Below are 136,100 nucleotides of genomic sequence, written 5' to 3' on the forward strand. Positions count from 1 at the left end.
AAGCACAGAGTGAGGGAAAGAACAAAGCCATGGGACCTGCAGCTGTCTGGGACATCTGTCCCTGGGGGGCCCGCACCCCGATAAGTGGCAGGGCCTGGTGGTCTTTGCATAGCCCTGTCGTGTAGGCAAATGGCCCTGGTAGGGAAAAGTTTTCCCTAGAAACAGGGGACTGAGCACAATCAACCCTGTCCCTGTGCTGTGACCCTGGTGGCTACACTCCAATAAACGGAGGGCAAGACTCTCCTGTCTGATGTCCCCAAAGGCAGGCAAGGGGAGACGCTCAGAGACCAAGACGCTCTTCTCCTGGATTGCAGTGGCCTTGGGTCAGGACACGGACCTGAAGTCCTTGGAGACGACCATCCAGAGACCCTGGGGCACGGCACAGAGGGCAAAAGGCCGCGCCCCACAGACACTCCGTCACGGGGCCAGGCCTGATGGCAGAGATGTGCAGGCCTGAGCAGGGTGTCCAGGTGTCACCTGGATTCAGGGCTGGGCCCTCAGGCTGGCCCAAGACTCTGTTACCCAGCAGACAAGAGGGGGGAAGGAAAGCTACATTTCCTACCCCTGCGACACCCTACTCCAGTCAGCCACTTACAGAAACCCCAGGAGAAGGGGCTGCCCTGACAAGCTCTGGGCAGGGGAAGGGTTTAGGACCTGTTCTCGTGGGAATCGAGACAGGAGAGAACAAACAGGTTTGGGGTTAGGATGGAGTTTGGGGGATTAGCGAGGCTTGGGCTGGAGTGGGGCCAGGCTGGGAGCTTCGGGAGAAGAGTCAGCCAGGGCCCATCCTCGCCCTGGCCACAGATTCTGCCCTCAGCACTCCCCCTCCTCCAAGTGAAATTCTCCTGGGAGATGCTCCCTGCACCAGCACCCTCACTTCCAACCACACAGCAGCCCCCCATTTGACGCCCCAGACCCACCAAGCTCTCCATGAAACGGGGCACAGTGTCCATGAGCAGGGCCTTCAGCTCTTCCAGCGACAGGGTCTCCACGTCCCCCTCCCGGGCCGCGTACTGATGGTAGCAGTGAATGAGCTGGAAGAGGGATTCTTCCACTGGCGTGTCCGTCATGGCGGCTGGACCCCGGCCCAGGACAGGGGCCAACTCTGGAGATGCCGGGGTGGAGCAGCTGGGGACAGTGGAGACGCTGGGAGGAGAGAGCAGCACCTCATTTGGGCCAGTCCCCAGCGGTGGCCCCTCGCCAAGAATCTTCTCCCCCTCCTTCCTGCCCACCTTCCGGCCCCTTGTGTCAGGGTCCCTCCCTGCCCTCATTCTGACCCTTTGCAAACTCGCCTCAGCCTCTTTGCCCTCCAGGCGGCTTTGCTGAGAACTCTCAGGACCCTGGCTCTGTCCCTTCCCTGGGACTATGGCTTCTGAAACTACACTCCTCGAAGCAAGACAGCATTTTCCAATGGAAATGCTTTTAACCCCCTTGAGAAGACAAGAGCCCCACTACCACAGACTATTGTGTAGCACAAATGACACAGTAAAATAACGATACCACCCAGAGCCCCAGCTCTGCACAAGTGGTGGTGTTTCCCTTCCTCGACGGAGCGTACAGCCAACACGTGGGTCCCAGCATTGTGGCTGTGGCTGCCCTGCCATGTGTCTAAAGGAGTGTGCCTGCCGTCTGCACAGTCCCTTCATCCCGGCTTCCCATGGCCCTCCCAGGCCCTATGCGCTCGGCTGGCCAGTGGGGGGCAGGTGGGGACACCTGCAGCCTGTCCTGGTCACCCCACGCCACCCATCCCGGTGCTCTGCACACAGGTGAGGAACTAGTGCCGAGACCTCCTGTTCTCACACACACACACTTGCTACGGAGGTGAGATTCCTGTTTTCAGGTGGCAGGACGGTCAGGCCAGCGTCCTCCATGGAGCCTGTTCAGATAAGACTCACAACAACTGCTGGTGCCAACTCTCAGGGAGCCGGCCAGGCACTGGGCAAGGCCCTTTACACACAGTGTCCCATGGCGTCCTCACGCTGACCTCATGGGGTAGGAACCATTACCCCCACTTTTCTGAGTTGGAAATGAAACTCAGAGAGGTCACATAAACTTCCCAAGATCACACAGCTGACCCACCCAGAGCTGGATTCACACCAAAGTCTCTGGGAACACACATCGTTCTCTTAATTGGTCCCCAAACCCCTTTGGGCCACAGTCATGCTGCTGGGACATCCATCTCCATGGCACACACTCTCCAAAACAAGTAAGAAGCCCACCTCTGCTTTTTTGCACCAGCACAGACCCACCACCATCCACCCGCCCTCACAACTCCCTCGGAAAAGGGGCCGACCTGTCGCTTTGGGCAGAGGCTGCTCCAGCGGCCTGCAGAGTATCCTAGAGACTCCCCAGCACTCAGGCAGGAGGCAGTTGTGTGAGCAGCAGCCCCGCCACCAATCCCACAGCCCGCCCCGTCCTCAGTGTCTCTAATCATAGCAGCGAGTCTTGTGACTCTCACAGGATTTCCCACAGGGACAGTGAGACTTAATTGCATTCCTGAGATGACATCACATGACACTTGCTTCCTACAATTAGCCGGTTTCCGGGACCCACCTTCCCTCAGAGCCTGATCTGAAGCATCTCGGATCCACACAAGGTCACTTTATCCATCCCCCTGCCTCAGAGCTCATCCTCCCAGCTCCAAGGTGTGGGTGGGGTCAGACACACGACTTAAATACATCTTCCTTGGATGCCCTCCTCCCTGGGAAGCCCCCAGACTCTACCATCATGAAGCACATTTACTTGTCTGACAAATATTTCTCGAGTACCTACAGCATTCCAGGCCCCTCGAGGCAGTATGAGTAAGTCACAGGGCCAGCTCACAGGGTGGGGTGCGTGGAGGGGACAGAGTCACACACACTGTGAACACTACTAATTTAGTGGCACCAACAGGGTACCCTGGGCACCCAGGAAGGAATACCTTCTGCCTGGAGAGTTGAGGAAGATTTCCTTAGAAGGTGGTCTTTGAGGGGGCACTTGAAGGTTTTTGTTGCCAGAAGAAGCGTGGAGAACCAGCACTCCAGACAGAAGAAACAGCACAGGCCAAGGCTTGGTGGTAGGAAAGAGGGTGGTGGCCTGCTGGGGAAGGAGTCCAAAGCATTCAGAAGAAGCAGGGCTGGAGAGGAGGATGGAGAAAAACAGGAAGGGTCCTGTGTGCCAAGCTAGAGCCTCCACTTTGTCCTGGGCACGGGAAGATGGTAAGCGTTGGGGGATGGGTAGCAGGTGAGAGAGAAGTGGTAGGAACAGCTTTGTTATAGGGAAATAATCGACTGCAATGTGGCAGTGACCCTACTCTAAGGGAGGCCAGATATGTAGGCCTGGTCTCCACACAGGTGCCACCTGGGCCTCTGAGTGACAGGTGAACTGCTTTGCCCCATCTCAAGCCTTCTGTCAGGGAGCCGTTTCTACCTGGCCCCACGCCTCTCCCCTGGGAGGGGCTGCACAAGCTGGTGAGTAGATCTCCCAGAAGGGGGTGCCAAAGGACAGGTAATTGAACTAGAAACTGTCTCCGCATCCTGAAGGTTTGCGAGAAATAGGTGAAAACTTAAGCCCAATCTTTTCCAATTCATGGGGTGAGCCTTCATCTACCCAACATAACGATTTCCTCAGCAAATACGAGGTTCGTCAATACACTAAATAAAAACATGGCTCAAACTTCTAAAAGGTAAAACAATTTGGCAATGCCAAGCTAGAGTCACAGAGAATTTTATTGAATACCTTGTAGTCAGCCATCATTTCCCAGAAATTTATCCCAAGAAAATAATTAAACAGATGTTAAAAAGCAATAAATAGGACATTCTTTACCAGTACACAATCTCTATAGACAAATAACAAAAATAAAAACCTAGAAACCACTTAATTAAGGAATTTGGTATGCCAATATGACTTTGGACAATTACTAGATAATAATTCATCACTCAAAAGGAACTCTATTTTTTTTTCAAATTTTTATGCTTTAATTTTGATTTTTATTCTTAAAAGAAATTGGAAATTTGAATTCATTTCCTCCCACCTCCCAGTTTTTGTTAAGTGCATTATATGTCCAAGTTCTTCATTTTAATTCATCCTTCCTTCATTCTTTTTTTATTCGTCTCAGGTGTACAAAACAACATAATGACTGGACACTTACACACCTCACAATGTGATAACCCCAAGAAGTCTACTATCCATCTGACACCGTACGAAGCCATTACAATACCACTGACTATATTCCCTATGCTGTACTTTACATCCCGTGAAAATATATATATGTAAATTCATCTTTCTGATTGGCTGGACTCTTTCCCAGAAGAGCTCACAGGTGCTAGAGATCCTGAATTCTTTCCTGCTCCAGTATCTGCCTGCTGCTCTTCTACTTAAATTGACAACCCCCATCAGTTTAATATTTTTGGAGTTTGCTTTCTTTCCTTCAGAACATTCTAGACATTGCTCCATTGTCTTCCCTTAATGAGTCTGGGACACCTGGCTTTTCCCCTTGTAGGTTTCTTCTACCTGAATGTCTGAGAAGTCTTTGTTTATCCTCCAAGTTCAATATCTTATCCAGGATACAGCTGAATGTCAGTACTTACATATTTATTTCCCGATGCCGCCTTTTTTTTTTAAGTTATTGGGGTGAGGAACTCTATTTTTGACGCATAGCTTTTTGGGAGGAGGAGGTCATCTTGCAACCCCTTTCACCCTTTTGTTCAATCTGGGACCAAAACGACCCCCCACACTGTCGCAATACACAGTGAGGATCACACATTGTGACTAAGGGGGATTTATCCCAGGGATGCAACATGTGTATATCAATCAAGGTGATAAGATGTGTTAGCAAAATGAAACCAAAAAAAACCCCCACGTTTCTCTCAATAAATGCAGGAAAGGCATTTGACAAAGTTCAACACCCATTCATGATTAAAACTCTCAAAAAAACAGGTACAGAATAATCTTATCTCAACATAATAAAAGCCATATATGAAAAGCACACAGGTAACTTCATAATCAATGGGGGAAAACTGAAAGATTTCTCTCTAAGATCTTATCTAATAAAATTAGACAAGAAAAAGAAATAAATGGCATCCAAATAGGAAAGGAATGAATAAAATTACCTCTATTTGCCGATGGCATGATCATATACATCGAAAACACTAAAGACTCGACAACAAAAACCCTGTTATAAATAATAAATGATTCAGTAAAGTTGCAGGATACAAAACAAACATACAAAATCAGTTGAGTTTCTACACACAAACAAATTACCCAAAAGGCAAATTGAGAAAACAATCTCACTCATAATAGCAACAAGAAAAAATACGTAGGAAATAACTTAACCAAAGAAGTGAAAAACTTGTACATGAAAATTTTCAAAACACCAATGAAGGAAATTTTAAAAGACATAGATACATGGGAAGACATTTTCTTTCATGGGTTGGAAGAATTGATATTGTTAAAATGTCCCTACGACTCACAGTGACCTACAGATTTCAAAGCAATCCCTATCAAAATCCCAATGTCACTCTTTACAAAAATAGAAAAACAATGCGAAAATTCATATGGACAGTGGCCTTTGGTTGGGGACTTAAAAAGCAGAATCAGATTTCTGGTCAAGATGATGGAGTAGGTAAACGCTGTGCTCACCTCCTCACACAATCACATCATAATTACAACTAAACTACAGAGCAACCATCACTGAGAATCAAGTGAAGTCTAGCTGAACCAAAGCCCTACAGCGACAGACATAAGCCGCCTAGAGACTGGTAGGAGGGGCAGAGACTCGGAATGAGCTGGTGCCACACCCACGTGTGACCATTAAAAATTAGGAGGGATATCTCAGCTGCAGAGTTCCCCCTGGGGGTGCAAGGAGTCCCAGCCCCACACCAGGCATCCCAGCCCAGGGTTTCAGTGCTGGGGAGATAAGTCCCCATAATTTCTGGCTGTGAAAACCAGTGGAGATCATGACTGTGTGAGCCGGAGGGAAGATGCAGTCCCAGGTGCTCCTTTTAAAGGGCCCGTGCACGGACTTACGTGCTGATGGAGTCACTCCAGCGCTGGGGCAGCAGCTCGCAAGGCACCAGGGACAGATGGGGAAGGAACTGAATTGTCTGGCATCAGGGTGAGGGCAGGAGGGGCAGCTTCCTCCCAGACAGAGGAGCTGGCGGAAGCCATTGTTTCTTTGTTGAGCCCTCCCCCTTCGCTGCGTGCAGACGCAGGTGGCCATCATATTTGAGTCTCCATCAACCTGGCCCAGCCCTAAAGATTCTGAGACCCCGCCCCACCCCACTTTCGAGCACACCCAAGCCCCTTCCAGTGGCTTTTCCACACAAACCGCCTGCCTTGGCTCATGCTGCAGACTTTCCTAAAATCTCACAAAGTTTCACAAAATCCAAACAAGCAGCTCATTCAGGGCTGGTCATTGACAGAACAAGCCATGATTAGAAACTTGGGATTTTCAGCCCCAACCCCCAATCTCTTGAGAAGGGAAAAGAGCTGAAAATGGAGTTAATGGTCGATCATGAAGCCTACATGATGAAGCTTCCATCAAATCCCAAAAGAATGGGGTTGAGAAGACTTCTGGGTTGTGAACACAGGGACCAAACTTAATATCCATTTGCCCTGAGATACTGCAGCTTGGGCTACGGCAGGATGCCGCAAAAGTGTGTTAGTCCAGTCTCACCAGGGTGGTTTAGAGCCGAAGAGGCCTGGTGTGCAGGGAGAAACCAGGCTAATTCTGCAACTATAGCCCAAAGTGCCAAACTGTCACCAGATTGAAACTTGAGCTGATGTTAGCCATGTTTCAAAGTATTTCAAAGGGCAGAGTGGGGGGCTCCACATTCATTTTCGACCAGAAGGCCAATATGGAGTAGTGCCTAATGGCATGACTTTTAGAATTATACTGACCAGAATCGAATCTTTGTTCAGGAACATACTAAACTGGAATCCGTTGAAGTGTAATTAGTAGTTACTCTGTGTTGTAGCAGAATTAAAAAGGGAGGAAAATTGACAACTGTGCCTGCACTCGTGTGACAGGTAACAGTGAGAGAGATTCTGGACTCCAAAAGGTCTCCAGATATCCTGGCATCACAAGACTCCACTAACTTTTGCAATATGGATAAACACACGCGACTGTAGTTGTGCTGTCCGAGGTACTGAACCCACTGGAACCTTCTCACTGCCCACTCCTCCCTCCGTTTACGTTCTTCTGACTCACACTCTTCAACCCTCGCTATAGGAAGGCCCTTCTTCCCCGCCCACCCCACCCCAAGTACAGTGGGTTATCTTCTTTTTCACAGTAGTACTCAGAGCACAAACACCACCTTTGCGAATTATAAAGTCAAGGGATCGTCATAGGACGGGTGTTTTAGAGAAAAACAGAAAATAGGCCAGACCATAAAAAGGGGTGGACCTGTGAGGAGAGAGGTTCCTAGGGACAGATGCCTCACGGTCATGCCTTTCTAGATTCTATGGTTGTTGCTGACGGACATCTGGAGCTCAGATGTGAGTACCGAATTTTGACATAGCAATCCTCAAGGAGAACAACCCCTAGAGGAGAAAGGAATGTCTGTGTCCACCTCTCCAGAACTTCTGACGCAGAAGGAAATGGGACCCTACACTAGCCCTGCAGTTTATGTTGAATGTGTCGGTTGGAAAATTGGGGAACATGACCTTGTTTAGCCTTAGGGTGTGAGACGAAATCGCTGCCGGGAGATTACGGCTAGAGTCCCAACAAAAGCTGTTTGCTGGTTGCCATTACTCTTTTAGCCTGTCTCCACTCTCTGGGGCGCCTTGCTAAGGTGCCCAGCCGACCTCTGGGACTGGAGGTTTTGGGTTGCGGATAACACTGGATGGGACGGACCAGAGCTTGCACAAATACACTTAAACAACAAATGATGTTAGAGTACTTATTTCGTGCCAGGACCACTAGGTGTTGGGGATTGCTAAACAAGTGTTGTCCCTCCATAAACTCAAAGTCTGCATGGAAGACAGACCAATGGGGACAGTGACGTGATGTGGTTGCTGCAATAGAAGTGGGATGAGGGTGAGGGGAGGCACGAAGGAGGGAGAGAAGATCACCTTGGGGAGAAGGGCTGGGGGGTTCACTTCAAAAAGAATCAATAAGAGACGTTGACATGTGAGCTCAGGCATGAAATATTATTTTAACCAGGCAGACAAAGCATTAAAAGACATTTCAGACAGAGGGAGGAGTTAGAAAACTTGACCCTGAGATAGGAGGTAATAATGTGTGTTGTTGGCGTGGGGGGTGCAAGCACTGGGGCCACCAGGAGCTAGGTTCCCAGGACAGGTACAGGAAGGGGTGGGTGGAGAGGAAGCCACATGCCAGCACACGGGAGCCCAGGCACAATGGTCCCTAACAGTGACAGAGATCTTGGTGCAGGAGGAGGAAAGACAAGGGGAGGGATTGGTGCAGGGAGGAAGGGTTGCAGGGAAGGTGTGGCCCAGAGGAAAGCAGGCACCAGAGATGCTAGTCCAGTGAGGGCAGTTGCTGTGACGGACCATCGGGCACAGGCTGCATGGAGACAGAGCAGGGGTCTCCTAGGAGAGAACCTGCAAAGGCCCAGGGAAGCGGGTCTTTCCGAGTTTGAGAGCCGGTGGAAAGGAGGGAGGGAGGGAACAGACAGTAGTGGCCGGACAGTGAGAAGTAGTGGTTGGGAAGCTCAGACGTGGCGCAAATGATGACAGGTGCAGAGGTGGTCAGGGAAGGAGGTCCCTGAGGTGGACGGAGGCAATGATCTGGGAACTGAGGTGCTCAAGAAACAGTGTAAGAAGGGAGTGGATGAGTCACCACACGGACAAATAACTCATGCTGTGTGTTTCCTGCAAGCGCGATAGAAGGAGACTTGGAGACAGTTGCCTAATTTGTCCCTGAAGAACTTTCTCCTGATGAAGGGCTTGGTAGGAGACTGAGGAGGAGGTAGGAGTGACGCGGGCGGATGGCATGAGCTTGCAGGAGAGGGTGCTGATGGAGGCTGCAGGGACATGTCTGGACGTGTCACCGCAGCTCCAGGTGAGTGCTGAACCGGCTGCCTGGCACCGTGGAGAGACCTCCGTCTGTGGGGAGAGCCGGGCTCTGCTGAGGCAGCTTCTGTGCCCTCTTGTTTCGAACTCCTCCGCCCCTAGCACTTTGGCTGGGCTCCACGAGCCCAAGTGGAGTGACATGCCCCTTCCCGTGGCAGATCAAGGACGCTGTCATTTATGGCGCTCAGCATGAGCTGTCCTTCTGATCCCTCAGTGGCCTCTCCTGCGTGCACCCTTTTCAATCCCGTCTTCTCACTTGGTGCCCAGAGGGGGCTGGACTCCAGGACTAGCTTGTGCTCCTCACACCTGGACCACCCACCACCAGGTGGGTTTTCCCAGACAACCCGCGTCTGGCATTTAACAAGCGTTATGAGGTCAGCTCAGCAGACAGCATGACTCTCTGACCTCTACAAGGACACTCACCCAGCTGAAACACAGCCAGACCAGGACACAGCCCAGGCGCGCAGGCCACAGGCCACAGGCCAAGGCTTCCAGTCACTGCTGAGTGTCCCGTTCAGTGACAAGTACCCTGTGTCCCCAGTCTCCTCCCAGCAAGCCCTATTTCACTGGTGCCATCTCCCCTGTGGCCGTGGGGCCACGCTGGGGCAGGAGCGGGTGCGCATGGGACACAATGCCGAGACCTCCGCTCCTGATCCTGAGTTGTGTTGGGCCCAGATGCTGACCCCTGGCTGAGAAGGAAAAGCACGGCTGGGGCCTGGCAGAATGCTTTGCATTGCTCACCTCTATAGCCGGATATGTCGGCTGCACGAGGGAGCAGGGACAGAGGTGGACAGAAGCCCACCTTAGAGAGGTGGCCGGTTATGCTGGAGGCCCCAGGCAGGGCATCCTGTCGCCACGTTCCTGGGTCACCCCACCCCGTGAGCTTCCACAGAAAAGATGCACCAACAAGTGGCAGTTTCAACAGCATAAGTAGCCAAAGAGGAGACATAAGCAGTGTCTGGGGGGAAACACACTTTATTGATTGGGGGGGTCTCTGCAGGCCTCTGGCTGGCCGGGTCACTCGTCGTCCCCACCACAGAGTTTGGCGCCGTGGCTGTGATTGTGGTAGTCTGTGGCGATGCTCCCCAGCACAGACAGGAACTCGGAGAACTCAATCTTCTTGTCCTTATTTTTGTCGTTGTCCTCAAAGACGCCTGACAAGTAATCTTTGCCCAGTGTGTCCTGTGGAAAAAGACACAAAGCAAGGCAAATTCAGTCCCAAAGGAGGAGGCGGAGGCAGAGACGGGGGAAAGCACCACCTGGTCGGGGTGCGTGGAGGGCACGTGGCAGGGGGTGTTAGCATTTCCCTGCAGTTCACTGAGCGACAGTGCTTGGTCCAAGTGTCAGCGTGAATGAACCACGTGGGGGTGAAGAGCGGGCTCTGCCCAGAGCTGCACTAATCAGCGAGCTGGTGGGGTGTCCCCAGCCCCACAGCCACACCCCATCCCTTCAAGGTCACCACCTGCCTAAGTTCTACCCAGAAACTCAAAATAGGCCCTAACCCCTGTCCCCTTCATTCCTAACCTTCCTCTCCTGTCCTCTATTTGGCTTCCAGAATCTTCCACGTTCTGGGTTCCCTCTTCCTGCTCAAGTAGTCTCTGTGTCACCCAGTAACCCTCTCATTTCAGAATCGGTTCAGATTAAATCTCTGTCAGATTAAATTTGGTTGCCAATGAGCTTTCTCGTTGTAAAGCAGGGTGTTAAATTCAGCAGTGATGGAATTTCTATCCTTCCCTCTGATCTCAGGGAGTCGAATGGGAGCCGCTAGAGACAGAGCCTGAGCATGTGAGCTTGAGTCTCCCGGAGGGCGTGTGACAGGTGGGAGGGGACCCAGTCACTGCCCTCCAGCTGTCGCGCTGTTGGACCCGCTCATAAGGCCCGTTTCTATCCATACATCGTCACGCTTTGCCACATATGTCACCTCTTACACCCTGATCGTAAGGCGGGACGTGAAGTCCTCCCTGGCCCTTTTGCAGATGAGAATATTGAGGGTCAGAGAACGGGAGTGACTTGTGCAAAGTCACACAGCAAAGTGTCCTCAGCCATGCCAGGGCCCGAGCAACGTGAGACGCCCGCCCCCCGCAACTCACGCAGGCCTTGAGGAAGTGGGGGAAATACTCCTTCAGCATCTCCAGCAGACCCTTCTTATCAATTGTGTCATCGGGGTTCGTGTATTTGTGAAACAAGTCAATCAAGTCCATCACGCACTGCTCAGCCTTCTTGGGACTCATCTTGAATTTTGAAGAAGCTGCCAGAGAGAAAGACAGTGACCTTGATCATCCTTCCCCGGTGAGGACGCTGAGTTAGGACGATGGGGTGGGGCGTGAGGGCTCCGGGAAGCGAGGCTTTGGTGAAGCAGAAGGAGCCCTGGTCCCCTAGGAGGTGGGTGAGGTGCTTAAAAGAAGGGTAGGACCACAGCTGGGACCAGGGCCCATGCAGGCCAGGCTCCAGAGGAGCCGGAGGAGAACACAGAAGCCCACTGGGGACAGGGCCACAGGACAGGGGAGGGGTCAACCATTCTGAAAAGGACGGAGCCTGCGCTGGGACCCAAGTCAAACTCAGCACTTGGACAGCCCTGCCCTTCAAATGGCGTCAGATGCATCTCCTCCGATGTCAACATCATGGTTAGAGTCCTGGGGACAAGACCATGTCCTTGCTGATCTGGTCTAAACTTCCCAGGCTGCTTCAGGAACAAGACCCCGTGGGGCCAGACCAGGACCGTAAGGCAGGCTGTGCAGGAAAGGGGCTGGGGAGCCCCCGCGGGGGGGGCTGTGAGTAGAATGGTGTGAGCCGAGAAACACGCCCTGGCCTGGGGCCTAGACCATCCCCACAGGAGACAGAGGGGGACTGGGGACCAGACAGCCTCAGATTCGTAATGAAGAAAAATATCTGCCCTACTTATTAGGCTGTCGGTGGAATGTGGGGAGACGGGCTCCTCCGGATTGTCTGTTATTGGGGATTTTCTGCCCTTCATACCCCTCCCTGCTCTCTGGATCGCCAAGACTAGACTGTGATTAAATAAAGAGAAGACCTGACTTCCTAAAGCTGGTCACTTCCCCAATATGCTGACTCCCAAGCCAGACAAATGGGACCGTGCGGCCCTCACATCCCAGACGAGCCAAAGCACCCAGAAAATGCCCACGGCTCACACGGTGGGCGTCTACTACAAGCACCGTTGCCTCCTGAGCTGAGAGAAAGCTCCACGCTGTGACATCGCTACGTGGAACCACCAAGGGCTCTGTCACCTTGGCTGGGGCCAGAGCTAAGCCTGTGCCCGGAAGGTCACTGGGCATCCCCTGGCTTGATCAATGGCTGACCCAGGTAGGTGCAGGTCTTCTCACCAGGGCAGTGGTGAATGGGTACCCCAGGGCGGGGTGAGGAGAACCTTCGAGACTTTGGCAGGGACACCCACTTTCCCACAAGGTTGGGGTACAGAGTGGGTCCTCATCAACCCAAGGCCTGAGAGGCAGGCGAGTCCAGAGAGGAGAGAAGCCAAGGAGAAGAGGGGGAGTCGTGCCCACTGGGGACATTTGCACGGGAGTTATCACAGGAGAGCCCAAGAGCAATGGGGAGAGTCTGGTCCATCATCTCGCTGTAGATGAGGACCTCAGAGGGGTGATGTCACAGCCGCTGGACGCAGAGCTGAGCTGGACCCAGGCTCCCGAACCCCCTGCCCCCTTCCCCACCCCCATCACTGCTCGTCCTGCTCCTGCAGACGGCAGAGCACGCCGGGCCCTAAGCTGCGCGCTCCTCCTGGAAAATGCAGACTCAGACCTACCGGAGCTGACGAGGTGTCACTGAGCAGAAGGACGAGTGGGATGTGTGTGCATCTGGGCAAAGACTGGTCCCTTTATAAGGCTCAGCTGAGCTTGTCTCAGGGTCTGGGTGGTGCTGGGTCACATGTGCCATGTGCTTCCTGGACCGTTGCCCCATTCAGGTGGGTGGACCACACCTTGGAGGGCGTGTGCAGCATTTTCCAGCAAAATCCCAGTCACCTCCCAGGGACAACATCTAAAACCTTCTCCAGTCCCAAACTTGAACAGGGGCTGGGAAGCTTGTGGGATGTGTCATAAAGGGAGGGTCATGTGGTAAAGGAAACTGGGTTTCTGGACCTGAAGAGGATGGAATGTTGGAATTGGAAAGCCGGCGTGTTGTGTGTTTATTCGTTCACCGAGTCCTTCCACAAATCTGTTCTGATGGCTTCCAGAAACTACCCCCACTGCTCTTAAGATACACCAGACATCATGATACCTGCCATCCGACATCCCCCTTAAGCTCTATAACCTCATGAGATGGTGTTGTTACCTCCATGTTGACAGGGGAATTGAGGCGTGAGGACACGAAGCCGTCTGCAGAGCTCATAGATGGCAGTCAGGGCCTGATTCCGAAAACACCTCGTTCAAAACCTTCCTCTGAACCCACCGCTAAACGTGTCAGGTGACTTCAGGGCCCTCCCTCTGGGGACCCAAAGTCAAAGGAGGGAGGCAGGGTCACCTCACTGCCATCTTCACATCGGGTCCTCACTGGAGCCCGGGAGGGTGACTGGTGTCATGAGCCACAGTGACGTTGAGAGCACACAGAGAGGGTAGTGGGTTCAGCTCATCTCCTGCTGGTGAGGGGAGATACGAGCTCAGAACCCTGAATCCTGACTTTAGTCCCACAGTTTTGAACTTCACTTGGCAGCCCCAGGGGTGCCTGGGACCACCAAGGGCCCCAATGTCTGGACTCAGTGATGGTGACCGCCACAGAGTGAGCCATCAGGCCGGGGATTGGGCAAAGTGGGCCCCCCACCCATGACACTGACTTCCCATGAAGCGTGCAGGGAATTTCCTCCTCTCAATGCAGAACAGTCTGCTCAGGAGTGAGTGGCCACGCCCGTGGGCCGGCTATGTCCCAACCTGCTGGGGAAGGCTGGTTCAGGCGCAGGAAACAGGAGCTTGGAGGTCAGGAGGAAGCCTGGGGATGTTTGGGATCTGCCCTGCTGACTCACAAGGACTTCTTGTTCCTGCTCTCTGCTCCCCTTAGGAAATCCTCCCATGGAGTGGGGAAACTGCAGGCAAGACGCCCCGGGACCAGCCCCCACGGAGCCCCGGCCAGGCCCTCCCAATGCCCTGGACCTCCACGCCGCGGCCTGGACTTTCGTCCCCAGTTATGCCACATTCCCTCCAGCGCCATCCCTCCTTAATTCACCCATGTAATCCATTCTCACCCCACTCAAAGCCTCCAGGAAACGGGAATGGGGTGTCTTCGGGTAGGGAACCTGAGATTCCATTCCCACCCCAGCCCTGGTGTCGCTTCTGAATGTCGAACCACGTCAAAATACTTACAGTTCTTAATTTTCATATTTAAGTTTTGCCTTTGTTCAGTTCTCAGCCTCAGTTTCAGAGGCTGAGCTATTCATAACCTTCAGCTCCCAGAATCTAAACATTACAGAGCTGTTGTCGGGTCGCTCATTTATTCATTGACTTTCCTCTAATCTCCATTCCCATTCAATTTCCCTCCCCCCCCCAAAAAAAAAGAAGCAATATTTTTTTCTGTTTCTTTCTATGCATTCTTGCAAATATGAATAGTCCTTTTGGTTCATCTTCTATTTATGCTTTTTATTTGATCAATCATACAGAAAAGTACAACAAACAATAATAAACAGCCCAATGAACTACGTCTAACGCCCGTGACTGTCACCCAGGTCAGACAACAGATCATTGCGGCCACCCCCTGCAGTCCCTGCCCGTCCCTCTGCTCCGCAACCACCATCTGAACTGTCAGGAGAAGGCTCTCTCTTCATTTCCTTTGTATTTCACCCCCTCAGCATACATCCCTAAACACCGCCGTTTTGCCAGCTTTGTAGACTTTACGTGAATGGAAACCTACTCTTTTCATTCTTCAGCGTCTGCCTTCTGTTGCTCACTATGAAAGTCGTAGGCTTTCTCCATGACAGTATGCATTTGTATGAATGTGACGTGATTTCCAATAACTCTGCCTCAGATACCACTCACTCTTGTCTTGTTATCCTTTGAGATGGTTTGCTGCTCAGGGATCAGTCACGCTTTCTGGTGAGGTGTATGGAAGGGCCCAGGGCAGGACCTGGTTGGGACAATCCGGAGTGTTTCAGGAATGAGGAGGGGATGAGCCTCAGGACACAGAGCCCAGGGACCAATTTCACTTCAGCCCTGTTTGCAGGCAAAGGGGTCAGTGTTTGCAGCCATTGTGACTAACGCCAAGCCACACCCCGGCATCTCCCTTATCACTCACCTTCCGGAAGAAGGAAGGGCTCTAGGAATTTTCCTTGTTGCTTTAGGCAAAGAGGCCTTTGTCACCTTGGGCTACACATCCAGGCCAAACTATCTTGGAACCATGTCTAAAGCTTTGGGGATCTGGGAAGGAAGATGGTTTCTGGTCGCCCATCCAGGCACTGAGCTAATAATACAAGAACCACCATTTACGGTCGGTACTGGGCTAGGGGTGGAGTTTCCTAAGGTAGGAGCTTAGAGTATCGTTGCACTTTCTGAGTGGGCAGCAGAGCAGGCTGGCGCCTTGAGTGTTACACTGGACGAAGCAAAGGGGCAGACCCTAATCACCGGCCCGTCACAAAGCCAGAGGAGCAGAAAGACCCAAGGAAAGTGTGGATTTGGGCAAAAGAACAGGATCTTCTGTGAGGCTCAGAGCTGGCCTCGTGCCTCCGGCCAGGAACCCTCGCTGTCTACCTGCCTCCCAGAGCATGGCAGCCCGGCCCAGAATTTCCCACCAGGACCTCTGGCCCTCCAGTGCCTACTCCACCTGGGGTCCATTCACCCAAAACCTTTGTCCCATCACAAGCCCCAAAGGACCGGGTAAAAGTAACAGAAGACTACAGATTAGAGCAGAGATGAAGGGTTCGTCCACTGACGTCGCTGCCGGAACTGTTTTTTTTATTAGAGATTCCAAATGGGGATTCATAAATTACATCATGCTTTACACATTCATGATCTAGGATTCTTCTGAATAGAAGAACGTTCTCGCATCCAGGACTAGGATATTTGGTTATTCTGAAATACAACTCATACCAGAGAAGCAGGAAGAAATGCTTAATTCCTTCCCTTTAATTATCAGTTTCCAGAGTATTGAGTTGGTACCTAACAACGCCCGATGATATTCTGGTATTCATTAAGTCTTCTCTCTCTCTCTCTCTCTCTTCCCCCCCCCCAACCCCACCTTCCCTCCCTCCCTCCTTTTGTCTCTGTATCATTATGCATCCATGGCGTTCACGCAGTCAGTGTGTCTCAATAAACAGCAGGTTCCTTTGCTTTAAGTCCATGCCCTCACGAGCCCTTGACAGCATCCCTGATCTGTGGCCCACCGTGATTCACATGCTCGCGTATCTCTCTCCCAGTCCGGTTTTATGATTCTTCTTTGTACTCATCTGGTTGATCTATCTATCACCTCTGTCTGACTTTGGAGACTTGGAGGTCAGGAAAGCTTCCGTGAGCAATGTCGCTGGGTTAACTGTCCTGGAGAGGACCCTCATTTACCAATGAATTACCAGTGGGTCTCTGGGGAATTGGCGGTCAGCACTGCAACTGTCAGGAGTAGAAAGAGCAATTCTAAAGAGAAATGAGCCTTGAACCGGACAGTTTCCCAGAGGCATCCACCCTCAGCCTTGCCCAGCTCTCTTGCTGCTCCCAGGAGTGGCCGAAAGCCTTCTGGGGCTTGACCCCACTCTCATCTCTGCCTCGGCTTCACCCCCCAACTTCCTCTGATGTGGACTCTGTCACAGTCATTTGCCCGGGACCCTCTGGCATCTTCCACCACCTGGGACCTTTTTCTTAGCCTCCCAGTTCTTCCAGGGACCCCCTGGTTCATCACCAGCAGCCCCCTAACGCTTACCACGTGAGTGCCATTCTCCCCCACCCACCCCAGAGCCTCCATCATTTCTGTGCCTGTGCCTCTGTCTTTGCTTTCCAAAGTGAAACTAGCTCGTGGGTGACAAGGTACACTGCTCACATGTTTACGCACTGAGGAAGAATTTCTGTCTGACTGTCTCTCCAGGCCAACCGGAATGTGGCTCTAATGTAGCTGCCACTCGTGTCCTGAGCTGACCACCCACAAACCAAACTCAGGCCTTCTCCTCCTTAACTGATCGTATGAGAACCCCCACCCCATGTAGCTAAAAGTCTGAGCTGAGGGAGAGGCAGTGGTACAGCTCTGCCAGAAGACACGGAGTCCTAGGCTGTGTGACCATGCAGCCTAGTCATGCCCTCCAGTGGTGCCGAGACTCAGCCTGGAATGCACCATTTCTATCTTGTGATGGGTGCTGCTGGGCCCATTTGATGACTTCCCAGGTCCAATTGAACACAGCCCACGGTGGGCAGTTCCAGCCGCATCATCACTCCACGGTCCAACATTCATCACTAACAGGGCCCAAGAACGTGACAGGGGCTGTTTCCCAAAAAGCATAGAATTCTCTGCTGTGGACGGCAAAGCATGATTCCAGAATCCAAAGGACCAGCCTTGCCGTTCTCCCATCAGCACCATCGTCTTTCCCCACTTCTGAAACTTCTAATATCTTAGGGTCTGCCAGATCAGATGGCCCAAGTGGCATGTGACCTGCTCGCACTGTAGCCCGGACCCCCGCCCTCCGCACTCCTGGCCCCCGCAGACAGGCCCCCCACCCTGGCCCGCTCAGACCTGGTGGCCTTCAGTATCCCACAGTATATGGCCCAGAGCGAGATTCCCCAGCGTGGGACGTGCTGCCTCCAGAACCCAGCGAGGCCTACCAGCCACGTGTTTCCTTGTTTGTAGTGGGGGAAGCAAGATGCAGCAATTTGTCTTCTATTCTGGATGGGCTACCCCGGGCCACCCCCTGATCACTGGACCCCTAAAAACTGAACTAGAGCAGCAGGTCCCCGAATCTTTGAAGCATGTGTCTCACCAAGATCCAGAGTAACAGCCCCTTCTTGCTCATCCTATCTGGTCACCATGATGTCACTCTGAGGGAGGTAAGTGAGGGAGGGACCCCCAAGTTCAGGATCGGGCCACCGGTGCCCGTGGGCCCTTCCCGTCCTGCCATCTCGCCCAGCCTCAGCCCCAGCAAGACCTGCACTCACAAAACCCACATGGATCCCAAGAAATGAATTCTCCTTCATCATTTTCAGCAGACCTGACAACCGGTGCCCCATCATGTTGGATGTTGTGAAATAAACCAATCAAACCATCACAAACTTCTCATGAGTGTTGCTCATGTTTGTTACTCATGTTTGTGACAAAATAATAATCTGTGCGTTGTGCCACAAGGCGTGAGTCTGCGAGGGGAGAATAAGGTGGTTGATGGATAAAACAGGTCGGCAAGGATCTGAGAGCAGGAGGGTGTAAGAGGTGGGAGGAAAGTGCTGAGAGCTGAGCCACATTTATTTTTAATTTTGATCTGAATTAATGAGGGGGAGTAGCAGGGCCACCCCCCTTGCACATCTTGGGACAATATCATTCGTGTTGCTCCACAGAGAACAAAGGTTAAGTAATGCCCGGAGTGACATGCAGTGCTGGCTGGGCACAATATTAGGCCCTGTCCTGGGAGCTGGGACCGCTGAGCCCCCTGAGGTCCCTGGGGTGACGCAGGGGAAGGCAGTGACGCTTGCTATGCACAGAGGAGGCAGAGAGCTGGCGTCCTGTGGACTGTGGGAGCATGCAGGGCTCTGGAGGCAGGGTGTTGGGACAATGCGTGGTGAACAACACAGGAGAAAGGTCTCCAGCCCAGCACTGCACGTCCTCTCCAACTGTACGCTCAGGTCTGGCAGCAAAATCTCCCCAACCGTCTGGAAAGCCAGGGTTGGTGTCTGATGTACCCAGCAAGCAACAGTCCTGAGGAATGTGACACTGGTCCATGAAGGACTGGCCCCCCGAGATTCCTGGAACTCTTCCTCCCAACACACATACTCGTGCACACGCGTGCACACAAACATGCATACACACCAGCACCACGGCTCACTTTGGTGCAGCCCCCTCCCAACACAACTAGCACTTCAGTGGTCTGATTGCCTCCTGTCGTGCGTGAGTGTGAGCAGGAATAAACATTCTAGGAACACTAAGAAGAAAAGTGAAGCTTTGAAGGGAGGTCATAACCCCTATTCCTTCCAGACGAAATGCATCCCAAGCTTCTTGACCCAGTAGAGGGATTAGATGCCTTTCTGTCAACCACAGCTGCCTCTGCTCGCCTCTCAATCAGTCAAATCAAAGGCCTAAGCTTTCTAAGGTCTGATAGGAGAAGCAACTGTCCTTTCTGCCTGGGACTGAGGGGTTTCCCAGACACCGGGCTTTCAAGTGGGTCAGCCTCATCTGGACTCGGGAAAGCAGGTTGTTATGGAGATGCGTGTACGTGATTATACCACGTGATACTGGTTAGTACTTAGGTTGGGCTGGGTCCAGGGAAAGAAAACTAACAATGGCACCTTGATCCCAAAGAACTCCCTACAAAAGCACCCTCTTTTCACCCGGGTCATGAGTGTGCACAGTTGACAACAGACTCAAAAGGTCTTCCCAAAGAGAATAAAACCCGCATGTTGGTGACTCGGTCGGAGAAAAGACCCAGGACCCTCCTGAAGATGTGACTTTCACAGTCACGTGGGGAGAATGAGAATCCGTGGACTGACCTCTTTCTAGAACAAGGAAGAATGTGGCCAGGACAAAGAGCTAAGGGACCCCAAAGCTAGGGGCAAGTGGGAATATCAGAACAACTGAGCCGGCCTCCAAGTACTTCCCTGGGAATTTTGGTAAACCCCAAGCCCAGGATGTTGATAAAAATCAAGCAGGAAAGCAGGTTAGTGAATGCTGGTCATCCTGTGTTGGCTGTGAACCCAGCTCCTATTGAAGGTATTTCCCCAGCGGCTCCCCATGACTGGAGACTCATCGTATCAACTTCTGAGCTGGGACGGGTGTAGCCCAACACCCTGATTTTACAGATAAACACACTGGGGCACAGGGAGGGGTTGATTCACCCGAGATCACACTCACTGCCTAGCTGCTGACAGAGCTGGTGAGCTGACACAGGCTCACGACCTGTTACTACAGGCAGTTCCCCTCGCTTTGCAGATACTGCACACGGGCTTCGCACCTGAGGAATCAGAGGCAGACTCGGATGCTGTGAGGACCTCTCTTAGTCCATTTGGTCAACTCTACAAAAACAGCCTCGACTGGGCGGCTCAAACAACGAACATTTATTTCTCACCGCTCTGTAGGCTGGGGACTCCAATGTAAAGGCACTGGCAGATTTGGTGTCTGGTTCATAGACGGTTGTCTTCTCCCTATGTCCTCACATGGCAGAAGGGGAGAGGGGGATCTCTGGGGTCTCACAGTCACAGGGAATGGGACTGTGGCTGCCAGCTAGGCTGGCCGGGCGATGGAGGGACTAGTGCTAACACAATGGCCCTGGGACCAAGAAAGCAGGTTCTGTTTGTGTGACACCGGGCAAAATCCATATTTCTTTTGTCTCTGAGAAGCCTGTATTCTTCTCTGCCAAATGGCGAGATGAATTACCAGTTTCACAGAGATAATGGCTGTGGAAGCACCTGGGAAGGTAGAAAGTACTATTTACACATAGGGGGTTGTATGATAACTGCCAAAAGATTCAGGTTTGCTTGGAGGAAACACGGAGTGACATTCTCCCCTCACCGGCCACGACCCCGTTTACAGAACTGGGCGGTGGCAGTGCAATTTCAGCTTCCACAGGGTGTAACAGCAACTCATTGGAAAGATTAATGTCAACCAAACAATGCGAAGCAACCCCAACTGTTCTGAGGCCAGAGCTCAGCCCTGCGGTGAACTTGACTTCCTGGATTATTCTCAGGACACGGGCCGCGTCCCTCGTTCAGCCTACTCATCAGTGTGAGCTCCCCAATTAAGCACTTGTGTAAATCAGCTGGAGGCAAACAATGAAATTACCATGAAAAGTATAAACTGTGCTGCTCTCCACACCGAATCCCGCCCTTAGAATACTGTCAGCGCCGACAGCTGCCCCTTGAATTCTCACCTTTTCCCAAATTCTATCCATACAAATCGCGCTGAGAGTTGCTTTTTTTTTTCTAAGGCATGTGCCCATTTCCCCCAACACAGTGGAGAAGCAGGAGTAAAGATCAGGGTTTGATTTGTAGCAAGAGGGCTGTGCACATCTCTGGAGCGAGCAGCTGAGGGGCCCAGCAATTCCACTCCCCACCCAGCCCTTCTCCCCATCCCACTGATAGGTGCACAGTCTTTCTCTCCCCTACAGGGCGCCACAGTGCGGAGTCTGTGGCTGGTTTGTGTTAGAAACTCCCCTCCCTTTTCCCCTTCGGGAAGGTGAGCAAGATTGCAAAGGCATATAGCGCGGTGGCAGGAGTGCCTCAGCCCTGCAGCCCAGACATCCAAGTTCAAATCCCAGCCACGTGGGTGTGAGTTGTGTAACCTTGAGCACGTTACCTAACCTCTTTTTGTCTCAGCTGCATCATCTGTAAGCCAGGGGAATTAGCAGGATCTCCTCTGTAATGCTGAGAGGATGAAGTGAGCTAAGCCCTTTGATCTCGTCTACTTTTTCAGAGACATAACACCAGGCCAGAGCAGGGATCTCTATCTATTTCGTTCATTGCTGTATATCCCCAAACGCTAGAATGGTTCCCAGGACATAACAAGTTTTTAAAAACATCACATTTAGTGAATGCATCTCCTCTCTAGGCAGATATTTATTCCGATAGAGACGGGACCAACAATTAGAGGGCACACTGTAAAGCACCACTACAGCAATTTGTGGGAATGCAATCATTCAACAGATATTCGCTGAGCACCTCTTCTGTACCAGACATGGTTCTAGACCCTTTGGGACACATTTATGTGAATGAATGATGTGGCTACAGGGAGCCGACGCTCCCCACCCCTCCTCGTGCAGCCCCCCTGTGTCCTCTTCCTCCAGCCCAGGCCCAGCCCCCTCAGGGCTTCCCCTGCCCCCAGCGCCTCCACCCTGGGACTGCACCTGCCTCCTTCTCAGCTGTCTCATCCCATGCCAGCCCACCCAGGGGTCTGAGGCCCTTCATGTCATAATCACGCACAGGTTGGAGTACAGAACCAACTTGGTTTGGTCCCACCTCCCACAACCACCCTCCCAAAATAAAAATCTGCTTCTCTGTCTTCTCTGACTGCTGTCTCCTGTCACCAAGCCAGCTGCCCCACCCCACCCCACCCAAAGCAAGAGGCCACAGTTGAGCTCTGTAGACTCTGAATTCTGACCCAGGAAACCCAGGCCTTGCTCTCTCTCCTGGGTCCCAGACCATTGCATGGGCTCACTCCTCTGCATCCCTCTCCCTCCCCCTGACCCACTCCACCCCCTTTCCCATCTCACACACCCCAGCAGGGCAGTATAAACCTGTTCCTCACCCCACTCGCACCCCTTCTGCTCTGCCCTGTGAGGTAGCTACTATATACTCTCGACTTAAAACCCTTCTCCTTCTTTCCCAGGCCCACAGCTCCCTCCAGAACTGTTCTTTTTAAGTCAAGTTACACATGTATGTAATGTTAAAGTCAAACACGTCTACAAGGCGAATATCAGCCCTCCCCTTCTCTCTCCCCACGCTCACGTTCCCGTCCCTGAGGCAACCACTTTCAATCCTGTGGCCATTTCTTTCTGTATTTACTTCTATATTTCTAAATAATAGACTTCTATTTCTATTGGATGATTTTTTTTTGGTTTTGTAGACTAGCCAGTGAACTCCTACACTGGAAAATAAAGATGTGGTTCTTTACAACACACACACACACACACACACACACACACACACACACACACACTTCCTCTCCCCCACAACTTCTCCAGTCAAGTTACAGCATAGTTTGTTAGAACAGAATTCATGACATATATAATAGAATTACGACTATGTAACTACTATTCACAGGCAAGCAATGTTATCTGCTTTAAGTATATTTTCTTCCTTGTGCAACTTTCTGTTTTCTCAGGAGTTAACAGCTGACATATTTTTTCATTTGTCTCGTTTTCTCTTTTCCGACCACTAACCTTCTCCTAGAACTCTCCACCAAATTATAAATCTCTTCTCGATTCAGTTCACTATTAATACATTAGATGGTCTGCAACTTTCTTTTTATTACTTGAAGACATCTCTCCCGGAGTCCTCCATAATCCTACTCCAATCTGGACTCATTTCTCTCTAGATCTTTTGCAAGGCCATCTTCTTAGGTCTTACCTACACCTTCATCCTAGGATTTCCTTTTGCCTTTCCCCTGTATGACACCACCTCATTCCTGGATTTCATGCCTTCCTCTTTCTTGGTTTACTCCCTTGTTTTGAGAGAGCACATCCCCCAGGAACTTCCCAAGGAAGGGTTCTTAGGAGGTAACATTAAGACCTTGAATATCTGAAAATATTTTTCTGCCCTTATAATTGATTATTTTTTGTCAGTCAGCCGCTCACAGCATCTCACGCTGACCTCCGGCCGCTCACGGCAGCCCAGCTCCAAGGAGAGCTGTTATTCACAATCTTAGCTGTAGAGGGTACAGCTCACTGGCCCATGTGGGAATCGAACCGGCAACCTTGGCGCTAGGGGCACGCGCTCCAACCACCTGAGCCACCGGGCCGGCCCCCTTGTATCATTTCTTTAATCATTTTCTTCCCTCCATTGTCTTGGTCCACTCTCCACTCTTGGACTTCCAACCCTGATCCTCTACTATTTATTTCTTTTCTCTTGTTCTCTATATTTTTGTTGGTTTTTCTTTTTTTTTCAAATTCTACTTTCTGTTCAATTTTCTCTTCTAATGGTTATATCGAATTTTTACTTTACCAACAATGGGGGAAACCCAGAAGCAAGTTTATTTTGTGATTTCTAAGATCCTGTTCTCTGAATGTTCTTTTAAAAATTTCCTTCTATCCTTCTGTCACAAATTCAACAGCTTAACTTTCTGAAAATACTGTTCTTGTAAAGTTTTCTTCTATTCCCTACACTGACTTTTTTCCCCCACTGCTTTTTATCTGTTTATTTCTTTATCTGGGTTTTTTTTCTTAGGATTTTAAGGAAAACCTTAAACATCTGGTGATCCTCAGCTATCTTCTCCTGTTTAAGAATGAGGCACTAAAAACTATTGGGAGCTCTGTCTAAAGGGCAGGGTTTGTCAGTCAGTGACCTTCGCCATAGCGTGATCGGACTGAGTTGTTTTATGGAGGACCATCTCAGATGCTCAATTCCCCAGAAAGGAATTTTCCAGTGTTCTTGAAAGTGAGTAGAGGAAGGAGCTGAGATGGTCTCACCATCCAATCAATAGACTTCTACCTGATCCCAGGGTTCAGTGCCCCACCTCTGCCCTCAGCTGTGTTTGGGGTCTTCCTTTAGGGTCGGTCTGCAGAGGTGGGAAAGGCGACTGGCGTCCACCTGCTTTTTGTACAGACTTTCAGTCAGTCTTCTCTTTATCGGCACAGATATAACACTTGCCCTCATGGTAGTTCAGTGTAGTGTCAAGTACTGACGTCAGATTTCTAGGTTCAAACCCCGCTCTACCACTCGCAAGAAGTTTGACCACAGACAAATTACCCAACCTCCCTAAGCCTTTTCCTCATTTATCAAAATGAAAATTGTACCTGGCTTATAGCCTTGCTTTGAATATTAAATAGCATAACGAATGTAAAGCGCTTGGCAGAGCGGCTAACGCATAGCAAACTTGAATAAAGACTAGATGTTTTTTTACCCACTTCTCTCCCCCAGTTTCTGAAGTGCTGTCTCTCACCCCCTCTTGCCCTTTTCAATCCCATTATTCATCCTTCCGTCAGCATGACTTTTTTGAAATATAAACCCAATCAATCAAGCCCATTCTAATTTGCTGGGGACTGAAGGGTTTCCCAGACACAGGACTTTCATTGCCAACATCTGACCGTCCCCAGCAAACCAGAATGAGTTGGTCCCTCCCCTACAGAAAAAAGATGTCCAGGTTTCCCATCCCTCTTTGAGGAAAGTACAAACTCCACACCGTTCAAAGCTCTGGGCGATCTGGCCCCTGGCCTCCAGGCTCGGGTCTCTCTTCCCCCTGCCCGCCCGCCCCCACCACACTCCAGCTGCTCTGGCCTCCTCCGGCTCCTTCATCACAGGCCATGTTCTTCCCCCAGCAGAGGCACCCGTGCTATTCCACATGCCCAGAACACTCTTCCACCCCCCCTCCTTCCTGGCTAAGCTGTGTGTTAGGTATCTGTCGGGAGGACCTTCCCTGAAACCCCGCCCTCTAGTAAAGACTCCTGGGGGCAGCGGACAGGGTGTCTATAGGAAGAGTATCTTGTTTATTCCTGGTTGTATAACCAACCAACAGTCAGCACAGGGTCTGACCCAGAGTGAGATCAAAGTCACTCTGCTGAATTAACTAAATCATTAAAATATAAATATTCCTTTATTATCTGCTGACACTTGGTGCAGATGAATTAGCATCCAGGTGACAGCAAGGCCCTGGGAAAGACACACCAGGTTTGGGGGTGCGGAGGGGATTGGATGGAGGTCCTGAAAGGAGAGATGGGAGGGGTCCGACAAGCTAGTCTCCCTCCTCCTCAGCTCTGTTGTAGGAAGAAGGACTCTGGAGAAACCACTGGCACCCCTAAGCATTTCTTAAAACCCTCCTCACCCTGGGAATCAGAAACCTGGCCCTCCACACCATTGCGTGCAGCCCAGCATCTTGGCTACACCTGCCATGCCATAGGCCCTGCCCTACTTGGGAGAAGTTCTTGTGAAAGGTTAGTACTTGGATGTTGGCACCAAAGCAGGTGAGTTCAAGGATCTTACCGCCTCAGCACAATCTGCCACTGTGCCGCCCAGTCTCAGCCCCTTCCTGCCTCTACATATGTCTCCCAGCCAGGCCTTGCTCAAGCCTTTCCCCACCACACATTCTGCCCCCTACAGGAGCTCTACTCATGACATCCGGCCCCCACCCTACACCCATCTCAGAGCCCTGCTGCCCAGATTGTTTCGTCTCATGCCTTCTCAGCAGAGGTTGTCTTCTCTCTCTGACCAGATGGCCTGGGAGGTGAGAGTGCTCCCTGGGTGGTCCTCAGGAGTGGGCTGTGTCCCTCCTCAGCTGACAGCTTATTCAGGACAGGGTTCAGGTTCCCCACTCAGACTGGGGGGTCCCTGGGGACCTCTTCTGCCTCTGACCCTTCCTAGCCCCTGCTTCAGGCCTCCAGGTAGAGAATGCCCAGGAAAGGAGACAGTGCCCTCATCCTAGCTCCTCAGGGATCAAAGGTTGTGGGGAGGAAGACCCCATCACTCCAGCAAAGAAAGAAGACAAGCAGCCAGCTTTCCAGGACTGGCAAACAGGGGCTCACTCAATCATCAATGATTGGCAAGCTTCTCAGTGCCTGGTCTAATCCGATTAGCACTGACTCTTCCTCACCACCCCACCTCACCAACGTGGCCGGATTTGCAGGTAGCTACAGTCAAAGGAGACAAAAATCTGACCACAGGGGCAGCTATCGGTTTTCTTAAAGGGCTCAACCTGGGATTTAACCAAAGTGCCATAAAGAAATCTTTCCAGAAATTTTTACCAGAAGCCATTGCCGCTCCCCGAAACCCCACTGGCTCAACACAAAAATCTCTACAGCTCTCATCCAGGACGCTCACTGCCATATCTCTCTCCCCACCCCTGGCCCTTCACCACACTGCCATTCCTAGCCAATGTCACCTGCAGGACTTCCGTTCCTCCAGCAGGCCCCCCGCTGCCGGAGAGCAGAGGCACCTCACAATTGCATGGCTGCAGACATAAGTGCAGTGTACCCCGCAAGGTGCAGGGCAGCTGTATAAATACTAGGCATAGTTGGGGGGAAATGAATAATGCCATTTGTTCTAGATCACAAATTTAATACCTAGGAATCAACCTAAAAAGAAAAACACCAATTCTGAAATGTATATGGAAAAGCATAGGTAATTTTGAAGGAGAGGTTCAAGACAGTGGGCGTCCCTACCAGAGAGAAGACTTATTATAAAGCAGTGGTCATTAAGAAACTGAAGTAATGACCCCCAAACAGAGAAGCAGAATAAAACAGAGACCCCAGAAACGGACACCCACACGAATGGAAACCTGATCTGTGAGAGAGGGACACTGCAAATCAGCGGGAAGTGACAGTCTAGCCAATGAGTGGTGCTGGAATAATTAATGATCCCAACGGAGAAATGCAATAGAACTGGATTCCATCGACATCACATAATATACAAAAACTTAAACATAAAAAAGAAAACTTTAAAGCTTTTAAAAGAAAATAGAGGAAAAGATTTTTTTAGGACTACAGGGCAGTGAGGTTTTCTTAAGCAAAGAGAAAAAGAACACAACCCAAAAAAGAAAGGACTTCACTACATTTAAATTTAAAATTTAGGTCCATCAAGATACCACTGAAAAAATACAGGTCATAGACTGGGAGAAAATATGTGTGACACAGATAGCTGAGCTAGAGAAATAACTCCTACACACTAACACGGAAATAAATAATGTAACACCATTTTACATTCCGACAACAGAGCGTAAGAGTTCCAATTTCTTCACATCCTAATGAACACTTGGTTTTTCTTGTTTTTGTAGATTAGCCATCCTTATGGTATGAGGTAGTATTTCACTGTGGTTTGGATTTGCATTTGTATTTCCTTTATGATTAATGATAATGGAGCACCTTTTCATATGCATGTTGACGATTTGCATATCTTCTTTGGAGAAATGTCTATTCAAGTCCTTTGCCCATGTTTTATTTGTTTTGTCGTTGTTGAATTACAAGACTTCTTTATATACTCGGGATACTAACCCCCTATCAGATATGTGATTTGTAAATATTGTCTCCCGTTTCATGGGTTACCTTTTCACTCTCTTTTGATTGTGTCCTTTGATACCAGTTTTAATGTAGTCTAATTTATCTATTGTTTGTTGTTGTTGTTGTTGCATGAGCTCTTGGTGTCATATCCAAGAAATCATTGTCAAAACCAATGTCGTGAAGCTCCGCCCTGTCATGTCTTCTTATGAGTTTCATAGTTTCAGCTCTTACATTTAGGTCATTGGTAATGGTTTACATGTTAAGCTGGGGGGTAATTGAGCATTCATTGTGTTATTTGTTATTGTGTGTGTGTGTCCGCCCCCTTTTCTTGGACCATAGTAGATGAGGTCTCGTCCAACTATCCATAACAGTCTTGGGGGCTTCTACCTAGGAATCAATTTGTGTACATCTTATTGAAGGAGTTACCTGCTTCTCTGTCTCAGAGGTAAAAGCAAGTAGCAGGCAAATCTCATCTAAAGCATGGGGGTGTTTGCCCCCATTCGAGAGCTAACCACCCAAAACGCCAACAGCGCTGAGCTAGAAGCCCTTCCCAAATGATGGGAGTCAGAGTGGTGAACCTGACATCTGTGTGGACAGGACGACACACCCCTCCCACCGAGTCACCAGGAAAGAAGAAACCCGGAGTTGGGCCTCTGATGCAAGGGCTTGAACATTTTATAGAAATTATAATAAGAACATTCTGGAAAGCAGGCAGACTCTGGAAGCAAGCCCAGATGTACCAATGTCTTCACTGTATTAAAATCACATGTGTCAAGTGCCAGGCTCATGACATAAGGGCTTTGTGTGATGAAACGACGTGGGGACACTGTCCCCGGGCTGGTGGGTGTGATCTCACGGCAAACAGCACCGGCCTCGGGGGGGGGGGGGGGGGGGGCAAGCAGACATAGGTTTGAATTTTAGTTCCTTTACTCCCTAGCTATGTGGCCTTGCCAAGTGACTTCTCTGACCCTTGGGTTCCTCACCTGTGACGTGTGGATAGTAATATTCACTTCGCAGAGTTGGTCAGGATTAAACAAGGCGATGCTTAGACAGCGCCTAGCACAGAGGGAGCCCTCAATAGTTTGATGTGCGGTGGGATTGTGGCAGCAATGACAGGGTGTTATGATGTCATCAGGTTCCCATTCAACTCCATCTACGTCTAAGGAAAGAGCCAATTAAAATAGCGCTAGAGAGTCTGCCCAGGTGTGAGACGGGAAATGGGAAACCACAGCTCCTTGGGTCACCTTGATTCCCATGGGAGACGGGGGGGGGGGGTCATCTTAATGAACAGAGAATATCATCAATGATAAAGAAACGGCTCCGTCATGCAACATGGCACCCCAACCCCAGCCAAGTGACCTCACCTGGAGCTCCTCTGAGGAAACAGCCACCTTTCTCAACAGCTGAAATCCAGGTCTGTGCTAGATTTGTTGAGAAACAGTATGTCAGCCTCCAGTGGGACAGCATTCTGGGAGGGGCTTCCAAGGACACAAAGAGCTAACACTTATGGGTTTACTTAGTGCCAGGTGCTATCCTAAGTCTTTGTAGATATACAAATTCATGTAATCCTGACAGCGACTTGAAGAGGTAGGAACTGTTATGGCTAACCCCACTTTACAGATGTGGAAACTGAGGCACAGTGGGGGTAAGTAACTCGCCCAAGATCTCACAGGTAGTAAATGGCAGAGCCTGGATTTGAACTCAGACAGTCTAGCTCCAGAGTCTATGCTCTTAATGCTGGACTCTGCTACCTACGGTAACTATGCTTCTTTTTCTGTCTCATGCTACCCTCTTTGGGAGCCACGGTGCCACAGTAGCAGAAGTGGCAGTGGGTGGCAGTTGGAGGGAGGGGGCAAGAGAGTAACTCATAATCAGAGTTCAAGGACATGAATGGGGGTGTTCAACCACTAGAGTGAAACTGCCAAACCTGACGGCTCTAAAATCGAAACTTGAAATTCATGGAAGTTCTCCCTTGACCCTAAAAGTCCAGTTGTCCTTTTTCTTCTGGGCCCAGAGATGAGAAGGTGCAGAACCCACCAGGCCAAGTGCAGCTGGGTGGAGAACACGGCTGACAGAGGGGCCCAGAGCTGCTTCCCCATTTCCTCACCCCGCCCCACCTTCCTCCTCCATCTCCGCCAGGCAGAGAATGCACTCAATCACCATCACCTTGTCTGAAAGGCCACCATTTGGGCCTCGTTCCTGGAGATTAATTCTTACATCTGTCCCCATCGCCTTTCACGAATTACAAACCCTCTTAATCCCATTTAGTCCCATGACAATAGTCAGAATGGTGATGTAACTCTATCTGGTTCCCAGCCAGCTCCACACTTAAATGTTAATCCCTCTTAAACACTGAATGTGTTGTGACCCGTTTTGTGTTGGTTTGTCACTGCTGTGGCTGCTGCTGTTAACCCTGCTCCTGGCCGAAGTTAGCACAACTCCCAGGTGGAGATGGCTGGAGACGGCTGAAGACTCGGAACAAGAACTCAGCAGGAAGAGGGGACGAGCTACCGTTCAGTGAGTGCCAACCGCGTGCGAGGCACCGCTCTAACTCGAAACAATCCAGTGTGAGGAAGCCAGGCACCAACAGGCCAGTCTGTCTGAAGCCACGCAGCTCACAGGCTGAGCGGTGGGTCCAGCTGGAGTCAGGCCCCCTACAGCCCAGGACGCTGGCTGCTGCTTTACAGGTGATAAGATGGAGGCTGGCGGAGATCAAGTGACTCGCCCAAGTCTACACTGCTGGCGAGGACAGAACCAAGTCTCAACTCAGGGCTCCTGAACCCCGACCCAGGAGCCTTTTTTAGGGGTGTGGGGGGCTCTATGTACTCCTGAGAGAGGAAACACCTGTGCAATTTGCTGACCCCTGAGTTGGCAAGCCAAGGAGAGGAGACCCTGAGGTGGGGCCTCAGGGTGGGAGATCCCAGCGTATGGGGTCGTGTTCTGGAGGAAAACGCATGCTCACCCCTAAACATGTTTTAAGAGCCCCATCTTAAGCCTCGGGTGAGTCACCTCACCTCCTTCCAACTGTGTGCTCAGCCCTGCCCAGGACAGCATTCCAGGTGCAGTGACAGTAAGGAGTGCCCACTGGCCCCACAGGAGCTCTGGGAAGGCCTGAGGTGGGAAAATGGGCTGACTTTTGGAGCCTTGCTATTTTGCTGCCCAAACTTCCTCTAGCCCTTTGGGTCCATTCCTTGAATCCCCCCTGACAGGACTTTTTTCTGCTGAGCACCCCCATCCATACTCACATCCCCCCAAAGCCTCCCCGCAGTGACACCCCTGATTTCCAGCCCAGGCCACTCGCCTTCCCAAAGGTGGAAATCGGCTGAGGGCGGGCTCTTCTTCCCCATCTGCACGGATCTCCTCCCGCTGCTGCGAAGGGCAATTGTTCTGATCGGGACGTCAGGACAGAGAAGTGTGCCGGTCCCAGTTCATTCCCACCCTCCTCCAGGAGTGCCTGGCCTCCGGGGGGCTTTCCCCACTGAGGAGGCTACAACGGTACAATGCCAGCCTCCGCCCTAGGGGTTCAAGGTGAGTCCTCCGGTTGAAACCAGCAGGAGGAAAAACAGGCACTGAGGTGGCTTTGATCTCACGTTCAAGTAAATCCCAGCACTGGTGCGGTTCGGGTGGGGCATCCCTCACACCCAAAGCTCAACCCGAGGTTATGCTTTGGTCCCCAACACGTAGGCCATTCTTAGCCCTAACAGCTCTCCCCCTCTTCTTCCTTCAAGCCCCGAGAACTTGGTCTTTTTTCTTCCCCTCCTGGGCAGCCACTCCATCGCCCTTGGTCCTCTGGTAAAAGCAGGCCCCGTCTTTACCAACCATCCACCAGTCCCCTCCCCATCCTTTCTCCGTGTTGGCCGAACCCACCTTCCATGACAAAGGCTGAAAATGCCAAAAACATTTCAAAGATTCCTTTGTATCTGGAAGTGGCCCGTCTGAACCGGTGATGGGAAGAAGTCTTCTGAGAGGCTTATGAGAAAGGTTTCCTGCCTTGGTAAGAAAAAGATGCCGGAAGAAAACGTCCCCTGCCCTCCCTTCTTCCTTTAGCTGTTGTCATTGGAGGAGATGAATCAGATCGTCAGATCCCAAAGGGAGGTCCAGGGAGATAAGACAGAGATGGTGCCCAGTTTGGCTTTTTCCACAGATGCAGCTGGGTGTCATATTTCTGCTGTCTTCTAAATAATGTAAGTATATTTCTACTATCTTCTAAATGTGACCTCTTCCCGCTGTAATGTCTCCTTCTGAGATCACTGCTTCTGACCAGACAGTTCTAACTCCCTTCTGTCCTGCATTTGAGGCCTTCTTGCACAGCCCACCCCCGCTCGCTCTGCTATGGTGTGACGGGTCTCACCCACGCCCTCCTTCAGGCTGTGCCCCTGAACGCATGCCCTTCCTCCTGCTCTCGCCCACCCATGGGCCTCCATCTCCCAAACTCAGAACAAGTCCCGCTGGCTCTCTGCAGCCTTCCTCACCCCAGCACCCCCGGCTGACCAATTCCTCCCACCAAGGCTTGGGATTTACTTCCTCCGTCATATCGCTCAGGCCAGAAGTACAATCATCTTCATTTCGCTGCCATGAATCTCCATTACCTGTCACAAAAACCAGGACCCTCCTCCCTGACTCATGGCCCCAGAGGACAGAGGGCATAGAAACTACCCTGGCTTGAAGATTCTCCAGCCTATGGAGCAGGCTCTGCCTGTTTCAATTCTGACTCAAAGGAGGACAGGTTCACAATTGTGTTTGGGAACAACACGTTCTCCCAAACCTTCCCAATGCGGGCCTGACCTGCCATCATCCAAAGCAGCACGTCCCATAAATGACAGATAGTATCTCTGACACATCAGGGCAGCTTGGCATCTGCTGTTCACGGGTCTGACACACCACAAACACCATCTCCAGCCGTTTCAAACCTTTCTAGCACTTACCTCAAAATATTTTAAGTCTTATGTATTTTTCCCCAAGCGGAATCTGTACATGAAAATTCCTGAATTGCATTTGTCACCAAACTGTAAACAGGGGTCTCCCTGTCCATTGCTACGACCGTCCCTGTCTGGATTCCATCCCCCTCACCCCACATATGTTCGAAGCCCTCCCCGAGATTCCTACAAATTCTAGGAGACTTTATATCCTCTTGTTTATCTCTGCCTCTGGGGCCTGTTTTCACGCATGAAATATCCTATACCATGAGTCACACGTGACAGACAACCTTTTCCTCAATTTCCACCCCAAACAAAACACAACAAGTGAAAGCCATACAAAGCACTCGTGCATGTAAATGACGTTGCTAAATATTTGGAAGGGAGCGTCTCAGGGAACGATCTCATCAGTCAAGAAAGAAAAGCCAACCGGCTTATCTGAGAGCAGAGAAAAGTCAGAATGCACTGGAAGAGCGCATTCTTCGTCAGTACCAGGTGCCACCAGGAGTGGGTGGCGGCGGAGGAAAAGTCAACCTCCCCCACCTGGAATCCCGTAACACAGCGACTATGAATTTCTGGTGCGCAGAGCCCAGAAAACCATGCAACCTACGGCTCCCGAGGCCAAGATGTGACGCAGGGGGGCACCTTGCTCACCTCTGTGTCTACCAGCCCCCACCAAACTGTTCCCCACCCTCTGTCTGAGAGCCCCCTGGATCTGAACCAACTTCCCGACTTTTCCCCTCCCTCCTGCACCTGCCCTCCCTCCTTCCAAAGAAGCACTGCTGCCCCCTGCTGGCCTGTCTTGGCAATGGCCCGAGACTACCCTTGTCCTGCCTGCTTTCTGAATTGAGAAGGCGCATGTCCCTACCCCTCACACACACCCCACCCTCCAACTGCTGCTCCCAGAAGGCCAAGGACACTTCATTATCTTCTTGGCATCAGACTGGACAGGCAAGGGAGAGATCCATGTTGGGCTCGCTCTGACGGACCCAGAGACTAGCCCTATCTTACCATTAGACTGGCAACTCCAGGGGACAGGGGCTGTCTCTGCTCAGGGCAGGACTCAGCTCTCCCCCCTCAGCCTGGGAGCTTCCTGCGGGTGACCCTGTGGTTAAAGCCATCCCCTTCCTTCTGGTTCCTCAGGCTGACCAAGGGAAAGCCAATGGAACAGACTGGCTGCCCGTCAACTGTCCAGCAGCAAGGGAGGGTGAACCTGGTAGGAAGGCTCCCAGCTGGTGAGGACGGGCTGGTCCCAAGGATAGGCTGGGGTCACACCTGCTCTGAACTTCGTTGAGACAAAGAGGATCCACTCCCAAGGTGTGTTGGATTTGTCTAAGGGATTAGCCCCATTATTAAATCGTGAAGCATGTAAGCTCTTCCCTGAGTGCATGTGGCTTCCCCACCCACCTCCCATGAGAGCAGCCACCGACCTCACCTTTCCCGAGGGGCCCAGTGCCTTTGTTACCCCAGTGGCCCATGCTTCACCCCCACCCCCATTCCATCACCTCTGCCTATATCAGTCTATGCTCCCCAGAAAACATCATGAATCAGCCACACAGGCTACGGTAGACACAGATACCAGGGATCTTTGATGGATCTCAGCAAGAGGACGCCCCCAAAGCCAGCTTGGAGGATCCAAAGACCTCAAAACAGTTTGGAGGTTCTGACAGGCCAGCAGGGACGCGATCAAGTTTCCAGCCAACTCAGATCAGAGCTGAGGTCCATCACTGCCGCCCTTCTCTCCCAAATGCCTGCTCTCCCAGGCTCTGTCTTCCTGCATTCAATTCACTTAGCACCTGCAGGGGGCTAGGCTGCTCCCAGCACTGGAGAAGCACAGACATCAAGACAGATAGGTTGACAACTGGATTAAGAAACTGTGGTACATTTATACAATGGAGTATTACGCAGCCATAAGGAATGAAATCTTACAATTTGCAACAATATGGATGGACCTAGAGAACATTATGCTAAGTGAAATAAGTCAGACAGAGAAAGACAAATACCATGTGATCTCACTTATATCTGGAATCTAAAGAAAAGAATAAATGAATGAACTAATCAGAAACAGTCTCAGAGACATAGAGGAAAAACTGAGGGTTGCTAGATGGGAGGGAAGGTAGGGATAAGGGTGAAGGTGAGCAGATTAGAAAGCACAGTTGGTAACCACAAGATTGCCACGGGGATATGAAAATCAATTTGGGGAAATGTAATCAATAATATTGTAAAGATTTTGTAGGGTGTCCGATGGACACCTGTCTTATTAGGGAGACCACTTCATGGATGGTGTAGATGCCTGATCACTGCACTGTATACCTGAAGCTGAAGCTGAACAATAATGAATGTCAACTATAATTATATATATATATATATTTATTTATATATATTTATATATATTTACAGGAAGTGGAGTACAGCATTAGGAATAGAGACAGTAGAAATGTAATGGCTGTATGCAATGTCAGAGGGGTAGTAGATGAAGGGGAAGGGTTTATCACTGTGTGAGGGATACAAATGATAAATGTCTAACTATTACATTGTTTTATACACCTGAAATTAATAAAAATAAATAAATAAATACAGACAGACAGACAGACAGGATCTTTGCCCTCCCAGAATTGCAGTCTGACATTTAAGAGGTTTTTTCATGTTTTCAACCTTCTTTTCTTTTATTAATTACAAAAAGTAATCCATCCTCATTACAGAAAATCTGGACTATACAAAAGCACATAAATTAGGAAATAAGGAAGGAGATCCAAGATGGCGGAGTAGGTAAACACGGTTCTTGCCTCATCCCGTGAACACATCAAAATTACAACTAAATTATAGAACAATCAACCTGGAGAACCATCTATGGTCTAGTCAAACAGAACTCCTATAACTAAAACTATAAAGAAAAAGCCATGTTGAGACTGCTAGGAGGGGCGGAGACACGGAACGAGCCGCATACCTGCATGTGACAGTGAAAATCAGGAGAGATATCTCAGCCACAGAAGCTCCCAACAGAGTCGCGAGGGACCCCAGGCCAACACCAGGCTCCCCAGCTCAGAGTACTGGTGCCTGGAAGAGAAGCCCCCACAACATCTGGCTGTGAGAAACAGTAGGGATTTCGACCATCCAGGTGGGGCGGAAGGCGGCAGAAAACCCAACCGTCCTCTTAAATTGCCCTCGCACAGACTCACTGGTGAGAGACTGAGTTGTGTAACTTTGAGGCAAGCACTGGAGGGACAGTCCCCATTTTCCTGTGAGGGGTCCTCCTCGCATGTAGCCTGCAGGCGGGTGCCATCTTTGCTGTGTTGAGCCCGCCCCCAACAGGCAAAATCTGAATCTGATTGGCCTGTTGAGCTCCAATGCTCAACCCTGCCGACTCATTGAGACCCTCCTCACCCAACTTGGTACAGCAGGAGGCTTTATCAGCTGCTAAACCTTATGAGAGCTGGCAGGTGGCAGCAGGCCTCAGAGTGTCCTGGCTTTTTGCAGAGCTACCCCAGACCCAGTACTGGTGGCATCCATCCTTGGTACAGCACAGGCAGTGACCAACTGTGGATTGCTTTGTAGCTCCTAGCAGGTAGTCCCTGGTCAGTCTCAGGCAGTGGCTGACCTGGGCCTGCACTGGAGCCCTTCCCAAGTGGCCCCAGAACCAATATATTTGGAGGTTGGCTTCAGACCACAGCAGAGCACCACCCAATTAGCTCCACAAGAGGCACACACAAAGGGAGGTCTCAACATGTACCAGAACCTGCTGGGGCAAATCCTGCTCCATGAGATAAGCCCCCTGCACAGTAGCCCATAAGCTGTGGACGTGGCCAAATCCCACAGCCAGTCAGCCTGAGGGTCAATCCCACCCACTGACATGCCAATAGCAAACAGGAGGGTACACACAACCCATACAAGGGACACTCCTGGAGCACCCGGCTCAGGTGACCAGGGAGATTGTGACTAGGCCCCACAGGACACCTACTGCATAAGGCCACCCGTCAAGACTAGGAAACATAGCAACCCTACCTAATACATAGGAACAAAGAGAGGCAGCCAAAATGAGAAAACAAACAAGTAAGTCCCAAATGAAAAACCAGGAGAAAACTCAAAATAAATAAATAAATAAACAAAATGGAGTCAAGCAAACTACCAGAGGCAGCGTTCAAAACAATGGTTATAAGGACTTTCAAGGAACTTAGTGAGAACTTCAACAGAGAAATTGCAAGCATAAAAACAGACATAGGAACCATAAAATAGAACCAGTCAGAAATGAAGAATACACTAGAAGGAATCACCAGAAGACTTGATGAAGCAGAGAATCAAATCAGTGATTTGGAAGACAAGGTAGTAGAAAACACCCAATTGTAACAGCAAAAAGAAAAAAGAATTTTTTTTAAAAAGAGGGTATTTTAAGAGGCCTCTGGGATAACATCAAGCATAACAATATTCATATCATTGGGGTCCAAAAGGAGAAAAGAGAGAAAACAAGGGGTTGAGAATCTATTTGAAGAAATAATGACTGAAAACTTTCCTAACCTGATAAAGGAAATAGATATACAAGCCAAAGAAGCACAGAGTTGAAAAAAAAAAAAAAAGAACTTAAACAGGCCCACACCAAGACACATTATAATTAAAATGGCAAAGGTTAAAGACAAAGAGAGAATCCTAAAAGCAGCAAGAGAAAAGCAGTTAGTTACCTGCAAGGGAGCTCCCATAAGACTGTTGGTGGATTTTTCAACAGAAACTTTGCAGGCCAGAAGGGATGGGCAGAAAATATTCAAAGTGGACCTACAAACAAGACTACTCTATCCAACAAGGCTGTCATTTAAAATTGAAGGACAGATAAAGAGCTTCCCAGACAAGAAAAAGCAAAAGTAGTTCATCACCACCAAACCAGTATTACAAGGAAGGTTAGAGGGACTTATTTAAAGTGGGGAGGGGGGGGAGATAAAATATATGAATAGTAAAATGGCAATACTACATATCAACAATTGCTTTCAATGTAAGTGGATTAAATGCTCCAATCAAAAACATAGAGTGGCTGAATGGATAACAAAACTCTTACATATGCTGCCTACAAGAGACTCACTTCAGATTGAAAGACACACACAGATGAAAATAAAGGGATGGAAAAAGTTATTTCATGGAAATAGAAAAGCAAACCAAAAACCTGGGTAGCAATACTTACACCAGACAAAGGCTATAACAAGAGACGAGGAAGGACCCAGTAATCCCACTTCCTGGTATTTATTCGAAGAAACCCAAAGAGCTACTTCAAGGGGACATGTGTATCCATATGTCCATTGCATCATTGTTTACAATGGCCAAGATATGGAGGCAGCCTGGATGTTTGTCAATAGAAGAATGGATAAAGAGGAGGTGGTACATATATACAGTGGAATATTGCTCAGCCAAGGAAGGGAATAGAGTCTTGCCATCTGCAGCAGCATGGATGGACCCAGACGGTATTGTGCTGAGTGGAGTACGTCAGACAGTGAAAGACAGATGCAATGTGTTTCTGCTTATATGTGGAATCTAAAACACAAAATAAACAAAACAGACTCATAAACACACAGAACATTTTGATGGTTGCCAGATGGGAGGGGGATTGGGGTGGTGGGTGAAAAAGGTGAAGGGATTAAGAAGTACAAACTGATAGTTACAGCATAGTCGTGGGGACGTAAAGTAAAGCATCGGGAATATAGTCAATGATATGGCAATACCTATGCATAGTGCCAAGTGGGTACTAGACTAGTCAGGGGGAATCACTTTTTAAATTATATAAATGTGTAACTATATGCTGTACACCTGAAGTTCATGTAAAATAATATCGAATGTCAACTGTAACTGAAAAATTTAAAAGGGAGGAAAAGATGAAGAGGAATAAGAGGTCCAAATTCCCAGGTATAAGACAAATAAGCCGTGGGGACGTAATGTACAGCGTGAGGAATAATAATGTGAGAACACGGTACAGTGTCAGATGGTTGCTGGACTTGCGGTGGTCACTTCTTTAGGTGTATAAATGTTGAATAACTAGGGTGTACCCCTGAAACTAATATAATATTGTATGCTAACTATATTTTTAATACAAATCTTAAAAAAACTATTCATGGTACAAACGATTTTTACTTTTTTTGTTGTTGTGCTTTACTTTGTATGTGTCCATCAAACTAACACATGTACCTAGGCTCTTAAACGTTAGCCTACCTTCTCCCATTAATCCTGACCCTGCGCTGGTGGTCTCTGTAATTATCCCTATTTTAGAGATGAGGCCATTGTGAGCGAATACGTGACTTTCCCAAAAAACACACAACCAGGAAACGAGAGAGCCAGGGTTCACGTCCAGGTCTGTCCTGGGATCTGGAGTCAACCCCGTGGCTGCTCTCCTGCCTGCCCCCAGCCATCCGCCCATGCGAGCTGGAGGTACCCACACTCGGTCCTTTATCCCACAGCCCTCCACAGTGTAGAAGTGAGTTGACCCAGTCAACAAAGATTTATTCAACACCTGTTATGTGGCAGGCCCTGTGCTAAATAAAGATGCGGATAACATGGTCCCTCACGCTGAGGAGCTCACAGCTGGGATCAGGGGAGGGGGTGGAAGAAAGGGGAGTGGGGAGGGGACAGGCTTATAAACAGACTGTTACACTAAGGTGTAATAACGACTAGTATAGAGGACTGTGGGGGGGGGGCGACGATGGGCGATAAAAGCAGGAAGCTCTTACCTGTGCCTGGGACCTGAGACATCACAAAGGAGGTGATATTTGAACCTGGAGTGGGTTTGCCAGGAGACAGAAGACATTGCAGGGACAAATCATGGAATAGACCTGGCAAGATCACACCAGGGCCGGTCGTGCAGGCGAGCAGCACTCCTTTCTACCAGCAGAGGGCGACCTTATAAGGGCTCCAATCCCAGCAGGAGGCTGCACACCCATGACCTCATCCGAACCTGCTTACCTCCCAAAGGCCCCAACCTCCAATAAAGTGGCGCGGGGGCCGGGGTGGGGGTGAGGGTGGAGGGCGGTAGTGAGCATTCAGTCCATAGAAGCCAATATAGGAAGCTGTGCAACCAGCTTTATTTACCAGAAAGACACATCTAACAGCAGAGTGGAAGACGAACTAGATAGAGCCAAGTCTAACTCAACTGTTTCCTTACACTGTGGGGCCGCCCATCACGAGGGCAGTGTTATTTGATCCTGAAGAGGAAGGGAGAGGTCTGGCTTCTGCTCCAGCCAGCTGCTGTCCAAACATCTGGCCATCTGGTTCTCCCAGGCAACCCATTGTCAACCCCGGACCGCTCAGGCCACTCCCATAGGCAAGACCCAGCTGAATGGGGAGCGAATGGTCAGCAGGGGGTGCCAAAGGACCAGTGATTGGCCTATCACAGGGTTAGTGGGACCCTGCCACGTGTAGAAAGGAGAGCCATCCTGTGAGCTCCATCAGCCCCAGCCCGGTGCCCTGATATGCAACGGAAGACAAAAAAGAAAAAGGGCAAATTTTTTCCCCCGAAATTTTGGGCAAGGGATGGGGAAACACACACACATTTTTTTAAAGGCTCTTCCCACTTTCTTGGGGAAGTTTCTACTACCAAACTTACTAATATTCTGATTGGGTCTTGGATCACATCTGCCTATTAACACCTCAGCTCTGAGCTTTGAACAGGACCAAGGAATGCATTAAAAAGTTTTGACGGGTTCCTGGAGGCAGTTCCCGCACAGCAGACTGTGAACATTTATTCTGTCCCCTGAGAAAGGAGAGCAGGCACAGGGGCTTCTTGCTTGGTTGAGACTCTGACTGTTTGCTCATGTCTGTTAAAGAATAAGTGATCACAATGCCTGTTTTCTACATCTCAGTATTCTGGTACAGAGTGTAATTTTTAGGTACCAAAATGTTCTTATTTTCGTTGGCATAGCAACGTCACTTCAGTATGTTTTTAAATCTGAATTCTTAACCATTTATATATTGAGCTGTGCCTAAATATTAAAGGCTACATTACATTTTCACATCACACAAAGTTTCCCTGACCTAGAAAGCATTCTTCTACACCTCCATAATCCAAAAAGACAAAGAAAATGCCAATCAACTCTCTACCGCAGGAACCATTTTTATTATCTCTGAGCAAGTGATATATGGACATCTCAGCACTAAAGCTGGTACAAGTTCCTCTGCACGGTACGCTCGATCCACAAATGAAGTAATTAAGGAAACAGGAACTATAGCTTACAATTGCAACAAGGCCCTGAAAAAATTCCGAAAGCATCTCAAAGTTATCAGACAAGAAATGGGGTTATTTGAAGATGGAATAGGCTGCCCCTTCCCTTGTCAGTCTAGGGGGAGAATTAAGAGTGTTTTCAGCAGCTGGGAAACTGCCAACAAAAATGCATTCACAACTCAAGACAGCGTCATTGATAAAGACTGCTTTTGAAGATTGCATTTTTTGTTGTTGTTCCCAACCTTCACATTTTATTGTATTGATTTATTTAAATTTATTTTTCAATTACTGTTGACTTACAATATTATATTACTTTCAGGTATACAGCATAGTGGTTAGACATTTATCTAGCTTATGAAGTGATCACCGAATGATAATTCTAGTCCCCACCCAACACCACACGTAGTTATTACTACAGCATTCACTGTATTCCTTTTGCTGTGCTTTGCATCCATCCCTATGACTATTTTGAAACTTCCAATTGGGACTTCTTAATCCCTGCCCCTTTTTCACCCAGCCCCTTCAACCCCTCACCCATATGATGACCAGCAATTTGTTCGCTGTATCTATGAGTTTCTTCCTGTTTTGTTTGTTCATTCATTTTGTTTTTTACGTTCCACATATAAGGGAAATAAGATTACGCTTTCTTTAAGATGCCTTTTCATCTTCATTTTTTTCAGCTACCACTAGACCTCGTTAGTTCAAAATCCACTGGACCCTGTCAGACAGGGTAAAAGTTTTTAAATGCTGCCTAAGGCTGTCCATGCTGGGAAAGGCTTCTCTCATTTCCTTCTAATGGGAAGTGTGAATTGTTATCGCTATTGTGGAAAGTAATATAGCAATAGCTATTTAAATTAAATATGCATGTGCCCTTCAACTCAGCAGTTTCACTTCTGGGATACTGTACTAAAGAAATAAAAGCATCGGTCCTTAAGAATGTGTTCACAAAGATGCTTATTCAGCAATATTATTATTGTCATTTGTAGTGAAAAAAAAATGGGGGTAGGAAATGCCACCATTAGGGAAACAGAAAATGGTCAGATAGATTGTGGTGCTTACATGCCATGGCGTACTATACAGCTATTAAAAAGAAGGATTTAGATCTCTACCAGTTGACTTGAAGGAATTTTCATGATACATTGCTAAATAGAGAAAAAATAAAATGAGAGAAGTATGTATCATGATCTAAGTTTTAGGATGCAATTACATCATACAAAAACATTTCTTATGTTCCATCCTGTGTGGAACTGTATTTCTACATAGTGGCGTAGTGGCGTGAGCATAAAGAGAGCGATGGAAGAATGCATTTTAGTTTATTAACATTGGGTGTTTGAGTGTGGCAAATACAACTGTAATTGAGTGACAGCTTGAACTGCTCATCACAGAACACCTGGTAAGTCAGATGACAAGGAGTTGGGGCAAGGAAAGCGACTTTATTCAGAAAGCCGGCAGGCAGAGAAGATGGCGGACTAGCGTCCTAAAGAACCATCTTGGAGAAAGTATAGAATTCAGGCTTCTTGTACGTCAAGGGAAGGGAAAAATGGAAGAGGTTTAAGGTCAGGAGGTGATTAATGACCACAGATGGCTGGATGTCAGCAAGGGTCTGAGAGGGATGATGAAACTTCTTTGCTTTTGGTCAAGAAACTCCAGTTGCCATAATCTCAGTCACGGGTCCCTATAAATCTTTTGATAAACAGTCATTATGTTTGTACATACCTTCCTTGTCTCCTTGGGGAGGTAGTTTTGAGCAGGAAGGTTGTTTCTGGCATTCCTAGGCTACAGGTTAGAATCCTTTAACAAGTAATGTACTATGTGCAGGGCTAAGCAGAAGTTTCTAACTAACATGGCAGGCTCAAGCAAGATGGAGTCCAGAAGACGAATTATTTTTTTTTATTACACCTATTCTGCCATTATTTATTCTTTCATTCAACAAGTATGTTCTCAGAGAGTGCCTTCTGTGTGCCAGGAACTCTCTTCATTGCTTTGGCTGCCATGATTGAGATCTATTCTCTGCCCTGTGGGAATTCCTTACCCATAGCAATTCAGAGGAAGTCATTTCAGTTTACTTAGATACTTGCTTTTAATGGACTTCATAGCTGCAATAAGACAGCTCATAAAAACACATAGCCCAACTGCCTAGCCCAGGAGTGAGGCTGTGAGCTGAAGAACTATAGTACACTACCGTATTTCCCCAAAAATAAGACCTAGCCGACAATCAGCTGTAATGCGTGTTTTGGAGCAAAAATTAATATAAGACATTATATTATATTATATTATATTATATTATATTATATTATATTATATTATATTATATTATATTATATTATATTATAGACCGAGTCTTGTGTTATAGTAAAATAAGACCAGGTCTTAGATTAATTTTTGCTCCAAAAGACGCATTAGAGCTGATTGTCTTGACCGAGGGTCTTATTTTCAGGGAAACACGGTGGTGTTAGATGGGATATTAGAGATGGTCCAGTACAGGCATATCTCATTTTATTGCATTTTTTACAAATTGAAGGTAATACCCTCCACTAGCAAAAAGTTTACAACTTGCTTAAGGCTCAGATGATGGTTACCATTTTTTAGCAATCAAGTATTTTTTAATTAAGGTATGTATATTGGTTCTTTAGACATAATGCTATTGCACACTTAATAGACTACAGTCTACTACAGTGTAAATGTAACTTTTATATTCACTGGGAAACCAACGTTTGTGCGACTCGCTTTATTACAATATTCACTTTACTGCGGCGGTCTGGAACCAAACCCTCATCTCCAAGGCCTGCCTGTACGGTGTGTTAAAAGCTGTGTCCCCTGGCGGGGCTGCTGAGAACAGTCATTTAATTTGTGTCCTGGACAAAAAGGCCCCGGCAGGGGAGCCAGTGGGGGATGAAATTCAGCAGGTGCTGAGCTTTCCAAGCTGCCACGTTGGTGCCTGGCTGGACAGAACAAGAATGGAATCTTTCCTCATGCTTCAGCCTTCATAATATTAAGAATTTTAGCAGCTTGGTTAACATGACTCCATTTTATATTCCCAATCTTCACTCTTTCCTCAGGGATCATATAATAGATGCTGATTTCTTGGTGATACTTTTAAATTTGTGGTTTTTAAAAATTTTGTATTATGGTAAAAAAAAAATGCATCTTAACCATTTTTAAGTGTACAGTTCAGTAGTGGTAAGTACATTCGCAGTGTGATGCAACCAGTCTCCAAGACTCTTCACCTTGCAGAACAGAAATTCTGTCCCAGTGTAGGTGTCAGAGTGACTAGATCATAGGATTGACGTCAGTGATGCACAGCGAGGGAACAAGAAGCCATTCCCACTGTCCCACCTGCAAGTGAATTGGACTTCTGGGACCAACCTCAGGTGTGACGCCCCAGCTCACACCTGACCTTCTCCCTCCCCTCTAAGCCCAGACCCTGCTCCACCGAGTGAGCGCAAAGGGTTCACTTCCAACTTTATACAAATGCAATAAAAATGAGCAGTCTGGAGGCAAACGCAATAAAAATGAGCCATCGGTGCCCCTAGCCACACCCAGTCCCACCCTTGGACGGCTGCACTCACCAGATTCCATTGTAAATGCTGCTTTCTCCCACCTCACCCCAAAAAAAACCTTTAAAATCACACCCTCAATGCCAACAAAAGATTTGCCATTTGTTCCGGGTTTTGTTTTATTGCTTAAATCCATGCTTCTGTTCCTCTCCACTACTGTGGACACGCCTGGTTACTTCGCGGGGGGGGGGGGGGGGGGGGGGGGGGGGGGGCTGTGTCATTTGTTGATTCTCTTCAACCTCTTGGCAGGCCCACCCACCAGATCCCTGGAAAATAAGGTTTGCCAGCCTTCCCAGAGCAGCCTTCTCCGAGGCCGTGGGTCTCTGCCCACAGAAATCACACCTCCCTCTTTGTAGGAAGATCTTCTCAACCCTGAAAGTAGGGGAGGGGAGGGGCAGGATTCAGATTCTATTTGTCGGGTGTCTTAGATGAAGTTGAGTTGCTTTATTTGAGGGTTCGTTGTCGGGAGCCAAAAGATTCCCCGGCTGACTTTCCTTGGGAGTCCAAGTTCTGTCTCCCTCTTCACAGAGAAGGCCCCCTGATGGCCAATGCCACCACCGTTGGGTACTCCCCAGGGATTCAAGAAAACAAACCCCGACTCTCCCCCCAGCGTCCTGCTTTCTACCCACACGAGGGCGCTCCCTCTACGCCCCCGAGTTGCCCGCCAGTGCGGGCACCGAAAGGTACTTTCCCCGATGGAGTTGAATAAAGCCGAGGCTTGGACATGGTTGTGCAGACCAGGAGCTCCGGCCCTGGGTCCCTTCCTGTTGTCCAACCGTGCAAGCTTCTAAAAGGCAAGAGGTGGGAAGAGGGGGCCTGGGGCACAGCGCACCCTGAGCAGCCCCCTCAGCTCCCCCTCGCTCAGGGACGGCTTGTCGCCCTCCCTGCCAGAGTACCTGTGGAAAGCGGACACGACGAGGCCATCGGCCTGATCCAAGGGGGCTGCCGTGTCTGAGGGCTGGACTCCGAGCTGGGGCAGAGGGGCTGGTCAGTGCCCTGAGCAGCAGGGCCTTCTCACCCCCACACCCCAAGAGCTCAGCCTCCGCTACCCCCCACTTCCTTGGACCACGCCGTGTGAAGCACCTGGCCTCAGGCACACGCAGGTGGTACCAGGACACCGCCCAGGACTTGAAGGAAAGAGAAGATGGACTCTAGGGCCAAGAGATCAACGACCTGAGGGGGAGCAGAGCTAAGGAGGAAGACTGGTTCAAAGATTCTAAGGACCAAGTAGGGCCACCGCTGAGAGTGGTCCTCCGGGGGACCCAGGAGACGCTGGGAAGTATGGGGGGGGGAGGTGGAAGCTGCACCCAGCCCTACACGCACAGCCTCACGGGGACCACACACAGCGGGCTGACATACCCAGGACACGCCCTCCCGCACCCCAGAAGAGCTCACTTCGGGAGCCGCCCCACCGCCCCGGAAGCCATAGCCTGGGGCCTGCGGGCGCTCCAGCCTCTCCCGCCGCCCAGGAGCTCCGCAGACCCGCCCAGTCTGGAGCCCGCACGGCCGGCCCCGGCGGCGGCTACACAAACCCCAGGGACCGAGGGACAGCTGCCGGGGCCAGAGCTCACGCCCAACTTCAGCGAAGCCTAAGGGAGCGGGGAGGGGATGCATTGAGTGACCGGCCCGCCCACGCGCCTTATAGCGACAGGTGTCCGGACGAGGCGACAGCCCACCCCGTGCGCCACGCCCGCCCGGCGCCCCACCCCATGGTTTGCGCAACACTTACCCGGTCCACTCCACTTTTCACGCCTCCTGCCCAGGGGCTGTCCCGCGTGGGGGGAGGGGAGGGGTGCCTAGAAGGGAGCTGGGAGGAACCCAGTGGAGATCACTGCTCGGTTTGCTTGCTGCTGTGCCACGTGACCCGCAGGGGCAACGAGGTGGAGGGCCACAGCAGTGTGTGTACCCCTGTAGGGGGGCGAGAAGGGTGCCCCCCAGAGGGGGTTGGACTCAACCCTACATGAAGGTCCAGCAGCCTGGTCTACAGGATGTGACGTAAAGGACTTCTAGAACATCTATCCCCCAGTAAAAACGGATTCCTCCACCACCCCACTCCCTCCCCCATCACCTGGAATTCCACCCACCTGGAGCTTTCAGGTTAATGTGCGAGGTTGTCTGAGCCCAGCCCTGCCGGCATCATTAGTTATTTACCCTCCACTGACAGGTGATCAGTGGGGTAGAGCTTGCTGCCAAGGGGAAATAGAGGAGAGGGAAGGGGGCTGTCATGCAGGGTCTCTGCTCCCGCTCCCCACACAAGAACACAGGATATGGTGAGGCCAAAAAGGAACAACAACGAGCCACAGACAGGGGACTCCCATCACTACACTCTCCACTGCCATTGCGGCGGGTGGAGACACAAAAGCAAACACCCGCCAGTACCCCAAGGAGGGGTTTTCCTGCACCCTTTTCTCTCTGGCGGCCAGGCGAGACACAGGAAGTAGGATCAACACAACCCGCTTCTCTGCCAACCAACCAACCTCCCCGGCATAGCCACGGCAGTTATATTAGTGGCTAATGGCTAACTGGTCACAGCTGATGGCCACCCAGCCACGTCGGATGGCCATCTGATTACAGCTGATGGCCATCTAAGAACCGAGCCAGCACCTTTCCACGTGAGGCCGAGCCTGGAAACTGCTCTCTGGGACTCTGTCCCCACAGCGGCCCCTCTTAGTGTTGTCAGGGTGGCCTCCTGTGAGCTAGCGACAAGTCAAACTGGCTTGACCACCACTGCCCTCAGGAACCACACCCCAGCACCCCCAATATCCTCACTCTCAAAGCTCTTTCCCCTTTAGCGTCCTCTGCATCTTAGCATTCTTGGGAGGCAAGCAAAAGCCTGGCCCCACTTCCTCATTTTCCAGAAGGGCACCATTAAGCCTGGGTAAGCTCAGTGTCACCCACAGTGAAGACAGACAGGAAGTGGAATGGGAGCCCAGGACCCTAACACCCAGAAGCCCTCAAACCTCACAAGGAGAAGCCCTGCCTGCCATGCGCTGCCCCACCCCCCAGCCAAAGTGGACAAAACATCTTGGAGTGGAAAATCTTTATTTCCTCTGCTGGAAGGGAAGGCTGACACCCAGTCCACCTGGGAGGCAGAGGACGACGGTACAGGGCCCCGGAGGGTCTGCGAGTTGCTGCAGAGGCCAGGCCGGGCAGGCGGGTCATTTGTGGTCCTCCAGAAAGAAGTCGTTGTAGGTCATGCACAGCGTCGTCAGGAATACTGAGTACTCCTTGAAGTCAATCTCCTGGTCGCTGTTTTTGTCCAGGCTCTTCATCAGGTTATCGATGCTACGCTCCTGCATCTTCTTGGAGGAGCCAGGTAGAGGGACAGGTCAGCCACCACTGTCCCTCCACTGCTCGGGGCCACCTGTCCCCTGGGGCCATCCCCCACTGAGTCAGTGACACTGAGCATCTGGCCATCCCCCAGTCACCCCCAAGCCACACCCAGCACAGGGCCTGGCAGCAAGCAGGGGCTCAGTGACCTGACACCTGGATCTAAATAAGTTATAATAGGAAGGCAAGGCCAGCTGCCCCCCTTCCCCTCACCACATTCCGCCATCCAAACCAATAATCTAGATTTTATACGACACCTCATAATAACAGCTCGGTGACGTGTGGCACTGAGCAGGACCCAAATCTCCGACTTAAAAAAAAAAAAATCTCCGACTTATTCTGTCCCCTATAGGATTGACCCAGACAACACGTCTCTCCATGAAGGCCACGTGTTGGAGCTAAGCCACTGCGTCCTTCCCCTGCTGGGAGAGCTTGCAGGACAGCTGTACAGAGACAATGCCTGGCGCCCTACTGTACCTCTGTCTGATCGGCTGCCCTCCTCAGCTCCACCAAGAGGATGGGGACGGGCCCTCGAGTGGAACAAGAAGAAAATACAGACATCTGCCCTCCTCTCTTCACTACCCTCAGCTCCAGCTTTCCCACAGGAGACAGGACACGGGACATACAGAGATGGAAACAGCCTCTCTGTGACGTGATCCTTTTCCCCAGTCTGGGCTCCTGTGATAGCCAAACCCTCCCCAGGGCCTCGGACCCCTTGTAATTAACCCGTACTGGACCCATGGCCCTCCCTCTACCCTCATTAACTCCAGGATGCAGAGAACCTAGCACAAAAGACAGAGAGCAGGCCTGGTGACACCCACACCTGCTTCAGTCCCCTGCCCACAGAGGCACACTCGGGGGAGCTTCCCTCTGGGGAGGCCTGCCAGGGTTCAGGATGTGACAGGAAAGGCACCCAGGCTGAATTTTAAAGGAAAAAGGGCCTTGCCTGGAATTTGAGCCCAAACTTTCATTAGCTGAGTGTCCTTAGACAAGTCGTACACTGTATCTGAGCCTCGGATGTGTTTTTAACTATATACATAATAACTACCTCATAGATCACTTCTCTCCCACCACCTCCAACTAGTAAGAATCAGTTCTGCCTCCTTCCAGGCCTGTGTTCACAAAGTAGCAGAAGGATCCTTTTGGTTCCCATGCCAGCACCAGCTGGGAGCCCTGTGGGGGCCCTCCCTCGGGCTGCGCACAGGTCGACCTGCACCCCAGATCGCCTCATCCCCCACGATGTCGCTCACAGACTCTGCCTCGCTGCACAGGCCTGGCCTCCACATCAAAGCTTCCTGGATCTTGTTCTCTGAACCCTCACACAGATTTCCTGCTTCTCAGTGAAACCCAACTCACCCCCCAGCACCGAGTCTAGAGTTGCGTTGGCCTAGAATGTCCACCCTCTTCGTTAGGTCTCTGTTCCCTTCGGGCGTCTGCTCCTGGCTGAGAATAGGGTACCCTGAGGGCAGGTGCGTGTTCCCTTGTTCTGGGTCTCTATGGAGGCAGGGCTGGGTCTCCCGTCTCCCACTGGGAACCCCTGACAGGGGTATCGTGCTTCCGCTATTTTCCCCTGCCCCCCCCCATGGTGCCCATAGCGGGAGGTGGGACAGTCACGCACCTCGCCGAGACACAGCTCCTTCTGGATTAGCTCCTTTAGTTCCTTCCTGCTCAGGGTCAGTTTGCTGCCCTCTCTCCCGGAGTATTTGTGGAAAGTGGTGACCATAGTGGTCAGGGCCTTCTCTAGAGGGGTCTCCATGATGATGTTCGACTCTGGACGGGGAAAGAAGGGGGCAGGTCATGTTCCCTGGGAAGCCAGACCTTCTGCAGCCCCCATCACTAGCCCAGCTCCCAGGCCCCTCCCTCAAGGACCAGAGACTGGGACCAATCCACCAACAAGTGAACCCAAATATGTCAGCACGGGTTCTAGTGAGACCCAAGGCACACTTGGAACAGCCAGAGCAGTGAAACTGACCGTCCCCCAAAGGAGACCACACACTGTCCTGCTTCGGGGGTGTTGAAAAAGGGCTCTAGGGGCAAAGGGATGATGAGACGACGTCCCCAAAAGAAGAACTAGTGGCAGACGATGGAGCAGATAAGGAGCCAGGATTTCTCCCTACCCCACCCAGCTCATTTTCCTCGCCCTAGTCACCGTCCTTTGCCCGGCTGCCTGCATCTCCTGATATCAGGGATTGTCCCATTATAGAAGCAGGGGACAGGGCAGGGAGAGAGACCAGAGATTGGAGGGGGCTGGGGCTGAAACTGGGAGATGAGGTCTCAACAACAAACAGGACAGAGGTATTTGGACTTGTCCAGCTGGTCTCAGTCTCCCATCCAGGGAACCACACACACACTAGCAGGGAGGGTGGGGGCCTCTGAAAATCTCCAGGATCATTTGAGAGCTGGATCCAGAGGTGGCAGAGAACGGAGCACAGCCACACCCACCCACGAAAAGTTGCAGCTGGAGCTCCCGTGACTCAGATGTAAAAACCACTTCCCCCTGAGAGAGGAAGGAGGCAACACCCAGGGAACTTGCGGGCTGCAGGTAAATCTGTACAGAGCCCAGAGCAAGCAGGAAGAAGCCAGTTCTTGAACCAGACCTGTCATTCATTCACCTCCCACCTCCCAAAACACTCAGCTTCTCCCCACCTCCAGGAGACTCAGCCAACACCGCAGTAGACGCAGGGGCGTCTGGGCGTCTGCAGCAGAGTCTTGGCTGGTTTTGATCCCCACCTTTCCCCCAAAACCCCTTCTCAGGAAAGGCTGATAGCCACGGTTCCAAATTCCCTGCCCTCTCCTCCCTGAGCACAGGCCCACTCATCAAGCTGGGTCTTCCTTGGTGGAGGTCACCACGGCTTTTCACACCCTGGCCACGTCGCCCAGCTTGCCCCACCATATAGATGGGTAGGGAGCTAAGACAGAAGGACTCACCGAGGAAGGAATAAGCCAGGGCACCCAGGCAGCAGAAGTCGACTCGCTCCCACTGCTCTCTGCCTTTATTCCCTCTCTCCAGTCCCCGGGAAACCAGGGGAGGGGCAGGGCCAATGAGAAGGGGCCAGGGACACGAGGAGACCCAGGTCAGAGCCTCCTGGGACAGGACTGGGGACAAATCCAGTGGGGGAATGAGTGAGGGAAGATGTTTCTTGCCAAGGGCATGGTCAAGGTCAAAGTCATTAGCTGGTATGGAGCCTAAGGGTTTTAAAGGGCTTTCAAATGAATGATTTCTCCTAAACCTCAATCATCTTCCTGGGAAAGAATTGTCAGAGACCCTTGGAATGGAGGGGTGAGGGTCAGGGATTGGGGAGGGGGTTAGGAAAGGATCGGGCCTAGGGATGGGGTAGAGCTTGTGGACTGGGGAGAGCAGGTTCCAATGCAATAAGGAACTGGGTAGGGGTCAGGGATAGTTGCCTGGGACCCAGGAGAGACTCAGACATTGTTCTACCACCAACCAGCCCAAGTCTAAGAACAGAACCTAGTGAGGGGTCTAGGACCTATGGCTGCTGCAGCCGCACCCTAGTCTGCCTGGGTCCTCAGCACTAGAGAGGCAGCAGGGACTGGTCGCCTAGCAACAGGAGTTCCCAGGTAGAGAGTGATGCAGGAGGGCACGCCCATGGATGAGGAAAGAGAGGAGGGAGGAGGAACACTTTTTCCTGGACTAAAATTCCACCCAAGTCTCTGTAGTCACACTCTGGAGTATCTGAGTCACCTACCCAACTCTTCTGAAACTTGAGAGAACAACACATGTGATGAGAAGAAAACGGCAAAGCTCGAACGGTCAAGGGGACCAAACCCTCCTGCCTCTGGACCTGCCCTCTCTACTCAACTCTTCCCAAAGGTCCCCATCCCACCCAGGCATGGCCTGGAAACCTAACCTCAGCGGTCCCCACTGTACAGTGGGCTACTGGCTTTTAACCTAAGGAGAAGCAACCCCGTGCCTGATATTTTTTGGGGGTGGGGAATCTCAACTTTATTTCTGTGTCTGGAGTTTTGTCTCCAAAATTATAGTCGCCTCCCACCATCTCCCTCACTCCCACCCCAGCCACTGTCCTCTACTCGTCACTTCCGAGGTCCTTTGTCCTTCTCTGAAAGAACATGATTAATAATTAAGAACAGATGTCACTCACTGCAGGGCCTTTGGGGCAGACCCAGGGTTTGGAGGACATATTCTCAGGCTGCTGCAACGGCCTGGCCACCCCCACAGCGCCTCCCTGATCTGTGGGGACATCCCCCTGGGGTTAGGAGCCAGGGCGCTGGAGGGCGGTGGCAGGGCAGGGCTGTGGACCTCGGGACTGAGCCCTTCTCCACATTCCACACGGGCCTCACTGCTCCCCGTGACTCAGCCCTTTTCCCCACCTCACCCCCAGGGCACCCAAACTCCTTTCCAGACCCCAACCAGGAGCAGATGTGACCTTCAATCCCAACGAGCCTCAGTTAGAGGTCCTGCCAGCGGCGAGGTGGGGGAGGTGGGAGGGCGAGTGCTTTGGATAAGGTCCCACAGCTGGGGCGGTCCAAGCCTCTGGGGGCCCCCTTCCTGCCCCCGTCCCTTCAGAGTCCACGCTGTCACACACACACACACACACACACACACACAGTCACCCCACATCCCTCCCCCGCCTTCACTAGTCTTCTCTCCACAAAACTGCAACCCACACCCAGAGCCCCCCACCCCCTCCCAAATCCCTCAGCTTCCACCCCACAGCCCCACAGAGTCTCAGACCATCAGCCTCGTAGCTTCTAAGAATCTTTATTGACTTGCTCAGCATCGTACACATGTCGGAAGAAGCCCGAGTGAAGCTCTGTGCCCACTGCACAAAGTGGGGAGCCCAGCTGGCAGGCCCCCCACCCGCATCTGGGGAGCCCTCATTTCTTCCGGGGTTGCTTATCAGGGAAGCCCTCGAAGAACTCATTGCACATCATGGCGATGCAGGACAGGAAGACACAGTACTCCTGGAAGTCGACCTCGTTGTCCCTGTTACTGTCCAGGTTGCTCATGAGCTTCTGGAAGGCAGCCTCGTCCGTCCGTTTCTGCAGGGGGAGAGGCGACAGGTAGAAACCGCGGGTCTGGGGACAGAGCCAAGACTAGACCAGGCTTCCTCCTGCAGACGGAGCTCAGGCAGGTGCGGCCACTCCCGGGGGGCCCAGCTTTGGAACTCCAGCCGTCAGGTCAGGGCCAAGCTAGGGAGGGAGAGTACCTGGATGCAACTGGAAAAGGGGACCACATCTTCCCCCCCGGGAGGACAATAGTCATGAAAGCAATATACGTATAAGTTGCATAAAGTTTGATACAGATGGAGCTAGGATTGCTCAGGGGAAACAGGCATGTGAGTGTCTCCGTAACTGTGTCTTCTTCACAGGTAAAAAAAAACAAATAGAAACTCAAAAAATGGTTCTTTGCTGCAGTAATGGCAAGAGGTGGACCGCCCTGGTTCGTGGACCTCAGCTTTGCACGCTGACTGCCTTGGGAAGTTCCTTAGCCCCTCAGAGCGTGAGTTGCCCTTCTGGTAGGTTGTGCCAAGCCCCTGGCTGACTGGCTGGCTCCTAACCCCCTGTTCATTCTCAGCCCCCTTTCTGCTGGGCCGCCAGGAAATGAGTGACCAGTGCTCACCACGTCTCCACCCCAGGCAGCCAGAGCAAGCGCCACCTTCCCCACCTCAGTGACAGATGCCCGCGGCAATGGCTGCCCTGCAGAAAGACTGGTGTCTCCCAGGGCCCTGTCCAGCCTCTGACGGGGACACACCACAGGGGGACATACTTCCAGGCAGTAGCCACTCACCCCCAAGAAGCTGGGCATCTCCCGGGTCAACAGGTCCTTTAGCTCCGACTTGTTGAGCTTGAACTTATCACCCTCCTTGCCTGAGTATTTGTGGAAGGTGGACACCATCACGTCCAGGGCTTTTTCCAGAGGTTGTGCCATGGTGGTAGTCAGGATCTGGGGGTCACAGAGGCGTCCTTAGCTTCCCCACCCCACCCCAGCTATGCCCCACCCACTCCCATGCTTCGGGAGCACTTGGTGACACTGCTCCCACCACGGGGGGAGCTGGGAAAGGTGGGTCTCAGCTCCTGGTGGGGAGGGTGTGCACCATGGGAAATGCATGCTTCAGGCAGTGAACACTTCCAGGCCCCGTGGCGCAGGCCCTGGATTTCAGCATGCAAGCTCCCAGGGCGCACTCGGTCCTTTTGGTGCCACAGCTCAGCCCACAGCAGCCCGCCCAGCCCATTCTCCCCGCCCCACCCCCCCACCCAATGCTGGGCGAGGCTGCTGGACGCCTGCCCAGCACGGAAAAAACCCCGGGGTCTAGCGTAGGGAGGGCAGGGTGAGGTGGCAGAGGCAGGGATGCAGGCGAGGGGCCGGGAGGCCAAGTTTGGGCTGGGCTGCTGGAGCTGGGCAGAGGCTGATGGGACACGGCCAGACAAAAGCCCACAGTTGCCTTCTGCCTTCACTTTCCTTGCCACACCCAAGTGTGCACAGCAAACACAAGCCAGTGTGCACACCCAGGAGTCAAACGTGCACCAGGACACACTACAGCAACAAAACATACTATAGAGCTTGAATCCAGCCAACCGCACGCGTCTTTCTTTTTGTTTTCGTTCTCCGTTGCACACGCGCGGGCGCGCACACATGCATCCCACCCCAGAGCTTCCACGTCGGAACCTCACATCTGGACTCACTTAGCACATCTGGCCCCCACCCGCCTCCCCTTCTCCCGCCCCAGACTCAGCCTGACACCCCACGCATGCCAGTCATGCGACCACAACTCACCAGGCCGAGAGAGAGGAAACGCAGAGAAGAGAGGGTTGGGGAGACAGGAAGAATGGGGAGAGCCCAGCAGTTGGACCTATTTATACCCTGGGCAGGCCCTGCCCATGGCAGAGGATGGGGGAGAACGGGAGACAACCCTCTCCTCTGCCCAGCCTGTGTGATGCGTGCCAGGCCCCCCCCACTCCCCCACCCCCCGCCCACCAGTCCAGCCTAGAAATGCAGCTCCCTGCCCCTGGCAGCCACAGACAATGGGCGAGCCCCAGTGGGCGCAGGCAGGGGCCTCAGCCCCACCCCTCCTCCCCCCGGTGTACACAGCCTGAGTTTTAGGGAACTGGAGGAAGGGACAGTCTATGCCTGGAGCATAGAAGACAGAGAGCAAGTGGTCCCACCCAGCAGCTAGGAAAGGGGGTCCAGGGGTGGTGGGTGATAGGTGGGAAATTGCCCTGAGGGAGGGGACCCCAAGCTCAGCGCTTGGCACAGCTGATGCTACCTTTCTCCCTTCCCCAAAGTGTTCTCTGCCATGCTGAGTGAGGCCCAGGGCAGTAGTTGGGGGGCTGGGAGAAGCAGGTATCCCCCAAAGGAGGCACTGGGACCAAGCTCGTCAGTGATGAGACAGTGATGGAGTGGGAAGTGGGAGTCAGGTGTGGGCCTCAGAGATGGTGTGAAGGTACTAAGAGCAGGTGGGGAGGGGAAGATGTCAGGAACGGGAATTTAGAGTTGCAATGGGTGTCAGGAATGAAGAACAGGGTGGAAAGTTAGGGGTGAAATGGCCCAAAATGGGGGATTAACCCCTTGGGGTGGGGTATAAACTCAGGGATTGAGAGAAGGTCAGAAGTGGGGGTTAAGTTCCTCTGGTGGTTGTGGTTTCGGGGGATGGGGTCTGCCTCAAGGCCTCCTCAACCCGCTCCAAGGCCAGGCACCCTTCCCCGGTTATGGGACAACACCCTAATCAGACCTCAGGCGCCCTAATCCTATTAGTGCTGCTCTGGGCTCCCACAGCCCGGGGCAGGGAACAACCCCGCCCCAGACCCAGGGCCCCACCCTCCATTCAGGTCATCCTGTCATGAGGACTGAGTTCCATCCCCAGGGAACCTCAGGCTGCCCTCTGGCTCCCAAAGAGAGAGAGAGAGAGAGAGAGAGAGAGAGCCCAACATGGTCTGTGTGGATCCCACCCCCTCCTGCTGGACCCATGACGTCCTCCAGTGGAAAAGTCCAGAGCGGAGCGATGACCTCCACAGGACTGCCCCCCGGCTGGCCTGTAAGAAGAACCAAAGCACACCGAGTGACCCCAGTTCTTTATTAGGAGTTCAGCAGGCCTTTTCCCACCAGGGCCTCCTTCGTGCACATGCTCTGTGGGGCCTGGGCAGTCTCAAAGCGCCCCCGCCTCTCCCATCGCGTACCACAGCCGGGAGGCCACGGTGGCCGCTCTGCATGTCACTAGCTGTGATCCTGGGGACAGGTCCCTTCACAGGTCCCTGCCCCAGGCAACATGGGTTAGGATGTCAGGGGCAAACCTGGGAGATTCCAGATGAGGAGGGGTGCAGGGGAGAGGGCAGGGGGTGTGGGTGCCATGCCCAGGACCCCTCAGGGCATAGCTGGAGCAGGTCCCGGGCAGACCCTGAGGCAGAGGCTACTGGGGGCAGGGGGGGTCCGGGGAGCAGTCCTTGAAGTAGTCGTGGCAGTAGGTGCAGAGGCAGGCCAGTGAGCGCACGTATTCCACGAAGTCCACCTCGCAGTCCTTGTTGGCGTCCAGAACACTCATGAATTTACTGTAGTCACACTCCCGGAACTCCGTCTGTGTGGGGGGAGGGGGCCACGGGGGACAGGAGGCCTCGTACATGCTGCTTCCCTCCCCCTACTCCTGGGCCATCCCACCCATCCCAACCCACAGCCCTTCTGGGCCCAACCTGGCCGACCTGCTCTGATAACTCACTGTGCCGACCCCCTCTCCTCCCACATCCTCCTTCCCAGATTATTTGTGGAGCAACCCACTATGGCTGCTGAGGGCCTCCTGTGTGTGTTTCCTCACTGTACTCTCACTCCATCCTCCAACAGCCCTGCAAAGCGGCACGTGTGATGAGGAAACGATTCCTGCCCTGTCACTTTCCTGCCTGGTGTCCTCGCCCCACGGTCTGGCCTCCCCCACTTCCTGTTGTCCTCTGCTCAGAGCGTGTCCCAGGCCTCTCTGTGCAGAGTCCAAGCGGTATTCCCCAGAGGCTGGGCACCCCAGGGGCTCACCGGGGTCCAGGTGGGCAGCTCCTTCTGTACCAGCTCCTTGAGCTCCGCCTGGCACAGCTTGTGTTTGTCCCCACAGCGCCCTGCATATTCCCGGAAGGTACACACGATGGCAGCCACCGCCTGCTCCAGAGGCCTGGCCATTCTCACTGTCACAGAACAAGGATGTGGCCCCGGTCACTGCCCTGCACCTCTGCCCTCCATGTTCCGGGCCTGTCCCAGACCTGTCTTCATCTCCACCAGGCTTCCGCTCACACAAGCCCGCCTCCTCTGAGCAGCCCTCCCTGACCATGCCAGCACCTGCTAATCTGTTTCCGTACTGCGCCCCCATTGTGATTTTCCTGGACAGAGGTCTCATTTCCCCAACATCACTGCAAACCCCTCAGGGAGAGTGTCCGCCCCCGACCCCCCCACAGGGGATCCCTGATTCTCTCCACCTTTCTCATCCCCAACACCCAGGAAGGACTCAGTCTCACTCTGCACTACGCCATGACAAGCAGCTCCTGGCCCTGGAAGGCTCCTCCCCTTCAGGACCCCAGAGCTCCTTGTGTAGGAACTCATTCAACCCTTGCCGGCTCTCCCTGTCCTCAGGCCCTTGGAGGAGCCGGCATTATCAGGGAGGGTCAGGTCTGAGAGGAGCTCCCACCACCTCACCACCCCTCACCATCCCTCCTCCCCCTCCCCCAACTCAGGGACTCATCATCCAAAGGAAATGCCCCCTGCCTCTCACTAGGGGTGCAATCCTAGGTGAGCCATTTACCCCGACCTGGGTCTCAGGTGCGTTATCTGTAAAGTGGGGTCAATCCCACCTCATAGGCCTAGTCGGGGAGCAAGCTCAGGTATTTACCCATCTGTCATCTGCCCCACCTGAGCCCACCCTCCTGACCCCTGGGGGTCTTGAGACAGGAGGCTCTACATTAGGGAACCCTGTTCCGTTAGAGGGGAAGCCCTTTGTGGAATCGCCCACCCCACCCCACTCCACCGCGTTCCACTGGGCCCTTCCACCGTCTTCTGGGAAGAGCCTCCAGCCTGGTGAAACCCGAAGGCAGCCAGGAAGACAAGTGTTGTTTTCATGTGAGCCCAGTGACTCACTCGGTTTCCTCAGGGGACGGGAGTCTTGCAACAAGGCAGCCAGGGCCAAGCCTCTCCCTCTAATGAGTCCCCCTCCGCTGGGCCCTGTACAGCAAATGGCCAGCATGGTTGTGGCTATGGAAAGGGCGGAGGCGGGGAAGATGGGACCAAGCGCTCCCCGGGGTCTGACTCTTTGTGCCGGCCCAGGACTGGAGCACACTATCCAGGTTCCCAGGAGAGGAAAGGGCCCTGATCCCAGGGACTAAGCCTCAGGCGTGCTCAGCTGCCCCGCTGGGCTCCTGCCAGCCTGCCTGGCGCCACCACTGCTGCTTTTCCAGAAGCTAGGTGCTTAGAAACCCGAGGGAATCCGCTGTTCCCCATGCAGCCTGGCCTGTCTCAACCCATTGGAAGAAAGAAGGAAGGAGGCAAGGGGAGCAGGAGGGGGTTCACTGAGGGTAGCACCAGTGCTTTTAGCCCATTGGCCCTCCCCAGGGCCAGACCTCAGCCCTGCACGCCCCCTAACCCAAACTTCCCAACAGCCCCTCACCGTACAAGAGAACCTGTGACTTCCCTCACCCCATCAGTCCCAGCTTTGGTTATCCCTCTGCCCCATGCCCACACCTGGGACCAGGGGACCGACACTGAACTGCCCGACACCCAGTCCAGAGCAGGACCCAAGCAGTTGGCACTCACCACTGGCGGTTGGCGGTTCAGCTGTAGGAGACTAGAGATAGGGCAGCCCTATTTGTAGTCTCCCAGGGAAGGAAGAGGGCAATTATGGGGGGGCCCAAGTAGGTCAAGCTGAGGGTGCCCCCAGGGGCTTCCCTGCCTCCTTCTCTGGAAGTCCCTATTACAGGCCCGGCCGCCCACCTACCCATGCAAACATCAAAGGCCCAGTCTGGGCATCAGACTCTGCACCCCTTCATTCCCCCTCCGCCCTCCCCTAGAGCTGGGAACTGGGGACAGCCTCCTGCCTGTCCCCTTCTGTCGCTGGAGGAGACAGGCTGGGCTAGTCCATCAGATCCATTCCCTATCTCCTCACTCTGAACAGGCACCCCGGAATACAATGTGGGAACACACTCTAGCCTGGCACACATCTGTGCCCCCAGAGAACCCCTGTGCCAGGGGTTCTCTTCTTGGAGCATCTGGTTAAGCCCTTCATTTACAGGTGAGAAGACGGAGGCCATGGGACACCCCCTGCCTGATCCCCAGATGTGTGTTTGGTAGCTGTGGGCTGGCAACTGCTGGCTTCCCTGGGAAGGGCAGCCGCAGGCTGTGTTGGGGAAGAAAAAGTCTCCTTCTACCCTTCCAGGTTCTTTGGCTGGTCTAATACTCAAACTGACATAAGACACATTAACAGAGTAACACATTTAATTTCCTACGTGGGGGGTGCTCCATAAGAATACGGGGCCCACAGGCAGTCAGGTGATGGGGGCTTATGTGCTCTCCTGAACTACGGAGAAGGGGCTAGGGATCTGGGACTTCAAAACACAGGGAGATGGAAAAGCAAATATTGACGGGTCAGGGAGGGACTCAGAGAGGACTCTGTCTCCAATCGCAGCTGAGCCCCCCTTCAACACACCTACCCCACATTCTTTGTAGATCTCTCTGGGGATAGAGCTCTTCCTGGACCAGGCCCTTTACCTAAATTGTTTCAGACGGTTAAAGGGGAGGCAAAAGTGCTTTCTTAGGCTTTGGGGCCTCCATTGTCTTCAGCTCAAAATGATGCCCTGCCAGGGGTGGCACGTTCTGGGGACCCTTCCGAATGCCCACGATGACTTTGAGGCACAGGAGGAAGGTGTGTTTTGCTCCCAGGGGCACTTGAGTCTGTCTAGGCTGAGTTCTCTGGCTCCTCTCCACCCCCACCCCCTCCCACAGTGCTGTGCGTGGCTGTGGGCTGCAGACGCCTGCATGGGCTGCCTGGGGCTACAGCTCAGCACCACTGTTCCTTCTGATCCCATGGGTTTCCTCGGCTTTGAACTGAAGCAAGTAGCCCTTTAGGGTCCCAGCATGATGGGGAGTGTGCCCCTTGTTGCCCACCTCGAGTGAGCTCTGGGCTTTAGCTCTGTCTTCTTCACTCCACAAACCATCAAAGCCAAAGGTCACTTTGGCTCAGTTTGGCCAATGTCTTCCGGGCACTGTTAGCTCTGGTGCACGGCTCGCCTCCCGGAGTCTGCTTTACTGAGAGTGTGATCTTCCCATTCCTTCCTGCCTTGTCAGCATTCAATACTTTGGAAAATATATATATTTTTTTTTTTCAAATTCTATCCAGCGTTTTTTGTTGTTGTTTTTAGCTGGAGCAGGCACAGACCACCGTATTACCAAAAATGGAAATCCCTTCTGAAGAGGTTCCGGACAGGCCTCCCCAAGATGTGTCACTTGGGCTTGTGAATTATTTTGAGCTGAAAGCAACCAAGACCCGGTGGGCCCATGAGAAACATTTACTCCTTCCTTAAACAATTTAAATTAAGGGCCTTGTCCATAATGAGTTATCACCAGAAAGTTCTTCTACGACCCATCTCTATGGCCGTGTAAGCATCTAATTACCGAACACCTGCTCTTTTTATCGTCCCACCTATGACCCTCCCTACCTCTAAAGCCCCAAGGCACCTTACCTCATCCTTAGCGCAGAACATCATATGTGCCTCAATTTAACTTTCTGCCTCTGAACCTCTCGTGTATGTGGGATTCCCATACATACGTAGGTAATGAAATTTGGCTATTTTCTCTCGTTAATCTGTCTCATGTTGATTTAATAATTAGACCAGCTGGGAGAAGCTAGAAGGGTGGAACAAAGTTTTTTCCTCCCCTCACTTTATGTCACTTCTCCATTCCCTCCCTCAACCCTGAACCTGAGAGGCCCCTCCTCGTTTCACAGAAAGAGAACCCAGGACCCAGAAGAGTGTGGGAAGGGCAGGAGGCGGTGAGCTCCTCGTAGAGGCAGCCAGAGCAATAATAACACCTTGAGGTCACCCCAGGGCCCCAGTGCCCAAACCTTGCCTGTGCCACCTTCTCCTTGAAGACCCAGCCCCTCTGGGTGAGGAGAGCAAGCCACAGGGAGGGAAGGGCAGGCTGTGATTAGCCCTGTTTTATAGGCAAGGAATTACGGGGAGTAGGGCACAGAAGTGAGAGGCAGAGTGGACCCACAATTAACTCAGTTCTAGGTCAAGCATTTATTCTCGTCTGTGATGTCCCAGCTCTACCCCCAGCCACCTCCCGGAAGCAGTTCATTCCCCAACTATGGGCCTCATTTTCCTCACCTGTCAATCACCGAGAGTAATAATGGTAACCACTTCATAGCATTGCTGTGCAGCTTAAATGACTTAATACATACAAAGCTCATAAATAAGCATGGTAAGGGCCTCAGTGTAAACTGAGAGGTAGGTCACTTGCCCAAGGTCACATGACTCGTCAGTGGCAGGGCTAAGGGCCATTCGTTGTTTATAGAAATATTTAGAGACAACTGTCTACAGCATTGAGGGGACAGCCATAAACGAAACAAAGTCCCTGCTCTGTGGAAATGACAATCTAACGAAGCAAACAGACAATAACACATAAGTGTGTGATAGACTGTAAATAGACGGGTTGAAATGCCAGGGAGAAAAATAAAGCAGGGATGAGGGAAAGAAAATGGTGGTGGGCCCAGGGATCTTTATGTACGTGGTCAGGGCAGAGCCAGGCGAAGGGGGCAGGAGGGGGGAGGCAAAGAGGGAAGTCTGGGTACAGGCGCTTTGGGGGACTGTCATCGAAAGAACCCTTCCTCAGACCCTCACCCCTAGTGCCACCTCCCTCTTGCCACCTGACTTCGAGTGTGTCCTTTATCTTGTTTGGGCCTTAAATTTCTTGCCCACCTAAATGGGTTGGGAAGATTCCTACCCCAAGGCTCGGATGTCAACGTGCTCTGTATCCCTTGCTGTTACTGTGGACAATGTCAGGGCAGGGGTCTCTGAGTCACTCAACAGTCGCTCGCTGTCCCTTTAACAAAGGCAGCAGGAAGAAGTGAGGTGGACGAGAGAAGTACAATGACCTCAGCAGGTCATTTTGTCCAGCCTTCTGCCTCCACGCCGGCCAGGGGCAGAGCTGCAGCCCCCCTTCCCTTGCTTTCTGAGTTCTTCCTGCCCCAGCATCCACCCTGAGACCCCTCTGCAGTGGTTCCAAACGCACATCACACTAACCGCCCCTCTGAGGCCCCGACAGGGACCATCCTCCCCCCTCCACATCCCCCATCGTCCACACTGCCCACTCGATTCTCTGCCCTCAGGTAGACACTTGGGAACTTTTGGTTCCACTCTGCCCAGCCCCCAATAGACCAGCAAACAAGGACTCTGCCCCTTCTGTTTCCATAGGAAACACGTTGAATTGTCCGCGGTACCAAGCCCCACTGCCCTCTCCCATGCACAGACATTTCCTAGCAGGACCTACGGGGTAGGTGGACATGCTTTGGCATTTTTTGATGCTAGCAGGTGACCATGGCATTTGTTGTTACTGGCAGCCAGTGTTTGGTTTTTATTCCTCTTTTTTTAAATGATCCCATGAGAATTAAGACCTGGGAGTGTTCTATTTCCCACTACTTTAATACCTCCTTTGGGATTTTCTATACCTGCGTATGTCAAGCTGAGGACGCTCTGGACCTTCCCCTCCTGGTCCCGACCAGAGACCTGTGTATTCCACTGTCTGATAGGGGGTCTTGCCCAGTCGCTGGGCTTCATCGGGGCTTAATGTGAACTGAGCTTTTTACTTCCACAGAACACAAGCCACTACCCTCTGACCTTTCTTTCCCCTTTATTTTACTATGCTGTGGGCCACAGAAGACACACATGGGGATGACCCACTGATATGTTCATGGTTTGGTCCCGGGGTGCTACGGTAGCACCTCTTTCTGAGCAGAGAAATGATTTAAAATTGGACCCGGTTTCCTTTGACTCGCAGATGCTGTGGCTGAAGACATCAAAGATAGTAACCCTCCCTCCTCACCCCTGCCACAAGAAAACACCCCTTTATTTATCCAGGTCCTGTTCCTACAACCCTTCCCTAAGCTCACTGTACAGCGTTTGTTTGAGAAGCCCTGTCTGCACAGGTTTCCAGCAACTCCAAATGCTCTACTCCTTTCTTGAAGAAAGGATAAGAATACACTTGTGCTGTGCCCTGCCCTCCCTCACACCTCCTGCCTGTGTTTCTGTGGGTCCCTAAGCCCCAGAACCACGCCGATGAGATGCACACACTGTCTGTAAACCCCTGCGTAACTTGTCATGAGGCAGACCTCAGGGGGTTCTGTATAAAAGGCAAAATAAATGTTTCTATTAACAACAAAAAAAAGCGAGATGGAGCCCAATTCTCCTTGTCTAGAATCTGGGCCAGCTGGCCTTAACGACTTGCTTCACCCACAGAACGGGAATTCTGACATAAACCTGAAGAAGCCTTGCAGCTCTTATCTGGGCCTCTGGGGACGCTCACTTTGGGGACAGTCTCTCTCAGTACCATGTTCTGAGAGGCCCCAGCCACATCAAGAGGGCACGTGTAGGCACACCAGCTGACAGTGCTGGCTAAGCTCCCAGGTGACAACCACCATCAATTGCCAGGTATATTGAGTGAGTGACCTTGGCAGTTGAGTTGCCTAGAACTTGCAGATGACTCCAGCCCCAACGTCCATCTGCAACTACATCAACTGACCCCAGTTTACTCACAGGACCTTGAGAGACGATTAATCCACCAAATGTTGGGGTGGTCTGTTGTGTCGCAGAAGTTGACCAAACACCATCTCTGAGTCACTGAACTAAAGCTTGTGTACCCCAGACTCCTTCTTGCGTGAGGCGTTTAAATGCCAACCTATTTCAGTCACTGTAAGTCAGGTTTCCTGTAACATACAACTGTAAACATTCCTACCTGGTAAAGAATTTGGTAATTAGACGTGGGATTCATCAAAAAACAACAACAACAAAAAAAACCTAAACATGTGAAATCAGCCAAATGGAGGAAAGAATAAAATATGGGGACCTAACCTTTGCATATTGGAAAGTTGGTGACCTTGTTATGGGATGGCAACGCATCTGGTCAAACTATCATCTGATTATGCATAATATATGGCTGCCCAGAATACAACTTTAGGGGAAATGGTAGGAAAAATCAGAATGTCCTAGTAGCTTTCAGCTGAGACCAACAGGAGAGGAATACACTCTAACAAGAGCCAGCCAATCTGAAAGCAGACATAGAGAAGAAATCCAGACGTGCTGAAAACACAGGTGTCATGCAGGGTCTCTGGTCCCACTCCCTGCACAAGAACACAGGATATAGTGAGGCTAAAAAGGCACACCCACGGAGCATAGATAGGGGGTTCATACCACTATATTACACTGGTGGCTGGGTTGGAGACACAGGAAGCAGGAGCCACACGATCCACAATCCACCGTCCGCTTCTCTGCCAACCAACCCACCAACCAACACCCCCCTTGCCAACGCAGCCACGGCAGTTATATTAGTGGCTAATGGCTAATGGCTAACTGGTAACAGCTGATGGCCAACTAGTTACAGCAGATGGCCATCTAGTACCCGAGCCAGTATCTTTCCACGTGAGGCCGAGAGCCTGGAAACTGCTCTCCTTGCTCTGTCCCCACAACGGACACTGCCTTTGGCCGGCAATCTGACAAGAAGTCCTAATACGAAGCTTTGCCAGTGGATAAGACAAACTTATGTCTCTTGAGCAGATCCTAGAACGGCCAGCTCTTCAGTGTTGAATGTCAAGGTCTCTCCTTTGTGCTGAGATTAGATCTTTCCTTCTTTGTTGGAATTTTCTCGTCTGATGAAATGATAGTGATGGTAGGGGGCATTTGCCTTTTTAAATAGCTTTATTTGTCAAAAAAAAAAAAAATGTTACTATAGCAAACAATCTCAATTTCCAAATTTTTACCGGTATTTGAAATCCCAAAGTGTCGGACCTAAGGCACAGCTCTGGCTTTGGGGAGACTTCCAGAAGGAGAGTCCGGGCCCAGAAGGGGACTGGATCTAAGAAGCCGTCCGTGTCCAGCTGCCCAGCTGAGCCAACCAGGACATCACTGAGCAATTAAAATACCATCGACAAACAAAAACGTTTATTGAGTACAAAACTGAAAGGGAGAGAGAGTCCTCCTGGGCCCAAGGGACCAACGGCAGGGAGTGGAGAGCTCGGGATCAAGGTCGGTCGGGGGCGCCCTGGAAGAAGTCATTGCACATGACGGTGACGAGGGCCAGAAACACAGCGTATTCCTGGAAGTCCACCTGCTGGTCGCTGTTCTCATCCAGGTTGCCCATCAGCTTCTTCAGACCCTCCTCATCCACCTTCTCCTGAAAGCAAGGAAGAGTGGGGTCACCGCCAGGCCGCCCGCCACCCCATCTCCACCTCCACCTCCAACACTCACTCAATGCTCAGAGCCCAGCTCTCCCTCCACACTGGGCAGCCTGGGAGCTACTAAGACGCCGCCCCGTGAGTGAGGGCAGATGGACACTCATTGGTGAAAGCCTCCAGCTGTCCCTGGTGAGAGTGGGGAGCACACCAGGCACCCCCTAAGCACAGGCTCAGCTCTACTCCCCACAGGATTCCGGCGAGGTGGGCATCGTAACCCCCATTTTGCTGATGAGGAAAAAAGCTTTCTGGACCCACCACTCTCCATCACCAGCGAGGTGAATTCACAAAAGGCAAACTCTTGTTAATAGTATTCAAAATGAAACCAAGTTAGGAACGTTTAACCAAAAAAGAAAAAATTCCTTTATAGGAAAGAAGGATATGCCTTCTATGTTCCAACCCTGAGACCTGATTTTGGGGTTATCCTAGAGTCAGTATAGGGAAGATGAGGGGCAAATTGAGGATTGACTGCCTTTCCCTGCAAAAGTCTCAGGGTGCGTGTCTTAGCTGGGCTTTTCTCTCCCAACACACCTTAGTTTGGCATAGAAATATAAAAAGTGAGAGGGCGAGAGAGAGCTGTGTGATGTTGGGCCAATCACTTCCCCTCTCTGGGCTCTGGTTTGCTCAGCGCTCCAATAAGGGGATCGGACAGATGGATTCTGAGGGCGCTGGAAACACATCCATTCTCTGGAAAGCTACCGGGAACAGGCAGTAACGGGGCTCTCACAAGGGGCCGGCCCCACCCAGGCGTCTGCATGAGCACCCCAGAGGAGGGATGTAACCTGCACCCCACACTCACACACCAGGCCCCTCCCTCCCATCACACCGGGCCCCACTCACCCCCACGAAGCTGGGCAGTTCCTTGTGCAGAAGTTCCTTCATTTCCCCCTTACTCAGCTTGAACTTGTCACCCTCTTGGCCAGAGTACTTGTGGAAGGTGGAAACCATCGCAACCAACGCCTGCTCCAGAGGAGTGGACATCTTGGATCTGGGGCCAAAGGGGTGGCAGGTGATGGAGACGCCTCAGCCCGGCCTGCAGGATGCACTTCTGCCCTCGTGCCCCAGAATGCCTCTCCAAAGCCCTGTCTGAATGGGCAGGCAGGGGTCGCGTCTCCCTCACAATGTGGCTCCCTGGGCAGGGGCCACACCTCCGCCTCACACTCACACAGATGCTAAACCTTTCCCTGTGTTTGGAAGTCACCAAGGACAGGGCCTCATGTGTCCTCTGACCACACTTGGGGCACAGCCCTGAGGGCACGGCTCCCCCTTTGAGTGTCTGTGGGAAGGGAAATGACAGGGTGACCAGGGTTCCATTTGGCTCCTTCCCAAGCCAGTGGAGCCTGTGCCAGCACTGGGGCAACAGGCCTCTCCATGGGCTCTTTAGTGGCGGCTCCCTGGGCTTTGTAACCATGGCTATAGCCTAGAGGTATGAGGTTCCCAGAGTCCTTTCCCTCCTCACCCCTCCTCACACAGCTCCTAAGGCCAGAGGGTGTCACTCTCCCATCTAACTGGAAGCTCCTTCAGGCAGGGGTGTTTCCTCCTCTGACTAGCAGCTCTCAGGGGGAGAGGAATCTGTGTCCCCTCACAGTGGAGGCCCCTGAGCTGGGGGTGCTGTGTCTCTGAAGACAGGGTTTGGGTAGGGTGGGGGCAGTGGAACCCCCTCCCCACCAGGAAGGCTCCTGTTGGGTTTGGAATTGAAGAAATTAAATGTCCAGTGCCCTGGGATCAGAACCTGGAGACATAAGGACAGACCTCGAGCGTCACCTTTTCCAAGGCCCGACCTCTGAGAATGCCCAGACCAGCCCAGGAGGGTTATGCAGGTGCCAGGACGAGGCCAGAGTTGCTGGGGACAGGGGCAGGACAATCCCTGGGCCCACCCTGCCAGCCCTGCCTCCATGGGGAGGGAGCAGAGAGGAAGTGGGAGTGGGCCCACCGCTTGGGGCAGAGACCCAGCGGCCGGCACACTCAGAGCCCTGGCTGTGGGCCTTTAGAATCCAGGACTTTGCAAAAAACAAAAACCAACACCAAACAAACTCAGAATTCTCGTTAAAGCAACCCCACCAGCAACCCCCCCCATACACACACACACACACATACACACACACACCCTTCCTACTCCTAGGTCCAGACCCCCAAGAAGAACCTCTAGACTCAGACACCCACATTGAGACCCACAGAGGGGGCCTCAGAGTAACCCCTAAACTGAGACCTCACAGAGGAAGTGGGAAAAATCCTTCAAACTGACACTTCACAGAAGCTCCCCCCAAATGGGAGAGACCCAGAGAGCCCCAGGCTCTTCCACCAAGGAAGAGAAAACTATGGAAAGAAAAATCAGAACAAAGGGACACAGGCAGAGACCCATGAGGGTGCGCCCCACCCAGCCCCCCACAAGACAGGTACTCACCAGACCAGCAGGCAGGGAGACTCAGGGAGGAAGGGAACCGACCAGCTGCTCAGAATGGCGATTTATATGCCAGCACTAAGGGCCCTCAACTTGGCATTTTAAGGAGATCGAACCTGTCCTAACCTGAATTTACCAAGGCCTGGCCTCCTGCCACCTCCACCCACTCCCGCCGGGCCCCCTCCCTCCAGAGACTGTCAGCTCTGCCAACAGCCAGAGGACAGCTCTAGGCCCAAAGGCAGCCCCTGGGCCCACCCAGGCCACCAGGGGAGGGGGCTGTCATGGGGAAGGGGCAGCCTGGCCCCAGGGTGAGGGGAGGTAGCCGTTGTTTGTGGGGCCTGGAGACTCATGCCAGGCCTTGTTCTCATAACATGCCTGTGAGTCACGGCTGCAGGCACACAGGCGCACACGTGCGTGCATATGTGTGTGTGTGTGTGTGTGTGTGTGTGTGTGTGTGTGTGTGTGTAGCAGTCTGGGACTCCCTCAGAAAGCTGGGGGCCAGAGAAGGTTGGTGGGGGACATCAGGAAGAAGACAAGTTCATGCCGTGGGGGAAACAAAGTTACGTTTAATAGCTGCCACCAGAATACCTGTCAAGACGTAATGAGAAAGTGGATGTGCTTGAAAAGACCTCAAAAGACGCACTCTGGGTAGGAAAGGGTGTGGAAGGAGAGAGAGAAGCAGTGAGACATGGCCATGGCTTTGCTGACAGTTGCCATTGTGTGAGAAACAGTCTGTGTGGAGTGCAAGGAAACCTGGAGCTGAAAGGCAGAACAGAAAACTTGGGCCTGCTCTTCTCCAGCCTGGGAGATGGGTGACTGAGGAGGGGCTGCACAGCTTTCTACGCCAGGAGGCCAGGCGTGGGGCAGAGGGCCAAGTGGCCCTCCTTTTCTCTCCCCCCACAGGCCCTCCCTATACCCAGAGACAGGTGAACACTGCCCATTCAGGACCCAGGGAAGAGGGTCTCAGGGCAAAGCAGGCTTCAAGCTGCCCCCTCTCAGGCCCCCCTGCCTGTTGCTCTTGGTCTATCCCCACGCCATCTGGGCACCGCCCTTCCTGTGGGCTCAGCTCTCCTCCCCCTCCCAGATGTCCAACAGCCTCTTCCCCTCCCCCAGCTTCCTCGAGTCCTAGGTGACTCACTGGTGGTGCAGGCCCAGATGCCCAGGCAGTGACTCAGCGGCACCGCCCTCCTCCCCCAGGGCCAGGGCATCCGGGAAACCCCAATCCAGCCTAGGAGGAGCGTTCTGGCATGGAGACCCTTCACGGGCCCACCCTGGGGTGCTCTGGATTTCAACACCCCAGAGAAGCTCAGATTGAGAACTGACTAGGCTCAGATATGAAGCCAGGCTGGTCTCTTCCTGTAGGTCACCATGGGACTTGGGGGCCAGTAGAGTGCCCATGAAGTCAGGTCTTGGGGCCCCAATGTCCTCTTCTACACCTTCACACACCACCCAGGGTCCCTCCTCCCCAAGTCACTTGAACCCCTCATGCCACTGCCCTTCCCCCATCAAAACCTATTTCACATAGAACTTGGAATAAAAATGCTTCACCCTGAGTGTAAGGACCAACGGGGTGGAAGGAACGAGTGAAGAAAACAAGATGAAGTCCTTACAGCTAAGCTGATTTAAAATGGAGTCTGTATAGTCAGCTGACAAAACTGGTTCGGACCAAAGAGGCTGAAGCATGAGTCATAGATTTTATTTTACTTTAACCAGCCTGAGGACTTAAGTTGTGCATCAGTGCCTAGAAATACAGAAACTCCCACAGATAACCCTCTGAAGGACTGAGGAAAGAATGTCCACGTGTCCAGACAGCCTGACATCCATTATCCAGACCATCGGACATCTGGATGTCACCATCACAGACCAATCCAGAGGCTAAGAAGGCAGGACTGATTTTTCTCAAAAATGTACTTTTTCCTGTAAGAACACTCAGCTTTTCTTTCTTCTTCGGAACACGCTGGGCATTGCCTAGTTGTGTTTTCAATTTGTAAATCCTAAGACCCTTGAACAAGTCTTTGTCATTTATTTCTAATGCAAGCCTCCTGACTCTCTGTGCTCCTCGACAGGTGCAATGCTTTTTTTTCACAGCACTTCCTCCATTTTAACCGAACACTTTAGCAGCTACCTCTGCTCTCAGAAACTGCAGTGGTGTCCCCCTGGCTTTTCCACAAAGGCCAGCAGTGAGGTGCACAAGCTCTGCCCCCCATCTGCTTTCCCATCTCCCCTGCATATACCCTGACCACCTTGCTCACTGTGCCTTGAACATATGTGGCCAAAACCCTTTGCTTTTGCTGTTGAAATCCCACCTATCCTTCCAAGGCCAGTTAAATGCCTCCTGCTTCATGGAGCCTTCCCCAGGCCCAACCAGATTCCGTCTCTATCTGCGCCGTCCCACACAAAGCACTCCTTTTGTCCCTGTGTACTTAGACCATTCTGCCCTAGGCTGAATCACTTGTGTACATGTCATCTCTTGCCTTCAGCCCCATGTGGTGAGCTCACCAGATGGCGACTGGATCTCATTCGTTTCTGCATGAGTAAAGGGTATCTCCCACGCCAGGTGCCAACCAATGTTTATGGCTACTGAATATCAACGAGGGAGGGGTTCTTAGGGGTACTATTTAGGAGGCAGGGGGCCTTCTCACACCCCCAAGTTATGCTACCAAGTCCCAGGAGTGTTCCCAAGTTCCACTCCTCTGGATCCCAGGAGTGGAACTGAGACATCAGGTTGGAAAACAGAGCTTCACTGAGCTGCAAATCCCTGAGGAGTGACGGCAGGAAACATGGCCCTCCAGGGACCCAGTGAGGAAGGGAGCTGAGCAAACTCCCCATCCGGCAAAGAAGGAGACCGGAGGGAGAGACACAGAGTCAATCAGATGGAAACTGGGGAAAAAGGTCAGAGAAAAATAGTCACAGAAACAAAGGAAATGTGGGGGGAAATGGAATAAGATGTGAGAGAGGGAGGGGCTGCTGGTTACTAAGGGCAACGTCTAGAGACCTGCCCGTAACCTAGGAACTGAGGCCAGAGGGTGCACATCCAATGGCCATATGCCTGAGACTGGTGACAGCACATTAATTTGCCACTAATTTGCCGTGTGATCTTGAGCAACAACTGCCCCCTCGGCAGAATAGGAGGGTTGGATAGGATCACCCCTAGAGCCCAATTCTCCTCTTCATTCTCCACTTCTCCATGAAGGCAGAGAAGCGGCACGCAGACAGGCAATGGGCACATCCTGGCAGTGACTCTGCCCATGCCCAGCCTAAGAAGAGAGGTCCTCGCTTTCTGTACACACACTCACTCACTCACGCTTGCCAAAGGGTTTTCATCAACAGCGGCTGGGTTTTGCCCGCCTGATTCGTGCCCCCTGGTGGTTGAGACGTGTCATTACAGGATGGTCTCTCCCTACTCGCTTCCTTTCTCCTGTCCCGATAGGCGCGACCTGACTCCTGACTCACACAGGAGGAGGCAGTGTAGACTCATCTCCAAGAAGCCTTCCCACACCCACACCCTTCACAGCTACCTCACATATAAGGTATTTCCTGGACAGTCCCTGCTGAGCAGCCCAGGTGGACTTACGTATGGAAGCCAGATGCCTGGAAGCTATCTTAAAAGCCCTAAAATAGGGGAGAAGGGAACTAGGTGGCAGAAGTTAGGGTCTGAACACTGCCCACCCACTCCCTTCCCCAGGGCAGTTAGGTGCAAAGAGAAATGCCCTCACCGTTCCGGCCTCAGGTGTAAGTCCTGTGTTCCCTCTGACTCACCATGTGACCTCAGGTGGGTTGCACCACACCTGTGAGCTTAGACTTTTTACCAGAAGCATCCCTTTCATTATCCCTCTGCCCTCAGAAATGTACTCGGAAACATTTACTCATAACAAATTGCATTGAATAATTTAACTATCCCCTGATACCATGGTCAGTGTGAGAGTGTTTTCACAGTGGTCCAGGTCATTCTGGATTTTCCACGTGTCACGGGTTTGTGCAGGTGACATTATGGAACACCTACTGTGTCGTAGGTGATTGCCATAGAGTATCCCTTTAATTGACACCATCCTACCCCTCTTTACAAAGGAGGCCACGGAGGCTCAGGGAAGTTTGCCCAAGTTCATCCAATTAAGGAGGCATGACTTAAACGCAGGTAAACTTCCTTTACAAGCCCCAATCATTGAGAACCCCTGAGAGCCCCAACTTTCCGATTTCTGCTCAGACCAGCCTTGGTCTCCCTGACCATCCTCTCCCCACCCAGTCACTCTGTCATTTCTCAACCTGCCCAGTGCCCAGGAGCCCATGCCCTCCACCTGCTCTGATCTGACATCTTCAAGGATCCCCTTCCCTCTTGCCTCCAAATGCACGATGGCCTGGATTTAAAATAAGCTTAAAAGAAACCTTCCTCGGATCTCCCACCTCCCGTAGCCCTCGTCTTTGCCACAACTAACACCACCATCCACCCAATGGCCCAAACCAGAAACTTGGCCGTCCTGCTCGCCTCCTGCTTCCCCCTCACTGCCCTGCAAGTGTCTGGTCAGCGACCTACGGGTCCCGCCCGCCGTCTGCATGCCTCTCAGCTCTGCCCACACTGCCTGCGACCTCGCAGCAGCACCTTGCCCCTGGACTCCTGCAAACACATCTGGACTCCCCTCCCACCCTGACCCCTTCTCAGCTCTGCCACCAGGATGACCTCCTTAAAATTCAAACCTGAGCACGTCATTCCCCAGGTGAAAACACCGAGTGAACCCCCATAACTTTCCGGAGAAGGCTACCTACCCAGCATGGCACACGTTCCTGGGCACGCAACTCCACGGATGCCTCCGAGCCTTTGCCTACGCCTTTCATTCTCTTGGAAAGCCCTTCCTCGGTTTGTCCCCCTGCCAATTTCCTAATCACCTTTTAAAGTCAGCTCATAGATCACCTCCTCCGTGCAGCGTCCCTGAATCTACTTCCCAGACTCCCACATACTAGAGCATGAGTGTGCTCATGCATGCTCACAGTAAGGCGCCCTGTCGGGCCTTTGCAACCCTTCGCCCATCGCCCTGTAACAGCACCTTTCACGTTTAATTGTCACTATTTATTTATGTATCTTCCCCACTAGACTGGGCTGCTGGGAAACAGACACTGAGTATTAATTCCTGTTATCCCTGATGTCTGACACAGAGCAGGTGTTTGGAGTGACCAGATGGGGGCACCAGTGCTGTCCCGCGTTGCCACCATCCTCTCTCCTCCCTTCAAGACCATATTTCCTGACACAGGCCCTAAATCCTCTACCCACTCCTGAACCTTCTGAAAGCTGACTTGCTATATCCTATGGACCCAGCTCTCTCCGGAGGCACCAGAAGCTTCCTTCTTGCCAAAGGCAGCATTCGGGGAAGGGACAATGTAACACCAGCCTCTTCAGAAGGGCTCTTCAGAGGGAGCGGCCATCCGAGTGCTCTCTCCATCACTCCCTCCCCACTGAAGGAAGAGGGGTGGGGTCCTGCCCCTTCTAGGGTGCAGCTCCCTCTTTCTCAACCAGCCGGCCCCTCCCCCCCTCACCTTCCAGGTGACTCCGCCATCCCGAGGGGCAGGGTGCAGCTGGGCAGCTGCTTTCTGTGATGAGGTGGGGAAGGTCAGTTCGGGAAGCAGCAAGATTGGAATAAAAAGATCTTTTCGGCTTCAGTTCCAAATTACATTCTCTGGTCCACAGCTGAGCTCTGGAAGTTTTCTCGGAACTCAAAGGGAGGGAGTGTGAAAAATCAGCACCTTGAGAAACCCCAATACTCGGGCCTCCTCCTCCGTGGCCCTTCCATTGTCATCTAGACCTTTAACCAGGGTCATTCTGTAGGGGATTTGGTCAGGAACAAACCATTCCTTGTGCCCTGAACGTCCAGCCACCCCCACCACCATTTGTGTCCTCAGAAAAGCAGGCTCACAGGAGCGCAACCACTTCTCTGGCCGTCCCCTCCACTACTGTACCTCAGGTTTGGGGACTCGCCTCCACAACCCACAACTCCTTACAGAGAGTCAGTGTGCAGAGGCCTGGCCCCTCTGCCCACTCCCAGCACACTCACGCCTGGGTGTCAGGAAGACTTGGATCTGAGGCTGGGCTCTGCCATTTGCCAGAATGGAGGGCGGAGGATGGAACATGTCACTTGGTGAAACCGGTGCTAACAGCAATCAACATAAAACTGAGTGATTAACAATCTTCCCAGAAACACCCAACATGAGAGATATGTTCTGATGTGTCCTGACAAACCCGGGAAGCTTTGCAAATCTCAGAAAGGGACTGAGGGCAGCTTCAGAAGAAGAAAGGTGACTCAGGAGAGTGAGCAGTGATTTTAAAAATTATAGGGTGTTGCTCACGAGGAAGTGGTTTAAAGAGAGATATTTTAAGAGATCAGTGTATAATACTCGGAAATGTTTAGAGCAGAGAAGTTAAGATGATTGATTCTGAGTTTGAAACTCGAGTCTACCATGTTCTAGTTCTATTAAGCAAGATTTTTAGCTGTAAGAGACAGAAGTTGTAAAAAAGGGGATGTGTTGTGTTACGTAACTGGTAAGGTCAGTTTGATAACTTGGAAGATTAATAAACCGTAGTCCTGGGGTCTAGAATGGGGACTCAACACCATCCATCCTTCCATCTTCCCCTCCATCCATCCATCCATCATCCATCCTCTCATTCATCCTCCATCTTCATATCCATCTATCTATCCATCCATCCATCCTCCCATCTGTCCATCCACCCATCCCTTTATCCATCCATCCTTCTCACATCATTATTTGTCTCTCTTTCGTGTTGGCTTCACTCTTACTGTACCAGGATATCTCTCCATAATGGGGAACATGTTCCAGCTTTGTGAACCCTGTGTCCATATCTGCTGGGAAGAGCCTTGATTGGCCCTGCTTGGTTCATGTACTCGGCCATAGACCAATCCCTGTTTCCAGGGAATCAGGGTGCTATGATTGGCTAGTGTGGTCATGTAGCCAGCCCTACGCTCAAGGGTCTCTTACCAAAATAAGGAAGCAAGATACTGCAGTCACTACTCTAGCCAAGTGACCTTACAAATGATACTTAATCTTCCTGCAAGTATCAGTTTCCTCTTCTGTAACATGAGGATACTATCGCCCACCTCAAAGATCAAATGAGATAATGCATGTAAAACATAGTTATGTTAAGCACTCACTGAATGTTATTAGATACGGCAATAGAAGAGGAAACCATGACACACAGTTAGAGCCAATGACCTTGTTGAGGCTGTCTGACATGTCAGCAACGTAAAACCACCATCAACCCCCACAAATCCACTAAAACCACAGACTATTGTCTCCTCCTGGTTTCCTGTCAATATTTACTCGTCGTTTCAGCCCTCCTGTTGTCATCTGCCAAAGTCAGATGTCAACAGTTTAAGAAAAAAATAAAAATTAAAAAAAAAAAACCTTCAAATTGAGAAAAGTCTCTTCTTCATTTGCTGCATTCTATCTCCCAGCTTGGAAATGATCACATTTTTCCCATTGTAGTAATTGACCAAACACCTAGGCCCAGCTTCAAAAGTAGAGCAATTTGGTGACTATCTAGCCTGATCTGGTTGAAGGCCTCCCCTTAGCCCATTTCACAGATAAGGAAATTGATTCCCTACATGGGGCACGTGATCGTCCCAGCTTACTCGTGCAACCCTTTAAGAACTGGGGGTACCCAGTTACCCAGGCTGTCTAGTCACCAGCCAGCCTCTGGTTTGCATTTGGATTCTCAAAGGGACTTTCCTTCTGGCAAGAAATTGAGCTGATTTCCGGAATGTTTGGGTTCACCATGCAGTCATAAGAATAAACAAGAATTAGTCTCTCAGACAGGAGCATCCCCTAGTGAAGTAGCAACGCATGACCTTCTGAGCCTGCCCCGCTTTTAGCCAAATAAACATCTAAGAAGGAAAGAGGGCAGGAAACGGGTGACAGAGAAGAGACTAAAGTTTACTGACTGTTTACTCTGTGTAGACATTGTTTTAAGTACGTACAAACACTACCTGATTTAATCCTGCCACTCGCCCTATAATGTGTGATTGATACATCAGGAAACAGAAGCTCAAGGAGTTAGTGTAGAGGGAGATTTGAACTCAGGTTGGGCGGGCTGCAGGGCAACGCTCCTCAGTCATCTGCTGCCCCTTCACCCAAAGTTCCCTCTCTGGCCACTTCCCTGCTTCGTCCTCCTCTCCCTGCTCCTGCAGGTGGGCCGACCATGAGTCTTCTACCCTTCTTTCTGTCTCCTTTCTCTCTCACCTTCTGCATCACAGCCTCATCACCCACTCAGTTCAGAGAACTCCTAGAATCAAAGGCTTTGAATCCACTCCGCCAGCTCCATTTTCCCAGCCCCAAGCTCTCACTGCTCCCCCAGTCGTCCAAGCCCCAAGATGGGCATCATCTCTGCCTTGCTCTGTAGACCCCCAGACCCAGCCAGGCAGCCTTGCCAGCCACACGTCCTCACCAAGTGCTGCTGGGTTTTCCTTGGAACCTCACCTACCACACCCTTCCTCTCTGTATCCGTAGCCACCGCCTCACCCCCAGCTGTCCTGGGACAGCAACCTCCTGACCAGTCTCCTCCTGGACACCAGTTCTCCCTTCCTCATGCATTCTCATCATAGCTATCCATTCTGTCACTCACTTGTTCAAAAACCTCCTGGATCTCTCTCCTGACCACCTCATCCTTTAAACTCTTCAGTGTGGCTCTCAAGGACACAATTCTCCAGTTCATTTTTCATTCAGGTGCCCTGTAAATGTTTATTAGACATTGATACTGCACTAGACCCTGGGGATACATCAGCAAATAAAACACATCTACTCTCTGCCCTGGTGGAACAGGTAATCAAGCGGGGAAGACAGGAAATAAATGCAGACTCGCAAGTTGTAGTAAGTGCTTTGCCTGAAAACCAGTGGGTGCAATGATTGAGAATCACCACCTGGGTAGGGTGCTCAGGACAGGGCTTGCTAAGGCGGAGACCTTTCACCTGAGACCTGACGGATGAGGAGTTACCCACACAAGGAGTAGAGGATGAGCTTTCCAGGCAGTGGCCCAAAGATGGGAAGGAGTTTGGGGAGTGAACGAAGCACTGGAACAGTCTGCTGGGGCATGGATGGTAAAGGGCAAAATGGCACAAGATGAAACTGAAGAGGTCAGGGCCATCGCCTCATGCAGGGCTCATAGGCCAGCGTAAGGAGTCTGGGTTTAACCTAAGTACACCAGGAAGCCATTGGAGTATTTTAAGTAATGGAATAATCTAATCTAATCTTAAAGATGCCGCTGGGGAACTCTCGATGAAAGATGGCGGAGTAGAGAGCATGATTTTTGTTTTGTTTCTCCACTTTGGAACCTCACTGAGAATAATCAAACAAAATGAAATGTAGAGAGGGGAAAAGACCATGTTTAATGAAACTGGTATAACTTGAAACTGGTATCAAGCCACGAATCATGAAGGGTGCCTGCCAAATATAACTATGTGTGGATCTAAGCAAGGGCATTACATGAAAGACATGCTCTCCAAACCGTTGGGTAGAACCCCACCAAAAGGGGTACCCAATGTCTCTTTGATTTAAGGCAATAATATTTGAGGTTGAGAACAAGCTGAGAAGAGACGTCCCTGTGGAGATCAAGCTTGACACCTCAGGACAGCAGGAAAGGGGTAGGGGGAAGAAACCATGCTGCCACGATACTCCTATTGCCTTGTGACGTGGCCTCCCAATCGGGGATGCCCCCACAGTGAACTGGGGTGAAGCAGGGGAGGAAGCAGGAAATATCAGACTGCATGCCACCAAGTTTTCCTGTGATGCAACCCTATCTCCCAAAAGCCAAAAATTGAGAGGACAGGTACCACTCCACACACGCCCAGGTCCGCCACGTTCCCACCCTACTTTACAGCACGCCATCTTTCAGTTCATCACCAGCTCCACCTGAAGTCAAAAATAATCAGAAAAACACAATCTCAAAAACAGACCAAAAAATTCATTAATGTGATCTTTTGCAAATACAATTTTTTAAAAAGAGATAAAAGGGGGGGGGGATAAAAATAAATAAATAAAAGAGATAAAAGATTCAAAGAAAAGATTATATGGAAAAGAAGAAAGAATTAGAAGACTTCAGAAAAGATATTTTTAAAAAATTAAAACATTCCATAGACGAAGGCCATATTTTAAAATAGAATAAACACAATGGAAAACAAAATCAGGAACAAAATGAACAGATTCAAGAAAATCCTAAATATGAAACGGAAAGGCACAACAAATCATTGTAGAAAGAACGAAAAATGTGGAAAACAAAAAAATCCAACCAATCTATAACTGGTATTCCTGAAGAAAAGAACAAAGCAAATAGGATAAAATAATCTAAAATAAATCAGATTTGCCTTTGGATTTCAAGGGCACAACAAATTCTAAAGAGAAAAAAAAAATGATCCAGAATTATCAAATCCAAGACATAGTCTGATGAAGTTATTGTATTAAGGAAAAGAAATAAGATTTCCATTTCCAGCTGATCAAAACACGACAGTCTACTCTTTTTAATTCATAGCTAAGCTCACAAGAAAATAAAATGAATCTTCAGATTGCCTCCAAGCAAAGGAGGAACTAAAACGAAATCAGCACGAGTTCATGCTACAGCTGTCCACAGCTGTCCCTGGGAAAGGGTGGTCTCTAGTCTCAGGAAACAAGGGGCTTCAGTTTTTAAAGATCGTTGAGAAGAGATGAGTCTTTATATCTACAAGTAGCTGGGAATTGGAAAGCCCCTTACATGGAGCAAAGATACTCAAAGGCCAATTTCCTCAGTGAAAGAATAGGCTAAAAGAAAAAAGTCTGTCGCCAGCCAAATGAGATTCCAAGGAAGTTTGTATATTTTGGCCTGGGCTCTGAATAGCAAAAAATTATTTTCCTAGAGAAATTTTAACCATGGCCTGCCTTCATATGGATTTGAGGTTTTAATTTACATGACTGGCATGGTTCAGAAAATCCTAAAATAAGAAATTAACATAAAAGCGGTAGGAAATTGGGAATAGCCCTGGGGTACTTGGGAAAAGTAAAGTGACTTTGAAGGCCCATACCCTTAAACCAGATTAACCGTATTCCCCAGGTAAAACTAAGATTGAAATTTCAAAAATTCCATAAAATAAGCAGTTTTGCAGAAAAATATATAATTTACCAATATTGATGAAGAAAGAGAAAATCGGATGACCTATACCATTAAAGAAATGGATCAGTATTAACCGTCTACATACAAAAATATGAAAATTAAAAATAAAACAAGGGGTGGCCGGTTAGCTGAGTTGGTTAGAGCATGATAACACCAAGCTTGCCTGCCGATTTAACCCCCGCATGGGCCACTGTGAGGTGCACCCTCCTTAAAAATAATAATAATAAATAAATAAACAAACAAACAAACAGACCCAAATGGTTTTTATGGGCAAGTTTACCAAATCAAGGCGGGGGGGAAAAGTCTTATATAAAGTCTTATATAAACTTATATTTCCAGAGTCTAGAAAAAGAGGAAATACTGCCCAATTTATTTTTTGTGGCAGGTATAAAATAACATTTGTAGTAAACACTGCTAGTGGTCTATTACCTATTTTCTCCTTATCTTTCATAGCAAAAGAACCCTTACTTGTAAGTTCAAGTGAAGGCCACACTCCCCAGCCTTTCTTGCGGCTAGGTATAGCCACATGGCTAAGCTCTGGCCAAAAGAAGTAGACAGAAGTGATATATGCAACTTCTGATTCATGCCCTTAATAGCAGAGAACATGCCACTCCTTCATCTTGCTGCTTAGAAAATGGATGAGACACTGGGAACATACAAACCAGGTAGGGTCGAGCAGAACCATCCACCAAACCATCCATAAGCCACCTACTTCCAGATAGTAGATGACAAATAACAAGATGGCGTCAGACTTCTCAACAGAAACACTAGATGCAAGAAGACTCACACTCTTCAAAAAAGTACTCAAATAAGAAGATGAACAAATCAGGATGATGCCTGAGATACGGGGAGTAAAATTGGTTAAATAATATAATAAAACTGATTATTTGTAAAGGCCAAAGAAGAAGGGATTGAGAGAGAGAGGGAGAGAGGATGGGAATGGAATGATTGGTGGGAGAACAGTCTCCAGCTGCTGAAGATTGTATTTGCAGCTGGACTCTGTCAGCAGATAAGCTGAAAGCAAAAAGGTCTTGGCACAGGGTTTTATTATCGGCCTAAGGAAAAGTACATAAAGGACGAGAGAGCTAGCCTTGGGTTGGGGACTTGCAAAAAAGAAGCATCAACCTGAATTTTAAGAATTGTAAAATGAGGAAATACAGGAGAGAGGAAAGGGCAATGGGGGTGTGAAAAAGCACTTTTCCTGTTAAGGGAAATATAAAACGAATGATAAACTTAGAAATTATTCAAAGGAGTAACATGGAGTTAAGCTAAAGTAATCACAACCTTTAAAAAATACAGAATGTGTAACTTAAAATATAAGGAAAAAGTTGGCTCTATACAATGAAAAGCAAAAAAATAAAAATAAAAAAGACAGAGTATATGGGAAATTAAAATAAAATGGCAGAATTAGTCCTAATATAATAGTATTTGTAATAAAGATGAACAAAGGAACTTCATTACTTAAAAGGCAAATGTTCCCAAATTGGGTTTAAATTTTTCTTTTCCAGCAATATGTTGCATGCGAGAGAAACACTTCAAAGAAAAACTCTTTTTAAAATATTTAAAATAAAAGAATAGGAGAAAGTACACCGGGCAAATCTGAAGCATAAGAAACATCACGGAAGTAATTTTGATATTTGACAAAAGAGAACTCAAGATGAAAAATGTAAGAGACAAAGTGAAACATAATATAAAAAAATGCAAACATCATGAACGTAAAAATACCAATAACATAGCCTTAAAATACATAAAGCAAGAACTAACAACACTTCTGGAAAAAATAAAAAATAAATAAATTATGGTTAGAGATTTTAGCACACTCTTCTCAGAAACTGATTGATAAGGAAACAAAAATAAGCAGAGATATAAAACAGCTGAATGACATTATTGGCAAATTCCAGCTATTGGTAGACATAGAATGCTATGCCCAACAAAGAAAAAATACACATTCTTTTCTAGCACGTGTGAATCATGTAATATTAAATATGCTCTAGGGCACAAAAGAAATCTCAGTAAATTCCAAAGAATCGTTATTACACAGAAACAGCGAAACAAAACAAAAACCCCTGAAAACAGCCCTAATGTGTTTCAACAGGAATACAGACAAATTAGAGCATTTTCAAGCACTAAAGTATGTATGATACAGTAACTAAAATGCGATGAACTCCATCAATATGGATAAATCTCTTATTTAAAACAGAGAGGAAGTTGCAGGAGAATCTATGCAGCATGACACCATTCACGTAAAGTGCAAATATGTGCAATACTAAATAGTACATTGCTTAGGAATATGAGCATATGTGATCAAAATTATTATGTTTTTAATCAAGGGAGCCATAAACACATAATTCAGGATGGTGGCTATGGCTTGGAGAGAGCCAGTATAATATAGGATTGCACATGGAGTCCTGTAACTAAATCTGAAAGTTCTATTTGTTTTAAGTAACCTAAAGCAAATATTTAAAAAGTGTTCAAATTCAACAAAGCTTATGGTTGAATATTGTGCTGTTTTCTATACTTTTCTATTCTCTACGCTTGAAATATTTCATCATTAAAATAGTAGGAAAGGAAAACGTAAAAAACGAAGAGAGAACATCCACGAAGAGAAAACAAGGCCGGGAAATCCGGTCAGCCTGAGATTTGTCCCATGGATCCTTGCAATGGAAGCCAACAGTGGAGCCATGTCTACAGAGCTCAGAGAGAAAGAATGCATGACCAGAGAATTGTATGCCTTGCCAAACAGCAACAGGCTGAAGTTGAAAGCGCTCCAGGAATGTCTAAGCCAACAGCCCTTTGAAATCCAACCAAGCAGATGATGAATCAAGTAAAGGAGGCAGGTATGAAGAAACCAGGCTAAAGGATTTGCGAGTGAGAACCGAATTCATAGAACTAAGACTGAACTTGCACTGGAAGCCATGCTTACGAAACAGAATGCAAACACTGTGTACGTGGACATTTGAAAGTGAATTTATATAACTATCAGCAATTGGTAGATTGACACAGGGGAACGGGAGTTAAGTGTAAATGTACTATGTTTCTCAGCCTTTGGGCACAATCCAAAGATTCTAACATGAATCTAACATTTATCTCTAACATTTATCTCTAAAATCTTTTACAAATTAATATTTCTCATGATGACAAAAATGTATCCGCAGTTCAGTAACTTGTTCATTTCCTCCGTGATATTTTTCTCTTTTGTTATCTCCAAGTAAAACTTAAATAGCACTTTCTATTATAAAGAACGTGTGTTATTGTCCTATTTTTATAACTTTTTTCTGTAAGTCTGTCCCTTAGAAGTTATCCACCTGTTTATGTGATCACTTGCTGTGATCTTCTCTAAACTGTGATAGCCCCATAAAATCAGAAACTAAATCTGTTTCTACCATTTTTATTGCAGCATCTACTGTGAATGGCACCTACAAGGTACTATATTCTGAATGAATGAATGAATGAATGAATGAATGAATGAATGGGTCTGCAGCAGAGGCAACCACAGCCACCACACAGCGTCTGGAAGGGGCACTCTTGACCCTCCATAGTTATTGGGGCTAAGACTCGGACAAGAGCCTCTGCCCTCTGTGCAGTCCCCACAGAGTTAGATGAGGGCTGAGTCACAGGTCACCAGCAGTACGTCCTTGGCTTGTCACATCACCTCTCTGGCCTCCTTGCCTTCACCTATAACGTGCTGTTTGTCATTCCTGTTTCACAGGGTTGTCAGAAGGACTAAATGAGACTCAGATGAGAAAGCGTTTTTTTTAAACTTTTAACCTTGAACAAGCAGAAAGGATTGTATAGTTTTTAAAAGGAAGTACTAGGGATCTAAATAGAAAGAAAATCCAAAAGTACGGGAAGGACAAAGGCTGACACAGGTGGTTTAGTCACCCTGATGTGACTAAACAAGCCAGGTTCTCACACTACAGAATGACAAGTCTGGCTACAGATGGGTTTGACAGGTGCAAGGTATCAGGCACCCACCACTCAGTGCCATGTGGTTTAGATACTAAGCCAGGCCAGCGTGAGACCCCAGACACAGGGACCCTTTTCAGACCAGTGTGAGATCTGCTGCCAGTCCCTTCCTTCTCCCCTGCTCTGCTCAGGCTGTCTGGTCCCTGGACTCCAGGGTGAGGGAGGAAGGCTGCCCTTCTCTGCCCTCCCCCCACCCCTGGCTCCCCAGGGAGCCTCAGGCTGAGCTGCCTGACCCTGCAGTGGCAGCTTTCGTCCCTCTGGGGCCTCTTTGGCGCTAGGCCCTGAAGCCCAAGCCTTGTCTGCTGTTAAGTTTCTCTGACCTCTACCCAAGTGCAGTGTCCTCCCTAGCTCTCTGGGCTTGAGCTTAGACCGCCTAGAAACAGGCCTCTAATGGGGGTCACACAACGCTTCATTTCCCGCCAGCTGTGCTGAAGTCTTGGCAGATGGAATGCAGGGCTCCGGACACAGACGAGAGCGGTGAAGGGAGCACAGCCCCTTCTCTCAAGGAGGCAGGGAGCAGGTCCTGAGGAATAGGGCTGGGGTTGGCCCACCGACTCCCCACTCCGCTCCCCCTCTACCCCCCACCCCTTCTAAGAGGGGCTCAGTGTGGAGGACTGGAAAATGAGGAGCCAGTCATTGGAAGGGATGAGGCAGGAAGGAATTGCCTCGGGGATATCACATGGGATCGCTCACACCTCCTCCATGGGATGGCTCATCCCTCCTCCACAGCTTTCCCAGGTGACCTCACCCTTCACTCAGGGCGACTCTGGGGCTCTCTAAGGCAATGGTCTGTCTTCTGGGGGTTGCTTCTGTCCTCCCTAAAGGAATTTTGGAAAAATAAAACAAAACTATGTACTGCCTCGCATGTATTTCATGTTGGCAGCTAAGATTTTTGTGGTAAGTGTAAGTCATGGCAGAGGGTATACTTTCTGAATTGCTTTTGCTATTGTGACATTTTTAAATAAAATCATTAGGACTGTTTTAAACGTGTGCTTGATGAAATGTAAACATCACAATGGTTTGATGCCCTCCCTCATCCATTTAAACGTATATAATATAAATGTGATAATGTGGGGGAGGAAGAAACTTTCCCCCAACCTCAAGGTTCTTTTGGCTGGTCTAGTAACCAAATAGACAGGAGACAGATTAGTGAGATACAATAACCAAAGTTAATATGCATGTAGGTATGGGAACCCCGCATTCCTGCGAGAGTCAGAGGTCCCACATGCACAAAAGGTTCAGAGACAGAAAAGGAACGTGAGTATATAAGACACCCTGAGCTAGCGACGGGGTAAGAGGCCTTGGGGGCATCAAACGGTCACTGCAGGTTGGTAAGAAGAGCAGATGCTTCATCAATAGAAGTTTGCCCTGCCCTACAGATACGCCAGAAGAGGTTTTCTGTGATAATGTCTTATTATGGGAAGACCCCTAATTCAAGTTCTTCTAGGTAATTAAGGGAGGGGCAGACGTTTCTCTTGAGCTCACAGGGTCCAGGGTCTGTAGCTCAAAACAATCTGTAAACTACAGAGGCACCTGCTGAGATTCAGCTGAAGTGAAATAAACTAAGATGGACACTGCGTAATCCCACTTACATGAGGTGTCTAAAACAGTCAAACTCATAGAAACAGAAGTAGAATGGTTGCCGGGGCTGGGGGAGGGCAGTCGTGCAGAACGAAAACGTTCTGGAGCTCGGCTGTACAACGAACATAGTTAACCACACTGTAACGTACACTTAAAATGTGTGAAGAGTGTCGTGTAGGGCAGCCTGCGGGGTCTCCGCTCCCCACACAAGAACGCAGGATATGGTGAGGCCAAAAAGGAACACCCACGGAGCCATAGGTAGGGGAGTCATACCACTATATTCTCTCTGGTGGCACTATACTCTCACTGGAGGCTGGATCCACACTGTCCGCAAACCGCCATCCACACTTGCCAGCCCAGCCGCCATCTTCTTGCTAGCCCCCATTCTCTCTCTCTTCTTCCTTCGTAGCCGCAGCAGTTATATTAGTGGCTAATGGCTCAATGGCTACAGCTGACGGCCAACCAGCCCCAGCTGATGGCCATCTACTACCCCAGCCAGCACCCTTCCACGTGAGGCCGAGAGCCTGTAAACTACTTTCTGGGGCTCTGCCCCCACAAGAGAGTAAACTTGTGATGGTTCTTTTTTACCCCAGTTATAACATGCATCCCCCCTCCCCTAAGGACGAAGGAGCTCTTCACCATTCAGTCACTTTTAACTGGAGAAGGGGTGCTGTGAAGGAGGTGGGGAGACCGGCCTGCTGCCGTAACCGCAGGCCTGTGCTGAGGCAGAGCAGTTTCAGATCCAAATGGATTCCCGTAACTCTCTGTGCATCTTTTGAACAGTCTGCAACCTTGAGGGACACACTGCCCTGGGTTGGAAACCAGGGGTGCAGAGCCCTGCAGGCTGGGCTTGCTGCCGTTCCTCTCCTCCCAAGGAGCCCGTGCCATGCAAGAGCAGGGGAGACACAGAGGAGCTGGCATTGTTCCCTCCAGCTGCTACCAGTCATGCTTTCCTTTCCCCGCCCGGTTCCAACTCTGGCCTCCCACACTCCTGTCCTTGAACCCACTTTCCCATCCCATCACCTTCCCTGTGTGTTAGAATAATCTGTTGGTGACGACGATTCAGGGCCTCAGCATAACTCATGGCTCAAGACTGACCGTCAGGGCCCCTGTCTCACAGAATTGCACTGAGGCCTAAACGAGACACACTGTGTACCTGGAAGCCGACTGAGTCTGAGTCTGGGCTAGGAGGCCCCGGAGATGGTGGGCCTTTTGGACCAGGAGGGAGGGAGCTGCTGGCCCAGGGCTGACAGCACCTGCTGAGATCCAGGGATTCTACTTCTTTCTTTCTCTGCCCTCCGGTCTCTCTGCGAGAGTCCCCCTTGCTTCAGGGGCCCAGTGAAAAGACCAGCAAGCTCGAGGAGGTGACAGGGAGTGGAAGGTTTTAATGAGCATCACATAGGGGCCGGGTGAGGGATACAAATTGCAAATCCAGCCTTTACTGCCATGCTTCAGTGACTGAGCAGGAGGGAGGGGGCTCAACCCTGATTAGCTGTTCCCAGACCCAGAGGCAGCCGAAAGGTAGCTCCTGGAAGTCTCTGCCGAGCACGGGGGCTGGGGCGGGAGGGAAGAGGTGTCTGCTGCTGCCGCCAGGAGCAGGAAAACCTAGGGCGGCGAGCTGACCTCTGGAGGTCGGAGAAACTCAGAATCAGGCAGGAACACCAGCTGTTGGAAGAGGGGATGGACTGAGGAAATTCTTGGGGTCCCCAAACAGCACTGAGATCTCACAGAGGGGCCCCCAGGGCCTGCTGGCTCCAGGGACTGAGACCCTTAGGGAGGCACCCCCAGACTGAGATGTTCACAAAGGGACCCTGACATCACCCCCTCCCCCTGTTCAGCAAGGGTCAGGAGAAGGTCTGGAGGGAGAAGTGAGGGTGGGGCCTGGGTGGGCAGGAGGCTGAGGAAGGATCCTGGGGAGAGCAAGAGGGGCTGGGCATCGGGACAGTGCCCTGAAGGGACGGTGGCGGGTCCTCTAGCTGCCGCTCTGCTGCTCCTGCTGGCGGATGAGGTTGGCGATGGGGCTGGTAATGCCGCCTATTAAGGTCCAGTACTCGTCGAAGCTGATACGGCCGTCGTGGTTGGCGTCCAGGTTCTGGATGAGCTTGTCAGCAGCCTTGCGGTTCCCGGTGTCCTGGGGAGGAAGCAGCGTCAGCAATGTGGAGAGCGGCAGCCCCACTGAGCCCCAGGCAGGACCTCGGCGGAGGCCCAGGATCGGGCCTGGCAGCTGCTGCCCCTGGTAAATGGGAGCCGAGTCTTCACTGGCTCCGGCCTGCACCCCCCTCCACGAACCCCCCAGGACAGCTGCCTGGGCCGGGTCGAGGTCCTATAGTGTGTGTAACTCTGAAAGGACAGAGGCCGCCCTGAGAGCACGAGGGCTTCGGGGCCTGAGAGACACAAGGCGTGCGTGGGGGCCGTACCGTCAGCATGTGGTTGAGCTCTTTCTGAAGCATCTTTCGGAAGCTGCTCTTACTGATCTTGTTCTTGACCAGGCTGTGCTTAGACACGTATTTGTAGAAGTTTTCCACCAGGATCACGACCGCCCTCTCCAGCTCCGTGTAGCTGTCCTCCATCTCACTGCCTGACTCCCACGGGGCCTGGCTCCCACGAGAAGCCCACATGAGAAGAGACCCCACAGGCCCAAACTCCTCCCACCCCCGCACCCCCCGTGGCCCCCCCAGGCTGGAGGGAGGAGGCAAGGAAAGGGAGGCTCAGGGTGGGCGTGGGGGTGGCCCTGGAATGAGAGTTATGTGGTTCCTCTAATGCAGGTGTCCCCCAGCTCAACCGCCTAACAGGTTCTCCAGGTCCTTCCCCAGCCCCAGGCACTGGGCTTGTCAGAGTCCCAGAGACAGCAAGAGGCTCCCGTGGGAAGAGGAGAGTGAGTGCCCAGCCCTCCGCCCTCTGCACACCTAGCCCACCCAGGTCCCCGGCCCTGGGGACAAACTGCCAGGAACTGTTAGGATGAGCCAGGGGGCTGGAGGGGCCGGAGCCCTTGTCCCCCACCAAGACTGGCTGAGACCCCAGCGCCAGGCAACAAAGCAGGAGGCAGAGACCGCAGCCCTCCCCAGTCCCTTCAGCCAGGCACCAGGGCAACGAGGCCAGCATCTCAGGACAATGCCCTATCCATTGAGTATGACGTTCTGCGGGCCCCCAGTCACACTCCCCCAGCCTCGCCTCCCTCATGCCCACCCTGAAATATACAGCAGGACCCAAGAATCCCTCACCCCATTACCTAAGGAGGAGCCAGGCCCGGTCTGCCCCAGCTGGAGACAGCCAGCCGGCGGCCAGCCCAAGGCCACAGTCACCCCCTGGCCCCAAGACAAAGACACTCACATCCCAGCGGATACAGCCTTCTGAACAACAGGATATGAGGGAGCAGGCGGATCCACTGTGAGTCGCCGCCCATGCCCAGAGCCCCCCCAAGTGAACCCGGGCAAATGAACCTCCCCTCCCGCCCCCAAGCCCAGGAATGAGCCGCAACCACCCTGCCCATCCGGGCCTGGCAAGGGAAGGTAGGCACAGCCGCCGTCCAGGCCCGGACGCCCACAGCTCAATTTGGAAGGGAGGTGTGCTTCGCCAGGCCCCACGGCAGCCTCTGCCCTGCCCCCTGCTCTCTAATCCCCTCGTGGCTGTCCTCGTCCCATGCCTGCTGCCTTGCCCTCTCCGCCTACTAAAGCCTGCCCTGACCCCTGCCCTCGGTGCCCTCCTTCCCTGGGGCCCACTAACTGGTCTTCTTGGGTCTTGTCTCCCCAGACTCCAGACATTCCTGGAAGCAAGGAGAGGGTTTATGACACAGTCATCGTGTTTTCTGAACTAAACAAACAGAAAGACTCTCGGCCTTGGGACCATCTTTTTAAAATCCTGACTGTACCACCTCCCTGCTTTTAATCTCTGCATCTCCCCTACCTTGCATGGCCCAGCCCAAAGCTCTGCTCAAAGTAGGTTTCTATTAATGCTCCACTTCCTGCCAGCCCTGATGCCAGGTGTCCAAAGCCCCTGACCAGCCTTCTAAGATTTTTCTTTTGCAAAGTATTTTCTGAAGTAAGCATGAGACTAGGCCAGGATGCAGGAAGGGAGGAGAGCCGAGAGGGAGAGGAGGCAGGCTGGGGCATTTCTGACGAAGAATCCTGCCCTTCTCTCCCCTGGTCCGTGGCCAGAAGGATAAGCATGGAACCAGTATCACAGGAAACCATATTCTTTTTCCATACTCTTTATTTATCAAGTGTGTAGCCGTGTGGTTCACTGTTTGTACGTGTGTAAGACTTTCATACAAACACTCTAACATTCACAAATGAGGACGGATAATTGTTCTTCTCAATCCCTGAACTGTCTGCTCTGCTGCCCTTGGGTCATGACAGTCGTTCCTGGGAATTTGAAAGCTGAATGCATTTCAGCAAAGGTTGTGCCAAGTCTACTCTCAACCAAGCTTTGCAAGTGGGGAGAGAGTTCAGAGAATGCCCCCACCCTTAACCATCCCTGCCCTTTCCCTGAGTGACGAATTTTGTGGGAAACAGGAAGAAAAAAGGGAAAGAGAGCAGTTTTGGGGGTGGTGTGCCACGCGTGCGCCTGCCCCAGGCCCACCCAACTCTCCCACCACCTGCCTTCTTGAAGTCTTGTTTCTCTGACCAGGGGAGCCTCCCGCCCTTCCTTGACACCACGCGCCAGCCCCTATTTGGCCTCTGGTGGTCAAGCAGGCAAGACCCAGGTGAGCACCCAGGAGACAGTCAGCTACCTGCTGTCAGCTGTGTGATCACCCCAGAGAGGTAGCTTCTACAGCTCTGGGTTTCCATTCCCAGGCCCCCCAATAGTCCGTCCCTCACCTTCTAGTCAAATGGACACCGCTAGAAACACGCCTGGACAAGGATGTCAGAGTGGGATGGTCAGGTGTCCCTACCCTCTCCAGCCCATCCTCCCTCCCCTGGGACCAGGAGACAAGCTTTCCCACTATATCCATGCCACAGCCAGCTGCCTGGTCCTCCCACCAACCAGGCCAGAGGGTCCCCAAGCATGGGGTTTGTGGGGGGACAACGTGTTGTCCTATCAGGGGGTAGGCCCTGCATTGACTTAGCCGTAGGTAGATTCTGGCCTGAGAGCTGGGGACAGGTGCCCGACATGTACATTGGAGCCTTCCCAAAAAGTGGGAATGGGGGGAACACTTGTTCTCCAAGGGGCCCTCTCACCTGGAGCCCTCAACCCTCCCCCAAAGCTCTCATTGTCTTCTCGTTGCCTGATTCATCACCGAGTAGTCAAGAGGCCCCCATCCCCACATCCCCAGCCCACCCACTGCGCCCACCTCAGCCCAGCTTGCTGACTTCTCCAAAAGCCCAAATTGCCCTGATAACATGCACCTGGATCTCAGCCACGCCAGCCCTGCCCTCCCACCCCCAGTTTCTGGGCCCCACCCCTCCAAGTGCTTCCCAACCAGCCCCTATCTCGACTCTCTCATCCACTTCAACCTGGAGCCCTGACTATCCAGCACACCCTCCAAAAATCACCATCTCTTCCCACCTCCACATGTGCTTCCCGAGTCTTCCATTGTTTCCAAGTGTTGGGGTATGTCCCTGGGCTCTCCTAGCCCTCCTAGTCGCCGTCCTCTCTAGCACCCAGCCCTCTCTCAAGCCTCAGTTTGGCATGCGCTGGGTCCCTTCCATCTACCACACATTTGTTCACTCATTTATTCACCACTCATTTGCTTACTCACTCATTCACTAACTCATGTGCTCACGTCCATTCATTTCCTTCTTCACTCGCTTGTCCCAGCTGCCTTCGATATGCAGGGAAGGTGCAACCCGAAGTGGGCTGGCAACGCCACACTCTATCTGCAAGGCTATTTCAAATTCATCTGTCAGCCTCCACAGCCCCTGTCTCTGCTCCTTCTGCGTCTCATGCTCTTTTCCCCGTTCCAGAGGCAACTATCTCGCACAGTGGCCCTGCCTCACCCTTCCTGACCCTCACAAGACTCCTGATGTACACAGAAAGCGAGGAATTCTGCCATTCTTGATCCCCCCCTGCTTGGGTAACCCATTTACTACCTTCCACCCCTTGTGTTTTCGGAGGATAAAGCTTGCTCCCCTGAAATTTTTTCCACACAAGTGAAGTTGTCTGGAATTTTTTTCCAGCCGAGTTTGGTGTAGACACACATACGGCAGCCCCTGGCCTCCCCAGCACCTAGAGACCTGTTTACTTGTGGATGGGGAAAGTCTGAGCCCCACTTACCAGCACCCCGGTCCTCACCCCCACCCTGTAGGGCCGACAGGGAACGCTTCTATAGGGCAAATGCTCCACTAAACAAAGCCAGTCAAGCCAGAACCTGCCTGGGTCCTGGGGTACAGAGGAAGCTGCCCAGGCTCCAGGCCCCTCTCCCGGAGCTCCCAGGCTCCCCCGGGGTGTCATCCAGGTTCCTCTGGGTCTCGTCCGCCCTCCCAGGGAAACAGCTCTCAGAGCACATGGCCTGCGTCCAGGGACCTCCCTGTGTCCTGAGGTGCAGAGAAGCCACCTCAGTGCCTGTCTTCCGGCTCTCAGGCTTCCTGGGTCCTCCCTGGCTCTTCCTGGACCCCGTCACCTCTCCCAGGACACAGTTCCCAGAGCCCAGCAAGGCCTGTGCCCAGGGTCTGACCACCCTCACCCCCCACCAGCACACGTTTACCCTTTTTCTGTTTGGGGATGGGAGCAGCTGCGGGCAAAGTCCCTGACAGCCCTGCCCAGAGGCCCAACCCCTGGAGAGGAGCCCAGGCAGCTGCTAGGCTGGGAGGGGGTCTCACCACTCCGTCCATTCCTCTGCAGGCCTCTCCCGCCCCCAATCCCACCAGAACTCTCCATTGGCAAACCGATCTTTGGGGAAAGTTAACAATTAAGGAAACCTTTCTGCCCGGCCTCCGGCAGCCCCCCTCACTGCCCCTTCTCCTGGCCCCCCAAGCCTGTGGGGCCTCTCCAGCGGGCCTGGGGTGCTCACCTGCCTCCTCGGTCCACCTCCTCTCCAGCACGGCTCTGGGGCTTGGGCTCTGGCACCACGAAGCTGCAACCCCGGCTCAGCCCAGACAGGACTCCTCCCTGCAGGCCCAGTGTCCCACTCCCTCCTTCCCTGCCTGGCTGAGCTGGCTCGGTGGGGAGGTAGTGACTGAGCTCCCTCTTGACTTGGCCCTGGGGTTGGGCCCTTGTTAAAGGGATACACACCTTTTTTAACACCCCTCCGCCCCCACCCCAGAGGGAGTGGTAGAAGCTGGCACTCCCCCAACCCCACCCTCCTAGCCCCGCAGGGCCTGACAGAACCTACCCCGTGGAGAAAGGAAGGGAAGGACAGTCACCTGCCCTTCTCACCTGGGTCACTGGAAGCTCAGTTTCAGGGACCCCAAACAGACAAGTTCAGTTAGCATTCCAGGCCAGCCTGGCTGGCCACAAAACTTCCTTGCCCTTGGGATTTCAGGAGTAATGCCCAATTTCTGCGGGCTCGAGTCAGAAGGCAGACACCAGGGACCAGACTGGCCCCTGGGCTTCCATCTCCAGGCCAGCCCAGCTCCTGACCCCCATCGCTGGGACCTGTCATGTGCAGCAATGGACCCTGTAGGGGAAGTGCTATTAATATCCCCATTTCATAGATGAGGAGACTGATTCAATCATGCCCACGGTTCCAAAGGCACTAAGTGGCAGAGCTGGGATTCACACGCAGGCCATCAGCCTCCATTCCCCTTGACCTGCTTTAGCCAGGCTCCAGCACAGCTGGGTTCCCATCCTTTCCCCAGGTGTGCACTCATGCCGTCTCCTATCAGAGGTCAGCCCACCGGTGAAGAGAAGCTTGTCCCTCCCAGAGGACCAGATCTTCCACCTTTTGGGCCTGGTACTATCCTCAACCCAAAGCCATGGGGAAAAGTAGGTCCCTATTCACTTGCACTGTTCTCAGGCCACCTGATGACTCTGCCATTCACCCCAAACCACCCCTCACCATGGACACAGGGTGGGGGGGTAGGGGGTGTCAAGACATCTTTCACTTTTTGCATTGTTTTATTAATCAAATGATACAAAACCACCATCATTCTGTAAATGCCCAAGCACCCAGCTGGTCCTCTCACTCCCAAGGTCACACCCTCCTCAGCCTGTCCCACCGCCCCCCTGCTGTCTCACGTCCCCTGCCCTAGCCCAAGGACAGTCCTGGGAGGTGGCAGGGGCAGAGCTGAAGGCAGGAAGACATAGCACTGGACAGACAGCTAGTTCAGGTTGGGGGAGAGATTAGAAGGGGTAGGGTCTCCGAGACCTTTTTTAATACCAAATATCCAGCCCTATCAAATCATTTCCCATAGCCCAGCTCCTCTCTGCCCTGGCCCCACTACCAAATGACGTGGCCTTTCCACCGTCCTCACCCCTCCAGCATCCCAGGCCCCAACCCGCCCCCTGAGCCTCCCCCTGGTGGGGCCTCCTGAGCCCACTGGGTTCACAGAGGTCCCCAGGATGAAGTGCAGGGACCCCAGGAAGGGCTGCGATGCACCTGAACCTTGCAGAGGTGAGGCAGGTGTGGGCTGGGGAATAGTGATGGTGGTGGAGAGAGGAGTTTTATTTCCAGGCCCCCAGTCTGTAAGGTCCCCTTTTCCCAACATCCCCCCAACAATTGCAGGGGAAGGTTTTCAGCTCCCCCGGGTGGGGCACTCCAGCTTCACGCTCTTGGCTGCTTCTCCAATCAGCTCCCAGAAGCTCCCAAACTGCAGTGTAGAGTCCTCGCAGTTGCCCAGGTTGGCAATTCTCTCTTCCAGCCCACAGTTGCTCTGAGAGGAGGGAAGACACCACAGCTCAGCAAGACGGCACCTTCCAATCTCCCCACCCGGCCCTGCCCAGGGGTAGGGAGCAGGACCCGAGCCTCGCTGGCAGTGGGAGGGGAAGGGCCAGGAGTCGCTAGTGCCAGGGTCCGTGGCCCTGTGAGAGGGGTCTTGGAGCACTTGCTTGGGAAATCAGGTTGTGCCTGGGGCAGGGTCACCCCTCAGTACCGGCATGAGGTGGGGCAGCTGCTGGGTGACCAGGTCCCGTAGCTCGGAGGGGGTCAGCGTCTCCTTCCCTCCCTCCACCGAGTACTGGTGGAAGTTCTTGATGAGGGTCTCAATGGCCCTCTCCACGTCACTGAACTCCTGGGCATCCTGAGGACAAGGGACATCACCCAGGTCAGGGAGGCTCCACCCCGCCCTATGACAGCCTGCTTCCCCAGGGGCCTGGCCGGGCCAACAGGGCGGAAGGCAGCTGCAAGACACATGGGCTCCCGCCCACTCCAGAGCCCAGACTCCAGCCCCCTCACCCCGCTGGCCTCTGCCCGGAGCCACAGGTTGGGCAAGGCTTTCTCCCTGCCAGCCCTGGCCTCCCCTCCCCGGGCAGGGCAGGTCTCAGCACGTGGCCCAGGCATCTCTTCCTGGGAGGGCTCCATCTGCATCACCCTGCGTGGAAGGGGGTTCAGGTCTCATAGGCAGGGTCTGGGGGACAGGCCAAGGCCAAGGTAAGGGGCTGAAGTCAATGGGGGGAGACGACGCTTAGGGTGGAGGAGAGCAGTGTGGGAAGGGAATGAATGGGCCCACCTCGGCATTGGCTGACCGACACTGTCCCATGGTGCCCGGCGTGCTTGGTCCTTTGGTGACTTGTGGTGTCCTACAGCCTGCCCAGGAGGGGCCGATGGTTCATGATCTGCCTAGAGGAGCCGGGAGGCCAAGGTGAGGGGAGAGTTCAGCATTTCTTTCTCAACTACCCCATTTGGCCCCACCCCAGATACTCTGGCCTTATCCGAGGGATCAGGGCCAACTCCACACAAGGCCCCATCCCCACCCAGGCTCCAGGACCTGAAGTCACAACCCCCAGGCCAACCCACTCAGAGGGACTCTCTTGGGCCTCACCTTAGCTTCACTCTTCGTCCTCCTCCAACCACCCCCTACACACACGCCAGCCTCCAGGGCCTGGCCCCCAGCCCTTTCCCTGGCAGACTAGGGTAGGGAAGGCTAAGCGCGCCCCCTTAACAGGGGGCAGCCCACTTGGGGGAAAAGCCCCGGGTCTCCTTACCTGCCGGCAGCTGCTGAGACAAGACAGGAGGAGCCAGCTCACCTGAGCTCAGCACTTATACCTGGGGGAAGGGAGGGGAGACAGGGGGCTGGGCCTCATCCCTAAGCCACCCCTGCGATTGCAGCCGCCTGGGCTGTGAGCCAGCTGAGTAGGCCCCACCCTCCACTGGCCAGAGCTCCGCAGCCCGCCCCCACCCCTACCACGGGAGAAGGGAGCTGTGGAGGGCTGGGTCTGGGATGACCCTGGCTCCGGACCAGCCTGCAGAGTTGAGAGGACAGAGAGGGGAGGGGGAGGTGGGGAAGGGAGAAAGGGAGGGCTGTGGGGGCAAGCTAGAGGAATTGCAGGGCAGGGACGTGGAGGGGCCCTGAGTCAACAACCAGAAAGAAGCAGAAGCTGATCAAGGCAGGGTGTGTGGCACAGGGAATGAGGGACATGTGTGTGGGCCAAGAGACGTCCCCAGGGATCTCTCTCTGTAGTTTGATGTGTCACACACACACTCCTTCCGCCAAGGCCGACTGGGATAGCGACAACCAAGCCTGCCCAGATCCCCGACCCCAGCCTTGCTCACTCCTGATGGCAAAGAGATGAACGAGGACTCACTGGGGGGGTGGAGGGGGGGCCTGAGCAGGGCAACCTGCTGAAGGGGCCGGGCTGGGCGCTGTCCTGGCTTCCCCTCGGCTCCCCTCAACCAGAGCACACATGCGCGAGCCCAGCGAGTTATCTGGCAGCTAATGACCTCTCCAAACTGGTCGGGCTGCCTGCTCCTTCCTCCCTCAGAGCCCCACGGCTTCCCTAACCCAGCCAGTCCACAGCACACACAGGACGACATCCCAGGGGGCAGGTCCAGCTGCCCCACCCCACCGGCCTCCTCACCTGATGGGAAGGAGGAAGGGAGAAGGGCAGGGGGTCAGGGCAAGGCCGGGCGGGCGTGGGGCTCCTCGGCTCCTTTTCTAAGCTCTGAGACCAGAGCATACCTCCTGTAAAAAATCACATAAATGGAGCCACTTCAAAACCGATTGGGAGCCGCCTTCCCAGAGGAACTGCCTCGTTTGTCTGACTCCTCGAGCCTTCAGAATGTTAAAACAGGGCAAAATAACCTTTGGACTGGGCCTAAAGCAGCAAGCATTGTATCACAGACACTGTTTGCAAAGATGGCACAAAAGCAGCCTTGACGACTGAAAATTAAAGGCCTTCCCTGTAATCGGCATCTCTGTGTCAGCGTATCGGCACCGATGGAAATTCCTTCTCGGCTTATTGACACCCATAAAAATTCTTTCCTTCCAGTCATGTAATTATTCCCCTTCCCTTTCTCATAAATGCGCTTTGCCTTCACCCCCATCAGAACACTGGGTTTCTGCCTAAGTCGGTGCTTCCAGAAGAGCTATTCTTTGGATCCCCAGTAAAGGCTTGTGGCCGCTCACTTTGTGCTTCTATTTTGAGGTGACCCCTCCCAATGCCCCTCTCCGCGTCTCCTTCTCGGGCTCCCCTGCACTTGGGGTCTCAACGAGAGGCATCTGTGAGTGTCTCAAGGAAGGGTCCTTCCAAGAGTATCTCATTCAGAGAGTTCCTCTGACAGACCTGTCTGAGGGCTTCTCCAAAAGCGCCTCAGCCTGAGGCCCCTGTGTGGCCTCTCAATCGAGGACCCTTTCATGGGGTGAGGTGGGGAGCTTGTCTCAGCCTAAATGTTCCTGGGGAGTAACAGCTGCCCAAATGCACACCTGCTGGTAGGCAGTGCCAGCCCCTGGAAGGCAGCACCCACTGGGCTGGGGCTGCCCTGCCCCTGCTCCCTCTGGTGGCGGGCAGCGCAAACCACATGCCCCTCAGGCCGAGGCCAGGGACAGCACCCCCAAGGCGCTCCAATGTTGTTTCCTGCAGCACTTCCGCCACCCTCACCCCAGTCCTGGAACCTGTGTCCATCCTCCTCTTCACCCCTGCACCGCAGGGAGGGCGGGGAGGAGGGTTCAGTGTCACCAGCACCCATCCAGAGAGGATGCCAGCTCATGAGAGGCTTTGGAATTTCAACCCAGTCCTACCTGTTCCTGTCTTTGTGACTTCACCTGCCTAAAATATGTTCCCTCCTCTTTAATACAGGACTTAAAAATAGAATCTACCTCGAAGGGCTGTGAGAATTAACTAAGATAATGCAAGAAAATGTTGAGCACCGTGCCTGACACATAGCAAGCCCTCAATGCGGCTCACTGCGACCATTATCATCCAACGACACAAACCCCAGGGGCCAGAGAAGTGGGAGCCAAGACCGTGCCCCGAGTCCCAGGAGGCGCCTGCCCCAGAGATCTGTCTCTACCTTTTATATATTCATTCATCAACCATTTCATTTGTCGAAGAAAGGACATCCAGTCTAAGAAAAAGTCTTATACGAGTTTATTTGAGCCAAACTGATGAATCACCAGGAAGCAAAAATCCAACAGATTAGGAAAATGCTCCCAAGATTAGCAGTTTTGCAACTTATTTCACACATTAGAATCAAAGAGACTGAGGGGGTTACGTGGAATCCATGGGTGGCAGATTAGGGAGGCGGGAGAAAGCAAAGGGGGACATTGGGATGGGATAAAAAGCAAAAGGGAGAGACACACAGTTCTTTTACATTGTGGGCGCAGGACAGACGATAACGTTTACAGCACATGGAGATGGCATGTAGGGCCACCAAATAACAAGGGCCTCTGGTTTGTGGTCTGGTGCCTGCAGTTTTGCCCTGAGCGGTCTGGAAAAGGGGATGACTCTGACATTTCAAAGGTATGTTATCTTAGATGCAAAAAGGCGTTAGACAGGCTCACGTAAGGTAAAGACTGACCTTTTGTCCAGGAAGCTACAGGCCTCAGACGGGACAACCTGCCATGACCCACTTTTAGTTAGGAGTTTTTACACTGAGACCGTCCTGTGTGGTTACTCTCTGTCTCTGTGTTTGTAGGGCCCGCCATGCAGGCCTCTCTCTCCTTGTCAGGTTTAGTCTGTGGTCCTTTTTTCATCCACAATTTATTGAGCACCTACCTTATGCAAGACCAAGCGCTAGATGCTGCAGAATATTTGAAGATGAACAACACTTGTGGTCCTCAAAGAGCTCGTAATTTTCGGACCCACTCTCAGGTCAGGGCAGAGCTTTCCCACCCGCTAGTCTCAAGAGAAGAAATCGAGGTGGGGTGGGAATAAGAAACATTCGTGTTTCAAGGATGAGGCTGTGTTTGGGGAGAGTGGGGCCCTGCCCTGCCCTGCCCCGCCCACCCCATCCTGGCCTGCTGGCTTTACTTCTTCCGGATTTCGTGGGCCTTCTCTTTCCTGATCTCCTTGGCCAGCTCCCCAATCAGTCTCCAGTACTCGCTGAACTTGAGCTCTGAGTCCTGATTCACATCCAAGCTCTTCATCTTTTCATCTAAGGAGCCCACATCCTGAGGAGACACCAAAGGGAAGGGTAGGGTTAGACAGACACAAGGCTTCTTGAGACAGGGAGAGAGGGAAGAACTGCCAGTCGCCATTCCCTTCCCTCAGAGAACACGAGGACCTGTCCCACACCTTCAGGACGAGGCTGCAGCCCCAACACAGTGCGGCCGTGGTACCCAACTCCAAGGGACAACAGCACAGGGAGGAGGGGGACCCGATTCGTAGTGTTTGCCACCATGTAAATACTCGTGGGTGTAAATACTCCCACCAAGGCGGATTATGAATCACAAACATGTCACTGAATGCAGAGCTGGAAGAGATGTACACGACGGGCCCTCACCTGCACGCAAGTACAGGTGGGCTCCAGCACACCACTATGCCAGCCCTGGGGTTTGCCCAACAACACTTGGAGGCACGGACCCACTCCGACCACACTCAGCGCCTTCTCAGGCCACCCTCCTCCTTCACAGAAAGCAGAAGTTCACAGCACTTGGCTATTTGTTTGCATAACCCTGATGTCTTCTCATTTTTCCAGCTGGGTCACTAGCCTGGTAGATCCAGGGAATGGCAAAGACACAAGGTATTTGGTTTTCTAGGGGTCCCTTGATGAAGTCTCTCACACAGGCCTGTGAAATCAAAGGATACTGTAAGCTGGACCATCACGATCAAAGGATTTGTTGCCAGATAAACAAGCACAACCAAAAAGTTGACTGTTGAACAATGCAGAGATGTCAAACCAGGGAGGGGAGCCTCAGGCACAGCTTGATGCCAAAATTTGAATCAACATTTGGATGAAGGCAGAGAAGACTTGCCAAGTCTGAAATTCATAGAAGAGCTAAAGAAGAACTTTTTTAAAGCCACAGTCATGCTTAATTGTAGAATCCTGTAAGCATTGCCAGTGGCGGCAAAGATGCCTAGTGTAGCCTTGTATTGGGAGAGAGAAAAAAACTTACAATTAGTCAAAAGAAAGAAATAAAAGGTACAAGTATTAGGAAAGAAGAGGTACATTAATCTCTTATTAGCAAGTATATCGTTGTATACCCGGGGAAAAAAACAAAAAGGAGGACAATGGCTAACATTTCAACAAGTGTAAGCACTTAAGGACGCTGACTGGTCCAAGCATTAAGCTTGGGACACAGTACACGCTGGACTTCCATTAATGTTCAGAATCTGCTGGAATGAAAGATTCCATGAGCGCAGGGACGGTGTCCCTCTTGGTCGCCACTATAATGCCACTGCCGGGGAGAAGGTCCAGCACGTAGCAGGTGCTTGGTCACCACTGTCACCCAAAGCCTAGGACAGCATCAGGACAGGAAGAGTAGGTGCTCAATAAATATTGATTGAATAAATGCAAGACCAGTTCAACAACAGAGGTATTGTTACAGGTCCATTTCACAGATGAGAAATTGAGGCTCTCAAAGACTAAATTACTAACTAGGGATGACAAGTTAGAGCCTGCACTTGAACTATATTGTCTGACTCAGAGCTTATGCTCTTAACCACTATTCTGTATTTCTTCCCTCTCCAAAAAAGGAAAACAAAACTAGTAGAAACGATAAAGTGTCTGGTTACAATATTAATTCACAAAAACCAATGCCTTTTAGGTATATGAGCACCAATCAATTAGAGACCATAAGAAGAAAGATCCCATTTAAAATAGGAAAAAATAAAATAAAGCACTTAGGCATAAATGTAGAAATCTATTAAGCTTTTATGAAGAAAACTGAACTGAGGGATATATGCAATATTATGATTTATAAGAAATATATTTGGTCATTCAGACGACCAACATATAATTCTTATATATATATAGACAGAGGGTGCCAAAAAATATGTATATACATTTTAAGAAAGGAAAAATACTGTATTAAAATTGTAATGCTCAATATATCCTGATAACAAAAGATGAATACAAGTCATGCGTATATATATTTTTTGGCGCCCCTGGTATATGTGGTCTTTTGGAATTTCCTAAGTGTTGAGAGTGATGATGAAGACGTCTTTTGTTATGCTAATGAGGCAAACTCTCAATGTTGGAAATTGGCTCTCAGGCCACTTATTTAATACCAAAAAAAATCCTTGAAGAAATAAGAAAACATACTTTGTTTTTTCAGGGAGAAATTGACATCTATAAAGATGTCAATTTTCCCTAAAATAAATTTGCATGATCCCAATTAACAATCTACAGGATTCTTTTTAACATGATTAAATGTTACTAACATTCTTCGTGAAAAATTAACATGTGAAATCCACCAGTGAAATTCTGAAAAGTAAGAATAATGAGAAAGAAACAACCTTACAAGTATTACAGCATATTATGAAACAATGGTAAATGAGGTTGTTACTAAATAAACAATAAACAGATGAATGAAACAGAATAAAGAGACCCAAGATACACATGGGAATTGAATAAATATTCAAGTTGGTATTTCACATCAGTAGGAAAATTTTAACAATGAAATCAATTCTGGGTTTTTTTGTTTTTGTTTTTTTTAATATGTTAAATTGAGCAAAACCTTTCTAAGCATGGCATAAAACACAGAAGCCATTCAGGAAAAGTTTGGTAATTTGACTACATAAAAATGTTTTATATTCTGTATGGTAAAAACTACCAAAAAACAAAGTCAAAGGACAAAGGGCAAATTAGGGGAAAATATTTGCAACACACATAATAGACAAAAGCTAATTTCTTCATTCTATAAAGAGCTATAATAAATCAATATGAAAAAGAAAAACTCTTTGATAAAAGAAATAAACAAGCAGTTCCCAGAGAAACCAATATACATGTCCATCAAAAATATTTTTTAGGGCAGCCAGTTGGCTCAGTTAGTTAGAGTGCAGTGCTCATAACACCAAGGTCGCTGGTTCGATTCCCACATGGGCCACTGTGAGCTGCACCCTCCACAACTAGATTGAAACAACAACTTGATTTGGAGCTGATGGGTCCTGGAAAAACACACTGCTCCCCAATATTCCCCAATTAATATATATATATATATATATATATATATATATATATATATATATATATAAATGCTCTATTTCACTAAGAATTAAAGAAATAGTATAACTCAGAAAAAAGTATCATTTTCACATATTAGATTGGCAAGAATTAAAAGCTTGATAAGACCCAGTTTGGGCAAGGACATGGGGAAACAGACATTCATAAAATTAAAAATATACACGCCTTTTGAGGCAGTATTTCTACTCTCAGGCATTTACCCTATGCAGATAGCTTCCCTCAAGTTTGTAAAAATATATAAACAAGGATGTTTGCAAAATGGGGAAAATGGACATAAGAGAAAACTCCATCAATAGAGAATAGGCTACATAAATGTGTGTTAACCTATCTTGGAATACGGTGCTTCATTTTTTTTAAGGGAAAAATATCCTATATGCCCTGTAAGGGGGAGCAGAGTCGGCCACCTCAAAATGTGCCTTTTTAGGGATATTGATTATTTTAAGCTGGTTATTTTTAAGAAACAAAAGACCGAGAAAGAACCTTTGACTATTCCCCTACATGCCTAAAAGATTTTAGATGGAGGTCCTGCTCCAGGAAGGGAGCTGTCATCATAGATAACTATAGTTAATATGAACTAGTGTGTGACAGACAGGGAGGAACCGAGCAAGGCCCATTGGGTAAAAGTCCTCTATGTCCCATGGTTAGAGATGGCCCAGCAAACACTTATTTACCAAACATTTATTTTTCTAGCTCCATGTTAACTGCTTTCCTTCCCATTGAAATCCCAAACTGCAACCCCCACTTTCTCTTCAGCTCAAGATGGCACCTGAGCTTTAACTGCCCAATTTGAACTTGGGCCCCGTAATCTGATAGAACCCCCCGTATGTACATACGTAACTAAATCCGGTCATTTTTCTCTTGTTTATCTGTCTCATGTCAATGTGATTATTAGAACAACCAAAAGAACTAAGAGGGGGAAATGGGAACTTTTCCCCTCCCAACAACTGTTACATTTTTAAAAAGCTATTTATAGAAGAGTAGGTAAAATGCATTTATTCATTCTCTCACTCAACAACGTATGCTTTTCTTACAACTTTTTTACTCTCTCACTCACCCTTCAATATTTTATTGAGCACCTATTAAGAGTCAGACACTGCTCGAAGTACAGATCAAAGAGTGATCAGACTCCTTTCCTCACAGGACTTACATTCTTGGTAACATATACGTATATAGTGGAGGTCAAGTTGTGATGGAAGTGTTCTGAAAGAAAATAAAGCAAGGTAAAGGAATAGAGCACAGGGAGGTGGGATTTGTATTCAGTAGTGAAGGCCATGCGAAGGACTTGCCATTTGAGCAAAAAGATAAGTTAAATGAGGAATAAGCCGAGCAAACACCTAGGCTAGGGGCAGGGGTGAGCATTCTGGACCAGGAGAGGAAAAGTGGAGACAGTCAGTATAAATAACTCTTATGCTTTTGAGAAGTTTTGCTACAAAAGGGAAGCAGAGATATAAGGCATAGCTAGAGGGAGTTACAGGGTCAAGGGAGTTTTTCTTTTTTTTTTTCTTTTCTTTTTCTCCTTTTTTTTGTTTTTAAGATGGGAGATATTACAGTGTATTTGGAAACTGATCAGAACAATCCAGTACAGAGGGAAATTTTGATGATGCAAGAGAGGGGGGAAGAACTGAAAGGGTTAAAGTCTTTAAGTAGGTGAGAAGGGATGAGATCCAGGGCACCAGTGAAGGGTATGGCCTTGGCAGCAGACAGGGATGAAAGGCGGGGTATGTGTTTGGTGGATTTGGGTGAAGGAACACAGAAGCTTCCTGATTGCTCTTATTTTCTTCTCAGTGAGAGGGAGAATGTGGAAAGAAGTACTAGAGTTTGAGGAGAAAGGAAAAGTTGTGAAACAATCATCTGAAAAAGCTGGTCAATGAATCGACCAGGGAAATGTAGAATTGGCAGGCATCGCTGAGGGGTTTGTGGTTATAGATTTAAAGTGAGACAAATGAACACGGCGGTGCCTTTTTCTCCAGCCAGATTCAGCTCTAGAAGTGGAGGTACAGAACGGTGGATTCAACCAACAAGTTACTGGAGGTGAAATGTTGGCTTTAAGCTGGGTTGGGATTGTGCCAAAAAACAAGGACAGAAAAAAACCGAATCAAGGGAGTTGTGGGAGTGGTTATAATAAATGATGGGCCTTAGAACCCAGGTAAGTAAGAGGTGAAATGAAAACTCGAGACATAAAGATAGAAGATGGAAAAAATAATAGGGAGTCAAGAAAATGCTGCAGTGGAGGAGCTAGAAAGAGGTGAGGGAAGCAGAGTTGGCACTCCAAAATATGCCTTTTGGGACAGATATTGAGTATCTAAGCTGGTTCTTTTCAAGAAACGAGACTCAGGAAAAACCTTTGGCCTTCCCTCTTGCTTCCCAGAAGAATTTAGATGGAAGACCTGCTCCAGGATATGAACTAGTGTGTGACTGTGTCCCATGTGAAAGCTGGCCCAACAGACATTCATTTGCTCTTCCATCTCCATGGGAACTGCCTTCCTGCCCTTTTAGGTTCCAAACCACACCCGCCACCTTCTCCTTAGCTCCAGAATGGTATCTAAGCATCAACCACCCAAAGTGTCCTTGGGACCCATATTCTTATGGAACCCTCGTGTGTACATGCTTAATACGTGTGGGTATTTTCTCCTGTCAATCGGTCTCATGTCAATTTGATTATGATTCCAGCCTGAACTTAAGAAAGGTAGGAGGAAAATTCATTTTCACCTTTTCACTGCCCTACAGAGGAACAGAACTGGAATGACATGGAAGATAGAGAAAACGAGGTTAGAAATTGAGATCTTGGAAGAGGTGCGTTATTTTGGTCATACCAAGATCTGGAGCATGAGCAGAGGAGTGGGATGCTGAGATGCAGGACGACAATCTTTGGAAGTGATGAGTTTGAGAAATTGAAAGGGCCAGGTGTTGGCTGAGCTGTCTGTGTGGAAGGCTGAGGATAGTGAGAGCAGCAGTGATGAGAAGGAAAACCGTAAGCCAGGAACTGAAGAGCTATAAGGAAGGCAGGTGGTACCTGAGCTTCCAAGGAGCTGGGCATCTTAGGAAGAAGAAAAAAACTAAGGTCTGGAAGCAGCAATGAAAAGCAGAGGTCACTTCCTGCATTTCAACACGCAGAGGAAGATAAAACAGTCACTATATTTGAATAGTATCATTAGTTTCAGGTGTACAAAACAATGTAATAGTTAGACATTTGTACCCCTTACAAAGTGATAACCCCCCAATCCACTATCCGTCTGCCATCGTATACAGCTGTGACAATTCCATTGACTGTTCCCTACGCTGTACTCCACATCCCGTGACTATACACACATATGTATGTTTAATTATAGTTGACATTCAATATTATTCAAAACCAGTCACTATTTGACGAGGCTACTGGGAGTGCTGTACCTTCAGGAGAGAGCCTGGAGTTTCCTGTGAGGAGAGGATGGGACAAGTCAGGGAAGCCTAAGGAGGTAGGGATTTTGCGGATGAAAAAGACTGAGTTTCAGAGACTCACTTGTTTTTTGTTTTTACACTCATCTTCACACACTTTTATGTGCCTGTGAATGTTCAGGAAGGATGTAAAAGAAACTGTTAGTCACCTGGGATAATGCCCAACCCAAAGGGGATGAAATTTAAATCCCTACTCGGTCCCCCGAGGAGAGAAGGGGGGACCCAGCCAGGCGCACTGAGGGGATTCCCACAGAGGGTGGGAAGTAACCTCGGATCATTTACAGGTCTCTCCCACCCTGAGATCCTGACTCCATGCATTTGGCCATGTTTTTATTTTTAACAAATCCCTTCCCACAGCGGGTCCTCAGTTTCCTTATATGTGAAATGGGGAATGTGGATATGTTTTCTCTCGGCCTCCGTCTAGCTCTGATGGTTTACGAACCTCCTGGAAGCCAGCTCTGGATCCCGTCCTCTGTTAGGCAAATGAGATCAGAGAGGCACAGAGCAGACACAGGAACCCAACAGCATTATCTGATGGAGCACAAAGCCCAATAACACACTTCCCCTCACACAGACACTGTTACCGAGATGTACACACACATACTTGGCAAGAACAGCCAGAACCACTTACACATGCAGCCACCCACACCTTTCTCCACAACACACCTGTGGTCACATTATCGTCCCCAGCAATATCACGTCACGTACACAATGTCCCACAGCCACTGTCTCCTAAAATCTCGGGCCCAGGGGCCCCCACCTACCTTGAGCAGGTGAGGCAACTGTTGAGTGGCCAGTTCCTTAAACTCATTGACGCTGAGGCTGCCCTTACGGCCCTCCCGTCCTGCAAAGGTGAAGAAGGTGGTGACCACTGTCTCGATGGCCGTCTCCAGCTCAGTCAGTGGCTCTGCTGCCATTAGGGTGGAGCTGATGTCCTCACCGGCTGACTTGCGGGAGCGGGGAGGAGAGAAAGGGAGACTCAGGACAGGCCACAGTGCCCCTGCCCTGGGTTGCTACCTCCGGCTTCTGCCTGGAGAAGGCTGTATGGAGAAGGAACAAGCGGACAGGGTTGAAGCTTGGGGCAGGGAGTACCTCAGTGCAGGTGGGGAAAGGAGTGTTCATTCCAGAAACCCCTTCCTCTCTAGATCTCACAATCTAGGGGTCCTTTTGAAATGCCTATGTCTTAGGGACCCCTCTGTGATGGTCCCTCACTCTGGAGACCCCTCTGTCCAGGAGGAGGCTTTCAATGTGAGGGTCCCGTTAGGAAGCCTCTCAGTTTCCTGGCCCCTCTGTAGGGTTCAGCAACAGGGCCCTTGCTTGGAATCTCACCCAGCCTCAAAGGGTCAGGAGGTTGTTTGTCTCCAAAGCTTATTTGTGTGAAGACCTGGGTCTCCACCCGCCTGCTCCTCCCAGGAGAGCAGCCGTGGTCTGGCAAACGCCCAGCCGTGGTCAAGGCTGGCTCTGTCTGACAGACCCAGCCTCCGGTGGTCCTTCCCCGCCTCCCTCCCAGCAGGGCCGGGGCTGAGCCCAGGATCCTGCAGACCTCCTGCGCCACGGAGCTCTCCTGTCTCCCTGCGCCACGGGTCCTGGTTGGGCCTTGCCGACAGCCGGCACCCGGCACCCAGGAAGGGCTTGGTCCCGGCACACACAGCCCCAGGGGACAGGCTGGAGGAAAGGGACATGCCAACTCATCCTCCGTTTTCTGCCTCCCGCCACCGCACCCCCATTTCACTCCCCCGGGGACTGCGGTCGGATCTCCCCAAACTACTTCCTGAATCCCAGTCTGAGCTGGCTCCAGGGGCGGGACCTGGGAGTCCAGGGAGGAAAAGGGCTCCCCGGGTTCCCCCCAGAATTAGGGGGACACGACTCACCACGGGAAGTCACAGAGATGGGGTGCAACACGCGGTTGCCGCAGGGCTGAGGTTTATAAGCGCTGGGCAGGGAGGCGAGGGCCCCTCCCAAGCTCGGAGGTTTCAGGTTTCCTAGTTGATTGTGGAGAGAGGAGACGCCCAATCTCGCCTGGCGCCCCCATCCCGCCCAGCTCCCAGCGCCCAGCGTCCGGAAACCCGCCTGGAACCCCAGCCCCTCAGCCCAGCCCACATGTGCCCCCACTTGGTCGGGAGGTGGGGGTGGGGATCTGCCTGGAGCTGCCGGGCCAGATTCCACGCAGCCAGGGCCGAGAGTCCTATCCCTCCCAAATGGGGAGCCCCTGCCCCACCACACCCCAACATCTAATCAGGAGTGTGTGTGATGGGGACGCGGGAGGGGCCTGCGGGAGGTGACTGCAGATTGATTGAAAGAGCCAACTGCACGAGCTCGCTCAGGACTGAGACGCCCAGGCTAAGAAACACCACATCACTGAACGAGATCTCTCAAAGGACCCTGCAGCCCAAGACCCTTTCAGAGGAGCCCAAACCAAGGCCCCACAAATAGGGGAATCAGACCAAGACCCCTGTTGACATAGAAATTTCCAAACCTGTAGAGCATTTTTATGCGTTTAACTGAACCAAACTGATAATTGCCTGAAGGCAAAATCTCAACGGATTGAGAAAATGCTCCCGAGAATGTCTGTTTTGCAGCTTATTTCATACATTAGAATCCAAGGAGGAGACTGAGGGGGTTACGTGGAATCCATGGGCGGTAGATTAGGGAGATGGGAGAAAGCAAAGGGGGACCTCTGGGATTGGGTAAAAAGTAAAAGGGAGAGACACATAGTTCTTTCACATTGTGGGTGCAGGAGAGTTAGTACCATTTACAGCACATGGAGACGGTATGTGTGGGGGGGGGAAGGACAAGGTAACACAGTGAAGGGCTCTGTGGTCTGTGCCCTGGTCGGAGGTTGTGCCCTGGGGGTCTGGAAAAGGAGATTACGCTGACATTTTAAAGGTATGTTATCTTAGATGCAAAAAGGAAATAGTCAGGCTCACTTAAGGTAAAGATTGACCTCTGTCAAGAAAGTTACAGGCCTAGGATGGGACTACCTGCCATGACGAGCTTTTAGTGAGGAATTTTGATGTTCATACCATCCTGTGTGGTTACTCCCTGTCTCTGAGTTTGTAGGGCCTGCCATGCAGCCTCCCCTGAGCTTGTCAGGTTCAGTCTGTCGCCCCTTTTTTATCTCCATCCCCATCGAGGGGACCCTGTATTGAAATCCCTCAGTGGGGTCTCACACTGAAACTTCTAAGGGTGACTCCCAAGATTGAATTATTCACTGAGAGCTCACAGCGGCCTCCACCCCTCCCGGCCTAGCTGGCCACAGCCGGGTACTGCGGGGGTAGGGGATGTCTCAGTGCCCTTCCCAGGACCTTTCCCACCTCCCTTCCTCCAGGGCCTGCCTGTTGGGGCCCAGCAGTAGGGGGGAGGCAACCGAGGCTGGAGAAGAGGACACAGGGCAGCTTGTTCCAGCCCAGGAGACAGAGGGCGCCTCTGTCCACTCCTGGCCCCTTGCCCCACTGGGTGTCTATCTGTGAAGGGGTGGAGCCAGTGGGGAGGGGGGTCAGCGGGGGAAGGACGACTGAAGACAGGTCTCCACACACAGCTCTGGGAGCCACATTTGCAGCCTCGTCTGTCTGTCCAGAACCTGCTCCCACCTCAGGCCCAGGCTGACAGTGAGTATCCCACCCCATCCTGCCCTGGCCAGCCTGGGGGAAAAGGGACTTCAGCGGGGCTCCAAGAATCTGGGGACGATGGCATTGTGGTATACTGAGGGTTGGGATGAGTTCGAGTGACAGCAATATGGGACTTGGGGGAAACAGGGTTTAGAAAGTGGTGAGGGGAGACAAGTAAAGGTCAGAGAGATCTAGAAACTCAGTGAATGAGGAAGCCAATGAGGAGCCCAGCCACTAAGCTCCCAGATCAGGCCCTCCTACCACGAAGCCCTCCAGTGCCCTCCCAAGCCTCCCTCAACCTCCCAGGAGCTGGGGAGGGGTCTCAGCGCTTGGCTCACTTCCGGTGGGATAAGCTTGAGAGGACAAATGGAGCAGCTGCTCTGCCTCCCCCACCCAGCCTTGCCAAGAGCTCAGGGCCCAGGGAGGTCTGGGGGTGGTGGAGCAGGGGCCATGTGACATCAGGAAGAGGGGCACTCGGGTATGGTACCCACTCCCAACTCTTTCCTCCTCCTCTTTCTTGGCCCAGACCTCCAGACTCCTCTTTCCCCCATTCTTTTCTCTTTGTTTTCCCACCTGCCCCCTCCCGACCGAGGTCCTCTCAGGATTGCCCCCACATGAAATGCTTGGCTGCTGGAGCGCTCCAGGCAACCCCCAGGTGCCCGTCCTGGATGGGGCCGGTAACTGAGCCACCAGCGCCCCTCCCTCGCAGGCCCCTTATCCCCTCCATCAGCCCCGGCTTGGGTTCCATCTCCCCCATGTCTCTGTGACAACCACTTCTCATGTCCGGAGTTCAGGTGACACTCACAAGGGCCCCATTGAAGAGCTGGGATGTCATCTGATCAGGGCCCATTGTCCAGCCCCTCAGGCCTGGGGAAGGATGGGGACACCTGATCTAAGACACCTGAGCTGCCCCCTGAGGCCATGGTCGGGCTGAATGTCCCAAGACAGAGAGAAAGAGGCCCCCTGGCTTGGCAGTCCCCTCTCTTCAACAGACCCCTCCATTTTTCTCCCCCTCTCTCCCAGCCCCTTGAACTCAGAGGACTCATGCACTTGGCCCTTTACCTCCCCCAATACATACCAACCCCGTTCTCCCTGCTGCCACTGTCCCCACTTCAACCAGGCTGGGCCTGGAGGGTGGGAGTAGCTAGCAGCAGCAACAAGGCCTCACGGGTCTCTTCCCCTCCCCAGAAGCTCTAGCTCCAGGGAAAAGCCTCAGACATTCCTGTCCCTTCCCACCATCACCCAATGGAAGGGCTAACTCTGCAGAAAAGTAAAAGGAACCAAGCTAGAGACATACCCCCGGGAAGGGCCATGCTCAGGAGAGAACAGAGTTGAGGTACCAAAAGATGCCCCATCTGCTGATAGGAAGCTCAGAGGCAATGAGACCTCCTTCCCATGACCCTTGGGCCGCCGACTCAGGCTGCCACCCTCTCCATCAGGCTGACCGAGGGCACCAGACTGACTCCTTGCCAGGAGTGGGCAACAGAGTCAAGTCTGTAGACAGGAGCCCAGCCCACCACCTCCAACCGCAGAGCTTGGCTATGCTAGGCAGGCAAGATTCAGGGTAAAAATAGAGCCAGAGGAAGCCTGGCTGGATCCTGTGACCACCCCTGCCTGCCTGCCTGCCTGCCACACCCTCGTCAGAATCTGTGCAGCCAGCCAGGAGACTCTGCAGGGTCCACTGCAGGCCTCTAGAGCCAGCCCTGCTCCAGCTGTTCCACCTCCATGCCCCAAACTCTGACTCCCTCTGGTGGGGGTTTGGATGGAGGGACACACAGAACAGGTCTGGACTTAGACCTGTTTGGGGTCCCCTACATTTTAGGATCCCACTGAAAGGTACATGGTGATGGAGCTCCAATCTCATGGCTATTTGGGCTGTGGGACCTGGACCAGGCCTGAGGGCTCCCTTCACCCCAAGCCCAGATATCCTGAGCATGGTCCCCTGCTCACTTCCATGGTGGGGGGTGCATAGGTGAGCTTCGAGATGGGGTCTGAGCTGGAGACGGCGATGGAGACTCTCATCAACGTGTTCCACACCCACTCGGGCAAGGAAGGGGACAAGTATAAGCTGAGCAAGAAGGAGCTGAAAGAGCTGCTGCAGACGGAACTCTCCGGCTTCCTGGATGTGAGTGCAGTGTGGGGGTATCGGGTGGAGCGGGCAAGGGCTGGGGGGCAGAGTGGGCACCTCCCTGCCATTTCCCCACCTCACCCCAGCTCTCCCCAACCATCTCCTTCCTCTCCCAGGCTTCTCTCCTGGGTTTTTCCAGGCTCCCCTACTCCTGGTTCAAGCCAAAATGCCCCGAGTTAGTGACCATCTGTCAAGGACCAGGGCCTGTGTAGATACATCCATAGCAAGGTTCACGGTCTAGAAAGGGAAGATTGACACTTGAAAGTAAAATTTGGACACCAGGAAGCACACAGAGCCTTGACAGAGGTGCCAGGAAGGATTCTGGGAGAACATTAACCTGACTGAAGTGGGATGGCTTCTCCAAAGAGGCGACACTTGAGCCATAGGTTTCCAGTGGAAAATGATTAGGATGAAAGTGGACATTTTAGGTGGAGGCGTCTGCATGAATAAAAGCACGGCAGAAAGAAGAATATGGAGCAGCTCAGTAGTTTCGACTGCAGGGAAGGATGCAGAAAAACAGGCTGAAGGAGAAGCCGGTAGCAAGTGCACCAGCTCTGAGGTCTTATTAGACCTGGGCTCAAGCTTGGGCGCTGCCACGCTCACTCTAGCTGTGTGACTTTGGACACATTATTTAACCACCAACTGTCTATTTGTTTCTTCTCTAGAACGGGAATAATGAAACCTACTTCATGCTATTTGTGTTAGAATTAAACGAGACAATGCTTATAAAGCTCCTAGTGTAGTGCTTGTCCACTGTAGGCGCTCAACAGATGATACATTGATATAACTCTGCCTCGTTGAGGTGCTTACTGTATAGGCCACAGGACGTCACAGCGTTTGTTAGTTTTGAGGAAGGCAGCAGAAGCGTCCCCTAATTAGATGTAGCACTCCCTCTTGCTCAGCTCTGCCGCCTGCTCCCCAATCAATCACCCCCCCTTGGCTCTAACTCGGTGCCATCCATCTCTATACACCTGCCTGCCCATCTCCCTTCACAGGCCCAGAAGGACGCGGACGCGGTGGACAAGGTGATGAAGGAGCTGGATGAGAATGGAGACGGGGAGGTGGACTTCCAGGAGTACGTGGTGCTGGTGGCTGCCCTCACGGTGGCCTGTAACAACTTCTTCTGGGAGAACAGCTGAGCAGACAGCCCCAGTGGGCAGCGCCCTTCCCCTCTCCCCTGCCACCCCTGCCCCTGTACTCTGCTTCCCCCTCACCCCGCGCCCCGCTCCCCACAGTCCCACCCTTGCCTACCCTCCAACAAGGGCGCAAGAGTAGTGGGCCAGGCCTACGACTCTTTCATTAAAGGCTCTTCTCTCGCCAGTCTGTTGTCCTTCCTTTGGGCTCCGGAACGGGGTGTGATCCCTCCCAATTTGCCTTATTCGGGCTTGGATCTTATTTGGAGAGAGGGCAAAGGACCATTACATCTCCCTACTCGAGGAATATTCAAGGCCCGGGAAGGTCCAGGGGTTCATGATACCAGCTAGAAGTGGAGGAGACATTAGCTTCTCGGCTACAAAGCCAGAAAAAGAATTTCCCCTCAACCTTCAAAGAGTATTTCGAGGATCTGCCATGTGCTACTGAGTAGGAACTGGGGATACAACGGTGAACAGAACAAACAGACCCTTCTCCTCAAGTCCAGTGAGGACGCCAGACCATTAAACACGCACACATGCTGCTAGGAAGGAAAACGAAAGAACCCTGATGGGGGTGTGCGGGGTGGAGGGAGGGCTGAAGATGTATTCATTCATTCATTCATTCTTCAGACATTGTAGCCTTTTATTGTGCACGCAAGCATTACAAAAGTCCCATATATGTCTTCATCAAAAGCCACATGGATGGCAGATGGGGAGGGAGCACGTGGGAGGGGCAACAGGCACGCAAAGGTCGTCACCAAATAAGGATCTAACAAGTCCCAGGTAAAACATTTTGGACGGTCCGCCTTAGACTGGGGGTCGGGCAGGAGCGCGAGGAAATACGAGCATGTGTTGCATCCGCACCGAACGCGCTCGGAGCGGCCCTAGAGGTTACCAGCAACCCGGTATCGAACGCAAAGCCCCGCAGGACCCAACTGCGAGGCCGTTGGCCACGCCCCTTCGTGGGCGGAGCAATGCGGGCTCTCGGAACGGGCGACGGGTGAAGCCCCGCCTTCTCCTCGGGGCTCCGCCCCGACCCCCGCGCAGGCGTAACACACATCTTCCCGCCCACTAGCTGTGCGTCGGCCTGTCGCCTGACGTAATTGCGTCGACGCCATTTTAGCCGGTCCCACTCCGCACTGGGCGTGGCGGCCATTTTGTTTGGACTCGGAGCGGGAGTTGGCGGCAGCGGCTTGCGGTGGTAGCGACGGAAGGCAGGGAAGGGCAGGCCGGGCGAGCAGGCGGAGCAGCCGACCAGACAGCCGGCCAACAAGAACGAACTAACCTAGCAACGTACCGCTTACGCATCTAACCAACCGCCCACCAAGCGAACGCGAGCCCCTCCGCCGTCAACTCAGGTTCGGCCGGCCCCCGGCCCGCCTGCCGCAGCCGTGGTGGCAGCCCCGGGAGGAGCACTGGCGTCCTTTGCCCTCGGTACGTCTCTGCGGTGACAAGGCGGGGGACGGGGTTGGGGAGCGGAGCGGAAGGGGCCGGCGGCCGCGCAGCCGTGGGAGGTGGGAGCAGATGGGGCGCCGGCGTGTGGCGGCCCCGGGGAGGGGGCGGGGCCGCGGGGAGCGCGCGGGGGCGGGCCTGCGCTGCAGCCTCGTGGCGGGAGCGCTGGGAGAGAAAGGTCGGGGTTTGGTAGCGATGGCAAGCAGGATGGCTTGGCGGCTGAGCAGTCGGCTGCCTTGCCAGGGCTGTGAGATGGTGGGGAGATGGAAACTGAGGACCCCGGGACTTGGGGGGTCGTGGGAAAGCAACGGCGGCTTTGGGGTTAATGTTTGTAGCGCGCTCTCTGGGAGCTGAGTCCCGGGGGAAGGCCCAGTTAGGAAACCTTCCCTGCCCCCTCTTCCAGGTCCCCAGTCCCTTGCTAAGGCCCCTGCTTGATTTTGGAGTCGAAAGCCAGTTTTGGAATTAGGTCTGCCCGTGTCATTTCTCTAGATCAGTGGTACCCGATCTTGGCCGCACATGGGAAGCACGGAGGTGGCCTTTTTTTTTTTCTTCCCTTCCAATTTCTGATCCACAGACCTTCCCACCAGAGATTGCGGTTAAATTGGTTTGGGCCCAGGATTCTAAATGTTTCTAAACGCTCCTTGCAGCCAAGGGCGAGAAGGCCCACGCGACGTGAAAAGCCAAACTCTTCCACTTCCTTGAGCTAGGTCTGCCATTTTGGAGGCTTTGGCTGATACTTGCTGTCCTGTGTGGTCTTTGAGGGCGGTGGTTTGAGATCATTTACAAATGTAAGCACCTGGAATGCGTTGGGCGTGTGCTCTTAAATAGCTGTGGATACGGGCCTTTTCAGCCGCTGTTGCTTTGGGCCCTTTGGCCCTCGCAGAAGTGAGGTCGTTGTTACTGTGATGTGCTCATTCTGCCCATTGTCCTTTGTAGATTACCGGGATTTGAAGATGGCTGCACCGTCAGCGCCGAAAGTTGTGCTAAAAAGCACCACCAAGATGTCTCTAAATGAGCGGTGAGGCAGCCAACAGCAACTTCAGCTCGTTCATAAGAAAACATTACTTAAATTGGCCCTGGGGTCCAATGCACAAAAGCCGGTTTTAAACTAAATACCAACAGAAGGCTACAGACCTCTGTTCTTAGTTGCATCTTATGTGCTACACAAAGCAAATTGGGCGGTTGTTTCAAAACCCCTTATCAGTAGATTTTCATGTTAAGCTGTCTGAAATATTTGTCTGGTGGGATGTATTTTAAAAAGACTCCTCACACCCTCCCTTTTCTTCACATTTTTAACATTGACACAGGGATGGTGCAGCTCGGTAGCACGGTACCCAGGCTGCGGCCTGCAGCCAGCTTGCTGCCCCGTCCAAGGCCAGCAGTGTTGTGTCTGGCCTGTAAGAGGCAGGTAGCAAGCCGTGAATATGTCCAAAGGCCCTTGAACGCCATTCTTGGGCCTTGTAAGAGGCACTTGCTTTTGCTCCATTTCACCTTCTTTGCATTCTGCTTTGAGTTTGTTTTGTTTTGGATTCTTTTGCAGTTAAGTGTTTTCTCTTCCATGCCATTAAACTTACCTGTACAGGAATAATAGAAGAGTGTCTTCACAAGCTCTTGAACAATTGAACAAATCTAACTTTTCAGAAGTAAACACTTGAAATTAGAAAAAGTAATCACTTGAGACTAAGAAGATGAAGGTATTAAAAGGCAGCTTCTGTCTCAGAGCTTTGTTCGTTGAGTGCCTTTGACCAGTGATTTGTTAAGTTGATATTAGACCACAGAAAGATTTACTTAATATTTATGTTTTCCTTTTCTGAAGCATATGTGCTTCGCCGTGTCTCCTAGGGTATGATACACTAATTCTGCATGTTCACATGTTACTGAGTGAACAAACAGGAGAATGTGGTGTGCTCATGTAATTTATGAGTGCATTATTCCCATGGGCTTCAAAGGTGCTCTAGGCCCGTATATTTGCCCTTAAAATGCACCCTCAGGTCTCCCAAGGTTTTGGCTTTCTTTGTTTGTCTTTGAAACTCCATCTTCTGTCTCATGTTGTCATCATATCTGCTTATTGCGTGTTTTTCATACCTTCCACCTCTCTCAGCCGTTACCTGAGCCCTTGTTATCACTTGATTGAATGTGCTGCACTTAGCTGCATTTCTCAGTTTCTGATTCTTGCAAGTTTGTGGAAGCAGAGGAGTCTTTAACCCACATCAGCCTTGATCTAAGTACCACTTTACTTAAAAGTTCGTGGGATCTGGAGCTCCTGGTCTAGCAAGCCATGAAAATGCCAATAAATGTTTTGTAATAAAGCTTTTATTTAAACATCCATTTTGTTCGACCTTGAAGCTTTACTAATATGCTGAAGAACAAACAGCCGATGCCAGTGAATATTCGGGCTTCGATGCAGCAACAGCAGCAGCTAGCCAGTGCCAGAAACAGAAGACTGGCCCAGCAGATGGAGAATAGACCCTCTGTCCAGGCAGCATTAAAACTTAAGCAGGTGAGAGGATGGGTCATACCACTCCAGAAGCAGCTGGTGAGCTCTGACAGGCAGTTCCCTGAGCCTCTCAGGACCTGATGGATGGTTACAAGGTGGCTCAGGGCAAAAGCTGAAACTTCTCTGGGGGAGAGAAGTTCAGAGAACTCCCATTTGGCAGGTACCAATGAGTAACTTTTTGTTGTCTTTCTCTTTTAGGGGGTTTGCCATCAGTGTGGCCTGTTTCTATGTTATCAATGAGTGTTAATCTCTTGTTTTCTGATCCTTCGCCCATAGAGTAAATTTGCTGCCTCTTTCCACAAAGAAATTCTGGTTTCTGTTTTAAATGATCTTCAAAAAAAAAAAAATCCTTTATTCCCTGTTAAATGACTTACAAATTAGAGAAATAATTTTATTCTTTGTCCCCTAGTCTAGGGAGTCTGAATGAATGGCCTTATCAGTGGTTTTCAATGCTAAAATAAGTAAGGTGACCCTCATCTCCACAGCACCTCGAGTTTTGTCAGTAAAGTAGAGCAAGAGCACTGAGTAATTAATTGAAGAGTTAGTGGGTTCTCTTTCAAATTTCCGGTAAGAGATAATCCTATTCAGACCTGAAATAAAACCTGCTCTTTATTATTCATAGACTTTATATGCAAGTGCGGACAGTGGCTGTGGAAGGATATGTCCACGCTGTGGCTGGGCGTCTGGAGGGCGGTGCCATGCAACTGTAAGGACTTGACCTGGTAGCACTGCATGGCTGTGCATCAATTCGGCAGTTAAATATAACCCCACCCCCACCCCGAACCACTGGGCTCGCTGACCAAAAATAAACACGGTCGTCTGCTTCAGCTTCCTTAAGCCGTGGAGTGCCTGCATTCGTCCTGAGTTAGGAAAGCAGTGAAAGGCACCACAGTTTTCCAAGAGTAAATATAAGAAATTGCTGAAGATGTCTGAGAAATCATTCCAAAGGACCTTTCATTTCAACAAGAAGCTTTAAATACGTGCTGTGCAAAAAGTAGCTTGCAGAGCAGTGCCATCCAGTGTAACCTGCTACAATGGTGGAAGGGTTCTATATCTGTGCTCTGGCCACTGGCCACATGGGACTTGTGAGCACTCAAAACCTGGCCCGTGTAATGGAGCTTTTCTTTCTTTATTTTTAACTTGTCATTTGAAGAGCCACGTGTGGCCAGTGGCTGGCCACTAGCAGATACAGCATAGCCCTGGAGGGGAAACTGGATGGTATGGTGGACATCCGTAAGCTTCCTGTCAATGTTAGAGGCCAGTATTGGTGGCAAGTCAGGATTGGGAAGGAAGCACTTATAAGCACTGTACATTGTCCCCTTAGAGCTCCGATCTTGGGAGAATATAGTCAGGATACTGAACGCAAGTGACATGTAGAACGAAGTCCTGACCTCATAATTGTGTGCTACCGGGAGAGATGTGACAGGCTTTTCTGATTGGTTACACCAACACGAGGTGTCTAACGTTCAGAGCCTGCCCCGATTGGAAGCAGTTTATGATCCTGTGCTACAAGACTAATGGTAACTTAATACGGTTGCAAAAGAAGCCCTTAGCGGTCACTTACGGTGAAGCCTCAGGATACACAGAATGGATTTTCACTCATAGCGACTGATGGCATTATAGGAGAAACAGGTTTGCTGAGACCTTGATTGTGTTCAAGGCTGCAGTCACCTTTGCCTTTGAAGGAATTTGATTCTTTGGAACGTGGTCTTTATAGTTTCTCTTTGAGGGACAGATTATTGGAAAATGTCTTTGTCCTCAAGCGTGGCCCTGAGTTTTGTGATTATAGCTCACCTGTCTTAATTCTGTTGCAAGTTTGGCTGGCGCTCTATGGAAATACATTTGAGTTACATGTTTATTTTGAATTAAAGGACATGATACTGGCTGAATGGAGCCCTTTGCAAGGGTAGACAAAGAAGTGTGGCTGTTTAATGAACTGTAAGGAAAGGAGGTTTGACTTTCTTGTGTTTATTTACATCTTAAGGTAAAAAGTGGACCATCTGGAGATAGATACTCAGAGGAAAAATGGAACACACTGGCCTCTTTGAGAAATCAAATCTTGTTCTTAAGTCACAAGAATTCAGATGAACTTGTACTTTAAATTTGGCCCAGAGTGATGAACTTCCTGTGGTGGTTGAGTAAGCCGTTGAAGACAGTGGTAGTCCTTGGGCAGGTATGGATCGAGGCGTGTCATTGTCGACCTGTGGTTCAAAAGCAACCGAGTCCAGGATGTGAAATACACAGTGTTCTTACTAAAATCGAGTTCCCAATAGTGGTGTGTGACTTCTGTAGCCAAACTAGTGAGGGACTTTATGGTGACGCCAATTTCATGGGACCGCACTCAAGCTTCTTAGAAGCTCTGGATCAGAATTCTGCTTTTATGCCATGTTCGGAGGCGAAGGCTCGCTTCCGGTTTAGGATCCTATGACACCTGCAGCAAGTTTACCTGCCTCCACGTAGACATCTCACTTGCTTCTTTTTCTCTGCACTTTGAGATGCCAAACCCTGCTGGATTGCTTTTTTGATCTCAATCCCCAACACCTTTTCTTCCAGAAGAGCTTAAAGCAACGCCTGGGTAAGAGTAACATCCAGGCACGGTTAGGCCGGCCCATAGGGGCCCTGGCCAGGGGAGCGATCGGAGGACGAGGCCTGCCCATAATCCAGAGAGGCTTGCCCAGAGGAGGACTCCGTGGGGGACGTGCCACGAGAACCCTACTTAGGGGCGGGATGTCGCTCCGAGGTCAGTGCTGTGTGCCTGCTCACTGTCAGGTGCCACCCCTTTCCTTTTCTCTCGGGCTGCTTACGGACACATTTGTTTAACATCTTTAAGCCTGGACTTGTAAAATATATTGATAACTGTGGAAATCACATGTTTTAATAGTGCTGCATGTCCTTATCAACACCATTCCTTTTCTGATAATGTGCAGTGGGCAAAGGCTGTGTGACCCGCGTAAGAACAGGTAACTCATATCATCTCCATCCCACGTGAAAACACCCTGCTGCTGCTTGAATCACAGCACATTCAAGTTCTAGAAATGAGTCAAACCTGAGAAACTTGGCCTGTTGGCCTGTATCTTAACCAGTCGTCTCTTTTCCTGGTGCTGGTGAAATACCGTTACATCTGTTTTTTAAAAAAAACAAAAAGGACAAGTTGGCCCCTAGCGCTGAGCTCTGTTACATCCGGGGCACTGTTACATTGTTACCCTGTATACTTGTCCCTTGCAAGAATGTATCGAGCAGGAACCATATCATTTGTTTTAAGTCTACCATGTTAGGCACCTCTCTGATTGTTCAATAGATACTTATTAAATGTATGCATTTACTAATTACCTTAACTCCCAGCTTCTTCCGAAAAGATTTGGATCAGACTTAACTGAATTGATTGAATAAAGAGCCACCTTGATCTGTTCATACCCAGTGTGCCGCTTGCCCCACCCAACCTAAAAATTACCTGAATTAACTCATTTAACCCTCACCGCCTTCCTTTGGTTAGAATCTACTTTGTCTCTCTTGGATTTACCTGCATATACATTGTATGCCTCCTCTCCAAGGTCAAAACCTGCTCCGAGGTGGACGAGCCGTAGCTCCCCGAATGGGCTTAAGAAGAGGTGGTGTCCGAGGTCGTGGAGGTCCTGGGAGAGGGGGCCTAGGGCGTGGAGCTATGGGTCGTGGAGGAATCGGTGGTAGAGGTTAGTCAGCCACCAACTTCAGAGAAGAGCTTCCCCCTTATTTCTCTCCCTTCAAAACTCAGAGCCACCTTTCTGCACAGCTTCAAGTCACAGGCAGGCTTATTTGTTTGTCTTGTTTTGTTTTTTTGAAACTGGCTTAATTCCTAAATTCACGTGCTGATAGTGCGAAAGTCTGTCGTGGGTTTTCCAGTAGCTAGTCAGGTGCATGTTACAGAGCCAGGTTTGATGCAGTCATCTTCCAGGCTCTTGTGAATTGAAATTGTACTGTTAAAATGCCAGTGGTCAGTTGGCATTTGACCACGCTCTGTCCCGCCCCCCACCACACACCCCCCACCCCATAACTCCAAGCCCCACTTTGAGTCTAAGAATCGAGAAGGAGGTGTGCACAAGTGAAGCTGTCAGGGGATGGTGAGACTTGGAGCTGGGTATTGACTTTGAAACCAAGTAAATGCCAGGTCAAGTTGGTGTCCTTGGAGCCCCAGAGGTGACTGATGAAGGGAGAAAGCAAGATGCTGCCGAGTCACTTCACTGACTGACTGGCTGGCTGATACGCTTACCTTTGAGACTCAGTGGTGTTGGTCTGGTGAACTCAGGACCCTCTGGAAGAGGTTAATGGTGTTGCTGCTGTTAAAACGCCAAATGTCCTGGGAATTTTCTGACTTGGCGCCTAGTGGGAAACTCCCAACAACACCTGTCCAAGACAAAGAAAGCTTACTCTCTTAGCCCCTGTGTATACTGGCTTGGTCCTTCTAAAGTGTGTGGTGGGTCTTCCATAATTTATGACCTTGAAGTTGCCCAGGGATAACAGCTGTTAGGAAAGCACATTGGCTAACCGAGAGCTTGTTTTCTTCTCCCCTTATATGTTCCTTGCCGTACTGAGTGAAGTGCAAGCTAGTTGGGGTTTCAGGATGAAATAGTATGTTTCCAAATTATCTTGACTTGGTTTCTGAGAGACAACACGTGGGGCGGGGGGGGAGGGTCTAAAGTCCCTTTTCAGAAAGCTGGGTATGTTTTCTTCAGTGAATTGAAACCACCTCTCAGATCACCCTGATTGTTACGCCGCAACTAGAATCAGAAATGGAAGTGGCTGGGATTACTGAATGTTTTTCCCCATCTGCCTGCATTGTCCCTGTGTCAGAGTAACTCCTGACGTGGGGTCAGCTCACGAGCTCATTAGGTTTGATAAGTTGGAGGGGAAGGGAGCTAATTTTCCAAAAAGATCTCCAGTAAAACTTCATTTGAAAACTGTCTCGCTTCACGTCCCTGTTGCTCTGTGCCCTTCTTGTCTCCTCCCTATCTTACTAAGTGGGGTCATCTGTGATACACTTTATGAATTTATAGTGGGTCTCAAACTTCAGGTAATTTGTTTTAGGAAAGATGGAGATTTTTTTAAATGTCCGTCCCCTTTGTTGATAGAATAAAATTGAAGTGGCATTTAGAGATGAGCGTTACACGAGGGGTTCACTGTGTGCTTTCCGTGTGTTGCTTGCTACCCCGTGTTTCCTGTTTCTCCAGATTTCTCCTCTTTGCCCTGCCCTCAGCCTCTCAGCTAGGCCCCACTGCTCTGAGGGGCGTTTGCTAGAGCACCCGTTAAACCTACTGGTAACTGTCTTTTTTTCCCTTGGGCCAGGTCGGGGTGTGATAGGTCGGGGAAGAGGGGGCTTTGGAGGCCGAGGCCGTGGACGTGGACGAGGGAGAGGTGGCCTGGCCCGCCCGGTACTGACGAAGGAGCAGCTGGACAACCAGTTGGATGCGTACATGTCGAAGACGAAAGGACACCTGGATGCCGAGTTGGACGCCTACATGGCACAGACAGACCCTGAAGCCAATGACTGAAGCCTGTCTGCCCGCCTGTGAGAGACTCTTGTTCAAGTGACCAGGCTGTACGTAACCTCCAGGTGACCCCGACTGACGCTGGAAGGACCTACCACAACAGGCTGTGGACTTGCCACCAGTTTGTGCGTTTAGCGTGTTCCTTTTACATTTTGATACTATGTTGTATGAAACCCTTTTTTCCCGACTTGGATTGTTGTTTTGTTGTTTGGGGGTTTTGTTTGTTTGTTTGTTTTTCCCTTCACCCACACTTCTTTTTGAATCTGAGTATGTCAGCCTTGCGGCTAGGACACCATTTTCCCCCCTCTGCCTCCCCTCACCTGTCATTGTTCTGACATTCTAACATTTCTGGAAAAGTCCCAGAAAGAGCCCATCAGGGTCCCGCCCTAATCCCCCGGTTCCGTGAGCTACACTTCTGTTCTACCTACATCGCAGACTAGGCCTCGTGGAAGTGTTCAGAAAATGGAGTTCAGAAGTGCCTCCCGCCCTGTGCATGTTGTAGTCAAGTAGGAATGTGGACCTGGTTACAGGGCCACACAGCAGGTCCCGTGAAAGCAGCTGTGATTGGACTGACGTGGCTGCCGTGTCCATTGACAGCAATGACGTGTGCTGGGTTGGGGGTGTGCACTTTTCCTGCCCTAGAGTAATACTGCTCGCTCGCCTCTTGTCTTTGCATGGTGTCCTGGGGCGCCGGGGGGTTGGATGAACACCTGCGCTGGGGGGAACGTCATTGGTTAAGGGACGGGCTGGGAGGACGATGGCAGATGCCTGCTGGGGCGGGGTCAGGAGAGACCCATGCGAAGACGGTTGCCCTTGATGTTGATCTCAGACCAGTCTTGGGTTTCCCCGCACGTTGGCTTTGTTTGACCCTATTTCTCTTAAAGGTTTAAGTTCAGCCATATTCTGTCAGCTGTTCCAGTTTCAGTGGAATCTTGTATTTCTGGTTTATTATAACAAGAAATCGTTCTCTCAAATCCAGCCAGGACTTTCTCTTTATTTCTTGGGCTCTTTGAAATGCTGTCGCCATTATAACAGTATCTTGATATACCCCTCGTAGACCTGGATCCTTTTCATGGGTTATATTAAAATTCGGAGCAGGGAGGATGGTGCCTTCGAGTAAGGCTTGCAGAAAAACGAACCCCAGTCATGTGTCAACCTTTGGGTCCATCGAAGCTCAGGGTCCTGGACCCTCGCAGTGGTTTCCCTTTTCCCCTCTGCTGTTAAAGGGCAAAGAAGCTTGCCACCTGCAACCACGCCAGTTTCCGGTGAGCTAGCTAGCTGCCTGACCCTGCGCTGCGTGGAGGTCGTGTGTCGTGCAGGCTGCTGTGCTCACCGTGGGCTTGTGCAGCAAGAGCTGTGCTTGGTCCCGTAGGAGGGAGAGCCTGGAAGGCCCAGTCGGGTAGAGGCCGCAACCAAGCTGACCCGGCCTCTGTGTGTCAGTACTGTAATTATCTCCTACAAGAACGGGCTGTGCGGGTGCAGGGCTGCAGCCCCAGCAGGTGTTTATAACCTTTCATTAGAAGGAATTTTGAAAGGTATTTTTGTGTGGGCAACGCCTGTTGTGAAGGTATCTTAAGCAGCCCCCAGACTCCTGTGAGGGAGGCAGTGGGCAGGCTTTCCCGTGCGACCTCACGCCCTCTGCGCGGCTGCCTTACATCAGGCATCCAGCGCCTCCAGAAAACCTTTGGGAAGAGACGGAGCTGCAGGGTGATTGCGGTCTTTAGCCTCTTGCAGCGCACACCTGGGGTGACCCATCCCTGGGGTCCCCCTCCAGCCCTCTCCCCTCCCTCAAGGCTCCTAAAGAGTATGTTCCCCCAAATATAACTTACCTTTTTACCTACCACTAGCCTTTCTGTATCTGGTGGCTTTGGGGCCACCGCAGCTAGATCCTCTGTAAGAAAAGGACCTAACTGGGCTTGGGGGAAGGGGCCACCCAGCCATAGGAGTCCGGTCTGTCTGATGTGAAGATCGCCCTACTCTTGGTAAGATTCCAGGAGGGGGTCTGGAAAAGGTGGGGCACTGTCTGGCCCTGAAGCCTCCCTCCCAGCACCACCTCTCCGTCCACTGGTGGAATTCTGGGGGGGATTTATTTCAGGACACCCTCTACCCCCAAGGCTAAGGAGGAGAAGCTGGGGCCAGAATCCGGGGGGCCTTTGAGAAGGACTTCCCAAGGTGCTGGGTGTGCGTTAGCTGTTCTCTGCTAGGGCAGCCTCTTCCAGCTCAGGGGCCCCCTGCCCGGGTGCGTCCGGTCCCACCCCCTCCTCTTACGCCCACGGGTGGCTGTCCAAAAGGACTTGCCCCGTGTCCTCTACACCTGCGCCTTGCACTAACTCCACTGGCAATGGAGTGAGCGCAGACCACGTTGGGGCTGCAGTTTCTAGAATCTGAATCTACTATGAAAACGCTGAGGCACCTGCTGATTAGGGGACCTTGAGGCATCCGGCGGGTTGGGGGCTGGAGGGACCTGGTGGAGATGGGCATGCGGTGGCCACTGGGGTCTGAGCCCCCTCCCCCTTCTCCCCTATTCCTGCTCCCTCACCTTAGAATCCATTCCCAGCAGTGGGAACGAGCAAGTGCCCTCCAGCCCCACCTGCTTCACTGCAGTTCCAGCGTCGGAGGCTGGTGTGTCCCGGGTGGAGTGGGAAAGAGAGGGGCCTGGCTCCTGGGCCAGCCGTCATCTGCACAGGGCTTGCTGTACAGGCACCAACACGGCGTTGCTGGAAGGGCACTGGGAGCATAGAGAAGGGACTGACAAATGGGCCTCGAAAGTCAAAGGAAAGCTTAACAGAAGGCAGAAGAATACCCCAAGTGGAGGCATAGCAAATAGAAAAGTACCCAGGCCTAAAAGAGCGGGTTGTGTGGACACCAGGGAAAAGTGGGTGAGTGTGAAGGGGAGACAGTCCCAGGAATATTCTGGGAGCTGTGGTGGTGGCAGCGGCCCCCAGGCGTAGGCCTCTTACCTCACAGGGCTGGCAAGCCAGCCGGCCCGGGCAGTGGAGGCTTCAGGAGGCAAGAGTGAGACTAGGGAACAGAAAATGGAGTCACTTTAATCAAGCTGCTGAAATTATCAACATCATGACGGGCGAGGCCTGAGGAAAGACTCCATTGTTCTCGCCAGCCTGGGAACTTGAACTTTTTGAACTGTCCAGTCCTGTGCAGGTGCCTGGATAGACACGTGGCCTCCAGGTAGCCCTCTGGTGACCCCATGGACTCAGGCATGCAGACCACTTGGCATCCATTATCCACCCCTCCTAGTGCCCACCTTGCAGGCGGCCTGACGTCAGTCTGATTGACAGCCACCCTGCACCAATCCTAGGGCTAAGAATGCAGGACTGATCATTCTCAGGAAGGTACTTTTTTACTCTGAGAAGTCTTCTCTTGCCTCGCTGTGTGCCCCGTGTGCAAACTCTAAGACCCTTTAATAAATATCATTTATTTCTAGCAGAGCCTCAAGTTTGACCACTCGATTCTCCATTTGGGCTTGATTTATTTCTTTATCCTTTAGTGTAAGGTGATTATCAGCTTAAGATCTAAACAGGTCTATGGTGTGATAAGTGGCTTATGACACGTCTATATTTGGTCTTCAGCCCTGTTCCTTGCACAGAGCTCCTAAAACCTTTGGAATGTCCTGATCAAGGGGATGATGGTGTTTGCGTTGTGTTGATGCGGTAACCTGAGGATGAGGGCTGGTTGCCAGTGAAGCCAACCTGGTGATGAAAGGGTTGGAATTGACAGTCCCACCCCCACACCTTGGGGGAGGGGGAAGGGGCTAGAGATGGAGGTGCGTTTGGACTCCTCCTAAAGATGGGGGCTGCTTCCCAGGAGAACCAGCCTTGCAAGTAAAGAGTTGGGACTTGGAGTCCCAACCTCCAGGGAGGGGAGAGGGGAAGGAGGTTGAGTTCAATCACCCACGTTCAATGATTTCGTCAACCGTGCCTGTGTAATGAAGCCTCTATAAAAACCCAAGTGGACAGGCTTGAAGAGCTTCCAGTTGGTGAACGCATGGACATTTGAGGAGAGTAGCGCCGCTGGAGATGGCATGACAGCTCTGTCCCCTGTCCCCATTCTTTTCCCTGTGCAAGTCTATCTGGCTGCTCCTGAGTTATATCCTGTTACAATAAACTGGTCATCTAGTGAGTAAAATGTTTGTCTCACTTTTGTGAGCTGCTCTAGCAAATGAATGAAACCCAAGGAGGGGGTCATGGGAACCTCTGACAGAGCCAGTAGGTTAGACGCACAGGTAACAACCTGGACTTTCACCTGGCATCTGCAGTGGAGTGAGGGTGAGGGGGTGTCTTACAGGGCGGAACCCTCGCCCAGTAGGGTCTGCTGCTCCTGCCTGGCGGGCTCCCAGGTAAATAATGTCAGAATTGAGTTGCGTTCTCAGACATGCAGCTGGTGTCTGAGATTTGCTTGTTGGAGGTGTTGGAAAAAAAACTGGCCAGAGTGGATTCACTTTTGTGAGGTCACATCACCAAACCACAATTTAATACCTAATTGCAGTTTCAGCCTCTCCCAGGGGTGGAAGTTTAAACCAGTCAGTCTGGAATTCGCTGGTCCACACTAGTGAGATAATCTGCTTGTTGAGACCCCTACCTTCCCCTCAGGGAAGGTGACCCCTACCTTCCCCTCAGGGAAGGTGGCCTTGCCTGAAATAATCCACTCTTAACCTTTCCTGTCCCACCGTCTTTCTGTCTATAAAACCCTCCATTTTGTACAAGCCCTGGAGGCGCCGTTCTAGCTCAGTTGCTAGATGGAGTGTTGCTTGACTCATTAGACTTAGGAATCAGTAAAGCCAGTTAGATCTTCACATTTACTTGGTTGAATTTGGGACTTGAACCAAAAACACGGGGAAAGCCAGGTCAGCAAATAGAGAAGATGGGGAAACCTCGACAAGAAAGATAAAAGAGGCGACGGCCTCAGCACGTCACACTTCCAGTGCTGCCCAGGCCAGGACCCCACCCTCAGCCTCCGCTCCCTTGCTGACCAGAGACTCTGCCGATGGCGGAGGTGGAGAGTACCAATTGCTAAACTGGCTGGAATCTCAGGCCTCCCACCTGCCAACCCTCCCCCCTCCCTCCACTACTACTGCCCCCTTCAGCTCTGCCACTAAAACACTGTAGGGCTCCCCAAAGTTCAGACTTCCCAGAAAGCAGGTTGGACCAGAAAATCCATGTCCCTTACCTGGACCTGACAGGCCCTAAGAAGTCTCTCAGATCCTCCTCCCCAGTTAGAGCCATTACCAGATAACCGTTCTGTGCCCCCCCCACCCACCACCACGGGAAGGACCCTCTGCCCCACCCAGGCTCCTCATTGGGTGTAAGGTAAAGCTAGCCTGCCGGGCAGAGGGCACTGTGTGGCTGTACTGTCTGAGGCAGAACAGCTGTTCTACAGTTTCCGCCTGGACCTACTCGGACCCACCTTCAGGTCACCAGCAAGGAGCAGGCAGGGCAACCTAAGCACCACCCAGGGGCTGGGGAGATGGGAGGCAGAAGAGAGGGGAGTTCTTACGACCTGCGTCTCCTTCAGCCTTTCTGGAAAAGCCAAGGAGTAGAGGGCCACTGCAATGTGATACAGGTGCCAGCAGGGAGGAGGGAGGGGCGTTTTGCACTGAATACCTTGTGTCATGATGCCTAGAATTTGATAAGTGTTTAGAGAATGAATAATTGAGGCAGCACTGGCCTTCAACCTGTTATCAAACCTCAGGGTTTCTGTAAGACCCTTGCCCAGTGTCTCTCACAGAATGGTCCAAGGAACCAAGGAAAGTCCCTTCAGCACTTACTTTCTCTGAGCAAGGTTATTATGTAATCTGACTGGTATTTGAGAATGCAGACGGACCTGGAGAGTAGACACTGGAAGCAAGATCAGTCAGGAGGCTGCTGTGATGCCTTCATGAGAGATAAGAGCTAACGCGAGGTGATAAGGAGTGAAAAGAATAAAACAGAACAGAACAATGTTCCTCGGAGAACTAGCCTTCTAAGTAGGATTACCAGATAAAATGCTTATACCAAAAAATGGTTTATCTGAAATTCAAATTCCAGGGTTTTTTGTTTTCTAAATCTGACAGCCCGATTTCAAAGACCTGAAAGGGAGGACTGTGGCATAACTTGGGGGCCATCAGCTTCCTTTCCCAGCCCAGGCCATCCCTCATTCTTTCTCGCTAACACAGGCCTCAAGGACTTGGCCCTTTTTCTTTCAACGCTGTCACCGCCTTCAATCCCCTGGGCTACCTCTTCTAAAGGTCTGTGACGCTGGCTGCAGTTGCCCAGCTACCAGCTTCCTTGCTTACTCCCAACGTAAGTTCCCAGCCTCTCCTGAGAGTTCCACCTCTAATCACCTGAAAGACACAGGGAAACAAACGCAATAAACAACTGTACAAGGCTTTAAAAGGTATCACAGTTGGGGTTTAGAGCTGCTGACCACCACTCTTCCAGTGATTTAAACATGTCCTTTATTCCTGAGGATGAAGCTCAAGGCTAAACACTCTGGTGCCCATTTATCTTGTCAAGCAATGGTCGCTGGCACCAATTCAAAGCCAACAGGGATCTCCAACTTGGGGTGCCAACAGCTCTGTGGCACAGCGTGGCTGCTACAGAACAGCTCAATTACAAGGCAGCATGACTGTGGAATAGTATGATGGCCCTTAGGCCCTTGGGCCCTTGGGCAAGGCGCCTCTTTTGCTGGACAGCTCTGCTCTGTTCTAATGAGATGTCTTTGGTGTTTCAGCTCAAAGCTGGCAAACAGAGTCTCCAGTTCTCTGTGGCAAGGGAGAGTTCCCAAGCCAAAGGGGAGCTGACTTTTATATAGAGAGACGTCCCCACTCCTGGTCCCTGACTGGTCTGTCCTCATGCAAATAAAGACTCCAAATTCGCACAGTTCTATTGGTCCAAAAGGCATTGTCCCGATTGGTCAGAATAGAGCCGCTCTGATTAGTCGGTAAACATGCTAATTGAGGTGGGGAGGAGATAGCTGCACGGTTCTGATTGGACAGGAAAAACCTCAGTCCTATTGGTTGAAATATAATTCCAGCAATTCTTTTATAAGGGCTGGTTCAGAAAGCAAGAACACAGTACAGGCAGGCAGTTTAGTGCAAGCTTCTACCTAAAGCATAACTTTATCACTGGTGGCTGGACTCCAGATTTGAGCCCGGTTAGCCACAGTAGGTGTCTTCTTTGTTGGGGTCAGCAATCTCTGTGGACCCCTTTGCCCTCCAGGAGCATTTCTGCATGCACAGAATTGTGAGCCACTGGAACACAGAGGGCTGTGCCTGTGCCCCTTGCTGATAATTCAACAAGCGATGTAAACTTACTCAAAAGCCATAAAAATGAAACAAAACTAAGGAAATTTTTTGAAGGAAGAAAAAGTGAAAATACATGCAGGTTTAATTTTTTTTTTTTACTGTGGCAAAATACACAACAAAATTTACCTCTTTAACCATTTTTAAGTGTAAGTATGGCATTAAGTAAATTCATTTTATTGCACAACCGTCACCACTACTCACCCCACACTGAACCTACCCTTTAAACAATAACTCCCCATTCCCCCTTCACCACAGTCTCTGGCAACACTGATCTGATAGAGATAAAACCATATTTTATCTCCATAAATTTAACTACTCTAGGTACCTCATAGAAGTGGACTCAAAATGTATTTGTCCTTTTGTGTCTGGCTTATTTCACTTAGCATAACGTTTTCAAGGTTAATCCATATTCCAACAAGTAGCAAAATTTCATTCCTTTTTAAGGCTAATATTCATGCAGTTTTGTACACATTTTAGTGCCATTAAAAATTTAGAAATATAAAACTATACTATGAATATAATCTGGTTCTCTCATGAAGTTTACATAGGAAGGCTATGGACAACTGGGGATATAAGAATTTGTTTGGGGCCGGCCCGCTGGCTCAGATGGTTAGAGCTCCATGCTCCTAACTCCTGAAGGCTGCTGGTTCAATTCCCACTGAAGGCTGCCGGTTGGATTCCCATGTGGGCCAGTGGGCTCTCAACCACAAGGTTGTCAGTGCAACTTCTCAACTCCCGCAAGGGATGGTGGGCAGTGCCCCCTGCAACTAGCAACGGCAACTGGACCTGGAGCTGAGCTGCACCCTCCACAACTAAGATTGAAAGGACAACAACTTGACTTGGAAAAAAGTCCTAGAAGTACACACTGTTCCCCAATAAAGTCCTGCTCCCCTTCCCCAATAAAATCTTTAAAAAAAAAAAAAAAATTGTTTTTCACCTTTGGAGAAAACACAAGCACCCTCCACAAAACGGTTCCTTCCCCCAGCTCCTTAAGTCGGGATATTCAAACCCCTCCACTTCAAGGCATCTGAAGAACTACAACTCCTGGGAGCGCTGAGGCCCAGGACCCCCCCCTCCAGCTCCAGAGACTCCATTTCCCAGAAGCCCCAGAGCCTGGGCCGGAGCGGCATTTCCCGGGCGCCCCCTCGCGGGGCACTTCAGCGGGGCTTCTGTTCCCGGCGGCCCTCGCGGCAGGTTCCGGGCGTCAGGGCAGTTCGTGATGGCCGGGTCTGGTTCCGCCGCTGTGTCCGGGGCTGGAACCCCGGTGGCAGGGCCCGCGGGCCGCGACCTCTTCGCCGAGGGGCTCCTGGAGTTCCTGCGACCGGCGGTGCAGCAGCTAGACTCTCACGTCCACGCCGTCAGGTGCCCGAAAAGGGAGATCGGGGCGGGGCCACTCGGTTCGGTTCGGCTTAGTAGGGGCGGGGCGGGGGCGGGGCTAAGGCGGCTTCCTGCGGGCGTTCTGCCGGGACTCGGAATACACTTGGGAACCTGATTGGCGGCTGGCGGACGGTGGAAGCCGCGGGGAGGGGCGTGGGCTGGGGCGTGGGGCCGGCTTTTCTCAGCGCTGGGCAAACCCGTAGGGAAACAGGTTTCTTGAGTTCTCATTGGCTGACCGTCTAGGCCTTGTGCCTCTTTGCAGGGAGAGCCAGGTGGAGCTCCGGGAACAGATCGATAACCTAGCTACGGGTAAGCATCCCCGCGTACGCGGAAGCCGCCATCTCACGTTCAGGACCTTGTGTTTGCCATCCTGGGCTGGGTTTCTGTCACTCCCTTCCAGCACAGCGCTGCTGGCAGACTCAAGTTTCTGGTGACGGGCCCGTGGGGGTGCAAGAGTGTTTTCCATCCCGTTAACTAGCCTCCTTGGCCAAAGAACAGCAAACGAGCCAGTAGGTGTTGGTTGCCCCTTACTTCCATCCCCAGAACTGTGCCGTATCAATGAGGATCAGAAAGTGGCCCTGGATCTCGACCCGTATGTGAAGAAGCTCCTAAATGCCCGGCGACGAGTTGTCTTGGTCAACAACATTCTACAGAATGCCCAGGTAAAAGGATTTCCTACCGACAGTGTGATTGTTTGCTCTGCTTTATAAGCTCTCAGGGTTTTTCTCTCATTTTCAAGGGATCTCTTGAAGTCCCCAACACAATGAAAGTCGTAATTTTTTAAGTCTTGGGGAAAAGGAGTTATCGACTAAATTAGTGTCTGCCATAATAGTACCCCAGATTCTCAACACCCATTTGACCATGCCGTTATTTACATTCTTATATACGTTAGAAGACCTACGTGGAGATGGAACAAACCTACAATGTTTTCCAGCATCTCGCTGACAGTGAGCTCCAAAGCCTTTCACAGAGCAGTTAGTAAGAGTCCAAATCTTGTCTTGTAGGAACGCCTGAGGCGGCTAAACCACAGTGTTGCCAAGGAAACAGCCCGAAGGAGGGCAATGCTGGATTCAGGAGTCTATCCCCCTGGTTCCCCAAGCAAGTAAGAGACCAGCAGTGGGCCCATGGCCTCAGGATAGCACAAGTACTATTTCCTGGCTGCCTCAGTACCTCCAGGACACCCTGCAAACCTTGGAACATCGAAAGGCAGTCCTATGGTTTGTGTTTGAAGCACTTAGGGTCTTACCCATTTATGTCGGGATCCAAAGAAACCTGTGTACAGGACTCGGGATCCTAAAGGATTTATTACAGCTCTTGCTTCCAAGAATGAGCTGAGGCCGCTACGTTTGAGTTTTTTAAAGCTACGTGCTCAAGGCCCACCTCTACCTTCTTCAAGCCTAGTTAACCAGGGAGGGGCTTTCTGTTACATGGCTGTTTGTTGGGGCTTGGGCAGCGTGTGCGCTGTGATCTCATTTTCCTGTCTACACTGAGGATTTGGAGAGGGTAGGCAGTCAAGGTGAATGACCCATCTACCCTATTTTGTTGGTTTCACTGGCTTGAATACAGTAGCAGTCTTGCTAGAACCATTACATTCGTTCAATAAATGCTTAAACAGTATTACAGTATTCTAGTCGACTCTGGTATAACGGAAAGGTTCCAAGATTTTTTTCATACTTTAATTAAAATACTTCAAATTGTGATCTAGTGTTTACAGTGAAGACTCGAGTTACTAGTTTTCCCCCTTTCGCCTCCCCCCCTCCACTCCGGTTCAAGCCGTTGTTTCTCAGTCTAGTTGTGTAGGACACAGCTCCTTAGCCCATGCTATTCCTTAGCCCATGCTTAGCCTTGGGCTCTCCCCCAGCTGAGGCAGCCAGTCGTCAGTCCGCCACTCACAGCAGCTGGCCACTCACGGCAGCCCAGCTCCAGGGAGAGCTGTCGTTCACAATCTTAGCTGTAGAGGGCGTAGCTCACTGGCCCATGTGAGAATTGATCCGGCGACCTCGGCATTAGGAGCACAGCGCTCCAAACACCTGAACCACTGGGTTGGCCCTCGAGCATCATTTTCAGTGAAGAGTACAGAAAGTAAAAAAGACCAGATGCCAAGGAAAAAACAACCCTACTAGGAAGTACTTTAATAATTTTTCTTAGGAAAAAAAAAAATTCAGACATGAGCAGTGCACAAGATCTCAACAACAAAGTACTGGTTGATGTTTCCAAGAGCTCGGGATTCTACTACAGTATTAGGAGGAAAAGTTGGTATCCTGCTTCACTATGGATGGGAGACTTCTGGCTGCTAAGCCAGTATCAGAACTCAGTGGCGTGACACTTCCTTCCATAGTGTTTACTTTCACTTTCCCTCCTGTTTCCCCATCCATCGGAATTGCCACCATAGAAAGCCCAGTGGCAGTTAACTTAGGCTCCAGTCTTCCCCTTGGGTACGAAAGGGGCTGAAGAGCAGGGACGGTCACTCCTGAGTCTCCATGCTTTCCTCCTCCTCCCCTTGAGGTGGTTCTTCTGTGTTTTCTTCCTCTTCCTCGCCTTCCTTCTTCTCTGGTGGCTTCTCATAAGCCTTTTCTGAAGGTGTCACTATCACGCCATCCCAAGTAGATATTTCAGAAGCAAGATCTAGAAGAGGAAAAAAGGTGATTTCAGACAAGTAGCCCAGTGTACAAGTCACGATGAAGACAGGAGAAACACGAAGCCATCTGACTAGTGCCGAGCTGCCTGGTAGACCCGAGTACCCTACAGAGCCCGACCCACAGCGGTCACTCACAGCTGGCATCACCCTCCTGTCCAAGGATCTTCCTAAAGCCACCATGCGAGAGGATTCGGACCAGAGTCTGAGCTGTGTAGCAGACCATGTCCTGAAGGAGAGCAAAGCGAGGGTAAATGAGAATTTAAATACTTTATTTGAACAACATTTTCATGAAAACAGAGATGAAGACAACTTTTAATTTCAAGGCCAAAATATGTGAGAACCCCCAAATCTTGGACCCCTGAAGAGCACATTCCCTTTGCCTTCTGACCAGGAGCACCACACAGCACTTGAGAGTTGTCCCAGTACCTGCTGTTCCAGAGTCATGACCGTGTGTACTCGGAAGTTGCCGCTCTCACAGGGGTCCGTGATGCCCATGGACCCCGGCAGGAACAGGCCTGCAGCCAGGATCTGCAGGCAACGCCTGAAACAGACGGAGGTAGTAAAGGACACACACGACAGCTACCACCCCGCCCCGAGCCCCAAGACGCTGTACCTGTAGGCCACGTTCAGGGCCAGAGGCTGCCTGGTGGGGTTGTTCATCACAGCATAGTGGCCCTGGAAGAGAGCAGATCTGTCGGCGTGCACAGAGTGGCAACCGATCGCTAAACAAACAAAAAGCTCAACATCAGGAGGGAAACGTCACGGAGGGCTCGCCGAGTGACTGTTCACCCAGCCCGTTCTCTCCATCATCACACTGATGAAACGACAGCGCTAAGGAAAACGCAAAGGGGCAGTAATGCCTACTCAGACAACCCAGGGAGGGGGTAACTCAGTCTTGACTGGATTACTCATCCCCCCCATGAGACTGCTTTTAAGCTTCACCGAGCTTCAGCTTCTGGCAGCCGTCAGAGGAACGACCCAGAGGGACGCTCAGGAACCCCACTGCCTCCGTTACTTACGAGCAGGTCAAGGATCCAGGGTGTGAGGGGCTCGAAGCCAGGAAAGCGGATCCTCAGGTCCTTCAGCAGCCTGATGAGAACTTTCACTCTGCAGGGAAGAGGCCCAGCAGTGGAAAGGGATTCGGTCAGATGCCTGCACACCTGAGCGCCAGGGCTGAAGCGATTTCTAACTCCGTGCTCTCTCCTTTCTCTCCATTTAAATTTGTTTGCTTAAGGTGAGACTCAAAATCCAGACAGAAGACTGGAGCCAAAAAAGGGCTGTCACAGGCAGTGTGAGGGTACCCTGCTATGCACGGCAGTTAGAAGGGTTAGGTTACCGGAAATAGGGAGGGAGGGACTCACGTGGACTGAGAAGCATTTTCCTCAAACCAGCGGGCATGTCGGATGGCCGCTAAGGCACTCTGCAACACCTTGATATCCACTGGGGGAGAAGCACAACAGGCCACGACGAGACACTTACTGTTATTACGAAGCAAGCAATTCAACCCCCCTGCTGTAGTCCAGTATTTTGGAAAAAGGGCAGGATAATGTAATTCCTTAAACCTCCCCATGTTCTCAGATCAGCACATCACTTGTCCAAAACTCACGCCTCCCCCAAACCACATCTAGAAGCATACAAGATCCATGATTTTCGCCCAAAGCCTACGCCCTCCATAAACATTTCCTCAATCCTTCTGAAATCCTTAAACTGCTTTCCTGGCCATCTTGTCTTTGACAATTTCACTAGCAAGCGGGCAAAGCTGCCTCTGAATGACAGGAGACAGCAGAGTCTGGGGAAACGGCGGCCCCAGCAGGTTTCACGTGCTGTAGCAACAAGCTAAGTAAACTCAACAGCAACTTTATACTATGTTTTGAATTTCCCCCAAATTTCCCAGCAATGGAAAAAAAAGGACTAACAATGGAGTTCTGGGTCCAGTTTTCGGAGATTGGGTGGCACTGTTGTAATGAGAATCTTCACCGTGGCGTCAGAAGAACTAATCTCAAAGCCAGTTTCATTGGTCAGCATGGTCAAAACTGAAAACGAAAAACCAAAAGCTCTAGCTCTCCCATTTCCATTAGATGACCACAGGTAAATCCAGGCTGGGGGTACAGAGAGGTTTTTAAAAAGCAGCATGAGTCCAGGGGGAGGATTTAGAATGGAGTTTGAAAAGTAAGGCAGATAATTCTGAATGCTGGAGGGCGCTGCCAGAACTTCCCCAACGGAAAACGTCATCCACGCTTCCTTCTAGCCTGACCTGACTGTTAAGCGTGTACTTACATTAATAATTACACACCTGGCTCCTATGGCCACTAAATACATGTTCAGCAACAAACTCAAACCTTCAGAAGGATCCTGTGCTCTTAGGCTTTCCACGACTTTGTTCCCTAGGGCAGCTACAGCTTCCACTAGGAGAGAAAAAGAGGTAACGAACATAATTATTACACAGACTTTGTATGTATCTTTAAGCTACTCTGCACTGATTTCTGCCCCATCTTCAAGGCTGGAGTAAGGGCAAGCAACAGAAGAAGGGGAAGCTAGCCTGGACGGAGGAATTGGAAGGCACGGCACACCTCCTGCTGTACCCATACCCTTTTCTACAGGAGGGTGGCACTAATGCCATTTTGAGCTGGATCAGTCTTTCTTTGGGGAATGAGGGGGAAGGTCAACCTTGTACCCTGTAGGATGCTCAGCAGCATCCCTGGCCTCTATCCCCTTGATGCCAGTAGCCCCAAAACGTCTCCAGACACTGCCAAACGTCCCTGGTGGTGGTGGTGGGGGGTGGAGTGCAAGGTGGCAGCAAAATGACCCCCCGTGGGGAACCACTGCCTGATAGTAACTGGCCATACATTCTTTCAGACACACACTCCAGCTTGTCCCTTATTACCCACATACATTAAAAAAAAAAGAAGTTTCCCATTTGTCTTCCAGCCTTTCTCAAAAGAAATTGGGGTTTTAGAGACCCCTCTGCCTCCAGCCCGACCACTGTGTCTGCTCCCGTGGCCAGAGAAACACACTCACACGTCGGCAGGATCTTTAGGATGACCACCAGGTCAGCCACGTTGTGTCCCGTAGTCATTGTTCCCTTTTTATATGATCCCACCTGTCGGACTTCTTCAATTTGCTGTTGGAAGAAGGATTTCAGGGGGAAAAAGAAGTGAAAAGACTGCCTACTTCCTTTCCAAACTCAACTACAACACAGCATTTTATCACCCAGACTTAGAAGCTGCAGACGCCAAATCATATCCCAAAAACCACATGAAAAGCCTGATACATCGTGGCTAGCAGATAACGATGTAAGTCTTGTCCCAAGAGCAGTCCCACAAAGGAATTCCATTGCACTTTCCCATTTTAGGCGTGGCTTTGGGTAATAGCTAATAGAAGAATTAAGAGACAGGAGCCAATAAAATTTCCATACTACCAAGGCTGCCCTACAACTAGACTGGGTCATCAGAAACTCACCACTTCAAATGTCCCTGGAGCCACAATCAAGTTGTCAATCACATTGTTTATTTTTGTCACCAGAGAAAGGATAGAAGCCTGAAAACCAGGAAACAAAAATAAGCTACGGTGACAAATTACAAGCTACTTCTCAGTTTGAATCTTCCTCCTAATCCTTTCCATGCAAGCTGAGTCAGTTCCCACATTGTGCTTTCAAAACACTCTGACTCTCTGGCCTTGAATATTGCAGAAGACAACAACCGTTTGATCTCATAGATTCCCCAATAAAAATATGAACACATCTGTAACTGTTTATATGAATATTCATCTGGCACTCTCCCTCCACCCACAATGAGGAGAACAATCAGTTGCTCCCCCCTCATCCAGTTTTGCTTTATGTGGTTTGTTACCCAGTCAACTGTTGTCCAAAAATATTAAACGGAAAATTCCACAAACAAACAATTCCTAAGTTTTCAATGGCGCACTGTGAATCATCCCTGGTCCAGCATATCCACACTACATTCGCTCCCGGCCAGGAGCCCTCTCCATAGCAGCCTAAGGCCACGCCAGTGCCTCAGTCGTTCACCATTCGCCTTCATCATGTAGGCGCGTATCATCTCACATCATCACAAGAAGAGTAAGAACAGTATAATAAGGTATTTTGAGATATCACATTCATGTAACTTTTATTATGGTATATTATAGCTGTTCTATTATTGTTAACCCCTTACTGTGCCTCATTTATAAATTACATTTTAGCATAGGTATGTATGTATAGGAAAAAAGATGGTGTATATAGGGTCCAGTACTATCCATGGTTTCAGGCAGCCAGTGGGGTC

General features: G+C 51.0%; 13 protein-coding genes across 30 annotated transcripts in view; 3 read left to right on the plus strand and 10 right to left on the minus strand.

Moving 5' to 3' along the window:
* Nucleotides 1-2,431, minus strand: part of LOC109435391 (protein S100-A15A) — a 3,298-nt gene extending 867 nt beyond the window's left edge. The window contains exons 1-2 of the mRNA XM_019713233.3: nt 2,294-2,431; nt 921-1,146 (exon numbers count right to left, since the gene is read on the minus strand). Of these exons, the coding sequence (XP_019568792.1) occupies nt 921-1,070 (150 nt within the window). The 5' untranslated portion in view covers nt 1,071-1,146; nt 2,294-2,431. The remainder of the gene's footprint in view (nt 1-920; nt 1,147-2,293) is intronic.
* A 7,541-nt stretch (nt 2,432-9,972) lies between these two features.
* On the minus strand, nt 9,973-46,442 carry LOC109435383 (protein S100-A7-like). 3 transcript variants are annotated; one of them, XM_019713220.3, is made up of 4 exons: nt 46,172-46,442; nt 35,648-35,757; nt 11,106-11,263; nt 9,973-10,197 (listed from the first exon to the last, which is right to left on the minus strand). In XM_019713220.3, the coding sequence occupies exons 3-4, from the start codon at nt 11,244-11,246 to the stop codon at nt 10,033-10,035; spliced, it is 306 nt and encodes a 101-aa protein (XP_019568779.1). In that variant the 5' UTR covers nt 11,247-11,263; nt 35,648-35,757; nt 46,172-46,442; the 3' UTR covers nt 9,973-10,032. The 3 variants fall into 3 exon arrangements, with proteins under 3 accessions (XP_019568779.1, XP_019568778.1, XP_019568780.1); XM_019713219.3 differs by lacking the exon at nt 35,648-35,757 and having other exon boundaries at nt 46,172-46,441; XM_019713221.3 differs by lacking the exons at nt 35,648-35,757; nt 46,172-46,442 and adding an exon at nt 12,794-12,896.
* Nucleotides 46,443-47,481: 1,039 nt separating this feature from the next.
* Nucleotides 47,482-50,756, minus strand: S100A5 (S100 calcium binding protein A5). 2 transcript variants are annotated; one of them, XM_019713229.3, is made up of 3 exons: nt 50,701-50,756; nt 49,391-49,542; nt 47,482-47,741 (listed from the first exon to the last, which is right to left on the minus strand). In XM_019713229.3, exons 2-3 carry the CDS (start codon nt 49,526-49,528, stop codon nt 47,601-47,603), a joined length of 279 nt encoding a protein of 92 aa, XP_019568788.3. In that variant the 5' UTR covers nt 49,529-49,542; nt 50,701-50,756; the 3' UTR covers nt 47,482-47,600. The 2 variants fall into 2 exon arrangements, with proteins under 2 accessions (XP_019568788.3, XP_019568787.3); XM_019713228.3 differs by having other exon boundaries at nt 47,482-47,744.
* A 1,741-nt stretch (nt 50,757-52,497) lies between these two features.
* On the minus strand, nt 52,498-54,685 carry S100A4 (S100 calcium binding protein A4). Of its 2 annotated transcripts, none has more exons than XM_019713213.3 (3): nt 54,530-54,685; nt 53,543-53,698; nt 52,498-52,794 (listed from the first exon to the last, which is right to left on the minus strand). In XM_019713213.3, the coding sequence occupies exons 2-3, from the start codon at nt 53,681-53,683 to the stop codon at nt 52,630-52,632; spliced, it is 306 nt and encodes a 101-aa protein (XP_019568772.1). In that variant the 5' UTR covers nt 53,684-53,698; nt 54,530-54,685; the 3' UTR covers nt 52,498-52,629. The 2 variants fall into 2 exon arrangements, with proteins under 2 accessions (XP_019568772.1, XP_074174890.2); XM_074318789.2 differs by lacking the exon at nt 54,530-54,685 and adding an exon at nt 53,850-53,943.
* A 1,122-nt stretch (nt 54,686-55,807) lies between these two features.
* On the minus strand, nt 55,808-57,330 carry S100A3 (S100 calcium binding protein A3). Its single transcript, XM_074318790.2, has 2 exons — nt 56,768-57,330; nt 55,808-56,324 (listed from the first exon to the last, which is right to left on the minus strand). Exons 1-2 carry the CDS (start codon nt 56,906-56,908, stop codon nt 56,160-56,162), a joined length of 306 nt encoding a protein of 101 aa, XP_074174891.1. The 5' UTR covers nt 56,909-57,330; the 3' UTR covers nt 55,808-56,159.
* Nucleotides 57,331-64,898: 7,568 nt separating this feature from the next.
* Nucleotides 64,899-67,978, minus strand: S100A2 (S100 calcium binding protein A2). 2 transcript variants are annotated; one of them, XM_074318791.2, is made up of 3 exons: nt 67,615-67,978; nt 66,051-66,296; nt 64,899-65,152 (listed from the first exon to the last, which is right to left on the minus strand). In XM_074318791.2, the coding sequence occupies exons 2-3, from the start codon at nt 66,189-66,191 to the stop codon at nt 65,000-65,002; spliced, it is 294 nt and encodes a 97-aa protein (XP_074174892.1). In that variant the 5' UTR covers nt 66,192-66,296; nt 67,615-67,978; the 3' UTR covers nt 64,899-64,999. The 2 variants fall into 2 exon arrangements, with proteins under 2 accessions (XP_074174892.1, XP_019568773.1); XM_019713214.3 differs by having other exon boundaries at nt 66,051-66,198; nt 67,615-67,973.
* A 17,682-nt stretch (nt 67,979-85,660) lies between these two features.
* On the minus strand, nt 85,661-91,415 carry S100A16 (S100 calcium binding protein A16). Of its 2 annotated transcripts, none has more exons than XM_019713331.3 (3): nt 91,245-91,415; nt 86,713-86,889; nt 85,661-86,426 (listed from the first exon to the last, which is right to left on the minus strand). In XM_019713331.3, the coding sequence occupies exons 2-3, from the start codon at nt 86,863-86,865 to the stop codon at nt 86,268-86,270; spliced, it is 312 nt and encodes a 103-aa protein (XP_019568890.1). In that variant the 5' UTR covers nt 86,866-86,889; nt 91,245-91,415; the 3' UTR covers nt 85,661-86,267. The 2 variants fall into 2 exon arrangements, with proteins under 2 accessions (XP_019568890.1, XP_019568891.1); XM_019713332.3 differs by lacking the exon at nt 91,245-91,415 and adding an exon at nt 87,525-87,680.
* Nucleotides 91,416-92,271: 856 nt separating this feature from the next.
* S100A14 (S100 calcium binding protein A14) lies at nt 92,272-94,470 on the minus strand. The gene is made up of 4 exons (XM_019713326.3): nt 94,316-94,470; nt 93,841-93,950; nt 93,265-93,411; nt 92,272-93,045 (listed from the first exon to the last, which is right to left on the minus strand). Exons 2-4 carry the CDS (start codon nt 93,868-93,870, stop codon nt 92,908-92,910), a joined length of 315 nt encoding a protein of 104 aa, XP_019568885.2. The 5' UTR covers nt 93,871-93,950; nt 94,316-94,470; the 3' UTR covers nt 92,272-92,907.
* Nucleotides 94,471-96,680: 2,210 nt separating this feature from the next.
* Nucleotides 96,681-106,379, minus strand: S100A13 (S100 calcium binding protein A13). 7 transcript variants are annotated; one of them, XM_074318477.2, is made up of 3 exons: nt 106,040-106,379; nt 104,933-105,208; nt 96,681-97,719 (listed from the first exon to the last, which is right to left on the minus strand). In XM_074318477.2, exons 2-3 carry the CDS (start codon nt 105,083-105,085, stop codon nt 97,576-97,578), a joined length of 297 nt encoding a protein of 98 aa, XP_074174578.1. In that variant the 5' UTR covers nt 105,086-105,208; nt 106,040-106,379; the 3' UTR covers nt 96,681-97,575. The 7 variants fall into 7 exon arrangements, with proteins under 7 accessions (XP_074174578.1, XP_019568882.1, XP_019568881.1 ...); XM_019713323.3 differs by having other exon boundaries at nt 104,933-105,111; nt 106,040-106,364; XM_019713322.3 differs by having other exon boundaries at nt 104,933-105,115; nt 106,040-106,362.
* A 1,244-nt stretch (nt 106,380-107,623) lies between these two features.
* S100A1 (S100 calcium binding protein A1) lies at nt 107,624-111,224 on the plus strand. Of its 2 annotated transcripts, none has more exons than XM_019713201.3 (3): nt 107,624-107,776; nt 109,749-109,901; nt 110,900-111,224. In XM_019713201.3, the coding sequence occupies exons 2-3, from the start codon at nt 109,761-109,763 to the stop codon at nt 111,041-111,043; spliced, it is 285 nt and encodes a 94-aa protein (XP_019568760.1). In that variant the 5' UTR covers nt 107,624-107,776; nt 109,749-109,760; the 3' UTR covers nt 111,044-111,224. The 2 variants fall into 2 exon arrangements, with proteins under 2 accessions (XP_019568760.1, XP_019568761.1); XM_019713202.3 differs by having other exon boundaries at nt 107,662-107,776; nt 109,738-109,901.
* A 938-nt stretch (nt 111,225-112,162) lies between these two features.
* Nucleotides 112,163-121,486, plus strand: CHTOP (chromatin target of PRMT1). 4 transcript variants are annotated; one of them, XM_019713276.3, is made up of 6 exons: nt 112,163-112,471; nt 113,426-113,507; nt 114,836-114,989; nt 117,540-117,726; nt 118,538-118,675; nt 120,306-121,486. In XM_019713276.3, the coding sequence occupies exons 2-6, from the start codon at nt 113,443-113,445 to the stop codon at nt 120,509-120,511; spliced, it is 750 nt and encodes a 249-aa protein (XP_019568835.1). In that variant the 5' UTR covers nt 112,163-112,471; nt 113,426-113,442; the 3' UTR covers nt 120,512-121,486. The 4 variants fall into 4 exon arrangements, with proteins under 4 accessions (XP_019568835.1, XP_019568836.1, XP_074175168.1 ...); XM_019713277.3 differs by having other exon boundaries at nt 117,543-117,726; XM_074319067.2 differs by lacking the exon at nt 118,538-118,675.
* Nucleotides 121,487-128,967: 7,481 nt separating this feature from the next.
* Nucleotides 128,968-130,802, plus strand: SNAPIN (SNAP associated protein). Of its 2 annotated transcripts, none has more exons than XM_019713204.3 (4): nt 128,968-129,170; nt 129,448-129,494; nt 129,729-129,847; nt 130,190-130,802. In XM_019713204.3, exons 1-4 carry the CDS (start codon nt 129,028-129,030, stop codon nt 130,289-130,291), a joined length of 411 nt encoding a protein of 136 aa, XP_019568763.1. In that variant the 5' UTR covers nt 128,968-129,027; the 3' UTR covers nt 130,292-130,802. The 2 variants fall into 2 exon arrangements, with proteins under 2 accessions (XP_019568763.1, XP_019568762.3); XM_019713203.3 differs by having other exon boundaries at nt 128,972-129,170; nt 129,684-129,847.
* A 480-nt stretch (nt 130,803-131,282) lies between these two features.
* ILF2 (interleukin enhancer binding factor 2) overlaps nt 131,283-136,100 on the minus strand; it is a 6,631-nt gene continuing 1,813 nt past the window's right edge. The window contains exons 5-14 of the mRNA XM_019713327.3: nt 135,283-135,360; nt 134,842-134,944; nt 134,163-134,228; nt 133,740-133,856; nt 133,185-133,263; nt 132,843-132,930; nt 132,437-132,498; nt 132,250-132,364; nt 131,959-132,049; nt 131,283-131,810 (exon numbers count right to left, since the gene is read on the minus strand). Of these exons, the coding sequence (XP_019568886.1) occupies nt 131,650-131,810; nt 131,959-132,049; nt 132,250-132,364; nt 132,437-132,498; nt 132,843-132,930; nt 133,185-133,263; nt 133,740-133,856; nt 134,163-134,228; nt 134,842-134,944; nt 135,283-135,360 (960 nt within the window). The 3' untranslated portion in view covers nt 131,283-131,649. The remainder of the gene's footprint in view (nt 131,811-131,958; nt 132,050-132,249; nt 132,365-132,436; nt 132,499-132,842; nt 132,931-133,184; nt 133,264-133,739; nt 133,857-134,162; nt 134,229-134,841; nt 134,945-135,282; nt 135,361-136,100) is intronic.

This window comes from Rhinolophus sinicus, chromosome 7 (assembly GCF_057876585.1).
Source record: "Rhinolophus sinicus isolate RSI-liver-muscle chromosome 7, RSI-T2T, whole genome shotgun sequence".
Taxonomy (NCBI): Eukaryota; Metazoa; Chordata; class Mammalia; order Chiroptera; family Rhinolophidae; genus Rhinolophus; species Rhinolophus sinicus.

Coding starts and splice junctions, on each gene's coding strand:
- LOC109435383 (XM_019713220.3), bottom strand. CDS start 11,246: ATGAGTCCCAAGAAGGCTGAGCAGTGCGTGATGGACTTGATTGACTTG. Junction 10,198..11,105: donor CCCACTTCCTCAAGGCCTGC/GTGAGTTGCGGG, acceptor CTTTTTCCACAG/GACACACTGGGCAAAGATTA.
- S100A5 (XM_019713228.3), bottom strand. CDS start 49,528: ATGGAGACCCCTCTAGAGAAGGCCCTGACCACTATGGTCACCACTTTC. Junction 47,745..49,390: donor AGGAGCTGTGTCTCGGCGAG/GTGCGTGACTGT, acceptor GGCTCCTCCAAG/AAGATGCAGGAGCGTAGCAT.
- S100A4 (XM_074318789.2), bottom strand. CDS start 53,918: ATGCTGAAATCCAGGGCCTGCGCCACGGGGCCTGGAAGTGTTCACTGC. Junction 53,699..53,849: donor TGAAGCATGCATTTCCCATG/GTGCACACCCTC, acceptor TGTGACCCCCAG/ATCCTGACTACCACCATGGC. Junction 52,795..53,542: donor AGATGCCCAGCTTCTTGGGG/GTGAGTGGCTAC, acceptor CTCCCCCTGCAG/AAACGGACGGACGAGGCTGC.
- S100A3 (XM_074318790.2), bottom strand. CDS start 56,908: ATGGCCAGGCCTCTGGAGCAGGCGGTGGCTGCCATCGTGTGTACCTTC. Junction 56,325..56,767: donor AGCTGCCCACCTGGACCCCG/GTGAGCCCCTGG, acceptor CCCCCCACACAG/ACGGAGTTCCGGGAGTGTGA.
- S100A2 (XM_074318791.2), bottom strand. CDS start 66,191: ATGTCCACTCCTCTGGAGCAGGCGTTGGTTGCGATGGTTTCCACCTTC. Junction 65,153..66,050: donor AACTGCCCAGCTTCGTGGGG/GTGAGTGGGGCC, acceptor CCTTGCTTTCAG/GAGAAGGTGGATGAGGAGGG.
- S100A16 (XM_019713331.3), bottom strand. CDS start 86,865: ATGGAGGACAGCTACACGGAGCTGGAGAGGGCGGTCGTGATCCTGGTG. Junction 86,427..86,712: donor AGCTCAACCACATGCTGACG/GTACGGCCCCCA, acceptor CTTCCTCCCCAG/GACACCGGGAACCGCAAGGC.
- S100A14 (XM_019713326.3), bottom strand. CDS start 93,870: ATGGGACAGTGTCGGTCAGCCAATGCCGAG. Junction 93,412..93,840: donor GTCGGTCAGCCAATGCCGAG/GTGGGCCCATTC, acceptor CCTTGTCCTCAG/GATGCCCAGGAGTTCAGTGA. Junction 93,046..93,264: donor AGCTGCCCCACCTCATGCCG/GTACTGAGGGGT, acceptor CCCTCCTCTCAG/AGCAACTGTGGGCTGGAAGA.
- S100A13 (XM_019713320.3), bottom strand. CDS start 105,290: ATGAACACTCCTTTCCCCACCTGCACTGAG. Junction 105,116..105,260: donor CTTTCCCCACCTGCACTGAG/GTACTCCCTGCC, acceptor CGCTCCCGCAAG/TCAGCCGGTGAGGACATCAG. Junction 97,720..104,932: donor AGTTGCCTCACCTGCTCAAG/GTAGGTGGGGGC, acceptor GTGTCTCCTCAG/GATGTGGGCTCCTTAGATGA.
- S100A1 (XM_019713201.3), top strand. CDS start 109,761: ATGGGGTCTGAGCTGGAGACGGCGATGGAGACTCTCATCAACGTGTTC. Junction 109,902..110,899: donor AACTCTCCGGCTTCCTGGAT/GTGAGTGCAGTG, acceptor CTCCCTTCACAG/GCCCAGAAGGACGCGGACGC.
- CHTOP (XM_019713276.3), top strand. CDS start 113,443: ATGGCTGCACCGTCAGCGCCGAAAGTTGTGCTAAAAAGCACCACCAAG. Junction 117,727..118,537: donor GGGCGGGATGTCGCTCCGAG/GTCAGTGCTGTG, acceptor CTCCTCTCCAAG/GTCAAAACCTGCTCCGAGGT. Junction 118,676..120,305: donor TGGAGGAATCGGTGGTAGAG/GTTAGTCAGCCA, acceptor CCCTTGGGCCAG/GTCGGGGTGTGATAGGTCGG.
- SNAPIN (XM_019713203.3), top strand. CDS start 129,028: ATGGCCGGGTCTGGTTCCGCCGCTGTGTCCGGGGCTGGAACCCCGGTG. Junction 129,171..129,447: donor TCTCACGTCCACGCCGTCAG/GTGCCCGAAAAG, acceptor GCCTCTTTGCAG/GGAGAGCCAGGTGGAGCTCC. Junction 129,495..129,683: donor GATCGATAACCTAGCTACGG/GTAAGCATCCCC, acceptor GCCAAAGAACAG/CAAACGAGCCAGTAGGTGTT.